We start from the raw sequence: 142,912 nt of genomic DNA, 5'->3' as shown, positions 1-142,912 counted from the left end.
GGTGAGGGCCTCCGGGTCTGGACTCAGAGGGTGTGAAACGCAGACTCCGGTGGACCGCTTGTTAGCTGGGTGACCTGGAGCTAATGACCCAGCTCTCGGAGATGCCATGTTTTTAACTGTTTCGTGGAGATAGGGATGCCTACTTCTCGAGATTGTTGAGAAGGCAGATGGGAGAACGAGAGAATATGAGGAAATGCTCAGCAGGATTCCTAACACATAATAAGCCATCAATAAATACTAGCTGGATTAGAATGTTAAGGAAAGAACTGCCTTTTTATTGGCATCTACTGTGTACTAGGGACCTGTGGAAATCATTGCATGCATTTTCTCATGACTGAGGTCTTGTTTGTGAAACCTAAATACCAAGTAAAAATGATCGACCTGTAACTAGGTTTCTTTCCTGTATGGGCTGCTGTTTGATCACTGACTATTGATTAATGGGCGTAGACAGTACAGAAATCATTCCTGGCCGCTAATCTTTACTGGCAATGTCCCTAGCACCATAGATGTGAGGTGCTTTTCTCAGATATATTACCTTACTCTCCGCCTTGGTCATCTAAGGGCTTCGGGACTATTTTGGTAAAGTGCCTGCATGTTGTTTAATCTTATGCTCTGAATTTAGATTTGTTAGGAATTTCTGGTGTGTCAATTACGATGATTTCTGTCATACAGCCGTGGCAAAACTGACCCCATCCTGCCTCCTTTGAAGTACCAAATGGGGAGTTGTGTCTGCAAAAGGTTGCTTACGGAAAATGTGAGAAAAGAAGGCAAAAAGGGGAATTTATTGCTCTAAAATAGATGTTTTCAAGAAGTTTCTTCAAGGAGACCTTTCTAGTGAAATGGAAACCCAGAATCCCCTTTGAAATTCATAATCCACGTCTAGTTGGGAAAGACAAGGCTTTCAGGGAGGACGGGACCTTTGTGATTTCCCTGGAGAAGGAGAGTGGTCAGGGATGGGAAGGGAGAAGAGTGAGAAGCTGCCCCATACCCTCCAAGATGTGGGTTAGGAACCCTGCCTATGAGGATTTTGAAACAAGACTATGTAACAATGCTGAAAAATATCGATGGCCAGATTGTTTGATGAAATGCACATTTGTATTACCAGCCTGAATTCTCTGAGCTCGAGACCTGAATAGAGAGCTCTCTTCTGGACATTTCTGTTCTTGGGTTTCACCAGCGTGTCACATTCCACATGTACAAAATGGAACTCCTGAGTATTCATTTCTGCTTTACTTCTTCATTTTATTCTTTCCCCATTGAACGGCCTTAGCATCTTTGTCAGAAATCAGCTGATCATAGATATATGGGTTTATTTCTGGACTGTCAATTTTATTCATCTATATGTCTATCCTCATGTTCATATCACACTGTCTTGATTACTCTTGGTTTGTAATAAGTTTTGAAATTGGGAATTCTGAGTCCTCCAAATTGGTCTTCTTTTTCAAGATATTTTGGTTATTCTGAGTCCTGTGAATTCCCATATGAAGTTAAGATCAGCTTGTCAATTTCTACAAAGAAACCAGTGGTATTCTGATAGGGATTGTGTTGAGTCCTGTAGATCAATTTGGGGAGTGTTGTCATTTAAAAAATATTAAGGCTTGGGGCGCCTGGGTGGCTCAGTTAGTTAAGCATCTGCCTTCAGCTCAGGTCATGATCCTGGGATTGAGCCCTGCATCGGGCTCCCTGCTCAGTGGGGAGTCTGCTTCTCCCTCTGCCTCTGCCCCTCCTCCCTACTCATGCGCTCTCTTTCTCTCTCTCTCTCCCTCAAATAAATAAATAAAATCTTAAAAAAAATTAAGACTTCTAATCCACGGACATGAGATCTCTTTCCATTTAGATTAATTGTTTAATTTCTTTCAACAGTGTTTTGTCATTTTCAGGCTATAAGTTTTCTACTTTTGTTAAATTTATTTCTAAATATTATTTTTCTTTTTGATACTATTATAAGTGTAATTGTTTTCTTCATTTTTGGATTACTCATTGAAGTGTATGGAACTAAAATTGATTTTTGCATACTGAACTCATACCTTGCATATTTGCTGAACTTAGTTCTAACAGGTTTTTTGGAGGATTCTTTAGGCTTTTCTATATAAAAGATCACATGACATAGAAATAGTTTTACTTCCTTTCCAGTCTGAATGCCTTTTATCTTATTAATTCTTGCTTAATTGCCCCGGCTGGAACCTCTAGTACAATGTTGAATAGAAGTGGTGAGAGTGAAAATGTTTGTCTTGTTCCTGATTTTAGAGGGAAGGCATCCAGGCTTTCACCACTGAGTAGGAGATCAGCTGTGGGTTTTCATGGATACCTTTCATCAGGCTGAGAAAGTGTCCTTCTGTTTCTAGTTTGTTGAGTAGTTTTTATTTTGCAACAGGGTTGGATTTTGTCAAATGCTTCTTCTGCGTTTATTGAGATGATCATATGGCTTTTGTTTTTTATTCTATTGATATGGTGTATCACATTATTTGATTTTCAGAAGTTAAACCAACCTTGTATGCCTGGGAAAAATCCCACTTGGTCATGGTGTGTAACTCTTTTTATATGCTGCTGGATTTGACTTGCTATTTTTTGGAGGATTTTTGCATCCATATGCACAAAAGCTACTGCTCTGAAGTTTTATTTTCTTGTGATACCTTGGTCTGTTTTTGGTATCAGGGTAATGCTGCTCTCGTACAATGAGTTGGGGAATGACCCCTCCTCTTCTATTTTTTAGAGGAGTATGTGAAAAATTGGCATTAATTAATTTCACTACTGAAACATGTAGGTCTGGGCTTTTCTTCATGGATAATTTTTTTGATTATGAATTAAACCTCTTACCTTGTTATAGGTTAATTCAGGCTATTTCTTCTTGACTCAGCTTCATCACTTTGTATCCTTCCAGTAATTTGTCATTTCAGCTCAGTTATCAAATTTACTGGCATACAGTTATTCATAGGACTCCTTTATCGTCCATTTAATTTTTGTAAGATTGGTAGTCATGTTCCCTTTTTCATTTCTGATTTTAGTAATTTGAGTCTTCTCTTTTTAACTAGGTCAGTCCAGTGAGAAATCTGTCAATTTTGTTGATCTTTTCAAAGAACCAAACTTAGTTTTGTTATTTCCTCAAATTGCTTATAATATTTTCTACGTCATTTATTTCCACCACAATCTTTATTATTTCCTTCTTTCCACTTGCTTTAGGTTTCATTTGCTGTTTGTACCCAGTGTCGTAGGTGGAAGGTTAGGTTATTGACTTAAGATCCTTTTTTTAATGGGCATTTAGAGACATAAATTTCCCTTGGGTCCTGCTTTCACTGCATCCATATGTTCTTAAATACTGGGGTTTTGTTTTCATTCATCTTTAATTTTCTAATTTCTAATTTCTCTTGTGATCTCTTCTTTGACACATTGATTGTTTTAGAGTATGTTCATTTCCTCATGTTTGTAATTTTTCCAGTTTTCCTTCCCATATTGATTTGTAGCTTTGTTTCACTGTGATCAGAAAAGATATTTTATATGATTTCAGTTGTTTTAAATTTTTGGAGACGTGTGTGGTGGCCTAACACGTCACCTCTTCTGGGCAATGCTCCATAAGCATTTGAGAAGAATGTGTATTCTGCTTTTGTGCAAAGTGTTCTGTAGACACCTGCTAGGTCCTGTTGGTTTATAGTGATCTTCACGGCTTTTGTTCCTTATAGATCTTGTTGTCTAGTTGCTCTATTCATTATTGAAAGTCTGTTTTGCCTGATATTAGCATATAGCCACTCTGACTTTCTTATGGTTGCTGTTTGCATGATAGATATTGTTTCCATCCTTTTACTTTCAACCTATTTGTATCTTTGAATATAAAATGTGTCTCCTATCAATAGCTATAGTTGGGTTTTGTTTTTTGTTTTTTTTTTAATCCAGTCTAATAATCTCTGTCATGTGATTATATTGTTTAATCCATTCACATTTAATATTATTGATATAATTGGATCTATATCTGCCACTTTGCTTTTTGTTTTCTACATGTCTCATGTCTTTTGGTTCCTTTTTAACTCCTTAATGCTTTCTTTTGCATTAGTGAAAATTTTCCAGTGTACCATTTTAATTTCTTTCATGATTTTGTCACTACATTTTAAAAAGTTATTTTCTTAGTGGTTGGCAGAGAGCATATCATATATAACTTAACTTACCATAAACTGTTTCAGATTTATACTAGCTTAATTCCAGGGAGATTCAGAACTCCTGTAAGTCTATTCTTTGTCCCTCCCTCTGATGGTCTTGTTTTTATATATCTTACATCTGTCTATGTTACAAACCCCCAACAGGCATTGCTCTAATTACAATTTTATACAATTTGATATCTTCTTAAGAAGCTGAAAGGAGAGAAAATATATATATTTATAGTCCTTGATATATTAACTTTCTTATTTATCATTTCTGTTTTCTTTTGCTGCTCCAGGGAATTTGAGTTAGCATTTGGTATCATTTCCCTAGCTTGACACGGTTTTCCTCACACCCAGTGCTTTTGTGCTGTTATTGACGAATATATTATGTTTTGGTATGTTATAGGCCCAACAGTACAGTTTATATATATGAACATATGTGTGTGTGCACAGTTTTAAACAGTTAATTTTAAAATCAGTTAAGAGAAGGAAAGGGAGGAAATATACCTTTAGACAATCTTTCATGATTACATAGTTACATTTACTACTGCTCTTGGGTTTTTAATGTGGATTCAAATTACCGTTCAGGGTCACTTGCCTTCACCCTGAAGAACTTTCTCTGGTATTGCTTCTGAGGCAGGTCTGCTCCAACAGATTCTCTCCGTTATTGTCTATCTGGGGATGTCTTCTTTGGTCTCCATTTTTGAGATAGTTTAGCTAAACGTAGGATTCTTGGTTGAGAGTTTTTTCTTTGAGCACTTTGCAGATGTTGCCCATGACTTTCTGGCCTTCCTGGTTTAGCCGACTTCCCATCTTGTCCCGCTCTGCTCCCATCACGCTGCTGCCAGAAGGGTATTTTTACAACACAAACCTTCCTGGGTTACTCGCTTATTTAGGACAGTTAAAGATATTCCTCTTTTTCTGTAAATTCACACTGGTCTCCCTGGAAAGGCGTAGGCCCTCCATCATCGACACCCTCTTTCTCCTTGGGCCACGTCTCTCATTCTAGCCCATGCTGCTCTCATGCTGAACTGCTTGAGGTTTTCCCCACATACACAGGTGATTTCATGCCCCAGTGCCTTTGCTTCAACTGCTATCTCTGCCTGGAAGGCACACTGCCCTCCGGCCTCTGGCCTGGGAAACTCCTATTCCCTTCTCAAGATGAAGGGCAGTCCTCACTTCTTCTGAGGGTTCTTTCTTCACACCTTTACTACTGTTGGCCATTTCCTCTTTGTTTTGCCTCACTGATCTCCATCCAGTCTTCTCTCAGGCCACCTGTCACACTTGGACTACTCTTTTTTTTTTTTTTTTTAAGATTTTATTTATTTATTTGAGACAGAGAGAATGAGAGACAGCATGAGAGGGGGGAGGGTCAGAGGGAGAAGCAGACTCCCTGCCGAGCAGGGACTCCAGGATCATGACCTGAGCCGAAGGCAGTCGCTTAACCAACTGAGCCACCTGGGCGCCCCTGGACTACTCTTAATTATTTCCCTGTGCACTTACTCTCAACTGTAGGCCTTGTTGAGTGTGGATAGCACCCAACACAAACTGACTATTTATCATGTGATGGGAGTCTCACAGTTTTCTCCTCCATTCCGACAGCCCTATGAAGCAGATGCTATTTCCATCTCCCTTTTGAAGATGATTAAACCAAAACAGAAAGGCAATCCAGGTTGCCCAATGATGGCTGTGAGAGTTGAGATGAGCACTCTGTTACTCCTGCCCACACTTTCAGGCAGCAAACTCTGTGCTCTCTCCTGAGTGGTAAGGTCCTAGTACAGAGCCTGATGCATAATCTTGCCCAATACACGTAGATTGAAAATGGTAGTTCAGTAATGCAGTTTAAAAAATTTAAGATTAAAAAAGAAGATCTTGAATTCTACCCATCTTTCTTATCTTTATTACTTATTACCTATTTCTCTATGGTGACTAACTATAAAATCCTTAAATAAACACTCAATTTTCAGTATACATGGGGCATCTAGGAAGGAGAGAATGTGTCCTACTTTGCATCAATCATCTCTCCAGTCTGTCTGCATAGAAAGACTGACTTAGGGATAGAAAGGGGCTAGGGCCCCTAGATTTGCACGTCACTTTACACAAGATTCAGAAAACACTGACTGCCTCCAAGGATGATGGAGTTGATGGATCCCTGGTCCCCAAGAACTCCCTGGTGTAGCCACTGCTCTGTTGTTGGTAAGCAAGAGAGAATATCTACGGGGAAAAATTAGCCAAAGGTAATGGAAGTCATGTAAAGAAAGAAAAACTGGCTGGATCGTTTGGGCCTGCCAGGAAGAGGAAAGGAAGGAGTAAAAGCCAGTGGACAAATGGGGAAGAAGCCCTTGTTGGTGAGTTTACGCGGCACATCATGTAATGTGTGGTGGCGTTAGCATGGTAGGCTCCCTTTTGGATTTACCTTGTAGTTCCCTGGGGCTGCTCCCTGGGGAGTTACTACTGCACCGACACGTGGGCTCTCACTCCTAGAGCCTGAACCAACCTGGCCCCAAGCCAACCCTCCATCCTCAGCGGGGGATGTTCTTCAATAGCATTCCCATGGCCCGTCATTCGTTAAACTGGCTCCACTTGGGAGTTTATGGAGACTCCCTGACAACAAACGTATCCAGAGACTTCCTTTATCTCGACACATCATTTGTGTCACAGAGTGACCTAGCATGAAGACCGAAGAAGGCCGTGATGAACGACTAAGGGAAGTAAGTCCTAACATGCTGTCAAACAAATTCTTGGTCTATAACTTGGTCTATAACTCTGGCCTTGTGTGTTTTTGAGTACGGCCCTGTGCTTTATTGACAGAACATCTGTCTCCTTTGATTTTTCCTCCCATTTCCTCCTTCTTCCTGTTTAGAAGGAATGAAGTTCATTGACCACTTGAGCCTTAGGGCAACCACGAGCGTGCCATCTCCATGTTAACAGTAGAGCACAGTGTTAGAAGGAACTTGGGTCCCTGGTGGTGGTGGACTCACTGCGTGAGCTCTAGGTCTGTTAAACTTCGGATGTGTTATGTATGTGAGAAAAACAGTGGTTTTTTAAATGTGTTTATGTGTTTATGTGTTTCAGCCATAGTTACTTTTGGGTCTCTTACCAGCAGTCGAACATAATTCTCACCAATACATGGCATAATGTGACAGTACGATGTTCTCCCTGTGAGGCTTTGCTAAAACGGGGGTGTGCAGTTTGGCGGGTTCATTAATGGAGTGGATCACAACACCTTTTCTGAACTTCTAAGCTGTAGGTCAAGGTTGTTTGCTTTACGCTTTGGTGCAGAAACCAGTGTGTTGGAGGACGTCCGACAGAGGACCCTCACTGGTGAAGGACTGTCCATGCTTTGCCAAAAGCAGGAGTTTCAGTGCAATGTTGGGGCCTTCGGTCTTTCAAAAGGAAATTCCCTTTGAGCTGCTCTTTGACTGGATTGCTGCTCAGAGAACTATTGAGGTTTAAATGATCATTTGTTAATTATCACAACTTTTGAAGCAGGTATTCGTTGATTGCCATGTAAGTTCCTACAATTACTGAACAGTTACTCTATTTGAGCACCTACTATGTGCTAGTATCTACATGCGTTATTCACTTAATACTCTCAAGAACCTCAGAAGGTTAATTTTAAAAGTGCCTTCTGTGGTTTCCTTCCCTTAACATCAAAATGAGTCTTTGATATTTCAGTTAATCCCTTAGACCAACTTTTTAATGGATCTGTTTCATCCAGATTACTAAGACTTTTCCTTAATAGACACTCACAGAAACTTAGTTGGAAAGGTGCATTGTGATTTCCTCAGCGGGGAACCAGGCCTCATTAAAATCAGAGACACTCTCCCTCCCCAAGCTTACATTTACAGAGAATTAAAAACCTCTCATCAAGCCTCTGGTGTTAGCCCTATAAGCCTCACTTCTGCCTGGCTGGAGGTGCATGCTTTGCTGGTGGATGGTAGATTAGCCCAAAGACCAGGCACTGAATGGAGAACTGAAATAATGGGAGAGTGGATAATCCCCCCAGTGAGAGTCAGGCTGTGAGCAATCTTTGAGAAATTAACTGAGTAATCATAACATAAATGCCCTCACACTCCCACACACATGCTTATATGTGCATCTTTCAGTCTCATTCTCTGAAAATCCACAGTGGGAGTTGGGTTTCTCAAAACCTATCTTCCTGTATGTCAGCACTGTGATTATAGTCACCTTACCTTAGAGAAAAGACTTGGGAGAATCTGCCCAGCAGATATTAGGGGCTTAATAAATGAATTACCATCAGGAATCCAGAGAGGAAGTTCTAAAGAAAAATAGCTGGCTTGGTGGTTTAATCATTGGACTGGCAGTGACAAATCAGGGCACCACATGACACTCTGAGCAATGCTCCCAGGGCTTGCAGGGGCCTGGAGTCAGTCTACATTTGTTTGGCATTCATTTCTAGAAAATAAATTTTCCTCTTCACGAAATATATCTGGGATGTTGTTTTCTCAGGGCCAGACTAGAGAAGATACCAGTCAGGTGGAAGAAGATCATAATGTACTTGTTTATAAATTTCTTTTATGCCATAGAAATGGTTATTGAAAACAGGTGAGATGCCGGTAAAGCTATGATTCAAAACAGAAGGAGAGTTGAAGAGTTTCCCAGACAAATAAAAACTGAAGGTGTTGGTGACCACCAAACCAGCCCTGCAAGAAATATCAAAGGGGCCCCTTTGAGAGGAAAGGAGAGACCAAAAGTGACAGTATGAAGGCAGGAAACACAAAAGCAGTAAAAATGAATATTTTTGTAAATAATCAGTCAACGAACTCACAAAGAAAGGATATAAAATACAGTAACATACTTAAAACGTGGGGAGGAGAGGAAAAAAGAATGGGTTGAAACTTAAATGACCATCCACCTAATACAGACTGCTATATGCCAAGGAGGTTATACACAAACCTAAGGGTAACCACAAATCACAAATCACTAATAAACATGAAGAATACAGAGAAAGAAATCCAAATATATCACTAAAGAATATCAGCAAAACATGAAAGTGACAAAGATAAGAAAGGATCAGAGAAAAGCTCCAGAAACAACCACAAAACAAGTAATAAAATGGCACCAAGTACATATCTATCAATAATTACTTTGAATGTAAATGGACTAAATGCTCCAATCAAGAGACATAGGGTGTCAGAATGGATTAAAAAAATAAGGGTCTCTTGCCCACAAGAGACTCATTTTAGACCTAAAGACAGCTGCAGATCAAAAGAATCATCTCTCATGCAAAAGAAAGCCAGGATAGAGGTACTTCTATCAGACAAACTAGACTTTAAAATGAAGACTGTAACAAGAGATGAAGAAGAGCACTATATAATCATCAAGGGGACAATCCAACAAGGAGATCTAACAATTATAAATATTTATGCACCCAACTTGGGAGCACCCAAATACATAAAACAATTCAGAACAAACATAAACAAACTCTTTGATAATAATACAGTAATAGTAGGGGACTGTAACACCCCACTCACATCAATGCACAGACCATCTAAGCAGAAAATCAACAAGGAAACAAGGGCTTTGAGTGACACAGTGGGCCAGATGGACTTCACAGATATATTCAGAACATTCCATCCTAAAGCAGCAGAATATACATTCTTTTCGAGTGCACATGGGACTTTCTACTGAATAGATCACATACTGGGTCACAAATCAGGCCTCAACAAATACAAAAAGACTGAGATCATACTGTGCATATTTTCAGACCACAAAACTATGAAACTTGACGTCAACCACAAGAAAAAAACTGGAAAGACCACAAATCCATGGAGATTAAAGAACATCCTACTAAACAATGAATGAGTCAACCAGGAAATCAAAAGAAGAAATTAAAAAATACATGGAAACAAATGAAAATGAATACACAATGGTTCAAAACCTTTGGGATACAGCAAAGGTGGTTCTAAGAGGGAAGTATGTAGCAATACAAGCCTACCCTCTGAAGCAAGAAAAATCCAGGTACACAACCTAACCTTACACCTAAAGGAGCTGAAGGAAGAACAAGAAGTCTAAAGCCAGCAGACAGAGGGAAATAATAAAGATTAGAGCAGAAATAAATGATAGAGAAACTAAAAAGCAATATAACAGATCAATGAAACCAGGAGCTGGTTCTTCGAAAAAATTAATAAAATTAATCTCTAGACAGACTTACCAAAAAGCCAAGAGAAAGGACACAAATAAATAGAATTACAAATGAGAGAGAAGAGGTCACAACCAACACCACAGAAGTACAAACAATTTTAAGAGAATATTATGAAAAACAACATGCCAACAAATTGGACAACCTGGAAGAAATGGATAAATTCCTAGAAACATATAAATGACCAAAACTGAAACAGGAAGAAATAGGAAACTTGAACAGACTGATAACCAGCAAAGAAATGAAATCAGTAATCAAATATCCCCCAACAAACAAAAGTCCAGGGCCGGATGGCTTCCCAGGGGGATTCTACCAGGCATTTAAAGAAGAATTAACATCTATTCTTCTCAAACTGTTCTAAAAAATAGAAAAGGAAGGAAAACTTCCAAATTCATTCCATGAGGCCAGCATTACCAATACCAAACCAGATAAAGACCCCACTAAAAAAGAGAACTACAGGTCAATATCCCTGATAAAGATGGATGTAAAAATTCTCAATAAAATACTAGCAAATCGAATCCAACAGTACATTAAAAAAATTATTCACCACAATCAACACGATCGAGTGGCATTTATTTCTGGGCTGCAAGGGTGGTTCAGTATTCTCAAATCAATCAGTGTGATAAACTATATTAATAAAAGAAAGGATAAGAACTATATGATCCTCTCGATAGATGCAGAAGAAGCATTTGACAAAGTACAACATCCATTCATGAGAGAAACCCCCAACAAAGTAGGGATAGAGGGAACATACCTCAATATCATAAAGCCCACATATGAAGAACCCACAGCTAATACCATCCTCAATGGGGAAAAACTGAGAGCTTTTTCTCTATGGTCAGGAAGAAGACAGGGATGTCCACTCTCACAGCTGTTATTTTTTTTTTATTACAGATTTTATTTATTTATTTTAGGGGTGAGGGGCAGATGGAGAGGGAGAGAGAATCTTGAGCAGACTCCCTATTGAGTGAGCAGCCCGATGTGGGGCTCAGTCTCATGACTCTGTGATCATGACCTGAGCCCAAATCAAGACTTTTGACTGCTTAACTGACTAAGCCACCCAGGTGTCCCTCACCACTGTTGTTTAACATAGTCCTGGAAGTTATAGCCTTAGCAATTAGACAACAAAAAGAAATAAAATTCATCTAGATTGCAAGGAAGAAGTCAAACTTCCACTATTTGCAGACAACATGATACTGTATATAGAAAACCCAAAAGACTCCACCAAAAACCTGCTAGAACAGATAAATGAATTCAGTAAAGTCACAGGATACAAAATCAGTGTACGGAAATCTGTTGCATTTCTATATACTAATAATGAAGCAGCAGAAAGAGAAATTAAGGAATCCATCCCATTTTCAATAGCACCAAAAACAGTAAGATATCTAGGAATCTACCTAACCAAGAAGTTTAAAGACCTGTACTCTGAAAACTATAAAACATTGATGAAAGAAATTGAAAACACAAAGAAATGGAAAGACATTCCATGCTCATGGATTAGAAGAAAAGTATTGTTAAAATGTCTATGCTACCCAAAGCAATCTACATAAATGCAATCCTTAAACCTAAAGTGTGTATGGAAGCACAAAAGACACCAAATAGCAACCTGGAAGAAATGGAAGAGGGTTCCCTTTCCTCCGCATCCTCACCAACACCTGTTGTTTCCTCTGTTGTTAATTTTAGCCATTCTGACTGGTGTGAAGCAGTATCTCATCGTGGTTTTGATCTGCATTTCCCTGATGATGAGTGTTGTTGAGCATCTTTTCATGTGTCTATTGAGCATCTGGATGTCTTTCCTGTAAAAATGTCTATTGTCTTTGGCCCATTTTTTCATTAGATTATTCATTTCTGGGGTATTGAGTTTAATAAGTTCTTTATATATTTTGGATACTAACCCTTTATCAGTATTTGCAAATATCTTCTCCCATTCCATAGGTTACCTTTTAGTTTTGTTGATTATTTCCTTCTCCGTGCAGAAACTTTTAACTTTGATGAAGTCCCAATAGTTTATTTTTGCTTTAATTTCCCTTGTCTCAGAAGATATGTCTAGTAAGAACTTGCTACCTCTGATGTCAAAGAGGTTACTGCCTACGTTCTCCACTAGGATTTTGATGGATTCCTGTCTCACATTTAGGTCTTTCATCCATTGTGAATTTATTTTTGTGTGTGGTGTAAGGAAATGGTCCAGTTTCATTCTTCTGCATGTTGCTGTCCAATTTTCCCAACACCATTTGTTGAAGAAACTGTTTTTTCCATTGGATATTCTTTCCTGCTTTGTCAAAGATTAATTGATACATAGTTGTGGGTTCATTTCTGGGCTCTCTGTTCTGTTCTATTGATCTGTGTCTATTTTTGTGCCAGTACCATACTGTCTTGATGACTACATGAGTCAGTTAAGGATAGAAACCCAGGGGGTGGAATGAGGTGTGACCCTGTGCACAGCGACTGGATGACAGATGTCACCTTACTCAGGTCTGCAGAACAATTGTGTATGATCCACTTTGGGTAAGAAGAGTCTTCACATTCTGGGTCGGATAAAAAGACTTAGCAATAAGGGCTTTTCCTTTCAGCAGAACTTTCCTTCAAAGAGCCCCACAGTCATGACCGCATCCATTTTGCACAAAATCACAGAATATTCTGGGATGCATTGGTACCCACGTAACAAGGAGTCAGTTTTACCCTGAGGCATTCCCTGTGGCTAGCAATGTATTTGGGGATGCTGTGTCCGCTCTTTTAGGCCACTGGAGGTCCAGTTAATAAATGCATGAAGGATTAGAATGTTTCATGTGCTAGAGAACAACAATGGGATTCATGAATGAATGCTTCAGTTATCTGGGTGGTTTCATATCTTAGAGACCGTGTCAACCATGAGTAAATGGCATCCCAGGGGCCAAGAGGAGTCAATGGGCCTATCGCAAACTTGCTTTGCATTCTTTTCTGCAAAAGGATTTTTTCTTCCCATTGAATACATCTGGACAATCAAGAGGAGAAAAGCCATACCTGTAGTATTCATCTCCCACAAAGAAAAGGGTCTTCTGCACATCCTTGAGATAGACAGCAGCATCTATTCGCTGCACATATCTTGGGAAGCCAAAGTCATAAATAGTTCGAGGAGGACCTTGCATTTGGAATCCTCTTGTTATCCAGTAATGGGGGCCTGAAAACAGAAATTAAAGTTCACAAAAACTCTGTACCACTCGGCGATGTACTTCACTCATGAGGATTTCTATGCAGGACCCCAAATGGAAGTAGTTTATGGGATAGTTGCCATGGCTACAACCCAGTGAATAGGCTTTTATTCAATTGAAACTACTCTGGAGGCAAACATCTCTAGTGATGCCTTAGCAAAGTAATAATTTTGATACAATTGGGTCTTAAGTTTCACACATTATTTTTTTTCAAGATACTTTTCATGTGTATAGCCTCATTTCAGTCTCATATATATGCATGGGAGAGAAGGGGCATGTGATAGACAAATGCTGTGATTTGTAAGCTGGCATTGGCCTTGTACCTTCATCCCCCAGCATCAGGAAAAATAAGCTAAAATTGACAGGTACCACCTATCGGATAACGCCCATTGGCTAGCCACCATCGCATCTCTGAGGTTGATATTACTATAATCACTTATAAGCCCAGGAAGACATGAAGGCTCAGAGCAGTTAGACAATTCCCCAAAGTCACTCTGATAGTAAAGGGCTGGAGCCAGAGACTGACACCATGCCCACCTCGCAGAGTCACAGGTGTTCTCCTCACATGGGGTGCCGTGTTGGCTTTTGTTGACTAGAGGCTCTCAGTGGGGCATGCCATGCCACCTTGAGGGGCAGGGACCAGGTTTGTAGCCCCCCTGGGCACTGTCACTTAGCATGGTGCCTCTCCAGGGCAGAGCGTTGGCTCTGAGAACATTGTCAGAGTCATTGTCCTTCCTGCCATTGTTACAGTACAACAGAGCGGCATTTCATGGCTGACCTGAGGAGGAGTGACCCAAGCACGCTCCACGATCCCTGACCGAATGCTCCCAGTACTAGCTGTTCCCAACACGCTGGACACCCCACCGTTCCTGTACCTCACGGATTGTAGGGTACCTTTGAAGAAGTAAGCGGTGCCCCTGTCGGACACTTCGTAAGCTGCGTCCACGTTGGACATAAGCTGGGGGAAGGAGCTGGTAATGGTGCTGGGCCGGATCCCCGCCATCATATGAACCTGCCGACGCCAGAAAATCCTGTTGGGCAATCCACAAGAGCAGGGGTTGATTTAGATCTTGAGCGGGGCGTGGACCGATGTGTTCTGCAAGCCACACTGCGGGGATCATTCTCAGTGCCTCGTGCCCTTGCCTTGTTTTTAAGGAGAGCATGAGTTTTTCACCTTAGTAAATAGTTCTTTTCCCTTTTTGTTCTTTGAGCCTCCCTGCAATCCGCTTTCCTTCATTTACTTAAGGACATTCAAAACATGGAGGGATACGGCAAGGAGATAACCCCGGTGTTTCACACATTTAAGCTCTGCAGCTTCCAATTCCAGGTATCCCTTGATACAGATGTCCTTTTCCTATTCTGATCTTTTAAAAACTAAAAACTCACAAAGATAAAATACCATCCTGGTGGACATTATGAATATTACAATTGCACCAAATCTTTGTGGTTGGGAGGTGCAAATTATTCCCAATAAAGCCAGCAAGAACATTCACAATTATCAGTTATATTGAAAGTTATCTATTGAATACTTACCTATTGAAAGGGCTTGTATCCTTGAAATGGATGGCTAGTTAACAGAAAATCTGGTACACACCAATTAACTCAAGTTTTAGCGACTCATCCATCCGCTCTTCCAAAATTATTTCCATAACACTGTGGCAGTATTACAAAGGTAAGGGGCTGAAATGTTCAGTGTACATGGGGTCCATTTTGAATTTTGGAGGGGAAAATCATTTTTATAAAATATGAGAAGTTTACGTGACTCTGTAGAAAGTAGACTCTATACATAAAATTATTTGTGGACAGGGAAACTACAATAAATTTTGACATTTAATTTTCTAGGTAGTTAGTGTAGGAACTCCTCCATCTTACGTTGAGTTTTCCTGTTCAGTTAATTTAACAAATATTTATGGAGTGCCTATCAGCAGGGGACTGTGGTAGACATCAAAGATGAGACGCTGAACGAGACCCTGGTCCTGCCTTGGGGAGCTTACAGCCCAGGAGTGTAGACAGGTACGTGATACGGCAGTTAGGATTCAGACAGGTACGTGATTCAGGAGTTAGGATTATAATCAGACAGTTAGGACCAGTGCTACACATTCTCAGGTTTAGGATGCGGACACAGAGCATATCCCACAGGAGGGAGATTCCACTGCATTCGGGGATTTGGTGAAGGTGTCCCAGGTGGGGCCGTGTAAGCTGATGATGACTTTGAAAGAGCCTTATGGAGAGAGATATGTCTTTGTTCCCTACACGGCATCATGATGCAGAAGGAAAAGCACATCGTGCTTTAGGAGATGTAGACTTGAGTTCTAACTCTGACCGGCATCTCCAAGCTCAGTCTTATCATCTCTTAGATGCAAATAATAATACCTGGCCTGTCTCGTGAGGTTGTTCCGAGGATCCAGGGAGAGAATCATAGGAAAGTGATTATAAACCATAAAGTGCCATAGAGCTAGATACTGTCCGTTCTAAACATTATAATTTGCCTAGGACTTACCCACCCACTGACTGGGCACCCACCATACACGATACACACGGTGGCAGGCACCCGTGGCAGGTGCAGTGGCTCGCCCCACGCCCTACACATCACAGCCTGCTCTAGAATATCTGTGCTAACAGATGGAACACCGAGGCTCAGGAAGGCTCGTGGGCCCAAAGGTCGTCTGTTGGTTAGGGGCAGACAGAGCCGGCTTAGACTGCAGCTGTCTCGATATTCATCTCCACCTGATCTCATCTCCTTGTTCATTCCCAGCCTTGCCCCAGCCTTGCGATCTCTGCTTTTCTGTGTTCATAATTTGCCACCCCCCCCCCCCACTGCCGTCCTCAGATCTAGGCTTTTTGAAGGCATGAGGGACCGCCTTCGCCTTCTCCTTCCTCTCTGCCACCACAGCGTGAGCATGGGGTTGGGGAACCCCACAGATTTGGGTAACGAAAATGGATAAACGCATCACGTCCATAGCCTGTCATCTGATTTTTGATAACAATGCATTAATTGGGAACCTGATGAGAAATCTATAAAGCGAGTGTTTTTCACTTAATTCAGCACATGGTTCTGAAATGCTGACTCTTCACATCACTGTGCTGGATGCTGACCCAGGCACCCAGGTGCGTTTCTGGGGACTGCGGTGGTGGGGGTGAGGAGGTGAGGAAGCCGGGCAGGGGAGGCTCTGTCTGAATCACGTCTCTGATGAGGTACGGCAGACTTCCAGGCACTTTATCCTTGGGCACCTAACGCAGGGAAATATTGGCTTTCATTTTTCACTTAAAAATCGACAGGTGGCTCTAGGCAAACGTAAGCCCTATCTTTCATCAGAAGTTAGGGCATGGATGTCCCGAGTGACTCAGTAGGAGAGGTGGTAAAATGTAGTGATGAAGAGCACCCACAAACCGAAAGTGTGCTTTTGGAACTTTTCACACGTGGTAGAATCTAAAATTCCTTTCTAAATCAACCCTGATTTAAGGCATTGCAGGCATTGTGAAGACTAAGGGGAAGTTGAGCGGTCATTCTAAACCCAGAGTGATTTTGTGCCCCGGAGACATTTGGCCATGTTTGCGGACAGTTGTTCTATCGGCCTCCAGAGGGAGAGGTCAACCAGGGAAGCTGCTCAGCATGCCTCCATGCCCGGGACAACCCAACCCAACAAAGACTGGTCTGCCTCGAAGTATCAGTAGTGCCAAAGTCAGGGGACCCTGGCTTAAACAGTGTTACGACGTATTAAGATGTATAAACTGTGTGCATAAGGTAGAAATAAATACTATCCATCACTTATGGAACGTTGTGCAAGTTCCAGAAGAAATTGTAATCGGGAAAATTTTCAGTACTAATGGTTGGGAATGAAGCACCAGAACACGTACCCAGAGGATTTACAAGCTTGCAGCTATAGATTACAAATAGGAGTTGAAATGGACCCCAAAACCCCAAGTATAGCAAGTAACCTCCTAATACATCTGGAAATGGATTTAAAGTATAAGCAAAAAGAAAACCAATCTGTGAACCTATTGGAAAAGAGCAGCTCCAGGGTGTGTGGGAAGCAGTCACGGAAATAAGTGAACACTTTATTGGGAGTCTGTCATCTGACCTTTGATGAGGAGGGCGAAACAATGGCGCCTATTGATAGTAGGGGATCTGCTGATTATATATTTAGCTGGACTGTTTATCTCGTGCTCCCAGGAGCCAACGCTATGCCTGGCACACAGTCAGGGCTCAATAAATACTTGTTGATTCAATGAATGGGTGCCAGGGAGTGAGAGGAACTCATGAGATCACCGATTTTCATATTCCCTGAAATTTTCATTCCCTTTTCTCAAAGAACAGCTGCTAATTCAAGTTTGAGACTAGCTCGCTGGTAGCCTTCACCTGAGGCAGGGTCATGATTATCCGTCTTTCTGTCCTCCAGCTTTCTGGGCGCCCGGCACACCTGGGGACGTGACCCACAGTTGCTGAACTTCCATTCTTCCCGTGTTGTGCCCAACTATCTTCACCCCCGACCTGTGGAAGGAGGCCATCACCTCCTCGTTGCTGGACCGTCAGGGGGATTCAGCAGGAGCCGAGCGGGGACCTTCACGGTTCATCATCTTCAACACTTTACTCTCCTTGACTCTGTTCTCGTTCATCCCGTGCCCTCGTTTCAGGGGGAGGAGGGATCTCTCTTCTTTCTGTTTTTGAGGTTTGCAGTGGAATTGCTGCTTATCTCCCACTGGGAGCTTGAAACCTGGTTTTATCATTGGATGTGGGACCTTGTGTGAGTCATTCAATTTTTGAGACTCCGTTTCCTTCTGTCCAATAAAAGTGAGAATACTAATAACATGTGCTAACACTTCGAAGCATGAATTGAGACAATGCATCTGAAAGTGTCTTATAAGCTCTTGACTACTCTTAACTAATTTGTAGATACTGTAGAAAGGCATGTTTTCACTCTACAAATGTATTGATTGGTGATAGGTAAAACTTGGAGTTTATCAACAGAACTGTTTCTTTCTGAATTTGCCTCACTGATATAAAATTTTTGTCACTGGAAACTCTGAAATACAAACACTCACATCCTTGACTGACACGCACTTGTTTTGGGGGTTTCACTAACCCCCTTACGTCAGAAGACGTTAGAGCCCAAGAAATCAAACATGTATCGTTCATCTCATTGAGCCCCAGAAAAACACAGCTTATAGAATTAAAAACCCAAATGTAGGCAGTGCTTAAAAATAGTCAGAGCTGTGCCTAGCATGCCTAAATTGTTTATCCCACTGGAGGAGACTGTGGGCGCCCCTGTGAATAGGCCATAACCTGTAAAGGGCCCCATCCCGAGCCAGGAGGAGGGAGCTCAGAGGAGGTGACAATGAATCATGGGTCGTAATACACCTTCTGCCTCTTTGTCTGAATTCTTAACATATAACCCAGACTCAGTCTAAGCAAATACAGTGCCACTTGTTGACTTTCCATGACACAATCTTAAAACCAGAAGGGACACGTCCCCAGGAGACAGAAGGAGGATGATGTCCCCCTCCGTTGTGCAGGCTTTGCTCAAACCCGTGGACCCTGCAAAATGCCAGATTCCAAAGGTCCTGTCCAGGAGTAGGAGTGACTGATGTACTGTCCCTCCTTCCCCCGGCCCCTTGCATTTCCGTTTCTCCACCGGCTCCTAGTCCTGTCTCCCAACATGTCCAGGTAGTTTCCAGTTTGGGAAACTCCTGCTCGGACCCTGCTGCCCGTTCCAGCTATGATCAAAGCGGACCTCTCTTTGTTACTAACACAACTTTCAGGTGAATGTCCGTATCACCATTTCCATGCACTCCCTGCCTTCGGCTCTTTTGCTGCTTCACTCCTCAGGCCCTGGACTCCCTCCTCACAGCTCCTCTGAAATGACACATGGGAATCATCCTGGCCAGTCTGTCCCTTTTCTTCTGTCCTCAGTCTGATGGCCCCGGCATCCTTTTCCACTACTGATCACTTTGAAGATTTATTTATTTGAGAGAGAGACACAGAGAGAGAGCGCACATGAGCAGGGGGTGGGACAGAGGGAGAGGGAGAACCTCAAGCAGCCTCCCTCCAGACACGGAGCCTGGAGCCTGACACGGGGCTCAATCCCACGACCCTGAGATCACCACCTGAGCTGAAATCAAGAGTCAGATGCTCAACCAACTGAGCCACCCCAGAGCCCTCCAGGACTGATCACTTTGGAAAAGAAATCCTCTTTTCCTTGATTTATGTGGGGCTCCATTAAGGGATTCTGTCTCCCATGTCAAGTGGGTTAAAATTCCAGCTGGGGAAAATACCACTGGATTAAAGGAGTGTCGGGAAAATGCTCAGCACAATGCACAGCACATTGTAAGTGACCGTGAAATGCCAGTTATTATTATTAGAGTCCATTTTCAGATCTTTCCCTGCCTCCTCCACATGGGAGGTTCTATAACCTGTGAAGCCTCCAGCTGTGAGCGCCCCCCTGAGCACCAGCCTGCTTCTGTAGAACCTGCTAGAATCGTCTTCGCCTTGAATGCAGCACATCTAACACTGAGATTTTCTGTATGTGTCCAGTAAACCTCCTTGGCTTTCCTGTCTGCTCTTTGACTCTTCCTTTGCACTGTTTCCTGCACTAAATGAGCCTCTAAGTCCTGCTGGGGACTCGCTCAGGACCATTTCATCCTCATCTTCCTTTGCTAGCTGCCAAGCCTTAAAAATGCTTTCCTTTGCTTGCTGATCGAAGATACATAACATCTTGCAAAATGTGACCATTAGCAACTGACAGATATTTTGAGGGGAAAACAGAATGTGGACCAGCCTATCCAACATGTTTGAGACACCCAGATGGTCTAAGAACTTTCTTCTCCTTGTGGCTGTTTACCTGACCGGCAGGTGAGGCCCAAGCACAGGACCCGCCGTCCCGTGCTTTCCCCACAAACTCAAATGCATACCCATCAGAAGGCCTGAGTTCATTCAAGTCGAAAGGCACTACTCGCCCCGGACGTCCCAGCGCAGGGCGAGCTGATCTGTATGAGTGACAGGATCGGCTCTGGACCGGGACCCGGAAGACCAGGCTGGCGGGAGCACCTTAGGCTGAGACACAGACGGGCGCACCTTTCTTCTCTCCAACACGAAGGATTTGGACACAGGCTTTACGCTTATTCCATGTGCAAAATGCTATTACACCTCTGAGGTCTATTGCTGATTGTGATACGCTTGATTTTATGGGTAAAATTCAATCAGGTAAAACCCACGATCATCATCAACTTGCTTCTCGTCTTCCTAACGGCCTGGGGAATGGGAGACGACCGTACTACCTGCCTATCTACTGGAAAGAACGAATGTACGTGGATCCAACATACAGATACAGGCCCATGTAAGTGGTAGGTATTTGCAACTTTCAACTTACTGTAGTTGACGCCCATTTGTCTTCAAACACAACGCTGGAAGCTGGAATGCACCCATGAACCTTTACGTGCGGTGGACAGCGGGCCGCGGTCTCACGGTGACTGGGAAAGGTGCTGCACCCCATCCTGCTCTGGAAACACCCTATGTGCAGGTGACGCCCACGCATGGGAATGTCTCCTCAACAGGCTATTGTTGGTGACGGGGAACTCCAGGCCAGACCCCGAGCTTTCCCAGCCATCTACGGATTGCATTGTCGCTGTGGCTTGAAAGAATTCTTTGTTCTTTGTCCAGGCTTTGCCAGCACTTGGGGACTTTCTGGTGTAGGCCGGTTGGGGATCAGAGCTACAGAGCATGGGATCCTGGCTCCGGATGGCACCTCAGGAGGCAGGAGAGCCGGGGTGTGGGGGGCTCGGGCTCTGGCGTGTCCTAGTGTGGACGTGGGTCCCAGCCCCAGCCCTCCCTAGCTCCGTGTCCTTGTGAAAAGGGGCCAGAAATCCCTGCCTCATGGGGCCCTCATGAGGGTGTGATAACCGAGTGCTCATCGCAGTAAGTCCTGCTCCCAGGGAAGCCCTGTGACATCAGAGCGCCTCAGTCCAAAGAGGATGGAGAGGGACCCATGGGCCCGTGGGGAGTGGGCGGCAGACCTGGGGCTAAAAGGGGATCTCTCCTTACTCCCTGCCTCTGTGGGGGCCAGCAGCCTGAGCTGGGCGACAGGCTGAACACACTCATGTCGCCGCGTCCCTCCCTCCTGACCTCTCCTTTCTCTGCGTCTCGTGCCCCTGTGGATCCCTTCCTGTTCCCACCCTCAGGATGTTCAGCCACGACTCGGCCAAGTGGCCGCTAGCCATTGCTCATAGTTTGATAACAGAGGGGTTTTAAACATATTTTGCTTTTTTAAAGAGATCAGTTATAATTGTACATAAGGGCCTAATATCTTTGACTTCACGGTCTCCTTTGCACCTCTTACAGCCGCCGATATTGGGCACAAGAGTAATCTCCGTGCTACACGGCGGCCAGCATCTCATTTCTTGGTCGTGGAAGGAGCACTCCCTGTGCTAGTCTGGGCCAGGTGACAGGTGACACCACCAGCCCCCGCGTGAAGCTCCTGGGCTCCAGGGTCCACCTGCTCTGCGCCTTGCCTATCACTCCTGGTCAATGCCTACCAATTCTGTTTTGCTTTACTTTTTGCTAATAAGAGAAAGGAAGTCAATAATCAATAAGTCTCCATAAAGATCATTAAAAACAAATAATGATAAAAAAATACTTCAAGTTGTTTCTAAACCTTAATCCACTGTACAGATTGTCCTATTCTCATTCCTAAATAGAGCGCCTGCTGTTTATCGAGTGCTCACTGTGTGTTTGACACATTATTTGCTCGGGGTCACCTGCTCAGTAAGAAGCACAGCCAGGATTTAAGCCAACTGAGCCTGATGCTAAATCCTGGGTTCCGGGCTCTGCTCTAAAACATTTCAGAAAAGTGGATGTCCATCCACTGTTGAAGATTGAGTTCAAGCTGTTCCTAATTTTTAAAAATTAGAAACAGTTTTGATGCTTAAAAGTATGGGATTGGTTGAACACGTGATGATGTATCTACTCATTGAATAATATATGCATCTATATAATACAAATAAAACTCATTGACATGGAAATATGAGATATTGCTGAGCCAAAAGAGTTTATAAATCAGCACATCTCATAAAATCCCATTTTTGCGGACATCCCTAATCCCCTCTCGTACTTAGACTGTATCTCTCTATACAGAAAAATAATCTGGAAGGAAATAGATGTTGAAAAATGTGATTACTCTGTTATGGGCTGAAGGTCTGTGTCCCCGCCCAGTTCATATATTGAAGCCCTTCCCCCCAGAGTGATGGGATGGTGATATTCAGATGGGACCAGTATGTGAGCCCTGGTCTGATGTGATTAGTGCCCTTATAAGAAGGGACTCCAGAGAGCTTTCTCTCTCTCTCCCCATGTACACAGAGAGGTCGTGTGAGCACACAGGTTGATGGCAAGGTGTTTGAACGTCTCACTCCCTTATGTAACTGAGGTGTGCAAAGGCAAGGTGAGTGTTGATCCTTCTTTATATCTCCAGCCACTACAGTGGGACTTGGCCCCCCCCATATGGGCCCAGTGACCACTCTTCCAATGAAGAAAAAGGAATAAAAAGTATTCAGACATACTATTCCTGAGCTACCGCTGCCTATTCTGGTGTGAACGAGCTCTGTCCTGGTAAAGAGAGGAACAGGGATGAGTGTTGGAATGTGTTTTCCTCCAAGAAAAGAAGTGACCCCAGCAATTAGTCATGGACACAGCCCCCATGCTCCCTGCGAGCCAGAGTACCAGGAGAGAAGAGGCTATCTAAAGTAAATGCATGAGATTTCCAACAAGTCCGCATACTTGACCTTAATCACGACCTCATTCCACTAATTGTACTTTGTCTAGCTGCAACTGGTAAATCTGCCCAATTTGGCTTTCACCCGAGACCTCCCTTTGTCACTGAAGACCCAGGGCCGGTCTCAGCTTTACTTCATTTGAGTACAATAGTTGTAGCAGGTGTCTTTTTATTAATTCCTTCCTACCCAATGACAGGAAATAATGTAACTAGTCAGACATTAACACCCTGTCTAGCTGCTCTACCACGCTGTGTACGGCAATTTGCTCTCACCCAAAATGACACTGGAAAGATTGTCGCCTTTCTCCTTTGCACCTCTTACAGCCGCCGATATTGGGCACAAGAGTAATCTCCGTGCTACACGGTTACTACTGATAGTAACCACCATACCCAGCATTTGTTCACTTCTGCACACAGACATGTTTTGAATCCATATTATTTATATGCTGTGGATCTGTTACTGATCACTTAAACGATGAACAAGACATCCAAAAAACAGGGGGCTTAAAGCTTGACCCTTTCCTACAACCTCATTATTGGAAGAAGACTAGCATTACAGGTAGGACTTTCCTTACAGACTTTTACTCCACAGGCTAAATTATCAAAACTGCTAACACATCTGTGATATTGTGATTTATAATAGGAAATATATATTTGGTCCTCCTCCTGGTTTCTGGCACAGAGCCTGCTAAATCCTTTGGAATTTCCGGTGATGAGAGGGACAAAGGTGTCCTTTGTTATGTTAACAAGGTGACTTTTGGAAAGCACCTGCTGTGGGGGGGGGTGCTGGTTACCTGAGGGCCCAACCAGGTAATTAGAGAGTTGGAACTTTCAGTCTCAACACCTACCTCACCCCCTTCAGGGAAGGGCCAGGGGATGGAGGTTGGATCAGTCGCCAATGGCCAATGATTTAATCCGTCATGCCTCTGTGATGAAGCCTCCATAAAAACCCCAAAGAAGGGGGTTTTGGGGATTTTTTGGGTTGGTGAACACATGCAGATGTGCAGATGTGGGGGATTTGCACCTGGGGGGGTGGTATGGAAGCTTCGCTCCCTTTCCCCATCCACTGTTCCGGGCATCTCTGTATATGGTGGTTCCTGAGTTACATCCTTTCCTAATAAACTGTTAATCTAGTGAGTAAACTGGTTTCCTGAGTTCTGTAAGCTGCTCTGGTAAACCAGTCAAACCTAAGGAGGAGTTCATGGGAACGTGATTTACAGCCAGTCAGTCAGAATTGGCCTCTAAAGTGGAGGGCAGTCTTGTAGGATGGAGCCCTTAACCTATGGGGTCGGCTGACGTTATGTGCCGGTGGGTGGATGGCGCCAGAATTGAGTGGAGTCGTAGGGCACGCAGCTAGACTCTGAGAATTGCTTGGTGGTGGGAGAACCCCCCACATCAGAACCAGTGAGCAGAACTGTCCTGTCCGGTGTGAGCGCTCAGCCCTGCGAAGTTTGCTGCTTCCCAGCGGCTGTCTAATCCCACAGTTACTTTCTTCCCCCTGCTCAGACAACCTTGCTGGTTGATGCGAATTCCAATCGGTGAAAATAATGCTCCCCTGACCCACACTAGGAAGTGCCTTAAGGAAGAATTTTTGCTGGATTTTTATTTCTCACAACATGACCCCAACAACTGTTCCTCACGTAAGGATGCCTGCTACCTAGGGTCTAACGGGCTCCACTCTCATTCCAGCACTTGACCGTAACCTTAGAGCACAAAACATAAAATATAATTCTCCTTCACCCTTCTATGCATATTCCAAACTCCTTGGGTTTTTCCCAGTGATTACTCACCACCTCTCACCATTCATCAATCTTTCAGCCAACAAAAAACTAACATTATTTTTAGTAGACATACTTCAACTAGAAGACATTATCACCAAAAACCATTTCCTGTCTTCTCCTGAAAACTTCCACATTAATTTCAAACCTGAAAGGCTTAATCAAATTTCCTCTCTTTCCTTATTACACTAATCTTAAATTTACTTCTATTTAATTTCCCTGAGTGATGTTCACGACAATAAAAATACTAACAAAGATCAGTTCTCCCACGGATCAACTCACACAGCTGCAAACACAGCTATTACTACTACAGCCCGTCCCTGAAGATCCCAGCTTCTCCAGCAGCATGAATTACTCAATCTCCTATGCCATTCAATTTATTTTTAAATTTATTTTATTTAATTTTTAATTTTTTTTAGAGAGAGCGAGAGAGCATGAGTGGGGGAAGGGGCGGAGGGAGAGGGAGAGAATCTCAAGCAGACTTCCCACGACCCTGAGATCACTACCTGAGCCGAAACCAAGAGTCAGAGGCTTAACCAACTGCCCACCCAGGCGCCCCTCCTATGCCATTAAATTTAAACACCAGCTCCACCTCACCATCCTTTACAACTCACAGAACTACGAAAACTTCTATTAATCAGTCCAAAAGAAACATTCCTAAAACAACAGTATTAGATACTCAAACCTCAGGGTATCCTTCAGGAGCTCTAGCTATAGAAGAGCCAATACCCATCAATATTCCTCCCTTCCCTAGGCTGTCTGATGGCTTGCTGACGGTTGAAAAGTCAAGGGGCCTTGAGAAAGAGGGGTTTCAGCAGAGTGATGACTTTGGAATTAGCTATCCATCCACCCATCCCTCTGATCATCCATCCATCCATCCATCTGTCCATCCACCCATCCCTCTGATCATCCATCCATCCGTCCATCTGTCCATCCACCCATCCCTCTGATCATCCATCATCCATCCATCTGTCCATCCACCCATCCCTCTGATCATCCATCCATCCGTCCATCTGTCCATCCACCCATCCCTCTGATCATCCATCCATCCATCTGTCCATCCACCCATCCCTCTGATCATCCATCCAACCATCCATCCATCCACCTATCCCTCTGATCATCCATCCATCCATCCATCCATCCCTCCATCCATCCGTCTGTCCCTCTGTCTATCTACCCAACCCCCATTACTGAATATTTACTGAGCTTATACTGTGTGCTCTCACTAGGGATACAGTGATGGACAAAACAGACATCAGATAAATCTGGGCTGGTGTTGAACTCAGCCACTCAGTGAAACTCTTACCTCAGCAGAGCACCTTGCTCTCTTTGAGCTGCTTTCTGCATCTGTAAATCGGGGATTCTAATCTCTCCTTCACAGCGAAAGGGTTAGAAGGACCTCACGAGTATGGAGAACACGGTGCCCCGTGCCAAGAGCATGGCAGCTGCCCCCTAGGCGGTGGTTTGGGCAGTTCTGTGGCTCTGCAGAGACCTGTGCCCCCCACCCTGGTGCCGCACAGGACGGCGCCTCCGCACGGTCCTCGCGCGGGGCCGCATCTGAGGCTTACCGGTCCCGGAAGAGCAGCAGCTCCTTCCCCAGCATGGTCACGGCATCGAAGGGGGAGCTGGAGTCACAGAGGTCCGGCTTGGATGGATTTTGAGGCGGTGCGTGGGGCACCGTGGGCTTTCCCAGGAATGTTTTCCGGGGTCCTAGGATTCAAAGTGACTGGGTCAAAATGGAACCAGGAACCTAGCGCGTGTCCCCTCCTGCCCCAGAGACCCCCGTGGGCTGAATGGCAGGTGACAAGGCACGTGGCTGTCTGCGGCAGGTGGACCCGCATTTGAATCCCAGCTTTGCTAGTCCCTGAGTTGCCTGATAAACGGGCGCATCCGTGAGCCTCTCCAAGCCTCCATTTCTTCATTGGTGGAATGGGAGGGGCGAGGACAGTACCCGCCTCAGCGGGTTCTGAGAAATCAAGTCTGCGAAGCGCTTGGGAGAGCGCTTGGCATATCGCAACTGTTAAACAATGGTACCCATTATTTTGTTGTCACACAGAACTTTTCCGAAAGTTTGGGGCGCCAAATCAGAGAGGTTTTTAAAAAGTTGCCACTCTTATTTTTTTATTAATTAGAAGTTGCCACTTTTGTTTTATTATTTCCCGGTAATTAAATTCTTTGTTCTCAATCAGATGCAACTTCCCTGTGTGTTTTCGTATCATTTTCATCGACTTCCGGGCATCATGCACGGATGAGCCTTTTATCAGGCACCCGGGAAACACTGAGTGAGTTCCTGTGGCAAGGAGGTCCCCTGGAGGTGCGCGCTGGATCCTTCTGTAAAGCAGGGGCCTGCTCCTTGGGGAGAGCTGCTGGGGGGTTTTCATCCCACCCCGTGCTCCTGAGGCCTTCTCTGCCATCGGCGAGAAGTGAGCTAGGGCTGCACGGGTCTCTGCTCTTGAGTAAGTCCCCGTGGTGCCCAGAGGGAGTGAGGCACATGGAGGACCCATGAGAGAGAGAGCTGGGTAAGCTCTGGGGTGGCACAGGGTCAGCAGTGGGGTGAGGCTTTGGGAAAAGATCAGAAACTGGAAGGTCAGGAATGTGCTGCGGTCTTTGAACACTCACTATGTGCCAAGCCGCCTGCTACGGTCAGAGGTGGCCAGGGCTGGGCGAGGTGTGTGCTCCCTGGCCCCGTGACCGTGGCCGTCAGCATGGCGGTGACCTTCCAGTACGGAAGGATCTGTAAGGTGCAGGCGAGCACTGGGGCTCGGGCCTTCTCGGTGGCCCGCGGGAATTGCTTCACCTTGTCACCGGGCCACTCGGTGCTCGGGAGCCAAGTCTGTGCAACGGAGACATTCACGGCCCCGGTCTCTGTCACTCAGAGGCGGGACAGAGTTCACATGGACCCTGTCTCTGCAGTGGGGACAGCTGGCTGAACGCTTCCCTGGAGGAGATGGGTCTCCCTCGCCTCAGGTGCTGTCCGCAGAAGGTGCGCTCATCTCTAGGCGGCTTGGCCAACCCTCTGGGCTGAGGGGGGCCGAGAGCCTCGGACAAGCGAAGGCCGAGTAACCAGCCTCTGAGGCTAAGGGGAAAACCTGGTTCCCGGGGTTGTCTGCCTTTGATCCGTGAAAGCAAAAGGGTGAGGGTCGGAGTGCTCCGGGATTCCCTCTCAGGGCCTCTGGTGAGGAAGGCAGGGTATAGAGCTTCCAATAATTCTTTATCATCTTTGAAAGTTATCTTAGTTAGAAACCTAACTCCTGAGATAACTGTGATTATCTTGGGATGCTTGCTGTCTTTGTCAACTTTCTCGGCCGTTCAGGGAGGGACACCCTGGCAGGGATGGTGACGCCCCCGAGCCCGTGTGCTAAGGGGCAGGCCATCCATGCCGTGTAGGCATTAACATCACCCTCACCGTTTTTAGGAAGATACAAGCTCAATGATCTGCAGACGGGTGAGAACCACATATAGGAATTACAAAATGTACCCATCCTCTCCTGCTACCTAAATTCTGACCCATGCTCAAAAAAAAACCAAACCCAAACAAAACCAAACTACCAAAAACCCAGACAAATGATTGCATTTTCTATGGCTCTGGAGGAACCAATGTGCGCTGGAAGAAAGATGTACAATTGAATCGTGCATCTTAGAAAAGAAAGCTGTGTTCATAGCTGCTAAATAATCTCTTCATAAAAGGGCACAGGTGGGGCTACGGTCCCCAGCTTGACCTTTCTGTGCAGGTAACTCCTGGCAACACATACCTCCTCTACGTTGGAGACCGAATGCCTGTGCCTTTCAGGGTTAGTAGCCAAGGAGGGGTAGTGACTGTACCGTACAAGGCCTGGATCCCTTTCACGTCATCCTTGGGCAGGTGGAATCCGTAGGGATGCTGGTACCTATACGTTGGGTACATCAGTGCTGATGGGTCTGTGGAATGGGCCAGGCCCAGCGCGTGGCCAAACTCATGGGCAGCAACGGTGAATAAATTGAAACCTGCACAAGAGGAGACAGAAAAATACAGCATCGACATAGGGTTTTGTTTTCAGTATTTTCTGCCTTAACAGGAGAGTTGATGCCCCAGTCACAGTAAATTTGTTTTCTTTTCATAACCAGATTCTCCAAAGGTTGGTAGGTTATTTGGGTGCTGAGCTTTGCTGACGATACTCTAGCGCTCTCCCCCTTGGCTAGGAGGGGCTTTGGGGTGGGGAGGGATGGAAATGTAAATCAATGCTTTTGTTCCTCGTCAGCCATGCTGGACACAGAAGGACCTAATTAGAGCCACCAGGGGCAATGAGACCCAGATTAGACAGAAGATGCTTCACCAGTTCCCTGCCATGACACGCTACCCCCTGTCGTCCACACACATTTCACAGGGAAGACTTGCAGACAATGGGCACGATACCCTGGGACTTTAAAACCCATTCCCATCACACTTCGCAGGAGATGAAGTGTCATCTCTGAACAGAGCCTGTTTCCAAGTACATGTAAGAGACAGTAAATGCTACGTAAAGAAAGAGAGCCGTGGGGAGGTGGGGTAGCTGCTCCTCGAGATCATAGGCACGAACCAGAGTTCAGACAGGTCTACAACACACGTGAGGGTGGGTCTTTTCCCTTATGGTGTTCCCTTTTGGATTTTTGGCTTACTTGTTTTTCCTAGCCAGCCTCCCTAGTTAAAGGGTGGCTTGGGACGTTGAACCTCGGGGTTTCATGGTGGAGGCCCAGAAGAAGGTACAATATTTTCCAGGTTATGGTGAATTGTGCATATATACCATTCATTCCCATAGTCCACTTCTCAGCATTGTCGAAATGGGTGTCGCCTCCCAGGCCTTCCCCAGGTGCAAATGCGTGGGCGAGAGTCCCTCGAGGGCCGTCGAATGGATAGGAGTCCCCGTGATCTAAAGAGGTGGGGAGAAACGCCAACAGCCATGAGTCCTTCTAGCAATTTTGGGGACATGCTTCACATTACAGGGAATGGACACTTTTTTTTTTTTTAATAGTGTTGGCACTTCTCATACAAATAGATTTACTTTCTAATATTCATTTTGTATAAGAAGTTTACATGTCAAAGACAGTTAGCATTTAAAATAAAAAATGTTCTTTTGTGACTGTTTTTATTGCAATGCCTACGTCGTGTACAAATGTCTTACAAAAGAAGTAGCAAGCAACCCCTACAGGCTGGAATGTGTGTGTGTGGGCAGGCTGAGCATTTATTGTCTGATTCAGCTAGGACAGCAATGGTACATCGAGCAAATGTGTGTGCTTTCTGTTTCTACCGTGCAGTACAGTGCGCGGACGTATCCAAAAGGAGAAAGTTGCTCTGGAATTTCAATATGCTTTCCTGTATCAAGCTCATGCAAGCAACAAAGGTGTCTATAAAATCATACTTTTAGTGCTTTCTATGTTTTTGTTTTGCTTATATTTAATTAACAGTTTATTATAAATTTGATAAAAGAGGAGAGAGAACAAAACGAGGCATGTTGTAGAAGCCATGTTTCCCGGTTTTTCACAGGGTTCTGGTGCGCCGTGTGCCCGGGTTCCTGGATGGTGGGCTCTGAGGACCCAGGGACACGCAGCGCAGCCCCCGCTCAGCTTGTGTTGGAGGGGAAAGGGCGCAAGCGGGCAAGATCAAGAGAGAGGCTGATGCCAACGTCACGGCCTCCAAAGCTGCCATGAGCTGCGCAGCCACGTCACTGGGGTGGCCCTGTTGTCCGGGGGGAACAGGACCCGCCAGGGGCCAGGTCACATGCAGGGCCGCCTCTGAAGGGCTCACACTCAGGACCTGCGTCACCTTCTCTCCCCTGGCTTCTGAGCATGTACTTCCCGGGACCTGAGCCTCAACTCAAGATCAAGACTTAAAGTAACTGGGACCCTTAGCAAGGGTGTCTGGCAGGAGGAGGCCGGGGTGCGCCCTCCCCGCAGCTACTTGGAAGCTGAGAAATCAGGGAATGTTGTGACCCTTGGTTGGTCTGCTCCCTGGACAGGCGGCTCTGGAAAGGGCCAGAGCCGGCCACCAAGCCCTGCGCCCAGGTAGGCCTCCACTCCTTGCCAGGGTGAGCAGGGGGTGCGGAGGTGGGCGGGCTGGGGCAGGCCTGGGGGCTCCAGAAGGTGTGGGCAAGACAGCAAGGCCGCTATCCTGACCACAGCCTGCCGCAGGGGGAGCGTGGTCAGGGCCTCCGTGGCGTGGACTTCCTTCAGTGGGGATTGGAGGTGGGAGACTCCTGGCGGATATGGAAGGCGGTGCACAGCGGTGAGTATGGCCACGGGAACGAGGTCGGCTGGCCTCCTGGCCAACGGGAAGGAGCGGATCCACTCTCCCGCCCCGTCCAGCATGACCGGACATGCTGAGAACTCCCCCGGGTCTACGTCCTGGCGGGACGCACTCGTGACCTTGCCGCGACCTTGAGCTCTGCCCATCACACTGTGTGTGGATGAGGATCGCGCTGATTGCTCGCACTAAAGGTTGAAGGAGACACGCGGGGACGTGTGTCCCGTGGATCAGGAGGAACATCCAAAAAGCGCCACAGTACCTCCAGTTTCAAACGATATCATAATATCGGCCTCTCCCGCGTTCACCCTGGCGAAGCTCAGGGGCACCGCACTGCTCCAGGTCTGCAAGGCCATCTCTACTGCTCTGTCCACCTCCGCGGAGGTCATGGAGGGCGTGTATTTGGAGATTCTGCAAAGACAGAAGGAACACGGTTTCCTCCGTGAGCCCTCCGCTGAGGCGGTATCCACAGTCGGAAGGGCCAACGTGAATCTGCGATGGGGGTATTTTTCTCCCAAACGGTAATGCTTGTTTTGCTTTTGTATTTGCTATGTTACTGGACTGTGAGGAGCAATCGGGAAATCACGCGGAAATGGCTGGGCTCTCCTTGTTACGAGATTATCCCGAATTTTAAAGACCATAACCTGGGGTCATTTCACAAGGAGCAAGAACCCATTTCCCCTAAAAAGGCTTTAATGGAGAAGGGACCTCTTTTTCCCCAAAAGGGACTGAAAATTTTCAATTGTAAAGAATTGAGTTTTGAGGTTTTGCACATTCTTATTCAAAGGCCGCCTGGGATTTCCCCGGGGGTGGGGGTGGGGGTGGGGAGGATGTTTGCTCTTAAAATAATGTGTATCTTAAAGAGAAAGCATTGGCTTGAGTCTTTCATGAGGTCCTGGTAGGACGCGCTGCCCCAGGCTGCAGGGGCTGGGGCTTCCTGACAGCAGGCGGAGGGAGGGCAGGGACGAGGAGCTACCACCCGGGGCCTCGGCGGGACCTCGGGAGCAGCCGGCACCCTGGATGAGGGCGAGCGCCAACCCGGGCAGCAGACACCTGCCCTGCTTTGGCTCTCCAGCTCCTCATCCACCCCTCGCACCTTGTAGGTGCTTAGCAAACACTTGCTACATGGATGAACTCCGGAATAAAAGCTAGTGGTGTTTCAGGCCTTCCGGGTGGCGGTCCAGTTCTAGCCCCTGTGAGGACTCCCTGAGAAGCTGGGTAAATGCACACACAGGTGTGACCCGTAGACCTGCATTTCAACAGGTATCCCGGGTGATTCGGACAGAGGTGGGGCTGCCTCCACCAGGAACCAACCGGGGCAATCCTAGGGGCCTGAAGGGCAGGGACCGGGTCCCACAGAGGGTATGGTAAATAGCGACCCTCAGTGGAGAGGGAAGGAGCACAGAGTCCGCACCTGGAGACCCAGGACACAAGAGGGGTAACTGTAAATACTCTGTGAGCCCATGCTCCGCGCTAGACACGGGCCCGGGCGTGCCCCGTCTTCACAACGACCTTAACAGATAATGATGATGTGCATTTTATGATTAGTCAGGACTGGAGCCCAGTTCTGACTCCAAACGTCTGCACATAAGCACTAAGCTATATTTTGTCTATTTTAATCCCCTGGGTTCTGTTAGAAGAGGTTATTCTGAGTACTTGGATAGCGTCCAGCGCGTTCTGTGCTTGCTTGCTTGCTTTCTGGGGGCAGGGGAGTGCTCAGGGGCGAGTGAATGGGCTGGGTGAGTGTGCTGAGGGGGCTTTGGAGCCGTCCAGGGAACCGTGTCACAGTAATACACTTCTCTGAGTCTCCAGTCAGCTTGATGGATTCCCCTTGTCTATGCTGCGCATCGTTACAGACTAAAATTCTGTGATACACTTTAAGAAAATAAAGGGAAAGACTTCATGGATTTATATACGTTTTTCCTGTTCAACTCCTTATGGGGCGCTTCTTCCCCACATGTCCTGATTTTCGTGGCCTTCTTGGGCGTAAGCGGAGTGATAACCGTGTTTGGAGCGCCACCTTATGGACTCAGGCTGGTCGCTGCCAACGTGCGGCCTGGAGGAGCCTTCGGGGGCTCCAGGCCCTTGCTCGACCCCAGGGACTCAGGACCTGCTGCTGAGCTGCTGCAGTTTGACAACAGGCTCCGCGACCAGACTTTCTCATCTGAGGGCCTTGCTGATGCCCATTCTGCAACGCTCTCCCTGGTGGTAATTTCAAGCCGCCCCCCGGCCCCACAGGTCGTTGGGAAGAGAGGAGTGGCAGCACGCGGCTCCCAACGCGGGATAAAAAGGGAACGGCCTCATGAACACAGACAGTAGCCAAGTGTGGTAGAGTGATCAGGAGGCAACGTTTGATCACCTTTTGTTTTTGATTCCATATAACATCCACAAGGTAATACGTAACGGTTGGTGTATAAATATAATTTATTTAATTGCAGGGATGAAGAGCTTAATTTTTAATAATGGCTCTGTTTAGCGACCAGCTTGCAAGAGGCTGGGGCGGTTAACAACTGGCTGCAAAATTCCAGACAGGTTCAAGACCGGCTTCTGTGCGCTGTGAGGAGGGGACTGTTGGAACAGCCCGGCCTTGCCCCGTCCCCGGGTCTCGGCCAGCTGTGCTCTTCCTAAGAGCAAAATCTGGCCCCACGCCTGGCCTGGCTCTTGGCTGCCCTGGGCGGCACCTGCCCGCTGGGCCACCCACTGCACACCCCTAGCTGCCGGACTCCTCTTGCACTGGGAACACCCTCACCGTTGGCCAGGCCCCAGGGCTAAGATGCATGCGCAGGCCACCCGTTTGCAAGGCCACATCTGTCCAGCAGGTGCAAGGCCCAGGCGTACAGCAGGGTCCACCGCCTCCAAGCTGACCCGCAGGTGGAGGGGGTCCCCCAGGAAGGAGGCCAGCCGGCCTAGCGGTGGGTCCCCGTGCTCCCTCTGGGGCTACCACGGTTCTCTGCTTAGACCCTCAGGCTCACACCTGTCACAGGGAGCCACGAGGATCTGTTTGCTTGTGTCTCCCGAAAGGGGCTGTGAGGGTCAGGGAACAGGATCGACTCACCTTTGTATCTCCAAAACTCAAATGTCTACAGTAGGCATTTAATAAGTCAACAATAAATTATTTTTGGAATAAAAAAATTACTTAAATAGGTGAGTTTTATTGTTTCCTTCTGATTGAGGAACTTATTTTAAAAAAACTGGTTGGTACTGTTATTAATCCTAAACTAGGTTATTTTTCTTGAGAGACAAGTGTGTTGTCTCTAATTGATAAAATTGTTTGTAATGCCGAAATGGCCAGTCATTAGGATAATCCTGACATCATATTTTGTAGCGAGTCCTCCAATGTCCCTGTCTAAAGCTGAGCCCTAAAAAGCCTTCCTTATGGTTGTGATGAGTCGGGACTTGTATACAGAACGGAAGGAAGAGATTTCTAAAAGAAAAGAAAAGGAGAGAGGGTGTTTCTCTCGGACTTTGGGAAGACTCCATCTCATTACCTGTATGTCAAAGTATTTTTTTTCCATTTGGGTTCACCTGGGAAGAGGCGATAGTTTGCCACGTCAGGAACTCCACAGCGAGGCCTCTTGATGACGTCCATCGTGGGCCCGTCTAACCTCCCGGTGACGCGGAGCCCGAAGAAGGCTTGCAGCTCCTTGATCTTCTTGACCAGGGCTCTGCCTCCTGGCGCCCCCATCTCGCCAACCTGGGGCCCTGCCTTCCTGGTGTAATACTTGTCAAGATACGCCTGGAACGGAGAGGCAGGCTGACACGTGTGTGGCAGGTCTCTGGGAGAGACTCACGCTCAGGTTAGAGAAGGGGACAATACTCTCGACAAGCTAAAAATAGCGTGGACCGAGTACTCCCATCTTTGAAAAATATTAAATATATTCGCCTAGATAAAGCTTCGACAGAGATGCCACATTATTAACAATGGTTATGTCTGGGTGGTGAGGATTGTAACAGTTTCTCTTTTTACTCACTTGCATTTTATAGTTTTCCTATAAGGACTAGTTATTCTAAGAGGAAAAAATAACGGAAGGAAATTAATGTGAACACTTTCCCCACAGAGCATTTGTCATTGAAATCTTGACCCAATTTGCAAAACCAAGACTAGTCTTATTTCCCAAGAAAGCAGTCACTGGTACCATGATTTCCTTGTACATTATGCAAGATGGATATGTTTTTAACGCTTGGAGGCCTTCTGTTGCAGCCTCTCATCTTATACAAAGGCAGACGGCCGTCCATTTCCCTGCTGGCTTTCCATCGCTCAGCGAGCAGAGCGTGGGCTTGAACCTGTCTGTCTTCCCAGGGCAGTCTTCCGCGACTGGCCCTTTGTCCCCAGAGGCAAGTAAAATTACCCACAGATTTTAAGCTTTTCATGTGCACATTAAGGCTTAAAACCTCTAAATTTATCATTCAAGACACTTTTCCAGGACTTCCTGGGTGGGGTGAGAACCAGAGCTGGCTGCTGGCCCAGGGGTTTCGACTGCCCGCCTGATTTCAGGGAAACACAGAGCAGATGCAGATTTATGTGTATGTTTTATTTTACGTAAAATTTTATATTTATATATCATACACAAGGTGCACATAAATATTTGTCTATCACATTAACTGTATATTTCTATATAAATTATGCGTATGATTTATTCTATATGTACATATTTATATACAATAGATAATAAAACATTGAGAGCAACCTTAATATCTAAGAATAGGGGATTTGTTGGATATATTATTACATATTCATATGAAGTAGTACTAGACCTCTAAGATCCCATTTTTGAAAAATATTTAATGGCATGGAATAATGCACTCAGTATAATGACAATATAGAGGTGAAGTCTTTATACAGATTAAAATCGTAATTTCAAAAATAAATCAAACCCTATATATGTATACATATTATACTCCTGTTTGTTATCTACGTATATTAATATAAGGTTAATGTGCAGATTAACATTGAAAATTGATGTCAACTGATATATTGATAATTAACATATGCATGTAATTTGTATGAACACGAGTAACATCAATAATGGAAAGAAATAGGTCTGTATCAGACTTGTTTACCTCTGGGTTGTAATACCATGGGTGACAACTTATTTTTCGTCCTTTCCTAGATCCCAAAGTTTTCTGCTGTGAACGTGGATTGTAGTTGTTCAGGAAATAATTAAAAGGAGCAAGGCTTTTAATTACTAATTAAACAAGCTGGCTTGTTTGGGCAAGGTGCTCCTGGGGGGGTCACCCGATCCTCACTGCCCCCCTCCACCCCCACCCCTGCCCTGTTGGCCAGGGAAACTCACTTCCCTGGTGGTGGTTCCTTGCGAGAATCTTAATGGGATGAGGACCCAAGGGGAGGGGAAGGGGGCAGCGTGGAGCCCCAGCCCTGGAGCCTGGGTGAGGGGCTCTGGAAATGGCTGGGGCTATGCGGTTTCATTCCCAGCTCTGGGTGGGCCATCGTAAGTAAGCATCTTATGTTTCTGATCTTTTTTGCAGGATGACATTTTCGGAGCCATTCCTCTTTGCTCAAGTTGATGCTGTGAGGACAGAGCGCTCGCTGTAAGTCTGGGTTACACTCTTTAAGAGATAAGCTCAGTGCAAAGGGCCAGATGTTCCATAGCTGAGACAGTTTGGATTTCAAATATTTTGTTCCCTTGTTAGGTGATGTGTGATGCATGCTGTGTTCTAATTTTGGTTTACAAAATACGGTCCTATGAGAGAAGATGCTCATGATACGTTACGTGGAAATAGATTTACAAGTACTCTTACAGGATAAGCCCTGTTTGTAAAGAAAAGTGTGTGCATATGGATACACACACCGATGTATGCTTGTAAACCTGGACCAGGGTGAGGAAGACAGGGGTCGCCAAAAACTCAGTATTCAAGAATGGCAATTCTTAATGCAACATTAAAAAAATCAAAATTGATGCAAAGAAATCCACGATGAACAAAACATCAATATTTTAAATAAAGATGGAGTCCAATCCTGCCTCATTCCTGCAACCTAGTCCCAGCCCAGAGTCATAGCAAAGTGTTTTGAAAAATATCGATGAAGGGATGAGTAGTGGTTTATCTTAGTGATGCAACTGAAAAGGATTCTTTTTTGTTACCTATGTTTTATAATTTTTCTACTTGAACATATATAATTCTACAATAAAATGTTTTTTTTCTTTAGAATATGTAGAAGATGCCAGACTTGCAGGTCAAAAGGTTTATCCATAAAAGGATGAAAACAGTACCTAGTTCTGTTCAACACAGTTCTAGGCTCAGAGTACATGTTCAGTTAATATTCGGGCTCTTTTTCTTTAGGTAAAATATACAAGTTTGTTTCTTTGAAGACTTATCAGATGTTCTGAGTACTCAGGGCCCAAGTTATTCTGAGAACTTTCTTGCCAAAGTTATGGACAAGGTTTTCACATCTTTCCAGACTCCAAACGTCCAGGGAGGCACTTAGATGTTCCATTTGTGTGAATTCTAACCCTTGGGTGTTGTTGGCTCAACACCTGACGCTGAGGGGTCAAGAGTTTTAGGACCCCCCCCCAGAATTGTCCTATTTGCTCCCCACTTGCCCGTTGTTCAAATGACAGGATTTTAGGGTTGGCTCTCCCGTGGTTCTCTCTCTGCTTCTCTTTCAGCGTTGGAGAGAGTAAAATAATAGAGACCTCGTGGCCTGGCTCCCTAACTCCAGCTCTTTGTTCAGTGTGCGTTCCTGGCATCCTTCTTGAGAATTAAGAACTTAAAACTCAGGGTCAAGTGTGTTTCAAAACATGGTGAAGTTCAAGATAGGGTTTCTTCCACATTTCCTTCCATTCGGGCTGAGCCGCAGGGAATCGTGAGGACTTGGGACGCTGGGTGAGGAATCCTAGCTTCTAACAAGTTTGGGCAACGCCCTTCATGTCTTGGGTTTTCCGTGCACTCATCTACAACACGAGGTTGGAACTTGTTCTACGGACCACACCAGTGTCAGGATCCAGGGAGGGCCTCAGTGTGAAAATGCTTTTAAGTGTATGGAAGACTTTAAATGTGTGCACCCTTTCACATATTAATTCCTCTTTGGGAAATCTGTGCTGAAAAAATCATCCTTTAGCTCAGGCTGGTGTATGGAGATGTTCACAGCAACACTATTCATATGGAAATAATCCATGGGTCCAGCAAAGGAAGCAATTAATTATAATTCACTTATATTCTGGAATATGTGTAACTCCTTATAGTGATGTGTATGAAAACAACATAAAAATGAAAATTTTCTTATGAAATAATAATCAGTGATAAAGTTAGGAACCAAACATACTAGTTAAAAAAAAAATCTCTTCATGCACAGAAAGTAAAATGGTAGTAAAAACACCTGAATTTAACAGTCTGTATTTGGAAGCTTCCAATTTTTAATTATCTTTAATTACAAGTTCATAGTAATGTGATAATGAAAATTTATATTATTTTTAAGGACAATTTAACAAACTATCAAATGTTGTTTTAAATGTTGTATTGATATTACTGTTTTTTTTTTTTTTAAGATTTTATTTATTTGACAGAGAGATAGGCAAGAGCAGGAACACAAGCAGGGGGAGTGGGAGAGAAGAAGCAGGCTTCCCGCGGAGCAGGGAGCCCGATGCGGGGCTTGATCCCAGGACCCCGGGATCATGACCTGAGCCGAAGGCAGACGCTTAATGACTGAGCCACCCAGGAGCCCCAGTATTACTGGCTTTTAAAAGCAAACAAAAATAGAATAAAACTCTGGTTTAAGAGACTAAGCATTTTATTAGTCCATCATTTTCAAAGCCTTTATGCTCATCAGCAAAGCAGAATTGAAAAGACACAAGTTGGCATTAAGTAAGTCAACTAAAAACCTGCTCATCTTTTTAAGTGTAGACTATTGTGCTCTGACTTGGGGAGGAAGCATATAGCATTTGAAAATTTTGCCTGTCTGGTGTTTACAGGCGCAAGAAGCAATCCGTTTTCTCTGGAAAGAAGAGGGCAGTGTGGAAGCTAATTATCCTGACCCCGGTTCCCAGGCCTCCCTGGTCCACCGGCCACCTGGCTCCGCGGCCCAGCCAGGCCCACTGCACACGGTCTCCCAGCTCCTGCCACCAGCCGGATGCGGCCCCCAGGCTCCTTCACTCCAGATAGGCAGGTGACCGGCTCTTTCTTACAGTTCAGGTTCACCTCGAATGTCACTTCCACAGAAAAGCCTTCCTGGACCACTCAGGTGACAATGTCCCCCGCTGTCCCCCAGTCACTGTCATCCTGGCTCATTGCCCCCCCATACCACTTACCACTTTGAAATAATCCCGGGTGCGTGTTGATTAACTACTTGCCTATGTCCTCCCAGCTTATTCCTCCCAGTTTGAAATAGACCCTGGAATTCTGAGCTACGTTATCTTGAATTTAGTTCATCGAACGGTGAGGGCTCAAGTCAGAGGGAGTTCGGGTTAAGAGCTCTGTTCTTGGCATCCGCTACCTTCAAATCCCCCAGAACAGGGATTTGACTTGTTTTGTTCACTGTTTCTCCAGTCTTAGAAGAGACCCTAGCACATAACACACAGGAAGCTGTCCGTAAATAACCATTGAACGCACGGACTCAACTGCGTCTTTCGCATCGTGTCATCCGCTGTACTGTAAGGTGGTTGCGTATAGAAGTGCCCCGTATCTGCAGAGGATACCATCCGGAGCTCCCAGCAGGGGCCTGGAACTGCGATTAGTGCTGAACCCTGTTTCTCCCTATACGTACACACCCACAATGAAGTTAATTATAAATTAGGCACAGGAAGAGGTTAGCAACAGTAACTAATAGTAACCGACGACCATCACAACAATGTACTGTGATGACAGTTACGGGAATGTGAGCTCTCCCACAGAATCTTACTGAACTCATCCCTCTGGTGATGATGTGAGGTGATGACATGGAGAGAGGTGAAGGACGCGGGCGCGGCGACGGGGCAGGAGGCTACTGATGAACCTTCTGACGGGTCAGACGGCGGGCCATCCACCTTCCCGCCAGGGGTGACCGTGGGTAATGAAACCGTGCACGGCAGGTGGGGGGGGGGCTGTATTTCTATAAACCATAAGGTGGGACCTTAGTTCTTTCCAGTCACTAGGACCCACTTTAGTGGTTTGCCCGGATCACGCTAGGCTGCTGAAGAGGGCGCCTTTCTCCTGCCCGGCGCTGGCAACTGGGGCTGTTGCCGGAGAAGGGGCTGTTTGCCAAGTTTCCCTGGTCCTTGGACGGGGGTCTTTCTGAGAGTGGGATGTAAGGGAGCTGAGGAGAGCAGACTTCTTTTGGGGCGGAAGTCGTAAGGGATCCCCAGCATCCCAAGGCCACTTCATTGTTCCCAAACACTCCTAGCAAGCCTATCTTTTCCCGAGACTTTCTGGTCTCATTCCTGCAGACTGCTCAGGGCTCAGCTACTTCTTGCTGTGAAGGGCCGATAGTATTTTCGGTTCTGTGAATCTCCACCACTGGGGTGCAGAAGCAGACGACACGCGGACGAACATGCCTGGCCGGTTTGGCCCGAGGACTGTCGTTTGGACCAGGACTAGAATCACGGTCTTCGACCCCTCACATGGGTTCTGGCCTCAGCGTCACCCTCCTTCCGGAGGTCACAGCGACTCCAGTTTCTGAATCAGAGTGGCGTGACGCTAGGTGAGGGAAAATTACATGTCGGGGGAAGGGACCCAAAGGTACATGGTACCAGCGAAACCCAGTTTGAAATAGACCCTGGAATTCTGAGCTACGTTATCTTGAATTTAGTTTATCGAACGGTGAGGGCTCAAGTCAGAGGCAGTTCGGGTTAAGAGCTCTGTTCTTGGCATCCGCTACCTTGTCTATAAGCAGGGCTGATATTATTATGCTCAGTGACGGGTACGGCGGGGGGGCTGACTAATTAGGATGGATGGGTGTGCAAACACTCGGCGTGTGCATCCACAGGGGCAGCGGGTGGGCGGGAACGCCACCTAAAGCACGGCCGGCAATCACAGATGTGCTCCCGTTCGACGGACAGTCGAGACACAGGTCCTGGCCCAAACACATCTCATCCACACACCTCCACTAACGTTGGGAGTTCCATCGTTAGACACTTTCCCCCCCAAGATTTTAAAGTAATCCCTACACCCAATGTGGGGCTCGAACCCACAACCCCGAGATCAAGGGTCGCGTGCTCTGCCGACGAGCCAGCTGGGCACCCCTAGAGATGTTTCTTTAGATGACAGATCGCCACCTTCTCTTAAACGCAAAAACCGCTTGGAAGCAAATAAACATTGAATCACTTTGAGTCACATAACTGTTGCAAAAATTTTAACGTGACTTATTTGTATCCCATCCTTTCCAACCAGTTCCGAGAGATCTTTGAGAAAGAGGAAAATACAGAAAGTGTCCATAAAGCAGGTCCTTGGGAACATGCTTTAGAGAGGAAAGGCTCTCACGGGCGGAGCGGGTCGGCGCCCAGGACAAATGGGTCACAAACTTCGTTAAACCTGAGTGTTTTTCTGCCTTTGTGACTTAGTAAATCGCAAGGAATGAAGCTTTTCCCTGACTCCCGTGTACCCTTGTGTTACCCCGTCATCAGGGAGAGAAACGAGCTGTATAATTACCTTTCGAGACATGAGTCACAGATGTGCTCCTGTTCGACGGACAGTCGAGACACAGGTCCTGGCCCAGATCGAGTCGGCGCAGAACGCTGGAGCCCTTTTCTAGTGTGTGAACCCAGGAAATCTCTCCGGTGCCGCCAGGAAGCTTGGCGCTGGGCTGATAACCTACCTCGCCCATGCAAACTTACGCCTTGGGGGTGATTTTTCTGCCCTTATTTCCCCCTGACATTATTCTTCCAATACTTCGTCTCTTTTGTCTTGCTTGGGTTTTTGCAAGTCACTTCAATTTCTGTATGAAGCGAGCTACCTGGAGACTCGTTCATTTCGTCATGCCTCGTGCACCCCCCGTGAGCACCAACATGGGTCTTAGCCGTGTGGGAGGTAGTCTCTCCTCGGCTCCGGTGCGCTTATGAGCTGTTTTACAACAATAACGATTTTTCCTTGTTTTCTTGTTATACCCTTGTAGGGTTTCCGGGGCGGGAGGAGGAATTGTGTAAAGATTCACAAACCTGTGCGAGGCGGTAGTTGTTCCGTGAGGTCCTGGGGGTGGCTGCAAATAGGGAGGGGGCTGCTGTGGAGAACTTGAGAGCCGTGGTGAGCAGCAGAGCCAGGCCCGAAGCGGGGAGCACCTTCATCTCCTCCGGGCAGCTCGGCGTTATATCAGCCTGGGGCGAGGCAGACAATGTGCAATTGCACTTCGACCTCGAGCTGCTTTTATAGCATCAAACAGGTCTGGGCCCTTGGAGCAGGGATGACTCATGTCTCGAAAGGTAATTATACAGCTCGTTTCTCTCCCTGATGACGGGGTAACACAAGGGTACACGGGAGTCAGGGAAAAGCTTCATTCCTTGCGATTTACTAAGTCACAAAGGCAGAAAAACACTCAGGTTTAACGAAGTTTGTCAGCTGCTTCCACAAATTGGGGTAAACTTGGTTAATTTTAACCCAATTCAATGGAAACGTTTGATGAGTCTCAGTGTGGGGGCCTTTGTCCATTCTGAGGACAGAAGAGGTCAGTGGTTAGAGTACAGTTTAATTCCTCCTTGGTAACAGGCCCCCTCCCCCCACCCAAATTCGATCGGCCCCCTGCATCTTCTACAACACCCTCAGGCATTTCTCAGTAATGAGCACTCTTCCTGCGATGGTTCTGGGCATGCAGGATCCTGAATCATCAGGGCAACATCGCATCAGACTGTGCTGACTTCGGGTGGAAAGTAGCCCCCAGCTGTTAGAAGACCCTCGAGTAAGTTAACGCACGAGATGCAGCTTAGTTAACAGAAACGTTGCCCAGACCTAGCCGTTCTCTGCACACTCTGGTTAATGGGGGTCCTAGTCTTTCTCCTGGCTCTGATTAAGATAGATCTCAATCTAGAGAGCGTGGAGAAATGGTTTTTATGGTGGGAAAAGCACTGTGGCATCAGACAAAGTGAGGTTCAGTTTTAAGATACTTCCTAAACTGTGTGACTTTGGGCAGGTTATCTGGCCTCTCTGAACATCAGTTTTGTGTGTGTACATGTGTGTGTCTTAATACGCAAAAGACTGACAACCATACGGTGTGCAAGCTCCTCAGTGTTGTGGGAGAGGCTGAGCATACGGCGGGGTGTCCGATGGCCACTCGGCATCTGGCAGACACAGATTCCAATCCCCGTTCTGACACCGGAGTCCACAGGTCTTGGAGCAGGTTTCTGGATCTCTTCCAGCTGTGGTGTTTTCATCTGTGAAACGGAGGGAAGGATTTGTTGGATTGTCATAAAGGCGTAGATCGGGTCATAAGAAAGCCCTTCGCGGGTGCTCAGTGGACACCAGCTCCTACAAAATAATGTTTGACTGAGCTTTTTACTTTGGTGCCAGGCCCCTGGCAGGTCTGAACAAATGCCTTTCGAATGATGAGTGGATGACTCGATCAGTGATTCCCAAAGTGTGGTTCCTGGACCCGCAGCATCACTGGGACCTGGGAACGTGTTGGAAATGCCAATTCTCAGGCCCCACCCAGACTTACCGAATGGGGCCCAGCAGTCTGTGTTTTCACAAGCCCTTTGGGTAGTTCTGATGCACACTAAAGTCGGAAAGCACTGGATTAGTTGAGCAAACAGCATTGTGGGGGCTGGGACGAAATGAAAAAATGTATAAAAAGTGCCAAGAATATTCTAGGCACAGAAAGCATATTCATTACTACCTTGGCCTTCTAGAGCAGTGATTTTTAGTGGGGACGTATTGCGTATCTGACTGTCATTTGAGAAGTTTGTTGCAAATGATTTATTACTAATACTCGTTAGCCATGAAAATGTGTAAATGACTTGGCTTCTCACTTAGACTAGATTCGAGGTTACTCCCATAGTGATCTCTCTCCCTCTCTCTCCCTCCCCCTCTCTCCTCCGTCCCTCTCCCTCTCTCCTTCTCTCCCCGTTGCGTTCTGGTACACTTTCCTGAGTGGGAGAGAGAAGCCCGTGTTGGGGGTCTAGTGAGCAACCCCGGGTCCTCAATGAGGATTTGTCACATGTGTGAACATCCTCTCTGTCTTGCGCTCTGAGACTCTGCTGTAGAACAGAAGGAAAATCAGAGATCAACGAGACTCATCCAGCTCACTAAATTGTAAGATCCTCAAAGACCGAGTGATACAGAAGTCACAATCAAGTTTGTTTTATAAATGAACGAATGTATAGCATATACTCCTGGTCACTTTTGGTCTGAGGACAGGAAAAGATTTCAAAATTTGCACTGACATGCTCTCCCGTTCTCTGCGGCTCTGCCCCACACTTCCATGCTGCTGCAGGGATTAAAGAACAAGGACAGAGGCCTGGAAACCCTTCCACTTGGCCATTTTCTTGGCTTGTTTCCCCCCCCAGATGATTGCTCCAAGTCCTTGCGATGGTCCTGAGCCAAAGGCAGCCAGGGAGTGGAAGACAGTAAGGAACTCGGGCTCAGCAAAAGATATTCTCACCCACAGAACTTGGAGAATAGCTAAATTCCATTTTTGGAAGCAGATTGAGATAAACAACTGTCTGGGGGTGTGATCTAGGTATTTCTAGAAGGTTTCAGTATCCGTTCTTCTAATGCATGAATGCACTCAATCCCAGCATTCGCACCACGACTCTCAATCGTAACGTGCAAAAACTGAAGAGGATTAGCAATCTATCTTCTCATAAGTCATTTACACATTAGTGTGAATAAGTTTCACTGCAAGGCCAGTGTTAGGTGACATCCTTGACCTTTCAAAACAGAATGACAAACTCAGGCTGGTAATTTCCCACTGTTTCCTTTTCCTGCTTCTCTTCTTCTTTACAGGGGAGCAAAGTCTGCTTTCTTTCTGTCATTCTTGTATTAAACCTAAGCTTAAAACCAAATCGTTCCAACCTGCAGAGATCCTTTCAAAGCCAGTCCATGACTAACAGGACATGAAATGAGAGACCGTATCACAGGACTGGGGAGCGCATAGTGTAGCAGAAAAAATAATCCGCATGGGACAGGAGGTTGGTAGCCTCGGGGCAGAGGATCCTGCAGAGCTCCCAGAAGTTTCCATGTGCCACTAAGACAAAGGGAGAAGGGTTTTAAATGACGGAATCGAGCGCTCCACAAAAAACTGCTTCTTGCCAGGTCCCGGCGGAATTCAGTCCCACATTTGGGTTCTGAGATGGCGCTGAGACATGGGCAACGGGCTGAGGATAACTGTCGAATAAGTAACTGATCCCCTACTTGTCTTACTTCAATGAGAGGCGCAGACTTTGTATTTAGACAGACCTAGAATCAAACACTGACCCGGCCACTTTCTAGATGTGTTAGCTGTCGGTGTTTTGAGCTGTGAAATCCAGTTCTGGCTGATTTAAGAGAAAAAAAATTTTTTTTTTTAAGATTTTATCTATTTGAGAAAGAGAGCACGAGCAGAAGGAGAGGCAGAGGCAGAGGCAGAGGGAGAAGCAGGCCCCCCGCCGAGCAGCGAGCCCGATGCGGGGCTCGATCCCAGGGCCCTGGGACCATGACCTGAGCAGAAGGCAGATGCTTAACGACTGAGCCACCCAGGCGCCCCTTTTTGGAAAAAAAAATATCAGGTAGCTCAGAGAATTAGAGCACCAGGCTGGGAGAGCCAGCAGGACCAAGGGTGGTGGAAACCAAAGCCAGGAGCGATGTGTTTCTGGGGCCCTGACCTCTTATCACCAGACAGTTTTCCCACTGAGTGGCTGAGGCCACTGTGGCCAGGCTCCTGGTTCTCACGGTCTCGGTCTCGTTCCCTCGGCGCTCGGAGTGTGCAGTGGGAGGGTCTGTGGTTGGGTCTGGGCCATACGCCTTCGCCCTCTGCCAGAGGCAAGAAGCAGGAGGACCTCCGTAACTTGGCGTCCATGCGAAGAGGCAGGACACGTTCACGGAGACCACCAAAAATACATACAATGGGAGTATCTCCCAGAGAGGAAGTCTGCGCTGGGCGGCTGAAGAACACATCAAATCCAAACCCGGAAAATATCCCCCACAATCTGGGAAGCCTCCTGAGCTGCCTCTTGCTTTGTCACGTGGAGAATAAAAACCTCAGAAGCATGTTGAGAAGATTAAAATGGCTAATGGATGCTTAGTGCTCAGTCGGGTCACAAAGGGGAAACTCCAGAATTACTTTTGGCCATGAATTGCAAAAATGTCCCAGAAATATTGGGATGGGTTAATAAAAAATGAATATAAGACATTTTTTTACTTCTAAGATACTATTGTTCATTGAACTGAGCGTTGATTCAGAGAACAGTTGTGGTAAAAGGTAAAGCATATGCCATTAAATGCATGCATTGACATGCTATAGGTTATATGTCTGTTGTCTGCCCTTTACCACTAGAATGTAATTTCCATGAGGATCGGCGCTCTGTTCTGTCCACTGCATTATCCCAAGTACTTAGAACAGAGTCTGGTACAAAACAGATATGCCCCCAACAGTTGTTGCAGAGATGAATGCCTGAATGAGTGATTGGATGATAAAAGCAAGGAATAAGAAAACAAGACTGTCCTCAGAGAGATACATTTCAAATCAGCCCATATAAGGAATTAAACAGAGGTGTGTAGCATTCCCCTAAGGTGTCAGAACTTTTACTGAAACCCATATTATATGCCAGACATTGAACCAACCGCCAACAACTCTAAGATATCTCATTTTTCTTTTTTTTTTTTAAAGATTTTATTTATTCATTTGAGAGAGAATGAGATAGAGAGAGCATGAGAGGGGAGAGGGTCAGAGGGAGAAGCAGACGCCCCGCTGAGCAGGGAGCCCGACGCGGGACTCGATCCCAGGACTCCAGGATCATGACCTGAGCCGAAGGCAGTCGCTTAACAAACTGAGCCACCCAGGCGCCCGAGATACCTCATTTTTCAACTAAAGTGATGTCTGCAGGATTTTATCCCAGACCTGCCGGAGCTCAAAGCCTGTGTCCTTGGCAGTTATGGGGAGCAGACAGTGTGTGGGGGCACAGGGGACCTCGGTGGCTGGCCGGCAGACCTCTGGGCTCCCTAGAGCTCCTGTTGAGAGTCTTGCCCTGCAGAACGTGGCCAAGCAGATGGCCCAGCTCCCTGACTGGTGATGCTCTTTCTCATTGCAAACAATCCAATTGTTATTCTGGTTTTTATATTTCAATCTCTAATAATCTAGCTTTCCTAAGGGATTAAATTTCTGGATTTCCAAGCAGTTCAGTCCCAACCTGGAAGAATGCCCCACAGTGGGGCCGGCTTCTCGCAGTTAGCCACCAGCTAGCCTCAGCCCCCACCCAGGCTCCGTCCTTCCTTCGGACTCCTCCAGTAAATACACCCACTCTGAACGCCGGACTTCTAAAAATTGTTCATTTATTTAACTTGTAACTCACGTAATATTTTATAGTTATATTACGACTTTTTGAAGCTTAGAAATTTTTGTTAAGATTAGAGAAAAATTTTATTGCAGCAGTAGATAAGGGGGAGGGGGAGGGGTGGGAAGAAAACAGACCGATCTATACCGTAGATGAGTTTGGTTAGAGAGATGGACACAAATAATCTTTTGATCTAGCCATCGCTAGCATTAAAATGAGCTATTAAATAAGTTTGTGGAGTTGCTCCCAGAAGTCTTGGACTACAGGATAGAGATGCTTGAGAAGGTATTATGTGGGGTTCTGCCTGTCGGCTTGGGTTCAGGGTGTATGTGGACAAGTTAGATTACATAAATATAAATAAAAGCATATATAAAATATATATTCACTATATTCAATATACATTCAATACATTTTTTTAAATAAATTCAGTCAAGTTCATTCATTCATATCCATTTATTTCATTTAATTCATACTCAATCTGTTGACCATCAGTTACGTTTTAGTTTTTGAGGCAGTTTTTATATGCTAGAAGCTCAGATCTGCTGTGATAAGATTGAGGACCTGGAGTAAGATCTTAGATTAAATGTGGACTCTTTATGACAAAAACATGCCTTCACACTGCAAGTGGGTAGAATCTTTCTAAAAGACAATTATGCCATACATATCAAGAGCCATAAAAGGGGTTATACTATTTGGGTCCTATTCCATCCCTAAGAGTTTTCACTAAGAAAGTCACTAAAAGACTAGAAACAGAAATGCTTATTTTATGTCTAACCATAGAGCAAAAACTTGGAAGCCACCTAAATGTCTGAAAATAGGGAAGTGGTTATAGAAGTTATAGCAACTCAATATAACATAATTTAGTCATTAGAAATAAAATAGCAATGTATAAAATATTAAAAGAACAATTTTAACCAAAAGAGCAAGCTACAGAATTGGACAAATTTGGTGCTATGTTTGCTAAAGAAAAGCAGAAACATGTAGGCAGAAAAGTTGGAAGGAAACCAACAGAGCTGAAAATAGTGGTCTTAAGGTGGTAAGAGTTTATACTTCACCATTCTTGCGAATTTTCCTTTAATGCCACCCCACATTTTTAAAAACAGTAAGTGGAATTTCGAAGGACTCTATCGACGGGCCTTGAAGTTTAGTTTGCATTTGAGGAAACAGAAGACCCAAACGATCGACTCCGTGGCGTGCTTTGCTTATTCATTTGTCTGTCCTTCATCTGTACACTCAGTCGGAAACTCCTGCATTTATTCTCTATGCCAGTACCAGGCTCAGTGCTGGAGGCACAAGAGGGAAACGGAAACCTGTTCCTGCCTGCCAGGGTCTTAGAGCCTCCAGGGAGAGACTCGGCTGTAAGCTCAAAGTATCCTACCGTGTAATTAGTGGAATAATAGGGGTCTTGAAAGGTTCAAATGAGAGCAGAAGAGGGAAAGTGTTTGTGCCTGGGCTGTTGAGAATGGGAGAGGGGAAATGAGGGGTCAGGGTGGGCTTTCCACAGGATGGGGTTTCGTCCCCCCTACACACCCCCAGTGGGGTGGGTCGGGGGAGCAGGAAGGACGGTGAGGGTGAGCGGGGAGGGAGGAGGTCCACGCTGAGGGGATCACGGGATGAGGAGATGTCAAGGAGCACCTACTCTAGGAAATCGAAGGTATTTTCATGCACAAGGTGATTTTGGGGCAGCAGCAGGAGATGGGGCAGAAAAGGTGGGCAGAGACCTTTCTGTTGGAGGACACCTCCCACCCACAGTTCTGATGATGAGAGCGGAAGGCACAGGCCAGGGGTCTGACCCACACTGAAGATCTGAGGGGCAGAACTGAAATGAGCTCCAGGGCTCAGAGCTAGACTGTGGTGGGCAAGACACAGACGGCAGATGGTGGGAAGAGAGGCTCCCAACGAGTCTGCAGCAGCCACGGGGGTGGCCACGGCTTCTGAGGGCTTGCTGAGTTTATTCACAGGGCCGGCAGAGGGGAGCACTGGGCAACAGCACTGTGGGGCTAAGGCATCTGGACGTTAGCAGTGGGTGACGGGAAGCCCCTGGAGGGCTTCCTGTCCCAGAACGGCAGGACTGGGTCTGCACTGACAGAGAGACGGAGGCGAATGGGGGTGGAGGTGAGGAGGGTCACCGAGGAGGGCTGTGGGAGGCCCGGTCAGGGGGCCGACACTATGTGTACCTTAGATCAGGACCCGCGAAAGACCAGCGCATCCTTGCAGTTAGCATTTGCTTTGCTGGCGTAGATTCCAGGCTGTGATGTCACGATCAGCGACGTGAGTGTTTGAGGTTGAGCGGGAAACGAGTTTCCAGCAGCCTGCGGACAGGCCGGCTGTCAGGAGTCCGTCAGCCCACGGGCCACCTGCCCAGCGCGCTGGCGAGACAGCTCGCTCCGTCAGAGGCGTTTCACGTCCCTGCCCAGGCATGGCTGCCCGCTTCCTTCTTAGCCCCCAGTCCTCCCTCTAGAGTTCTGGCTACATGTGAACACCCAGCCGTTTGGAAGGACCCCCACGACCTCCCCCGCTTTGAGTTTCACTTACATAGGTGCGAAAACGTTTGCCGAGCGTCCTCCGGGCGTGTGCAGGGGAAAGAAGTGGGAGCAGAGATTTGAATGCGCTGAAAGCTCGGAGCCCCATTAGCATTTAGGGGGAGGGATGTTCCGGGCAGAGGGAACCGTGGTTGGGATAGAGCCTGCTGCGCCTGGGGAAGAGCCAGGAGTGGGGCGGAAGCCGGAGCAGAGTGGGTTCTGCCTGGCCCTGGAGTCCTGTGCTGGACTCTCCACGGGATGGGACACCCTGCAGGGTCTCTGAACAGAGGTCACAGGATCTAACATGCCTGACGGGGTGGAGCTCTGACTCCAGGTGGGAGCAGGGACACCTGGTCGGAAATGTGATGTAAGGTTGAACGTATGCGGAACAAGTCATCTTAAATTGGGAAAATTAAATAATGAATTTCTCTATTTTCTGAATTTGTAAGTATCTCAAAAGTCGTCTCAATCTGCATGGTGGAAACAAGAAAATGATGAGCACGTTGGTATAGAGAGACCTACCGTCCCCGTGCTCGTTGCCGTGGCCTCGCCCAGCATTTCAGCCGTGTTAGACGTATCAGACCCACATTCCTGGGCTCCTTCTGAGTCTCCCTAATCGGATTCCTTTTCCTTATGCACCCTTGAAACATTAGTTCTCATGTTAGGGTGCATCTTTAATCATCTCATCTGAGTGTTCGCTCCCACATATTCTCAGCTTCTATGCGTTGTCTCCGGTCACCGCATCCCAGGAAATAGGCTCCCATTTTCCCGGCCACCTTGAACCGCTGCAGGACAGGGCCCATCGGGGACCCCAGTGAAATAATGAGACCGTTTTCCAGGATTACTGAATTTGGGATTAGAGACTGAGCTCTTTCTGGGAATGGAGATGGGAGGTTCCGGGGTCACTTGCGGCCACGTCCCCCACAGGGTGGAAATGCCAGGTGGTGTAGGAGAGAATGAAGCAGAGCAGTACACCCATGCACATGTGTGTGTGTGCGAGAGAGACTGCAACCTACAGGGCTGGGGTGTGGCCTGGGAGACGGGTCACGGCTGGCTCATCAGCACCCAGGACGTGATGGTAGATACGTATTTATTGTATCACTCATGCCAACACCTACCCAAATCAGGAATTTACCCTGGATTCTGCTGGAAACACCTGTGTTTCCTTGTTTTTTTCACTTTTGAAAATTCCTTACTTACATTTTTCCCATCTTTTTTCATTTTGATATCATCTCAGGCTTACAGAAAAGTGGCAAGAACAGAACAAAGAATTCAGCTGCACATTTCCCCCAGATTCTCCAAATGTAAGCATATTACATACCCTCAGCCCAAGTGTCAACATCAGGAAACCAGCTCTAATGCGAAACTGTCCTGTAATCTGGTGGTTGTCATAGTGCTTTCGTGGGGGCGGGGGTCCTCAAGAGCCTTTCAGGGAGCCCGCGGGTCCACCTCCACTTAATGTTAAACATTACCTCCTTGACTTCCGGCCTGTCACGAGAGAAAAGTTTAGGAAAGGCTACAACAGATGACATGCACAAGCAGATCCGAGAAACCCATTTCCCTCTAGAAAGCCAGACGTTGAAGAGATCCTCGAAAATGTCACACATGGCCAGTCTTCTATTGTTTTTTTAGAAAATACTTATTTTTCATAAAAACATGTTACGTTAATATGTCATGCTGCATTATTATTTTTAAATTAATTATTAAATCCTTTTCCAGCTTTCATTTCTAATATGCTTGATGTTTTGATGTGAGCCACATGAGCAAGGGCTCTTTGGGGTCCTCAGTATTTTTTGGCAAAGTAAACGAGGTTGTGGGACCAGAAGTTGGAGCACCACGATCTCCCAGTTGCCCCCGATGTCCCCTGCTGTCCGTTCCTGGCGGGGCGCATCCAGGACGGTGCGCTGCCTGTGGTCCCCAGGTCCCCTATTCCCCTCGAGCCCAGGAGCCCTTGCTCGGTCTGTCTCTCGTGGCCTCGGGACTGGGAGAAGTGCCGGCTGCTGGTTTTACAGGCTGTCCCTCGACGCGGGGTTTTTTGCTGCTTGCTCCTACACCTGGAGCCAGAGTAAGTGGGACCAGGTGACAGGACCATAGCAGCAACACGTCCTTCAGCCTGCAGTCGGAGGAGCAGAGCCCTTCCTTCTGCTCCGGAAGCTGTCCGTGCATTGAGCACAGTTCATCTGAGAAAGAGCAGGGCAAGGAAGACAAAGGGAGCTGGGTCCTACGGTGGCAGAGGGAAGCCAGAGTGGGACTCAGCGAAACTCACACTGTGGCCTGAATTTAAAATCAATTTGACAATAATGACTTAACTCGATTCCGGCCCTCTCACTTTATTGCTCCTCGGGGCCCATTCTGATGCTTAATGCTTCTGCCCCAAGAATAGAAAAAATTAGATATTGAAATTCTGCAAATGCCGTCATTTGAAAATCTCCAGGGAGAGGATTCTAGAGAATTGAGGAGTCACTGAATATGAAGATTTGTATTTTTGGATAAGGAAAGTGGTGGACAAAGTGCAATGTGCCTAGCAGTGATTGCAAAGAAGTGGGAACAAATAAAGCCTCGCGGCCCCAAACCACACTGCTGTAGGGATTCACAAGCACAAATCTTCCCATCCAGTGTCCACAGCAATTACAGATGTTGCATTCATCCAGCTCCTCAAATAATTTTATGTCAATCTCTAGGACATCAGAGCCACAGATCTGTCCATTCTGTAACCCCAAAGTTCTGTCAATGAGCAGTTTCTCAAGACCCAAAGCATGGTTAAATAAAATCTCATTTTTGTTTTAGAGGCCCTTTCTCTAATAATTTGGGACAGATTCAAAGGAAACAATTCCCTAGTTCCAATGCACTTACAATTAACCAGATTCTAAATGGGGGCAACATTCCATTTGGGGGAAGGAATTGTTGTTCTGTTTGAGACACAGGTGATGTTTTTGTAAGAAAACAGTAGTCCCGGCAAGCTCTTTTTAGGGCACCTACTTTTTGGACATGTCTGTTTCTGCATAGTGATGGGAAGTTTCAGTTAACTTAGTTATGATTCCTTGGACTATTTAGATGTGTACAAGGTAAGGAGGCACCGTGGCTGTGTGGTCTTGGGCACGTGAGCCTTCCTTTTTTAAGATTTTATTTGAGAAAGCGAGAGCAAGAGAGAGAGAGAGAGAGCACAAGTGGGGTGAAGGGCAGAGGGAGAAGCAGACTCCCCGCCGAGCAGGGAGCCTGATGTGGGACTCGATCCCGGGACTCCAGAATCCTGACCCGCGCTGAAGGCAGATGCCCAACTGACTGAACCACCCAGGCGCCCAAGTTAGCCTTCCTAAGCTTTAGTTTCTTCATTATGAAGTGAAGATATGGAGAAACTGTAGGAATTGAATGAGATGGTGTGTGTAGATGGCTTGGCACCGTGCCTGGAACCTAGAAAGTACTGGGTACTGTTCGCTGTTATGATACAGCATTACAAATATTATATTACATATCACATACCATTATGTATTATGTTCATATACAACCTACAATTATAATTTAATACCATAGATAATAATTACTATAATCATAAGATATAATTTATCTGCAAAACCCTCCCAATTTCACTCCCTTTTGACTTGGATCCCTTCAGATGTGCTTAGAGCTAACACATACGTACAGTGTAATGAGTGGTTATAAGAATATTCTGTTTTTCATCTTTTTCCTTCCCGATCTTTTAAACGTATCCTAAATTTATCTTTCCTTCCTCCACCCACCCACTGCACAGTTAAGAAGCATTCTCTTTGAGGACACGGGGCTATTTTTTTCTTTTCCCTTGGTCATCTCTACCGTCCCCGGAGCACTGCTTACAAGGTTTCTGCCAGCAAAGGATGAAAGAAGTGCTGACGGAATTGACAAATGTCCCAGTTGCTCATGAACTTGACAAAGGGCCGCCGGCTTGACGCCAGCGATGTGGTGGGAAACAGGAGCCCCAGCAAACTGGTCCGAGAGACAGTCATACAAAAGGGCAATCCTAAAACCGGACTCAAGGGCAGATATGGGCGGTGATGATTGTGGGGTTATTGCAGAGGTCAGGGAGGCCCTGCTATGTGTGTTGGGATGGGCAGCAGTGAACCAGCTGGAGGAGAGGACAGTGTGAGGTGGTCCGGTTTGTGCAAGAACGTGACAAGCCGGAGTTCCCGAGGCCGAAAGGGCGAGCAGCATGGCAGGATGCAGGCAGATGGGCCGGCGGGCTGATCTTGGGCAGTCTTGTGCACCCCACCCCAGCACTTGAACTTTATCTTGGAGGTGAGGGATAAACACTGAGGGGTTTTGACCCGGCCAACGCTTTCAACTTTAACTACTTTACTTTTCCTGTTTGTGTGTACCTTCTTCTTTTGTTTCTAGTATCAAGAATAGAATGTCGGCTCTGGTTGAAATTGGAGCCCACGGGAGGGGAAGGAAGCGGCTGCGTGTGCTCATCGCCTCCCACCTCCAGGTCTGAGTGTAAAGCGCTCCGTGGTCCTGACTCCAGCACCACTCTGCACGCCCACGCACCAGCCTGCGGAAGGGGCAGATTGCCTTTTAGGGCTTCTTTCTCTTCCCTTGATGTTCATCTTCACCTGATTTCATCCGAATGAAACGGTGCTGGTGCAGTGAGCGGAGCCTCCTCACGGGGCTCTTTCTGGGGTATTTTGTGTCTTCTAACCCCATTTGACCTCTTGAATAGTGAGGCCACACTTTGGCTCCCCCTGCAAAATAAACCTGACTACCAGGCAGGTAGCCTTGATGGAGTGATGCTCCAACTCTGGGTTCAGAGTCTTCTTCTTCCTCTCGGGAGGCGTCATTGTCTAACGTCATAGTTTTGTTGCTTCTCTCCACAAGCCTGGGACTATAGTCGTCATGTTCTGATGAGAAGGATGACAGGATATAACAGCACCCAGAAGACAAGTCTTACGATTTGCAGCGGACATTTTTTTCCACGTCTTAAATAAATGTTTCCTATAATGCAGCATTTCCACATAACTCTTTCAGCATGTACCTCCTTTAATTTGGGTTATTTATCGTATTTCTGTCCCCCAACTAGACTGAGTTCACTAAAAGCAGAAACCATATTTCATTCACCTTTGACATCTCATCCCCATAAGATCGATACAAACTGCAGAGAGCAGTTTAGCAAATATTCGTTCTGTCCAATTATAGCAACAGCGAGAATATTGCCTGGGAACCAGAATCATGTTCTCAATTCAGAAATATTTATTCCCCCCCCCACCCCGAGAGAACCCAGGGTCTTTTTAAAAATGCTGATTTGCAGTCTGAAGCAGCTTAGGTGAAAAATACAAGAAGCAGAAGAGATGAAGCAGCACTTTTGGATGTTGTAATTAAACCTAGCGCTTGTTTTTATTACAGCTCTTCAGGTGTAATCATGCTCTCGAGTCCACGCGATGTCATAGAATCACAGGACTGAGAAGGTCTCAAAAGGGCGCTATGGAAACGGGAGTTTAAACTTCTGCAAACAATTGCTGACCCTATAGTTTTCTTTTAAAATATCCAGGAAAGGAAGGACACATAGAGGTCCAGTTTTGTTTTTTTTGAATAATATTTTTCTTTTTTAAAGACTGACGTAACGTGCAATGTTATATTAGTTTCAGGTGCACGACATAGTGATTTGACAATCCCGTGAGCTGCTCAGTGCTCACCACAATGAGTGCAGTCACTGTCTGTCACCAAACATTGTTACAATATTATTGACTATATGCCCTGTGCTGTCTGGGATTAAGAGGTACAAATTTCCAGGTATGAAGTGATGAATAAGATTTTGTCTTTTTTGGTTGGGGTTTAACCATCTGATACTTCCATTCTCCTCAGTTCTTCCTTTTCTTGCTGCTTCTGGCGGCGCTCTGAAACCCTTTCTTTTTTTGAAGGGAACTTGAAATCTCCCACTTCTCTACAATACAGGACAACTTCACCATCAGTCCTTGTTTCTTGAGCATGTGCCTACAGGATGGGGGCCTCTCTCGGCTTTGGTTGATTCCAGGACAAAAGCAGCGCATTCCCTAACAGGGATTTGGGGGACTGAGATTTTTCTTCATCTCATTACTTTTTCATGTACTCCTCTAAATAGATGAATGTGTTCCTTCACTCTTTCAACATACTGCTCCCTTTCCAGAAATAGGACACAACCCTGTTTCCTCTTTCTTTGGTCCCCTGCTCAGGTCAACACCCATCATCTGGATGTAGACTCAGAGTTGATGACAGGGTACTAAAAAAGGCCAGACCACTCCAGATTGTAACATTCATGGGTGGTTAGAAGTGCTGGTGACTCAGTTCCTGGGACCTGCCAAATACCACCATTTGCAACACAAACTCTGCTTTATCATTATTGTTTTTAAGTCTTCGTTGTTTCCCACCAGATTTCTAGGTTTTCCTGCTTACTCATTTTGTCCTATTCTCAGACTTAGTAGAGGGGGGCTGTTCCTTTCTCTCTACTCTTCAAGGCCAAAGGATTCTGAAGGTCAGCACAGTGTGTGTGCTGGTTGTCCAACTGATTTTCTTTTCTTTCTTTTCTTTTTTTTTTTAAAGATTTTATTTATTTATTTGAGAGAGAGAGACTGAGAGAGAGAGAGCATGAGATGGGGGAGGGTCAGGAGGGTCAGAAGGAGAAGCAGACTCCCTGCCGAGCAGGGAGCCCGATGCGGGACTCGATCCAGGGACTCCGGGATCATGACCTGAGCCGAAGGCAGTCGCTTAACCAACTGAGCCACCCAGGCGCCCCATCCGACTGATTTTCTTTAGTCACATCAAGGTATATGGATTGTACCAACTCTCAGATTTGGTTGTGGACTTCCTGGCCTGCGGTCTTGAGAACGACTTTTGATAAATGTGATGGTATGAATACCAGTCACAGTGCTAAGGGGGTGGAATGGGAGGGGGAATTTAGTGGTGGGAGTCAGGAAGACTTCCTGGAGAAGGGGGCTATTTGGTGCCCTAAGTCTTGCCAAGGAGAAGGCCAGGTAAAAAGGACAGGATTGTAGAGGGAGGCGGTTCCAGGAAAACAGAATAGCAGGTGCAAAGGCCTGAAGGTGGGAGAGAACATGGCCATGTTCAGGCAAACTCGCCGAAGTTCAGCCTGGCTTACTCATCAGACACAAGGCTGGGTAGGTGAGGGATGAAGATGAAGCAGGGTACACACTTTTGTCATGCTGGGCCTTGCAAGTCATGTTAAGAAGGTGAGAGTGATGGAGAACTACCTAAAGGTCTTAAGATAGGAAATGGCATGATTAATGGTAATGTTAGAGGACTTACTGTGGTTTTGATGTGAAAAACTAGGGGCAGGGGGACTCCAGTAGCTGGATGTAGCAATAAGCCCCTGGAGAAGTTGGCGGCCTGAACTGAGGAGGAAAAAAATTAGGTGAATTTGAAAAATGTAAATTATGTAAAATGGACAAATGGGACATTGTACGCTGCCACTCCCATCATATTTGTAATTAGAATTATGCAACAAGACTTGACCCCAACCAGTGGAATTAGGGACTACAGCCAGCTCTTGGGGAAGCCACAGTGAGGAGTAGGAATTCCGCGGTTTCTTTGATTGACAGTTTGCTTCTAATTGGCCTAGAAGTAGAGTGACCAGCTTTCTGGGGCATAAGATCCCTGCTTTGCATGTATTGTGGGATTGGACGAGCATCCTGTAGGAGATAAGTGCCGGCCCAGATAATTTCCTGTCTCAGCACTGATCAGAACACACCTGAACCACTGTGACTAGTTCTAGAGTCCACATTTTAAAATGATCATAAGTGGAACCTCCACAGGGAGGAATCGGAAAGTAAGAGGCACTCAAAACACATCATACAAAGAAGAGGTCAAGAAAGTTAATTTATTAAGAAGAGAAGATGCAGAGGGTGACACATAATAGTCCTCTTTAGATACCTGCAGCGTTCTTAAATGTGAACTGTGTGGCTTCAGAAGGCTGACCTGGGGGTCAATGGAGGGACAGAAGTTCCCAGGGGATAGAGAATAGCTCACCCTGAGCTCTAAGTCTGGGCCTGGCTACGATATGGAGGCAGTGTGCGCCCTGCCAATGTGGATATTCAGCAGATCAGGCTAGGACCTCAAGAGTCTCTTGGCTCGTGACTGCATCATTCCACTCCGTCTCCATGGTCACACTGACTTCTCCTGTGTCACATGGTTCTCTGCCTCTCATAAGGATAATTGCGAGTGGATTTAGTGTTTGCACTAATAATACAGGATAAGGTCTCAAAATCCTTAATTTAGTTGTATCCGCAAAGACTCTTTTTCTAAGTAAGATAACATTTGTAGGCTTCTGGGATTAGCATGTGGAGCTATCTCTGGGAACTGTTCTTCAGCAAGCTACTGCAAGCTTCAGGGTCATTTGCAGAAGTAAGGAATCACCAGTATTTTCTTTTATTATGTATCCTAGACAGCTGAACTCATGGTCTTCTTTCCCTTCTCCTCCTTCACCACTTTTTGTTATGGTTATCTTTACAAAGTTATCTATAGATTAAAGGATAATTGAATGGAAAATGGGATCACAACATAACCAGAGGAGAATGGACATCACTCAGAGATCCTGACCTTGAAATGAAAGCAACAAATAATAGTAATACTTTCTGTTGACTATTTTTTTTTTTAATGTTAGGACAAAGGGTGAGCATGTTTTCAGTTGGATCAGGGATGGTAAGTTCCATTATCTTATAAGAGCATTTGCTTTAGAAGTGTAGTATAGAAGAAGGGTGGATATTGGTGTAGAGCAGATAAAGGAGTAGACGTCTTTGGACTTTTTCACCTTTTGTGATTGCCTGGTATCTGAATTATTATGGTATGTTTAGGAGATTCCCTACTTATGAGGCCAGATTAGCCTCCAGTGTTGAAACTGAAAATGCCAAGCATTTGCTTGCAACTAGGGCATGGTCAGTTTTTCCACACTATGACAGGAGGACTCCGGTGCTGCCCATTCACTCTGGGGCACCTGGAAGTTGTGGCTGCAGCTGCTTCCAGCTACCAGGGGTAGCTTTGAAGAGATTCTAGTGACAGCATCAGCATCCAGTGGGGGGTGTCCTTGGCAGCGCAAACTGTGGTGACTATGTCCAGTTATGGGGATGTAGCACCTTTATGGAACAAGTTCTATGGGATTTTTGGGTTTCTTGGCTATTGTAGCCTTCAAGTCATGTATTCCATAATCTACCCCACATGTTTTAACTACATCTCCTTTCAGTTCAATTAGCCAGAGTTTGCCTCTTACGCTTGCAACTAAATACCCTGATTCAAACAAATTGGTTAATTTTATTAAAAATACAATAAAATGAAGGATATTGTCCCGAAAATAGGATAAAAATATGAAGAGGTAAAAAATGTAAAGGGAAAAAATAAGAAAGTTGGAGATCAAACCAGAAGAACGAGCATCTAACCAAAAAGAATTCCAGAAAGAGAAAAGTGAGAAAACAGGAAGAAATTATCAGAGAAATAACGGAAAATTTCTCTTTTGAAGGCAGAGAGTTTCTAGACTAAAAGGGTCCACCAGTTACCCAGATACAACAAATGGAAAAAGGCCCACATCAAGACATATTACTTTGAGATTTAGAAAGACAGATAAAGAGAAAAAACAGATTACAATCAAAGGATTAGAATTCAAATGGCTAGATTACTGGACTCTAGAAGATGGTGGAGAAAGGTCTTCAAAATTCTAAGGGAAAATTACTTTAGGTTTTTATACCCGACCAATCTATCAATCAAGATACACACCAAGAAGTCAAAAAATCAATTTTCTGTGTATCCTGTCTCAGGAAGTTATTGGAGAATATGGTTCAGTGAATTGATAGAGTAAAGAAAGAGAAAGACATGGTATTTGGGATTCAGAGGAGAGAATACAGAAGAGAAATGAAGGGGAGTTTTAGGATAAATAGCTGAGCATCAAGGCTAGCGACCTACTGGGTCAGGATGGACAGCTTCATCCTCAGGAAAAACAGAGCTAAATTAAATGGTTGGATAGTATTTGAGTTGCATAATTATCAATAGGCATGCATTGAATCAGTTGGAGCATTTGAAAAACCTTAGAATGAGTACATAGAAAACTAAGCAATGAAAAATAAAGCAATAACTAACTTAGGAAAAAAAACTTTAGGAACAAAAGTTGTATGTCAATGGAAACTTACAGCAAACTATTTTGACTTCGAAGTAGACAATATTTACATAATCAAAACTCTAAACTGTTGATTTAATAAAAAGCTGTGATAGGAGTAAAGAGGGAGTGTAAAGAAGGGATGGAGATTACACACTTGGAGAAACTTGAAAAGGTTGGGATATCGTGGGTTTCTCATGCAGCATATACACCTTACAAGTCTGATGTTTGATTGATGTTGTCTGTTCATGAACTTCTGCAAAATTAAGTGGAGCCACTGCAGATCAGGAGCCGGGGGACAGGCAGGGTGCCATTTTCTAAGTGCTGGGTGGGTTTGAGGTCTAACATGCTCCCTCAGATGATCGGGGCCTACAGGGCCAGCATGAAGGCTGTAATCCTTCTCCCTTCTGTACTGTTGGAAGACAGAACCGATTTCTCACAACACTCTTGAGTCTGGACATGGCTTCAGGACTTTTTTCATAATGCAGCACTCCAGACAGCAGCTCCTCATTGAACGGAGTTGTTCCTGCAGGTGAAATCTGTTTGCCTTCCTTAGTCAGTGAAGACCTTATTAAATGTAATCCTCAGTTCTCCACATCAGCATTCCAGTAAGGTCTGGCTTCTCCCCATTCTCAGATAACAGTATAGATTACAACATACTGTCACACATATTGTTTTATTTACTAGCGTAACAGCCCTCTGAGGTATCATGTATTATTACATTCCACGCATTATAAAATAGAATAACTTCAGTTCCTCTAGGGGAGCATTGCTATGCCCATTTTACCGATAGGAAAACGGGCTTAGAGACGTGGCTTGCAGAAGCTTACCAGTCGGTGAATAGCAAAACCAGGAGTAGAGGGGAGCTTGGACTTCTTGCAGAGCAAGTTCTCAGTTTCTTTCCAACACTGTTGCTACCTCCAGGTTTCCAGTCATTAAATTCCAGTCCTTGAGCCACATGTCTGGTGGAATGCTGTTGTTCAGTAGGACTTTTGTCTTCCCCATGGTTCTACCCTCTCTCTCTCTCTCTCTCTCTCGTGTATGTGTGTAACCCTCACTTCTTTCAGGCCCTTGAAACCCTACGAGATCTTCTATTTGGCCAACCACAGAATTTAATAGTCTTGCAAGCACAATTATTTTTCTTAGGAGACCCAGTTGTCTTTTTTTTTTTTTTTAGATTTATTTGAGAGAGAGAATGAGATAGAGAGAGCATGAGACGGGGGAGGGTCAGAGGGAGAAGCAGACTCCCTGCCGAGCAGGGAGCCCGATGCGGGACTCGATCCCGGGACTCCAGGATCATGACCTGAGCCGAAGGCAGTCGCTTAACCAACTGAGCCACCCAGGCGTCCCAGGAGACCCAGTTGTCTTAGAAAGACATACATATATGACTGGAAAGGAAATTCCCAACACCACTCTGCACCTGTGTGGCCTTGCAGACAGCTGCTGAGAGGGGCTAACTAAAGGGTGTGCGGGTGTTTAACCCTACATTAACAAAGTATCTGGGGCAATAAACGTGCAGACGTCCTTTCTTCAATGTTCTGGACTCGGTCTTTGCCATATATCTAAGGCATTTGGATCCTTACTGGAAAGGTATGTTTTAAAATGGAAACATGGTTATTATATCTAATTTTCTGTCTCTCTCACCCCTAGGACTTCCCATCAGACTGAGATTTCCAGGTACTTCCTTCTATTGAAATTGTAATTCTCTTTCTCTCATTTTCTCTCTCGCTCTCTTTTTCTTATGCAACTAGAATCTATCACTAGATATTATAACTGTTAGAAATTTTTTAAAGAAAAAAAACCCCAAGACATGGCACTTGAATATTAGAAGCAGTTGTCATGAGGGCTGGGGGAGGTTACGTAGGACTGTTGTGCTTTTCCATTTGTGCTTTTATGTATTTCGTAATTAGGAAAAAAGTTACATAAAGATGTATTTTAGGAGCACCTGGGTGGCTCAGTCGTTAAGCGTCTGCCTTCGGCTCAGGTCATGATCCCAGGGTCCTGGGCTCGAGCCCCGCGTCGGGCTCCTGGCTCCACGGGGAGCCTGCTTCTCTCTCTCCCTCTGTCTCTTCCCCCTGCTCGTGCTCTCTCTCTCAAATAAATAAATAAAATCTTTTTTAGACTGTGCTTGTTAAAATGGTGATGAACATCTCTGCAACAAAATACAGATGCCAGGGTATGCCTGAATCTATGATATTTTTATGTTAAGCAAATACAGACATACAGTGAAATAGCCAAATTCAGATGAATTTCTAAGCAAAACCAGGCATGGTTAGAGGTATTTATATTTGCAAATCTGATTTGTACTACACCTATAACTACTTCTTTGTCAATAAGAATTATTTCCTTAGGGAACCTTGGAGGGAAACTCTGGGAAGCCATGGGTGTAAGGGAAGTGATCAGGCAATACCTAATAGGAATGTTCTAGAACATTTCAACACGGATAGGAGAAGATTGATGGCCCCTGAGATCCCTTTAAGTCTAAGGTTTCTAAATGCCTTTAAAAAGGCATGCAGGGCCAAAAAAAAAAAAAGGAAAAAAAAAAGCAAAGAGGAACGTTGTATTTCTAGTTTTGAGGTGATTCTCTCTCGAGGAAGATCATTTGCGTTAACTAGCACTTAACTTACGCAGCAACTTTCTTGAGTACAAGATCACGGCATACACTAAATGATGCTTTTCAAGGGCAAAATACCCCGTCTCCAATTGCTACAAGTTCATCATGTTTCCTCATGTGTGCAGTCTTGCTAGATCAACGCTCTAGCTGATGTTTGGAGTCCAAACCTTCTATTTAAGCTGCAGATTCTGAGCTCAGATCTATCTGGTTTTATGGCCGTGACCACCTTCTCACATCTCTAGAGCGCAGCAAAACAGAAGAGGCGGTGTGGGAGGATTCCCCATGTCCAGCCCCGGGCTCCACAGTCCGCTAGGACCACGGATGGGGCTCCACACAGAATCATCCTCACAGCTGTGATTTATTACAGGGAAGCATACCGAGGAAAACCAGCAAAGGGCAAAGGTGGAAGGGGCCGAGCTGGGGGAAGCCAGGGTCCCATTTCCATTCCAGGGGTCCTTTTCCAGTGGAGTCACATAGACACGCTTGAATCTCCTCAGGACAATATGTGTGAAGTGTTGTCCACCAGAGCAGCTCATTAAAGAGCGGGGGACGCGCCCCTCTGCCTGCCTCTGCCAGGCGTGTTTCAAATTCCAGACTCCCAGAAGGAAAGCAGGTGCAGCCTAAGTCCTATTATTGGTGCAAACCGTCTAAGCACAGTGAGCTTTTCTTATCGACTAATGGTGGGAACCCTTCCAAAATCTAAGTTTCTAGAAGCCAGCCAAAGGCCAGCCTTGCAAGCAGAACTTTCTAAGGATAGCCGTTTAGGACTGTGATGTTCATTCTTTCCTGCACAGTGGTCCTTTAGAGGTTTTCTGAAAAAGAGGTTCTAGCCTTGCTAGCAAAGGAAGGCTTTTCTTTTATGGTTTTTGGAGGGAGTTTAACTACTCTACAAACTTCCCTTTCTTTCTAAACCAGAAAGAACAGGAACAATTATAGCGGGAGAATAGGAGGTTTTTTTTTTTAATCCTTCAAACGGAACCAAATAAGTAGAGGCTTGTCCACATGAGCATCACGGCTTGGTGCAGGTTAATAGCCATGAAAGAGATCCCTTACCACAAGCCAGCGTCTGCCTTAAGTATGTGTTGGAGCAGGAAAAGATCCACGTATAAGGGCTCCAGTAAGCACTTAAGAGGCATCCTGCTGGTGCTGACTTCAGGTTTAATGTGCAGTCATCACATTAAACAGTGTTTACTCGCCGGGATCCCACTGTGTCTGGCCGGGCCAGCTCCCTGATGTTCTTTCTCTCACCTGTGTGCCCTGTCTGGCCCTCCGTCTCTAGCCCTTTGACCTGCCTTCCTCGTGGCTGCCAGTCCCCCGTCCATGTCCTAGGCACCCTCACCCCGGGAACAAGAAAGTTGCCTTGTTTCTTTCCTCTTTGCTTACTAGGGTCTCTTGGAGAACCTGGTAAGGGAATGGCAGCGGGAGGAGGAGGGGTCAGCGGCACTCTCCTCTGGAGAGCTGAGTGGGTTGAACCAGATGAATGGCCCCGTCCCCAGCCCCCTGGGCGCTTGGCAGAGAGCATCAGGGCCTTTTCCTGGTGTCTGCCACAGCCCTCCCAACCCCTCAAGATTGGCATATAAATGGAAGCCTTCTTCCTGGGACCAATAGGCTTTAAGTTCCCTTTAACTTATACAATAAGGTATGCGTCTTTTCCAACTACAACCATATGAACCTAGAAACAAATCACAAGAAAAAAACCCTGAAAACACACAAACATGTGGAGGCTAAACAGCAGGATACTAAACTACTGGGTCAATGAAAAAACCAGAGAAGAGAAGAAGAAATACATGGAGGCAAATGAAAATACAGCACTGATTATCTCTAACAAAACAAAGTTTTCATGTGCTTGACTTTCACTTACGTTGACAGAGATCGTAAAGCCTACTAGTAGTTACGTTTTAACTGTATTATGAACATCCCCAGACTGCCTGTTAATTAAGCACAGTGAGAAGCAGAATGCATGTATGTATGAACTGCTCTCCGGGACCAGCAGGCCGTCCCGGAGGGTCTTAGCTACAGACTGAGGGGCTACCCCGTTACTCGGTGGGGGCTCTGGCCTGAGTGCTAAGACGGAGGTCTGCCTGGAGGCGGCTCGCGGGCCTTCCGTCCTTCCAGCCCAAATGCTCCGGGAGGCCACTGCCATCTGGTGGCCGAGCGAGGAAGCACACCCGCGGGACGGGGGAGGCGGGAGGCGCGCCTGCGCTTCAGGGCGGACTGTCCCGGCTCCCAGCCGGGGTCCCCGCGCAGCTGGTACGGACCTTGGCAAGTGGCTCCGCTCGGAGTTCCCGCATCTCGCTCCTGCCCAGGGGCGGCCTCTGCTGTCCGTCCCTTGAGCATCACTGAGGACACGTCTATAGATATATAAGCATATATACAATTTAGCCTTTCTAAAAGAAAAAAAATAGGCGCATATTTTCAAAAATTTTTATTTGAGAGACAGTGAGAGAGAGAGAGATAGCGAGAGAGGGAACACAAGCGGGGGGAGGGGCAGAGGGAGAAGCAGGCTTCCCGCCGAGCAGGGAGCCCCATGCGGGGCTCGATCCCAGGACCCCGGGACCATGACCCGAGCCGAAGGCAGACGCTTAACGACTGAGCCACCCAGGTGTCCCAAGTTTTCAGTTTTTTAATCGCAATTTCTGGGTTTGTGCCTTATGTAGGAAGAAAAAAAAGGTCTCAATTCTCCCGCGTCCTCCTGGTACCTTGTCCTGGTTGCGTCATCTACAGCAATCCGGGAGGAACAGGTCCTTTTTACCCAGGGCTGTTGGGAGGACGTCCCGCCGCACCCACCCCATCTCGCATCAGAACCCGCGTTTTACCAAGCTCCCTAGCGGGATCCACCTGAAGACCGAAATCAGAGAAACGCAGCTTTGCGTTTCTCCCTGTTAGGCAGCGGTCCGACCCTACAGGATGGATGGACGGGCACTTTCTCAGCTCACCCGAGGTTCACTAGGTGGTGCATGGGGATTTTTAAACGATGCTGAAGACTCAGATTTAAATTCAGAAAATGGTGAAGACCAGACTGGACTTGCTGGTCGCTCGGCCAGGAGGGAAAAACGAGGCTCAGGGAGTGCGAACAGGTGTGTGCCCCCGAGCAGTGGTCCCAGAATGCCTGGTCCCGTCCTCTGAACGCTTTATGCTCTTCTGGCCCTTGGTTTCAAGGTCTTCACTGGCTGAACCTGGTCTTTTCTTCCTGATAAGCGCCGGGGACAGGAGCAGAACCTGACGGTGCGATCAAGCTCTAGAACTTTCTGGGAAGATCAGCCTCGCCAGGACGGGCCCCATCTGAGCTGGTGCTGGCCGTCGGCTGGTCACCCTCATTGCCCCGGGCGGCGACCAGCGCCGGAGCCCTCCCCATCTGTCACGCAGAGCCTCCGGGGGGGGGGGGGCAAAGACGGAGGAGGAGACCCCTGGCAGCCCTCCTTGGGCAAGAAGAAGAAACCAGGAATTCTTATTCCCTCCCAGCTGGTCGCACATCACGAAGGGAGGACCGTTCTGTCTATTCCTGTGAGCAAGCTCCCTTTGGAGTGGTTTGTGCAACTGATTTGATGAGGCTCCTGATTCTTCAGACAGATTTCGGAGCCCGCGGCGTTCAGGTGGGTGTCGGTCCTTTCCCGGGAAGCTACTGCTCCACGAGCTTTAATCACTCAATCCAGTGTCCCAGAGCCGGAGGGCCAGCCGAGGGAGTGGCCTATTGTCTTGGGGGATTGAACAACTCAGAGGCTGGCTCCGGTTTGGTAAACAGATGGCGCCCAAATGGGGGCTTTCCGACAGATAGGCTGGCCCCCGCCCCGGGGCTGCATTTATGAAGCCCGACTCAAAAGCAGTCAAGGGCTGGAAGGGGGAGGAGGAAAGCCTTCTCCAGGCTGAGAAGGTCGTTGCAAGCTATTGCACACCCTTTACTCGGAGCCCCACTCAAGTAGCCGATGCGGACCAGCTCTTTTCCTCTTCCCTCCCAACCCCAAGGCGGGAGCTTCCTCCCCAGCTTTATGGGGTGCGACTTGAACCAGCTCTTCTCCCCCCCCAAGGCGGGAGCTCCCCCCCACCCCCCGCCCGCCCCCCCCCCCCACCCAAGGCGGGAGCTTGCTTGCTTGCTTCCTTGCTTCCTTCCCTCCCAGCTTTATAGGATGAGGGGCATGGGGGTGCGGTCACAGGGCAGTTAGCTGAAGGGGCTCCATGTGTGCTGGGCCGTCTATACTCATTATGGAAAGTGGGGCCTTCTGTGTAGCGCTTTAGGGGCGATGAGAAGCCTTCCCGCGTCCGGGGCAAGGCCTGCAACACGCAGCCCCGAGAGAGGTCACTGGGGGCATGAGCAGGTGGACTCAGCCTTGTCAGCCCTCCTTACTGTCGTCCTGGGCTTTGTTTCTGTGCTGTAAGATCTTGACCCGCCCCCATGGCGTTAGCAGGACAACAGAGGCGGGAGGGAGGCGGGGGGCAGTGGGGGTGGGCAGTGCACACGGGCTTCCAGAGTGGGGGGGGTCTCCCGACCAGCTGCATCAACATCACCTGGGAACTTGTTAGAAAGGCCCCATCCAAGACAGGCTGCGTCAGAAAGCCTGGGGTGGGACCCACACTCTGTATTACTACCTAACAGGCCCTCTAGGCGATTCCAATCCACTCTAGCCCTCCAGAACCCCTGGGTCGGGAAGTCAGTGCTGCTCAGACAGGCTGGATCAGCGTCATCTGGGAGCTTGCTGGAAATACAGGGTCTCAGGCCCCACCCTCCTGAGACTCTGACTTAATTAGTCCAGCAGAAAGGAGCCTAATTATGGGTAATTTTATTTTATTTTATTTTTTTTAAAGATTTTATTTATTTATTTGACAGAGAAAGACATAGCGAGAGAGGGAACACAAACGGGGAGTGGGAGAGGGAGAAGCAGACTCCCCGCCGAGCAGGGAGCCCGATGCGGGACTCGATCCAGGGACTCCAGGATCATGACCTGAGCCGAAGGCAGTCGCTTAACCAACTGAGCCACCCAGGCGCCCTATGGGTAATTTTAAAAGCTCCCAGAGCAATTCTGATTGTGCTATGGACTGAATGTTTGTGTCCCACTCCCCCTGCCAGATTTGTATGTTGACATCCTAATCCGCAGTGTGACAGTCTTTGGAGGTACGGCCTTGGGGAGGTAGTTGGTTTAGACTGATCATGAGGATGGGGCCCTGATGATGGGATTAGTGCTTTTATAAAAAGATAGCGGAGAGGGGAGATCTCTCTCTCTCTCTGGACACAGGCCAAGAAAAGGCCCCATGACGGCATCACCGGGAAGAGAACTCTCATCAGAAGGCGGCCGCGCTGGCCCCCTGAGGGTCCAGCCTCCAGGACTGCGAGAAATAAACGTCCGTGTCATTCTGCTTCAGCCATCTGACCGACGAGGGCCTGCAGCTCAGGCTGGGGATTACTGCTCTAAGAAAGAAACTGTGAGATGCATGTTAGGTTCTCCAGGAGAAAAGCTGGTCCCAGGGTGTGGATGACTTTCCTCGGCAGGTTTACAGCCTGCCCCTCTGCAGAGAGGGGAGCCCGGGAGCTCAGGCCAGGTGTTCTAGGTGGTACCGTGTCAGCAAATGGTACCTTCGGGTTCGCTCAAGGGAATGACGCCGGGAGCTCAGACCAAGCTGCTGGTAGTGTGAGCTGAGAGCCCCGAGACGCAGGGCTGGGCGGGAGGGGTGGTGGGCGTCCCCCTGGGCTCCCCCCAGCCAGGTCTAGTAAGAACACTTGCCAGCCAGGTGTCTGAACATGAATTCCTCCTTTAAAGCAGCTCGTCCTTCCTCTTCGTAAAATGGATTTCTCCTCACCAGCATTTTCTCCTTACCTCTCAGCGTTACCTTGAGAACCAAATAAGATCACACAGATGGGGACGTGGTTAGTGAAATACTAACTTCCAACGGTCACGGCTGGCAGCCTTTACGGAGTTCTAAGCAGATAGCCTGCAGGCCAATATTTGTAGCTATTTTTATTACTGTGAAATAAAGAGGAGTCCCAGGCCGACAGCTGAGATGCAGCCCGGGTCCCCACTGTCTCCGGCCACTGCGCTCCGAGGGCGTGTCTCCGTGGACAGGCCGCCCCGGGTCCCACTGAGTGTCGCTTGCTGTGCCGTCCGATTGCTTAATGGGGAATGTACCGCGCTCCTTCTTTTTCCTTTACACACGTTGAGAAAAGAAACCACAGGAATCGTGAAATCCGACTTTGGTGAAGCGTGTTGCGGAAGAGCCAGGAAGCCCGTTGCAATCGAGCCTGCAGGCTGCTGCAAGTCTGGGGTGGGTCAGAGAGCCAGGTTCTTACAGGCGCTCAGGCCGGCGTGGACGGGGCGCTCGTTCAGGCTCGTGCTCTGCGAGAAGATGTGGGCCCACGAGCCGGGGCGTGGGGCCTAACGCTTGTCACGTGACCCTGGCGAGAAAGCGAAGGCCTCAGAGCCTCATTTCTTCATCCGTGAAACACAATATCCACTCTTTCAGGATAAATAAGATTCCATAGAGCAAATAGCTTATTGTGTTTGGTGAACAGTCACTGTTATGATCGTTTAAAAAGTCCTTACACACCGGGCTTCAGGGGCGCCTGCGTGGCCCAGTCGGTTAAGCATCTGACTCTTGGTTTCTGCTCAGGGTTGTGGGATCGAGACCCCGGTAGGGCTCCACGCTGAGCATGGAGTCTGCTTCAGAGTCTCTCCCCCTTCCCCTTTGCCCCCCACCCCGTTCATGCTCTCTCTCTCTCTCAAATAAATAAATTCTTAAAAAAAAAAGAACTGGCTTGAGATAAATATCAGTGAAGTTAAGGACTGAAAAATAACAGCATCTTGTGTTAACAGTGGAGACCCAACCGGGCAGGAGCTTGGTTCTGATAACGGGCGGTTCTTGCCATCGGCAGGTAGGTCTGAAAGTGGGCTGTTTCTCTAATTTGAATGCAATGACTGGGATGGAATATGATGAAGTGAGGTTTTTCTGTTTTTTGTTTTTTAAGAAATGCATCTAATCATACATTCTTGAATTGATTCTTTTTGTTGTTTAAGTCCCATTCTTATAGAAAAAGTGTCAATACTTTGTGTAAAAGTGTAATACTTAATAAAATGAAGTCTCAGAGGCCCTGAAGGCCAGAATTCGGCTTGCAGACCATTTAGCAAGGAGGCGAGGGAGACTTCTCCATCACAGACAGTAGTTCTCCTCAAGACGGCAAATGATAGAAGTTTTCTCACTTGGTAAAGTTTTCTACATTAATGACAAATGAATTTATCTTTTCATATGTTTGCTAAACAAAACCACGATGACCACTCTTGGTATAGCTGACTTCGCGTACCTTTGAGAGTCCCGCTTTGCTTCGATCTGGGCAGCGGGGGGCTCGTGCTGCCTGTCCCTCCATCCCTGTTCTATAAGACGTGCCCGCTTCTGACGGGGAGGGTGGGCAGATGGGCTGGGAGCCGTGGTGAACCGTGCAGGGCGAGGTAGCAGGCTCAGGGCACAGAGCCTGGGGACTGACACCGGCAGGACCGCGTGCCCACGTGCCCGAGGGCAGTTGGTGCAGGGCCGAGACATACAACACCGTTCATCTTCAATCTGCTAATGACGAGGGATCGGTTTTCAGCTTCTGCTTGCCTCTCTCTGGGTCACTGCCCGGGTGACCTGACCCAATCCTGGGTCTCCCCACGGCCATAGGATTTACGCCCCACGCCCAGGCTCGCCTCTGAACTTCAGACCCGTGTATCCAACTGCCGCTGGACATCTTGATTTTCTGCTCAGAGCTGTTCCTCCCCCGGCCTGATCGCTCCAGTGAATGCGCGCTCCGTTCTTCCAGTTGTCCAGGAAAAAGGTTGGGTTGCCCTTGACTCCCGTCTTGACATCACACCACATCCATCCAGTCGATGAGCCCATCCTGTTGTGCCCCCTGCAGAGCACACCCTCACTGTATTTCTCCCGGCCACCACTATCATCGACTGTGCTAGGAGCTTCCTGGTCCGCCTCCTGCGTCTGCCCCTGGTCCTGTAGCTGGCTGGCTCAGAGCAGCCAGAGGGGTTCTTCTAAAATGCAAGGCAGGCAATCATCATGTTGCTTCTCTTCTCAAGTCTCTCTAGAATCTCAAGTCGATATAATGACCTGTGAGGCCCCATTCGATCATCTGCCCGGGGCTCCTCCAAGTTCATCTCCTTCCCCTGAGTCTCCTCCTACCCCAGTCACAGGAGCCTCTTCACTGCTCTTCAACTCAGCCTCAGGGCCTTTGCATGGAACTGTTTGTCCTGGGGTGCTCTTTTCCCCGAGACATGTTTGCTTGCTCAGCTCCTTCAGATTTTAGGACTTGGGTCTTCGCTAAGAGCTCTATGTACTTCATCCATGTGTTGCACCTTACTCGAAGTATTAGTCACGCGTCAACAGGGAAACAAATCACTGAGTGTGTGAAACGGGGCATTGAATGCCGCAAATTAATTCTAAGAGCGATGGAAGAGGCCGAGAAGCCTGCGGGGGCAGTTAAGAACCCAGAAGTTAGAGAGGGACTGTATGGCCGGACCCATCACCGGGCCAGAGCCGAAGCTGGAGCCCCGAAGAGACAGCCTGCATGAGAGATGCTGCCCCGGGAGGGAGGGCGAGACCGTCCTCCTCCCCACTCCTGCCCCCGGACGATCGCGCGGATGCGGGCCCGCCGGCAGGGGCGGCACCCAGCGCTCCCGCCCAGCAGGTCCACGGCTTTAGTGTGTCTCAGAGCATCAATCAAGCTTGACCTATTTACAGCTTTTTGTTTATTTGTGGTTTCCCTACCTTGGCTGGAATATGGGGCCCATGGAGGCCGGGGCTCTGCTGTTTTGTTCGGGACGATATCCTTGGCTCCCGAAACAGTGCATATGGTGCCAATAGGCCCCCAGTAAATGTTTGTTGAATGGAAGCATACACCTCAACAGCCGGTGCGTCGGACTCGCGGCAGGCACTGGAGACCTATATATTGAATAAATGAGACTGAGTCATGGTCATACGACCGGCTAAGTGTTATGTGAAAAATAACATGGTGCCGTCTTAGTCGAAATCAACACATCCTCTAACACAAGGCTCCCGAGAAGGTCACATTCATCGTAAGAACCTTGTAACGTATGATGCATTTTCATATGGGACTCCTTCAAACCCCTGGCGTCTTATTTCCAGAGTGCCTTCCATTTCATCCTCATGGATTTTTCCACTTAAAGTCCTCCCTGTTGGGTTCTTTTTGCTTTCTAAGTTTTAAAAATAGCTCAAGAAACCTGAAACTCTGAACTCAATTTGTCAAAAAATAAATAAGCTTCAAAATAAATCTTGTACTGTTTTTTACTAATAAATTGAACACCATAGTTCAGAAATAAATAGACAAAAATAGTTTGTTAAATCTCAAGATTAAAACCAAATATGGCTTTATGGTCACTGAAGCAGTAAAAGCTGCATGAAACTATGAAGAGTGGTCAGACAGAAACATTTCTCTGTTCTGGAAACTTTTCCCTTTAAGGGAAATCCAGTGTGGACTATTCTGTTCATACTTTCCTGATCTCTTCTAGAGATCACATTTTAAGTGACTCCTATTAGGGAAAGCTGGATTTTTATTTTCCTGTGGAAACTTCAGGTAGATAGCGGTATCTGGGTAGTGAGTGAATATAGACTTAAGGTCTATAATTCTGTGACCAATTTGAGGAAGTTAAAGATATTTTTTAGCTACTGAACTTCCTTTTTAGGATTCTTTATACCTGAAGACAAACAAGGGACTGAATTTCAGCCTGAAGATATGTCATGTGTTTAAAATATCTTCAAGACCGAAAGAAAAACATTCTTCCGTTTCCCTGGGGAACAAGTGATGCATTCAGGCGAACGCGGAAGGAGAGTGGCCCCGACAAGCAGGAAGGTCACGGCGCGTTCCCTTTGTCTCCAGGCAAGAGGAGAGTGCAATACCTCTTTCTGTGTGAATTCGCTTCTGTTCCCTGTCCGTGGCTCAGATCTCCGACAGGCATAACTGTTGTCGACGCGGTCCTGGTCATGCTTGCTCTTGAAGCTCTTTGTTTCCAGACCTGCTCACAGACCCTGGAGAAAACTGGCGCACACAGCAAATTGAAACAAACTCTGTTGTTCCAGTTAATTTGTTCCCAATAAGTGGATGGCACAGCTGGGAAAGAATTGCTTCCTAGTTTATTCCGATTTCGGGAAACTCTGAGATCAGCTTCTCGTTTTTCCAATCGTCTGTATTTTGGGATATGTTATTCAGCTCCCCCATTTGAATAATGATGGCAAGTGCTCTGCCTGAAATCCTAAGATGACCCGTTAGTCCCACTCTGAACAACCCTCTGAGCCTGGATCTCTTACTATGCTCTTTCACAGGTCGAGGCACTGAGGCACCGAGAGCTCAGGAACTCGCCCGAAGTCCCTTGGCTACCAGGTGGACGAGGAGCGCCACAAACCGGAGCAGTCTGGCTCCAGAGCCCATGATCCCGCCCAGCCTCCAAGCTAGCCAGGGGAAACTGAAACGCTTCCTTCATGAAGGAAGGTGAACTTGTATTCTGGTGCTCTTCTCTAGGAGAAAAACCTGCCTTCTGAAGCTGCTTTTCCAAGAAAGCAGAGGCCTTGATAGCACCTTGAAGAGACAATAAAACAAAGGGAGTTTCACTGCTATACATTCTAAACAAAAAAATAATAGGAACGTGGGTTCCTCATAGAAGGCAAAGCAGGGAGGGGGTCAGACAGAGAAGAGGGCCTGGAGGCCCAGGAGACGTGGCTGGGAGGTGGCCTGGCGAAGGGACAGTTGCTTGGTGGAGGGTCTTACAATCCCTATAGGATTTTGGAAGTCAAGTTTACTTAAATTTCAAAGGCTGAGTGATACCATCTGACCTCTGAGTTATTCTTATAAATGTTTAATATAGCTCTAATAGTCAACCTGTATTCCTCAGAAAACCGTGCTTTTAGATATCCCACTGGGTTTAAAATAAGATTGTTTTATAATTGAATCTTGTCCTCTCCTATGGATCAATATTTTTCTTGAAAATCAAGCAGAAAGTAACTGCCCGTAAGCAAATCTGAGTGCAATTTCAGATGCCCCCCAAATTATAATATCACAGACATTCATGCCACAGAACTGAGAGTAGACACAAGGAAACAAAAGAAGCTTGACCAACATTTGAGAATCAGCGCTATGCCGCACTGCTCTTGTTAATCAGTGATATGAAGTAGAATTAACATATAGTGCAGTTCACTAACTTCATGCAGTCTTTTTTTTTTTTTTTAAAGATTTTATTTATTTATTTGAGAGGGAGAGACTGAGAGAGAGAGCACATGAGAGGGGGAGGGTCTGGAGGGTCAGAGGGAGAACTGCCGAGCAAGGAGCCTGATGCAGGACTCGATCCAGGGACTCCAGGATCATGACCTGAGCCGAAGGCAGTCGCTTAACCAACTGAGCCACCCAGGCACCCAACTTTATGCAGTCTTAAAAAATATACTCATTAGTGTTGCCCCCGCCATAATCGTGACACAGAACATCTCCATCTTCATGTTCCTCTTCCCTACTCCCCACCCCAGCAAGCAGCGATCTGTTTTCTATCATTTTACTTTTGCCTTTTCTAATTTTTAGATATAAAGGGAATCATATGATAGTGAGTCTTCTGTGTCTGGCTTCTTTCACTTACCAAAGGCTTTCAAGATTCCTCCATATTGTTGCACATGTGGTTTTCCGCCATCTGGATGGATGGACCACAGTTTGTCCATTTACCGATTGATAGACATTCGGGTTGTTTCCGGTTTCAGCTGTCATAAAGAAAGCGATCATTAACATTCATGTACAACCATTTGCATGAGCGTGTTTTCATTTTTCTCCGGTAAATATTTAGGAGTGGGGTCATAGGTCACATGGCAAGTGAATGTTTAACTTTATAAGGAGTAGCCCAACTGTTTTCCAAAGTGGCTGTATAACTTTTTATTCTCACTCCAAGAGAGTTCCAGTTACTCGACCTCTTCTCAGCACTTGGTATTTTCAGTCTTTTTCATTTGAACCATACTGTTAGGTGTGTAGTGGTTATCTCGTTGTGGTTTGAATTAACATTTCCTAAATGATTAAGATGTTAAACATCTCTTTATGTGTTTATTTGCCACTCAGCAAATATTCTGGCCATTTAAGAAAATGGAGTTGTTAGTCTTCTTTTTGGGTTAGAAGAATTCTTTCTATATTCAGGATACAAGTCCTTTATCAGAAACATGTTTTGAAATATTTTCTCCTAATGTGTGGCTTGACCTTTCATTGTTTTAATGTTTTTTGGAAGAGCAAATGTTTTCAGTATTGGTGAAATTTAATTCATCAGTGTTTTCTTTTATGGTTCATGCTTTTTATGCCCTATTTCAAAATCTCTGTTTAAAGCCACAATATTTTTTTAAATATTTTCTTTTAGAAGTTTTATATTTTTCATTCTTCTACTAGAGATCTATGGCTCATTTTGAGTTAATTTTTATGAACCATGTGAGGTAGGGATCGAGGTTCTTTTTGTGTGTATATATGGATATTTGATTATTCCAACACTATTTTTTTTTTTTTTTACAAAGACTAGCATATCTACTATATGCTAGGTATTAAGCTGTACTCTTTAAAATTTACTTTCTATTTCAAACATGCAATAACTCTTCTCTATGTCCCTTTCTAATAGGAATCTGGGAACAATGAACTCAAGGTAGGGAATGTGATTATAGGAATTTCTGAGATTTTCTATGCATATTTTCTATTAGGTGACACTTGCTCAATCTATCACCTCATCAGAATCAAGTTCAACGGACAACCTCCCATTTTCTGGGTCAGAAAATTCATGAAGAGCTTAGCCAAACTTTTGTTTTGAGGGTGGAAAGGTAAAATTTAACCATTAAGAATTTAGAAACTCAACAAATACATGGTGTGTAGCAAAGAGGACAGGAACTTTTCGTCTATAGGTTTTGGCTCAGATGAAACCCAATATTTCAAACACAGGGAGGAAAAGTCTATGTTTCTTGTATATGAGATCGGTGTGTATAAAATCTGATTTTAATTTCTCTAAGGAATGGTTAAATGCATTGGCCTATGCTTGGGAGGTTAGAGGGAACACTATTTTCCTTCTCCTACCAGTTTCCTAATTGTTGGGGGAGCACCTGTCGTGTAATACCTCTTTTATCTCTCGAGGCTCGCGCTCCTATTTGGCAGGTGGAATAACTTATTTGATTGGTGAATTTGGGAACAGAAACTTGGCACATGTAACTCCATCCTCTTTCTTTCTCTTTGGGCTCCATGCAACCTATAGAAGACTCACATTCTTAGGGAGACTTGGTTCTTTCCAGTTCTCCCCATGATTTGTGTGTAATTACGTCTTCTTCTAGAATTTGATATTAGGAACCTAGCTTGCCCACAGGTACATTTACTAATATAAGTTTTATCAGTAAAAAAGGTGGCATTTTCTCTCCCAATTGAGCATCATTTCTCGGTGGTTTCAGAATATGGGTAGGGATGAGGGTTGCAGTTTATTGGACCTCCAACTGCAAAGGTCCAGACAAAATAGGTTGCTAAAGATTGGTTTAATAAATGTCTGCAGTATTTAGTTATTATAAGATACATGGCTTACTTCTTCAAGTTCACAAAGCATAAAATAGGATTAAAGTACAGCGAGGGTTTTGCTTATGCATGATAACTTCTTGTAAAAAGAATCAGGCAGCTGAAAATATCCGTGGAATCTTTGTTGAATAGATATCTAGAACGAGGACAGGTGACTTATGTGAAAGAATAGTTCTATTCCACTTTGAAGGAGAATTCAGATTAAAAGACCTCTGGAGGTTTATTTTTGGTCCATGAATTTATTGATAACTATAGATTTTTTTCAGCACATGAACAATACTAAAAATAAGCAAGTTTAAATTCTTATGATAAAACATCTCTGCTCCTCCTGAATGGACTCCTTCCTCACTGATACTAAAATCAGATGATGCATTTAATGGTTCTTTACACCGAAACCAGGTATTGATTTTCATTATTCTGGTGATGTTCTTTGCCTTGGGGTCATACTCAAATTGCTTTGATCCACGGAAGAAATAGAAGAATCCTAGAGAGAGAGAATCATTATTAGTTATCTTGCACAACTCTATGATGGCTCCACACTTGTTAACTGTATGCATATAGAATAAAATAATTGAACATTATGGAGAGAACAGAAACTTGTGTATTATCTAGATATATTTTACTTTACTACTGTCACATGAGAAATATTGTTATTTTTATTTCCCCAAGGAAGAAGCCAAGGTCTGAACATGAATGTCAAGGGGATCACCACCTTCCTAGCCAGACTGTGGTTCACGCCAGAGGTTCTCCTACTAGGTTTCAGAACAGAGTCTTGGCAAGAGGGAGAAGAAGTCCCCTGTGGGTGTGGCCTTGGACCCTATATCTTCATTTTCATTGGGTTGTTCTGCTCTATCTGTTTTAGGTGTTAAGGTTTTGTGTGAGATTTCACTGCAATAAAAGATGGTGTCATTCAGAAAACTTTTTAGACTCCTGTTTACTCCATGTTCTAGGTTGTTGTCCGTGGTCTAAGTCTGAAGATATAGTAGCTAGACTGGACCTTAAGTTGTCTGAGGTGCTTCTAAAGCTGTAGATTTCTGCTTCTCACCCACAGTCCTACATCTGCCTCAGGAACTCTGAAGAATTTGTCATTTCTCACATAACCCCCAAGTGCACATATTAAACCATGCACATAATAGCTTGAGAGTCATTGTCCAGTTCATGTGCTTATCATTTTTCACACTTAAAACTCTTCAGGGGGATGTCTTTCCAGGGCTATCTTGGATCAATGATAAGTAAAATTAACTTTGGTACTTTTTGCAGGGATTTGAAATAGTATAACAGAACCTATGATTCAGGACTCACTAATTCGGTTTGTGAGAATGCCTGCCTCGTTAGAGTTTATTATTACGGGTACTCGAGAAGAGCAAAATTACATTAAAACTTTTACGTGACTAATGAGTCATTGAACACTACATCAAAAACTAATGATGTACTTACCATGTGTTGGCTAATTGAACATAATAAATAAATAAATAGTGCAAACCTTAAAAAAAAATGGAAGCAGTTACATTTCTGTACTATCTTCTCTCTCAGCCAGTGAGGTCTCCCAAGTATCCTACAGGGTTAGGCACTGATGCTCACCTTTATGCTGGAAAGCAGCATCGACTCGGAGACCAACTCCTGGGAAGAATTTCACCACCCTCCGTGGGAACCCTTTGTCCATGCTTTGGGTCACTTCATCATACCTGCATGCAGGGGTTGGAAAAGTTTCCAGGGGATCTTTGTTTCGGGGAGCTTAATCCTTCCACTGCCCCACTTGGGGTCAAATAGGGATGCGGAGAAAAAGTAGCCCTCATACGGGAAAAGTAATTTGATCAATAATGAAAAACATGTCAAAGATTATGTTTGGCTGAATCATTTGTAGTGTCTCAAAAACAAGAAATGATGAGGGGGAAAATCCACATCATTAGTCAGACTGATGCTATTCTGAGGGACTTAATAGTCAGAGTACGGGCTCATGAAACAGACTCTGAACTACAGAGGACACACTGGTGGTGACCAGAGGGGAGGTGGGTGGGGAGATGGGGGAAACAGATGATGGGGATGAAGGTGTGCACCTGTTGTGATGAGCACAGGATGTTGTATGGAAGTGTTGAATCACTATATTGTACACCAGAAACTAATATTGCACTATATAATAAGTACATTGCAATTAAAAAAAAAAAAAGAAAAGTAAGGGCTCAGCTTGGAGCTTTCACAGATTTTGACCTATAGATACATTTGTGTTATTGGCAATTTGGTTGGCATCACCAGCTTTATTATTTTATCTTATCTTTATTCTATTTTTTTAAATTTTATTTTATTATGTTATGTTAGTCACCATACAATACATCATTAGTTTTTGATGTGGTGACCCACGATTCATTGTTTTCATATAACACCCAGTGCTCCATGCAGTACGTGCCCTCCTTAATACCCATCACCAGGCTAACCCATCCCCCCCACCCCCCTCCCCTCTAAAACCCTGTTTGTTTCTCAGAGTCCATAGTCTCTCATGGTTCATCTCTCCCTCCAATTCCCACCCCCTTCATTTTTCCCTTCTTTCTCCTATTGTTCTCCATGCTATTCCTTATGTTCCACAAATAAGTGAAACCATATGATAATTGACTTTCTCTGCTTGACTTATTTCACTTAGCATAATCTCCTCCAGTCCCATCCATGTTGATGTAAAAGTTGGGTATTCATCCTTTCTGATGGCCGAGTAATATTCCATGTATATATGGACCATAAGACAGGAATCCATCAAAATTATCTTTATTTTTTTTAATGTTGGAGAAAGATCTTTGGACTCATTGAAACATTCTTTTGTTTGGTGGATGTCATCTACCCAAGATGGGCTTCCACATAATTGACTTTAAGAGGACTATAGGTTAGGTTTATTTCTGCCCATGTTAAAGTGGTGCTATGTGGATGTTTTCTGCAGAATAAAATGAAGAGGTTGATTGTCTGCAAACTTACCTCCAACACCAAATGCCCACAAAGAAGTAGGTTTTTCTGGCACTGTGGTCACAGAGGGCTGCATCAATTTTTGTCACATGTCTTGGAAAGCCAAGTGTATGGATGGGTTTGGGATAATCTGGCAAGACAGCATATCCTCTGATCATCCAGAAGTTGTCATCTAGGAAGAGAGAAAGTGATTATCTTCTGATCTAATACCCAGAGGGAAAAATAGATGTCTTAAGAAATTTGAAAATAATTAGATGCCTCGTCTCTCAGGATTTAGTTGTCTCATGTCCCCATTTATTCTTACTGCCTTCTTTAGCTGCTTTTATCATTACAATTACACAAATAACACACCCCAATAGTTAATAGTGAGCATGCTCACTGGTATGCATGTCATTTGGTTTCACTGGATTATTTCTCTAACTCTTGACGAAATAGTCAACTATGTTTGGACATGTTCTCCTAGATTTCAGCCCCCAAGTATTCTCAAAGGCAAGGAATCTGATGAAATCCATATAAAAATAGCATTGATAACTTAAATATAAGATTCTGGTTAAATTTGAATTTCAAAAAAACAATGACTCATTTTTAGTATAAGTATGTTCAAACATTGCAAGGAACATACTTATAATAAAAAATTTTGTGTCTTATCTGAAATTCAAGGCATCTTGTATTTTTATTTGCTAAATCTGACAACCGTAGTAAAACAGGAATATAAAAGAGGGATGGGTTCCCTTTATTTGGCAGAAAAAAAGATAGTTTTTTAGTTTTTACCATACAGGTTTCTTTTAGCTCCCATGTAGTTGGGATGATGTTTGTCTTCACAGCCACAGAGAACCCCTGGATAGTTTTGTTTTTGAAGGAACCCATGGTCATGGCAGAAGCACTCTCCATCTGGCCCATGTGCGAATATTGTGTTTCTTACCCCAAAATACCCACCAATCAGTTCAGGCTTCCAGAGACAGAAGAGAAATCGTGATGGGCAAAGTTACCTTTAAACACTAGGATCTTATCTTTGGGGCTCTCATATGCGGCTTGAACATCACTCGGCAGGGACGGCCAGAATGAAGAGATCAGTTCGAATTCCACATCAGTGATATCATAGTAGATCCTCCATACGTGCCTGGGATGAACAAAAAACACTTTCCACAAACAGCCTATACTCCAGTGGAAGCACTGTAAACCTAGGCTTGTCTTTTATTTAATTGATTAGCATTCTCCTCAAATAATTTAGAGCATTCACACGATTTTCCTCAGCCAGTGTAGGTGGTTGTGAGCTCACTTCTACCCTGTGACTACAAAGGACACGCATTTGTGCCCACTCTCCTGGGAACTTAGAGTAGCAACCTACCCACAGAAATCTCAATTCTGAGTGCTCAATGGCCTCATTTTTGCCAAATCAGCAATATTCAAAATTCCAAGGCAACACCAAGCATCTAAGAAAAAGTTTTTGGTCTGATGTTTGCTAGAATAAAGAAGTATTATCATTGCAGGGTAAAATATTTCCTGAGATGTTCCCCTCTGGCTGTAAAGTTCTGAATCCGTGAATGAGACTCAAAAAGCTCTTCCTATGCTGGGCCGCCCCTCTCTGATGTCCCTGACAAGTGGCCTCAGCCTCTGCGGTGCAGAGCGTGGTGGTGGTAGCATGTCATCCGAGTGTTGTATAGCTGTGGGTGGAAGGGGACTGATTTCAAATATTCTTTCCTTGTGCCCCAATACTTGTGAGACGGTCTATGTCTCAATCCTTTGTTCTGAAAATACAGTCGTGGTAAACACAAATGTTGCAACTGAAGTCCAGTAAGTTTTTTTTTTTTTTTAAAGATTTTATTTATTTATTTGACGGAGAGAGAGAGCACAAGTAGGCAGAGAGGCAGGCAGAGGGAGAGGGAGAAGCAGACTCTCCACTGAGCAGGGAGCCCGACGTGGGGCTCGATCCCAGGACCCTGGGATCATGACCTGAGCCGAAAGCAGCCGCTTAACCAACTGAGCCGCCCAGGTGCCCCTGAAGTCCAGTAAGTTATACACGGGGAGAGAAGAGAGTTCCTACTACAGCGAAGACTTCACTGATGCAACATGAAGGAATCATGGTCATTCATGTTTACCAGCTGGCTCTTTTGGTAGAAAAAAGACCTAATTTTTATCATTTGCTGATTTCCAGGGTGTAGATACTCCAACCATGGCCAGTTTCAAGCTATAGAAGTGATGGGAAGTGGTTTACAAAATTCCCCCAAATTTAACCATTGGCTCCTGAAACGGTATAGGTCAGCTCCAGGACCACTGGGATTGGTGTATTATTTTAGCTAAGAAGTCACTGAAAATGACTCTACTTCACCTTCTTATCCAATGGCAATTAAAAAATTTGCTTAAGAACATTTAAAAATTAATTTATCAAATAAGCAAGAGATATATACACATAGTAAAACATTCAAAGCGTATGGGCGGTTATAAAATGAAAAGGAAAAGGAACACTTCCTCACTATCCCCATGATTTCCTCCCTATTTACCTCCAAATCTCTTGAAAAGAAAAATATTCATAGGAAGTTGAGGTGTTTAAGGGAATGGGTTTACCTGCCTTTAAAGAACATTACTTCTCGGCGGAAGGTGGTGATAGCGTCAAAAGTCAAATCAGGGTCACAGGCATGGGGTACAATGGCCTCCTTTGGCTTAGCAGATGTCTTAGGTAGACTGCCTTTGATGAGAAAAGAAATAGCACAGTGAATTAAGAAGGCATGTGGAAATACTTACAGAAGGATCTTACCCAAGTGGATATTTTCTTCATGGTGATATTTCAAGAAGTGATTTTTTCACTTCCTTTCTGGAAAGTTTCCTATTTAGTTCACATATATTCAGATTTATGAGGTTGCTCACCATAGATGGATTGGATTCCATTGATATCATCCTGAGAAAGTGGGTATTTATTAGGATCCAGGGAGACATAATTTGGAAACATCAAAGCTGTCTGATCATTGGAGTGAGAGAGTCCCAGAGCATGACCAAATTCATGAGCAGCCACAAGAAATAGGTTGAATCCTTAACAAAAACAGGAAAAACATGGGTATGTGGGTCAATCAAAAGAAGAATGGTTGCATCTGAGATTAGGGAGTAACTAAGGGGAGAGAAGGAAAGGCTTGCCATAGAGTGGGTAATTCTTATATGCTCCATCATTTATCTGGGAAATATTTCAACACTAGTAATTGGTATTAGTCATATCATGGAGGACTATGATCCAGAGCAAGCAAATGGCAAGAAACAGGTGTGTGAGAAATAGATAATACAAAAAAAAAAAAAAATAGAAGCCACCAGTTTCTGGTTGTTGCTGGGCTGTACTGGATGTGATCACATTTCTCCTGCTTGTATCCTTCAGAGGTTCTCCATTGGCTGTAGGATCAAGTCCAAACACCTTACCATGGCCCTCCATGATCTAGTCCCTGCCTTTTTTCCAGACTCATATTTTGTTCTCATATTTCATGAGCTAACCATACTCAATCATTTGCATCTCTCATCTGTGCCATGTTCCTTCTAGTCTCTATGTCTTACTACCTCCATCCCGTCTACCCAGAATATTATCTCTCCCACCCCTGTTTGCCTAGTTCTTCTACTCGTTGCTCAGGAAACCTCTCTAGAATCATCGCCTCCATGAGGCTTCTCGTACTTGCCCCCTCCTTTCCTGGCTGAGTTAAATGCACCTTTCTGCGTTTCCAGAGACTCAGTGTTTAATTCTGTCATAGCACGTAAGGGACTGCACTGACTATTTCTTTCATGAAGTGATGCATCTTTTCAGGGACTGTGTCTTGGCCACCTTTTATTCCCGGTGACTCTTGAACTGCCTATCAGTAGTGGATGCTTAATAACTGCTGCTGGGTATCCAGGTGTGTATTTGGATGGAGGAATGGTTAAATGTGCCTCCTATTCACCCATATTGGAAGTCTCACCACGCACGGTGAAACCACCTTTTCATCTCTCTCTCTCTCTCCCACTAGTCTGTTAGGTTCTAAATAGAAGACTGTCCATGGGTTTGCAACTCAGCCTATGGATCCTAAAGAAAAGGCTGAGCCTTCTGTGATGGAGTCTTGTCCAGTGATGTTTGAACAAAATAGACATGGAATGACCGAGGATTATTTAATGGTCCTTTAGGCTTTTCTGCTCTGGCCTTTGCTGGTGCCCCTTGTCTGGCTGTCAGTATTGCTGGGTGTGCTTTTGGCAAGATGGGACAAGGGACTCTGAAAAGAATTCAAACTCAGGTCATCTCAATGACTTCCAAAGCTTTATGCTAGCTTTTCAGACCCTACATGGTCTGGATCCTGTCCACCATTTCTGCCACAACCCTGGTACTTGAGTTGGTTGGGTTATTCTTTCCGGAGCACTGTCAACTCCACTTTGCTTTCTGAGTTCCTGCTTAGCCTTCAACTCAGGTTTGGTATCACTTCCTCCCCTGACCTCTGTGTTTGGGTTCAATTTTTTTTACGCACTCCTACTACATTGCTATAGTTTCCTTTATCCCAATGTTGGTCATACTGATTTTAATTGCCATTTGAGTGTGTCCCCTAGACTATAAACCCCTCAAGGGCAGGGTCTGAGTCTCACACACTATCATGTACTCTATATCACAGAGCCTGGGTCATGGTGGATGTTGAGTAAAGGATTTCTGATTGACTTCATTTACCAAAATTGTAGAGTATCTATCACGTGCTGATTTGCAGAAACTACAAATACTGACCCACAGACTCTCTGGAGTTACTTGGTCAGGACTGAACTGTGTGATCCTATATACCACACATCAGGAGACTCATAGCTGCTTTCCTGGGACCCAGGAAACCAGATACCAGACCCAAGGTGACTGTTGTCAATGACAGTAAATGGGGTGGGGAGAACCCTAAAGTCTCCTGAGCCTGCTCCTTTGTTGGATGCACATATTTTTACTATAGTAAAGTTTTGATTTTTGTTTGAAAAGTAATAAAAATTTTCTTATTTTAGTACCAGGCAGGCATATTAAAAGAAATAAAATCAACTCACTTGGTCTGAAGGAATAGGTTGAACAAAGATTAGGGTCTAATTCCTTGGCAGGTGGGCAAGTGTTAGAAGAGTAAGTTCATGCCTTCAGATCGACCTTCTAGGGGCCATGGGCCCACAATACCATCCTTCAATCACTAACTCAGAATTACCACCTCCCTAGAGTCTTCCTCAATCCTGAAGCCAGAGATGACTTCTACCATTGGTGCAACACATAGCACACTCTGCCTTGTGGGGTGGTGTGTGGTCTAGGCCTCACACCATACAAGATCATGAAGCTCTGAAGGGTTGGAACTTGTCCAGTACAACTCTGTGGTCTGTCCAATGCCTTGCACAGTTCCAGGCCCACAGTGGACCTTCAGGCATTGTGGGTGTATGAACGAGTGTGCAAGTACACGAAGAATGCTCAGATCATGAAAGGATTAGCATCTGTAGGAAGGCATTGTGTGGATAAGGCCCTGACCTGTACAAGCACAGTTATCTAATAGATATTGAACACTTCCATCAATGTCATCTTGGAATATGGAAACTGTGGGGAAATTGAGGAGCAAAAAGCAACTAATTGCAAAGCTATTTCAGGGATTCTTTAGAATAATAAAATTTGGTTCATGAAGAAAATTGGGCTCACCTGCTCCATCCTTGGTCCAATTTTCATCCTCATCGAAGTGAGTGTCTCCACCCAGACCCAGACCGGGAGGAAAGGCATGGCCGAGGACTCCCAAGGGGCCATCAAAATAACGAGGACACCAGCCATGGACTGAGACACAGTTCACAGGGGGAAGAAAATGTCAGCCTCTCCAAATCTCCTGAGATGGAAATAGCCATACTTTTTTCTCTGCTGGAAACCTTACCTCGGGTCCTAAAGGCAATCATGATGTCTGCAATCCCCTTGGAAGTCTTGGTGAATGTCAGTGGAGTAACTCTGCTCCACACTTCTAGGCCGTTCTGGATAGCCTCGTCCACATCTGCTCGTGCCATATCTGGAGTGTAGTTTATGATTCTTCAAAAATCACCAAAATAGATCAGTTGGTGATGACACATGCATGTAGGCACACAAAGACAAAAAGATCCTTTCTTATAAATCATATGCTGCAGTAACGGATAGTATCGTGCTGTTCTTGGATTGGTATAATACGTTACTGTTTAAATAAAGCACGTTTACATATGCTGTGTGATCCAATCCTGTCATCCGCCCTGTTCATCAGGGAGTATAATAACACTTCAACAAATGAGACTCAGAGAGGGTCAGTGACTTTCCTAAGATCATATCCTGAGAGCGAGAGTATTAATCTCAGGTGTGTGCTCGCTGTGTACAGGAATGGAGATCTGCTTTCTCAGATGGCTTGTGGAAATCAGTCTTATGCATGTGTCATATATGAAGAGTCTCCCTTGAGAGCTTTAAAGAGTTAGTTACTCAGGAAAAGGTTTCCCTCTGGTTTGTATTCCCTATCTTGCTAAAGCTATTTTTAACCCCTAAGACTGAAGTGAAGAAAGATTTATGAGAAGCACTTTGGGGCCTGCCGGGAGGGCTTGAGAGCCACAGTCAAGGGCACCGACTCCAGTCGGCAGCACACCTCAGCCCCCTTTCCTTGAGATGCCTGGGGGCAAACTCCACACTTCACCCAGGGTCTACCTGAGATTTGATAACTCTCGCCCACAAGTGTCTCTAACATGAAGGGGTTGCTCCAGGCTCTTCCCCTTTTCTCTTGGGCATACTCCAGCCGTACCTTCCACCAGCTGCAGTCAGATGGCTGTGTTTCTGGTCCTGAGTTTATAAGCAAGTGGCCGAGGCTAGAGATTAAAGCATATCTGCCAGAGCCAGTCTGCTGGTAAGACTTGACGATGGTAAATAGCCTTTTGTTTCAGTGTCCGTGTTTCAGGTGGCCCCATCAGTGGTGCCTACATCCCAGTGTCATGGGGAGGAGGGAATAAATGAGACCCATGAAGGGCCACGCACCTAGGAAGTGCTCGGTGCAATCAACTGTTGTCTTCCCGTGTTGGGGACTAGGGGGAAAAGAGTGTGCAGAAGCATTACCTGTATGTGAGGTTGTATTGTCTCCACCCTGGGAGGGTGTAGCCATACTGACCCACGTCAGGCACCCCGCATCTGGGTGTCTTCATGATCTCAAGAGTGTTTGAGTCCAGTTGTCCAGTCACTGCCAATCCAAAAAATGCTTGCATTTCCCGAATTTTGCCATCTAAGAGACTCCTGTTCTTGCTTTGAACAAGATGACTCCCTTCTATTTCAAGAGAGTAGAACTGGTTGAGATATGCCTGACCAAAGAGACAAAAAAAGGACACAAACTACAGGACAGCACATCTATATCTCAGGATAAAACAAAATCGTCTGAAATCCTTTTCAGCAGTAGGTGGGAAGAAAGAAGTAAGTAGTGAGGGGAAGGAAGGAGCGAGAGAGGAAAAAAGAAAGGAAGGAAGCAGAGGCATCCTGCCTCTTCAGTTCTCAACAACTGGCTGAGCTGTGTGTGACCAGAATTATACAAACCCCAGAGCCTATAAAACTCCAAACCTCCAGGGAGTTCCTCCCGGGAGGAACTCCAAACCCTCCAGGGAAGACAATCAGCTGATTCTGTGTGTTAAAGGATCACACAGCTTACACGTCTACTTTCATTCTGGTGTTTCCTTAAAACAAATTCTAAAAGAGATATGTCATTGTTCATTTTGCCAATTTAATTAATGTAACCAAATATGGCAAATTCACTGGACTGATTTTTAGAGGGAATCTCCAAGGCAAAGTATTTGTCATGCACGTAGGGGTAAGGGGACCTAAGTTGTAGTTGGGTCCCCCTGGCTGGTATGGACATTCTTATATAGAGATCTCCATTTCTCCCAGGGCTGACCCCTTTCTCCTCCCTCCGTCTTCACTTGGACCCATTGCTTGAAATGGCAGCAAATCCTCCTTTCCCACCCCTACCCCCACCCTCCACCCCGTACATGGCTACTTGGTGTCCTTAGAGCTAGGGGAAAGTACCGGAATCTTTTGTAGGAATTTGCTGTCTTTTTAGGTTCCAAGACAATCAATAAAATTCATTTTTTATTGATAGTCGTTATTAACATGTATTGAGACAGTACCTGCGCCAGCCTCATGTTCTCTTCAGTGTCCATCTTTCGGTCTGTAGGAAATGCAGAAGAAAACGTTATAAGGAGCAAAAATTGAAGCAAAAGGCTCTTCATTCCTCTCTCTTTTCTGTTGAAGCCTGTTTCTGTTTCCACAGAATTTAGAAAACAAGAGTAAGACGTGGCATGAATTGGCTTGTATCATCATTTAATTAATACCAGAAAAGGACATTTGCCATGAAGTGTGTCATGATATGCTTTTTTCCCCCTTAGGTTAACTTGATTTTGCAATCATGATCTGCAGTTTTTGAGTAAACACAATCACTGTTCATTATTGAATTGAATATAATAGGAAGCCAGCGTCCAAGTTACTGTTGTCCTTGCAAAGTTGGAGCTCTTCTTATCTTCGAAGTTCTTGAGAGATTGTAAAGTAATTCTCTTTTGAACGAAACCCCAGAATATCTTGGATAGAAAGGTATCACGAAAAGACAATTGAATCAGGAGTCAGATTACCGTAATGAACTAGGATAAACAGCCCATGTGTGTTGGGCACCTGCTATTTGCCTGTCACCATAAACTGAAGCATGAGTAAGACACTGTTCCAATCTTGTTGGGGAATTCAGACGTGTACAGAAATTAATGCCAGACGAAACTGAGGCGAGTGGCGAAATGTGCACTGAAGATTCCAGAGCGTGAGAAGAGCCAAAGGTAGGATCGCCGCTGATGAGTGTGGTCTAGCAGCTCAGCCAGGTGGGGCTTCTGCTGGCTCTTGAAGAATGAAATGGGTAGGATGTGGATGACACAGGGGGTGTGTGGAGAGCCCAAGGAAGCAGGTAGGAGAGCCCAGATGAGCTTTGGGAGATCTGGCCGACTGACGCCAATATACTTGAAGATGGCTGAGGGAGATGGGGCGGACAGTGTAGAGGGTACAAGGAAAATGAATGTTTTCCATCTTTTCATGCCTAAGAATGTCCCTTATTCCATTTGACACCTGATTGAGTGTGCCTACAGAATTTCAGACCAAAATAAATTTTCTTTAAGACATTAGAAGCACGCTTGCATTGTTTTCTAGAATCTAGTGTTGCTGCTGGGAAGTCTTTCATTCTGATTCTTGATGTATTTTCTTCTGAAAAATGTTGGGAATGTTCTCTTTATGCAGATATTCTGAAATTTCATAATGATGTCTCTTGATGTGGTTTTCTTTTCTTTTTTCCTTTTTCTTTTCGCATTAACATTACTGGGCAGTAAGCAGACCCTTTCATTATGAAAACTTCAAGAAAAATTTCCTCTGTAGTTTCTTTGATAATTTCTTCCCACTCTATTTTCCCTTACCTTTTCTAAAATACACATCTGTTGGACCTTGCGGGCTGAAACTCCGTGCTCCTGATATTTCTTTTACTACTTTCTGCCAACATTATTTTCCAGCCCAGTTGTGTTTTTAGGTTCCAAGAGCTTTAATTCTCTGAATATTTTATTTATTTTCTTGCATTTTGCTAGTGGTGTTTGGATGTAGAATATACCTTATCTTTTGAGAATGTATAGTATTTTTAAGTCTATCTTGACATTTTCTTTTGCTCCAAGAATTGTCTCTATTTCTTCAAAGTTTCTTTCTGGGTGCCTGTTTCTCATGTTAGGAGGGTTTTTCACATGTTTAGAGACTCTGTGCTGTGCAATCTGTTTAAGAATGAGAGACCAGAGAGCTGACTGGAAACCCTATGAGATGACCTTCACTGCAGGGAGGTGAGGTAGGTTTCAGATGTTTCATGTGATGCTTTAGTTGGGATAAGATTTGGTTGAATAGAGAACTCAGACTAACAGATGATTCAGAAAATAAAAACTTATTTCTCCCTCACTTAAAAGAAGCACAGATGGGGTAGCCCAGGGTTCAAAGGGCAACCCCCCACCCCCGAGGATACGGGCCGCCTCCACCTGGTTGCGCTGCTCTCTCAGTGCAATGCCTCGTGGTCTCCAGGTGGCTACTCAGGCTCTGATGGTTGTGTCTTCGTTTTAGGCAGCAGCAAGGAGGATGGCAGAGAAAGCAAGCTCCCAGTCCCTCTCCAGAAGCGCACACAACACTCTGCATATGCATTTTGGCAAGAAATTAAACACTGGCCACACCTGGTCATAAGCAAGACCATAAAACATATTGTTAGTTGGATGTATTACAACCTCAAATGAAATTGGGGTCTTATCGCAGCAGAGGAGTGGGGAGAAGGTGTTAACATAGGTCAGTGTCAGTATGCATAAGTCTTCTTTCTTGGGCTGTGAAACTTCTCCAGAGGAGACTTCTCCAATTTCCCATCATTTTAATCGTCCATCAGCAAAGATGTAGGAGATGCCTCTGGCATGCTTTCTGCTTTCCTCCCAAGTGTTAGCCTAGAGCCACCCTATGCATGAAGGAACAGAAGGATGAATGCCCGGCCTCCCTTCCCTTCCAGATTTCAACAGTGAAAGGTGTTGGCTAGGCTTCTCAGGAGGTTCAGCTGGCACCGAGCCCCAGCTGCCCGGCGTAGAAACCTCGATAGCGCCCTTGTCTTGGTTTTCTCCTCTACCTCACTCTGCCTGCCTCCCCGCTCTTGCTTCCTGGGAACATGTCCCCAATACAATAACTGCACCAAGGCCTGGACTTAGCCTTTGCTTTCGAAGAAATTTAACCCAAGGTAAAAAGTACTCTCATTATTTAAATTCGAAGCTTAGATTCTTGGAGCTCTTGTATTCACATAAAACTTCAGTGTAACAGCCAGAAAATACCACATATTGTCAAGAAGAGAACTTTACAAAAAGGAGTAATTTTTGAATTCTTTGTTTCACTTCACATTGCTGTTCACTTGCTAAGACTCTGCAAAATACGGTTAAAGAAATAGTATGAACTCGGTTTTCATCTCAACAACGTGTGTATATATATGGGGTTTGGGGCAAGAACCTAGCATAACTAGCGGGTGTTCTGAATCTCCCATCTTCATGCTTGTAAAAAGGGACATAAGCTGTCTTAGAAAATGTGATAGTCTGACATTGACTCTCACGTTCGCACTTGTTATATTGATGCAATGGATTATTTCTATCATTCCTTCTCCCTAGCACAGTCCCTGGGACATGTAGGTGATTACTTATTGTTGAATAAATGAATGTTAGTGTATCCTAGTTTGTTTTCTCATCTTGTAAAATAAGTGGAGAAAAAATGTGCTGACGTATTTGAGGGAATCTGTAAAGGAAGTTGAATATTTACAAAATATTTTGTAAATGGAAACTAAAAGTTAATGCTGACAAGAAAATAAATGGCTGCAAATATACTGAAATTTGCCATTTGTTTTCATACTTTATATGAACTATGTGGTAGCATCTTAAGAAATTATAGATCACAAGTCAGTGATTTAATATATCTATTTTGAACTCAATTTTTGAACCAGAATAAGGTACCGAATTACTAAATTATCTGTGAGATGTAAAAATGAGCTGAAAAATAGAATGTTAGTAATAAATATATTTTAAAATTTACTTATTTAATGTGTAATAAGCTGCATTATATTCTAACAACTGCAAATATGACATTATAATGATTTTGATATCTGGATTAGCCATTATGGTCCCAGAATCCTAAAGTTCTTGACAGAAAAGAACCACTATCAAATGTATGCATCTCAGCTTAGTTTAATTTAAGAGAGTCATTGAATTTTGTGCCCAGCACTGTTCGGTTTGTGCAGTAAATCCCACTTATGGGTAGTGTGCCCTCCTGAGTATCCCTGGAAAAGAAGAAATAAGGAACAACAGTTCCAATCACTAGCCCATTTGCTTAGACTCTAAAAGGATAGAGCTGGGAGGAGACAGAAGAGAAAGTGGTACTTCCCCTTTTTGCTCCTTTTTGGGGAAGGTGACAGTAATTCTTCCTGAGGGTTCAACTTTGTCGTTTTGTGTTGACTCATTTTCTTAAGTGCAGGGGTATGGTATCCAGCTGGTAGATACCCCAGGGCTGCCATAAGGAAGCTCCACAGGCTCCAACCCAGTTTATTCTCTCCCAGGTCTGGAAGCTGCAAGTCTAAAACCAAGGTGTGGGGAGGATGAAATTCTTTTCTCTGAAGGCACTAGGAAGGATCCTTCCTTGCCTCTTCCCAGCTTCTGGTGGCTGCTGGCCACGGTTGGCTTTCTACAAGCACCATTCCCAGGTTGGTCTTCACGTGCGCATGTCCTCATCTGCTATGTGTCTGTGTTGCTTCTCTTCTTCCAAGGACACCAGTCCCTAGGTCCACCCTGCTCCAGCATAACCTCATTCTAACTAACTGCATCTTTGAAGACCCTAGTTCCAAATAGGGTATATTCATAGGTACCTAGGATTGGACTTCAACCTCTCTCTCTTGGGGGGACACAATTCAAGCCACAACATGGATCAACAATATTTTTTTTCCAAGAGTGGAAAATAGTACTACATTTCAGTAAAGGCAAGAGGGACTGTTTATGCTGTTCCTGGTCTCTACATTTCACCAAAACCCAGTGCTGAATTGTATGTAGCAGATAAAGGAGATTTAGGTATATATAAGCATTTTGGAAGTCAGGTAAGCAAGTAACGAGATAGTGAATACTGAAGTGACAGGGAAGGCTTCATCTCCTCCCTTGAGATGGAATCCATAGGCACTCAATCAGCCCTGGAGACAACAGGATACTCCAAATGTATTTCCACTGAAGGGAGGTCCAATGAGGACAGTGATAGCAAACAGCATTACTCATTGTCGAGAGAAGTATAAATAGGACCCAGAAAAATGGCTACGCAAACTAGACTTTCCTTCCACATGCGGAAAATGGATGCAAATATGTGTGACTGCTTCAGCTTTATCTGCAGTTGAGCCATCGATTGCTTCTACGGACCCTAGTAACCCTGTGAGCACCAAGATCAAATGTATAATATATCTGTCCACTGAAGAAAAGGAAGACATCTGTAAAAAAAAAAAAAGATAAAGTATTGAATTAGTTTGTGGATCTCAGATGTTTTCAATTGAAAAGACCCCATGCCTGTTCCAAATAACATTCAAATGCAAATACGTTATTTTAAAAATTTAAACAAATTTATTATTAGTTTTTTTTTCTACTTACGGTTCTGCTGGAAAACTGCATCAATTTTGCTTCCTATTCCTGGAAAGAGACTTGCTATGCTTTTGGGATAACCTGGTTCCATGGATTGTCTTTGGTTATCATATCTAATGAAAAAAAAAAAAGTCCTATGTTTTAAAACCAGTATAGTATAAAACGACAATGGTTTTCTTTAAATTGCATATACTTTACAAAGTGTCTTCCCACATATTTTCTCATTTGGTCTTCATACTGTCTTATTTCCTGGGCCTAAGAATGGTAGACTTCTCTACCTAAGTGTACGATCCTATTTAAAAAATACCTGGGTAGCATTAACACTGAAACAGGCTTCTGATGGCTAGCACAGTGTTATTTTCCAAAAGAAGGGTTTTATTTTCTGAGGATTTCCTTAATGGGTACATAGTTAGTCTCTCTCTCTTCCTCCCTCCCCCTACCAGCCCCCCCCGCCGAATAGTGAGGTAATAAGTCCAATGTGGGCACCACGTTTTGTAGGCTATCTGAATAGCATTTTCTTGAGTGTGTTAGAATTCAACTCCTAACTGAGAATTAGCCTCTCTCTTTGCATCCGTTCCTGGTGCCTTATTAAGGTTTGCTGTTTCCTGATGTAGAATCCTCAATACCATTGTGAAGACTTTTTAATTTTATAAAAATGACACTTTCAAAAGCCTTGGCAACATCCATCATTTTGTGAAAAAGAATGCCTATCAGAGATCCCCTGGGTTTTTAAAAATCTTCAGATGGCTGGTTGTTAGTGGTCTGTAGACGGTAAATACGCAGATTTCAATCTCTAACTGAAACAATAGTTTGCCTTACCTCCAGATCTGGTCCTTTACAAAGAAGTAGGTTTTTCTCCTGTAGTAAACAGCTGCATCAATCGCTTGGACACTGCTTGGGAAGCCGTAGTCTAAGATGACCCTGGGATAACCTTGCTCAATGTCATAGCCCCTCAGAGCCCAGTACTGGCAGCCTGCCAACAAACCAGGTTATACTTTAGATAAAGTCCTTCTGTTCCCATAACATAATGTGGTATCACTTTTTAGTCTTTGTGTAAATTCATCATAGAAACAATGGAACAAGAGTCTTTAAAAGACCAAGGTGGTCAAGTTCACTGGGCTGTAACAGTCTCAGTGGTTCCCCAGCATCTGCCAATAGTTCTGGGTTCTCAGCCCGACAGGCAGGGCCTCACAGCTGGGGGACTTTCTCAGTCACGAGTCTTCGATGCAGAGACACTCTCACAGCCGCGGGGACTCGGAGGCTGTTAGACCCGGGACGAGGGAGGAAGAACAGCACGGCTGGGAAAGCAGGGCTGAGCAGGGAAGCGTTAGCTGCTCAAGCTCCTGCAGCAGTTGGGGCAGGGACCCGACCCGACCCAGGTCTCCTGACCAAGTCCGGACAGGGTACCTGCTCTCATGGGCTCACCTCCTCTCACCCTGGAGGGGACCACAAAGAAGTCTTTCCCTCGCCTCAGGGACAGCTAAAACAGGATGAAAACGTAGGCAGTTACCTTTAAATAGGAAAACGAGGTCCTTGTCGGCTTCCTCATAGGCCGCCTGTATACCATCGGGCAGGGACGGCCAGAACAGAGAGATGAAGTTGAGTTCGACCATTCCCAGCTGAGGGTGTCTCCTCCAGAAGTACCTAGCAGAGCACAAGGCTGTGAGTGGGCAGCCGCCCGGGATCCCGCATGAGCGCCTGCCCCACGGGCCTGCGGGGAGGTAGGATGATGTGGAGGCGGTGCTGAGCTCCGTAGCCAACATGCAGCGATGCTGTTCACCTGCTGGGCACTTCACAGGCTTTAGGGGACGTCCTAGGAATGACCTTCTATGATGACATTTGCCCTGTCCCCTCCGCACACCCTGACAAGGCTCACTGTCGTTCCTACAAAACGCTGAGGATACTTAGAGTATTCCAGCAAAAGCAATACAAGTAAATCAGGCCCCGATCGCACAATCACAAAGCAGCCAATGGAAGACTGAAAAACCCAACCGGTGAGATGACTTGCCCCCAGCTTATCACGTGATGGTTCCCATTTACTGGACTGAATGTGGGTGGGCGAGGATGGGGTTTCTCTGTCTGCTAAACCCCCGTGTGACGTTCCCGAGCACCTGGAGCCCGGTCCGCTACGCTATCACCCACAGCGGAATGTTTATGCATGTTTGCGGGTTTTTTTTTTTTTTTTTAATTTTCCTGGATGTTTCAAGTTACCCAGAAAACACAATCCATTGCAATGAGATGCACAAGCACAGAATTCGAAGGAAAAGCTGAGCGGTATGTAACATGGGACTCGATTAGAATCCAGCTCTAAGTTATGCCAGTAAGTTAAGTCAAAGGAAGAAATAGTTCAGTCTTATACTTGTCTTTAAAGAACAGTATTTCTCCACGGAGGGTAGCGATGGCGTCAAACGTCAGTCTGGGGTCACAGGCTGTGGGTGTGGTCGGTCCGGTTGGTTGGACAGGGTTGTTTGAAGGACCTTAAAAAAAAACAACAACAACAAAGCTTTTTATAAGCTTCCGTGTAGTGTGACTGTTGGAGTACCTCAGACACTCCTCAGGAAAGCAAAGGGTTTTCACAAGAGAAACCCTACCAGACTACCCCACAAGGCATTAAAGTAACTGTACATTTGGCCCTCTCAAAGTTATTATTATTTTAAGTCAGAATGGTGATTTTCAGAGATCATTCCAGCTTAAGTTGTGAAGTAAAGCAATTTGAATTCTGTGCCTCCCCCCTTCCCCACCCTCTACTTAAAAATCCTAATCCCATCCCTCTTCTCGAAGAACATCCTAGACAAGCCCACGCCTCACCATGTACGCAGGGTTCTTCTGATGACCTTACCGTAGATGGTCTGAATCCCGTTGATGTCATCTTGAGGGAGGTTGTAGGTGCTGGGGTCGTGGAAAGCGTAGTTGGGATACATCAAGGCACCGGGGTCAGTGGAGTGAGCGAGCCCCAAGGAGTGGCCAAATTCATGGGCGGCAACAAGAAACAAATTGTAATCTGAAATGCAAGCGTGTGTGGTCAGTTGCTCCAAGTGGATCCAAGGGCGGAGACAATAGGATCCCAAGGAATGCAGCTTCCAAGCCAACAGAGCCTGGAGAAACTGCACTTGCCATGCCTTTCTCATTTTCCCTTCAGGCACCTGAAGAGAGAGGCTGGAAGCAATCAAGGTAGGAGTTGTAGGTTCAGGTGGGGGAAGCTTCTCATCAAATCTCAGAACCAAGAAATACTGCCTTTATTCTGACTCAGGTATTCCATGGATGTGGACCTGAGGCTGAGAGAAGGGATGGCAGGCCCCACAGTCCTGTGAGGCTCCGCAGCCCTCTCCAGCCTCCCAGGCCCTCAGCCCCTTCGATAGAGTCTCAGTGCATGGGCAGTTCGAGAAGAAACCTGCCGGGCTGCCATTAGCCTTGGATGCAGACGGACCTGCTTTGCTTCCCTGATCACCCATCAGCCAGCACCAGCTCCTCCCTGATTCCCGTTCTCAAAGTAGCTTCGAGGATTCTCCACCTTCCCCCTTGTTTGAAAGAGACAAACCCTGCTCCTTCCCTCATCTTTAACTTCTAGGAGCACAATGCCTTCCCCAGCTGGGAACCCGACTTCCAAGGCTCACACTTCTGTCAGATAGAGCCCAAGCTCCTTGGCCAAGTGCAAGAACCCCTCACTTGCCCAGCAGACACATGTGATGTGAACCCTTCACTCCGGCTGCCCCACATACACAGTGCACACGGTCTTCCATGCCCACCTCTTAAAACTGAGTACTTTCTACATGCGGGGAAGCGTGATATGATTCAGTCCTCACAGTATTTGTGTGAAGTATCGTTAGAAATATTTTTACAGTAAAGGAACTGCAAGCCCACAGAGTTTGGGTATCTCGTTGGAGGTCTGGCAACTGGTAAGTGGTCGAGATGGGGCCAAATCCAGGTTGATGGCAAGACCTGTGCTCTGACGACAGCGTTCAACTTCCTACTGATAACTATCCAAGTGAAATTCTACCGTGCTCCAAGACTTTTCTTCCTGACTGTCACATCCTTGCATTTTTGCATTCCTGAATGCATCTCAGAAAACCTCTCTGAGGGCCTGGAGCACGCTGTGCGGGGCCCTGGGGGATCTGCCATGATGCACAGTCTAGAAGGGGAGATGCACATCAATGACGTGAATGGCACGAGAGCAGCTGAGAAAGAGAAACAAAGGCTGTTGGGATTCTGAGGAGAAAGTCCTCACTTCCAGCTGAAAGACAAGATGGGGTGGCATGGGGCAGAGCAGAGAGAGATTTTGGAAGGGGCCTGGGGGTGCAATGTGAGCAGATATAGGGAGCTTGGGAAGCACGTGGGCATGTGGATCATTTAGTCCAGGTGAGAGGTGACGACCACGTGCACCAGTGGGGAGGGCAGGAGGAATTCACAGTAGTGGAGTGTTAGTTATCTCTGGGTACACACAGCTCCTAGCACAAGGACTTGGGTGGAAAAAACAGTCACAACATATATGTTGAGAAAATGGTGGGAGGAGCAGGTTCCAAGCAAAGGTAAAAGGGTCCTTTCCGATTTTCTAAAGCGTTCTGTGGCGTCTTGTTGCCCCGTGGCCTTGTGAACTACCACGTGGTCTGCATATACCTGTCCTTATCCTCACTTCTTCCCTTCAGGGTCCGACTCTTCTCATGATCAGTCTTCTCCTGAAAGGGGTGGATTGTTCTACAGCAACCACCACTGAAAAAGAGTTCTATGAAATGAAATAACTCGACGAAAAACATGGTGGCTGTTTTCTAAGTGGGATAGTTTTCCAAATGAACACAATTATTTCTGGATTTCCAAAAATAAGGACATCCTCCAAACATCATTAAATTTCAGAATATTACAAAGAGACACATACCCTAAAGCAGTGGTCAGCAAACTTCTTCTGTGAAGGTTTAGATAGTAAGTATTTTAGGCTTTGTGAGCCGTGTGCTTTCCGTAGCAAGTACTCAGCTCTGCTGTTGTGCTGTGAGAACAGCCCTAGGTGATGCATGAACCAGTAAGGGTGTCCCTGTTTCAATAAAACTTTATTTATACAAACAGGACGGGGCAGGATCTAGCCACGGTCTGTAGCTTTTTGATTTCTGTCCTAGGAAAACAAGGTCAGCACTTAGCCCAAGGGCTTTTTTAAAACCTAAATTTACTTAGCATTATGAGGTAGCAAAAATTTAAAACGATCAGCTTGTGTGAGTTTGAAATGTTGCAGTAACTTGGGTGTGTGTGTATGTATGCAGGAGGGGCTTCTGATGTGAGAAAAGCATATTCAGAGCTGCATGTTGATGCGACCTTCGTTAACTTACTGCTGGAAGTTGTGGTCCATGTTTCTTCTGCATCGAAGTGAGCGTCTCCTCCAATACCTTGGCCCGGCTGAAAGGCATGAGCGAGGATCCCATTGGGTCCATCGAATGGAGAATTGTCGCCATGATCTGAAACAAGACAGTTTGTCTCAGGTCCCTGCCGAGTCCCAGTTTAGCCAGGGAAGGCAAATCTGAGCACAACGGCTGCGAGCCTACCTCCTTGGACAAAGGTGATCTCGATGTCTGCTTCTCCCTGAGAGATCTTGGTGAAGGTCAGGGTTGACACGTCGCTCCACACTTGAAAGGCTTCCTTAATAGCAGCTTCCACATCGGTCTCTGACAACTGTGTCGTGTACTTAATAATCCTTCAAAATGAGGAGACGGGAGGAGGACTTGTTATGGTTTAGAAGGGCAGGCCACAGTGGACCACGCTTCTCCATTTGGGAGTGAGGGGTATATGTGATGAGCTAGCCCTGGAGGGGGCCTAGGGAGGGGGCAGGCGTCAAGGCTGCAGACAGACGTGGCCTCTGCACAGGTCCCTCCCTATCGTTAAACTCAGTTTCTTTATTCATAAGAGGAGGATCATAAAATAGTAGCCCTCTCATAGGGTGGTTGTGGGGATTAAGTACATGTCAAGTATTCAGCTCAGTACTTGGCACATCACAGTGCTGAGCAAATACTGGGTATCATTAACTATCATCATCAGGAGGCATGGACCGTGGGGCTAGTCTGTCCAGCAATGAGTGAGCCTTTTTTGGGGTCCTACATGGAGTTCATAGAGAGACAGCCTAATGTTGCCATCATCCTCTTGAGGCTGCTGGAGAAGGAGGACAAAAGCGTCAGGCTGTGAGGTGAGGAGAGCCTGTGGGGTCTTTGCTCCTTCACACCAGACTCTGGCCTCTCCGGGGCAGGGACACCTGTCTCCCATGAATCCCACATCCTGGGACAGTGCCTGGCACGTCACAGATGCTCGACAAACACCCCGGTCGGGTTCTGGAACTCAAACTATCACCTGTAGGTCAGATTAGTTTGTTTCCACTTGGGGTTTCCCGGGGTTAACATGAAGTCTCCACTGTCCGGCACCCCGCAGCGAGGCTTCTGCATCATCTCCAGCGTCTCGCGATCCGGCTTCCCCGTCTCGTTCAACCCGAAGAACCGCTGCATCTCTTTCAGCTTCTCAACAATCACACTAGAGCTGTTCTGCCTCGCAGACCGGAATCCTTTCGGCGGTAACTGGTAGAACTTTTCTAGGTAATCCTGGACAAAGAGACACACGTGACGGGACCTGCTGTGTCCTTACCTTCGGCTCCCTGGGCATTGTGCATCCTTTCTGCACCACCACAGACTTCTAACAGGCTAATAACCTGATGGAGGAGCAACAACACGGATTTGGGGTCGAGTTTGAGAGAACAGGGACAATGGGTCAGAACAGCCCCTCCGTCCAGCGCTCCGGTTAGTGTTTATACAAAAGAACATGTGTTTCATAAAGGATGAGGTCCAAGTCCCCATGCAAAACCCTAGTACAGAGTCAGGAGACTGGCTCCTACTTATGAAAAATAAAGAGCGCTGGTGTATATTGATTTCTTCAGGTGTTAATTGCATCGATGTGGATTCTCTTTTAATTATCTTTCCGCTGGGGCGCCTGGGTGGCTCAGTTGGTTAAGCGACTGCCTTCGGCTCAGGTCATGATCCTGGAGTCCCGGGATCGAGTCCCACATCGGGCTCCCTGCTCGGCAGGGAGTCTGCTTCTCCCTCTGACCCTCCCCCCTCTCATGTGCTCTCTCTCTCTCATTCTCTCTCTCAAATAAAATAAAAAATCTTTAAAAAAAATTATCTTTCCTCTACTGTTGATAAGGTCTAATCATCCTCACTAAGACACGGACATGCACAGATGGAGGGAAATTGCCAAGATGACAAATTCAGGTCCCAGCCATCCCTGATGCTTCTCAAATGAGAACTGACAATTTCACAAGAAGAACTCCAAACTGGTTTTGGGGCAACAGCACCCTCATCGGCATCAGCCTTTTCCCCACCGCAGCACCTCTGGAAGGGGCAAAGGTCTGGGGGCTGCTACGCCAGCTCTATGGCTTCTCTCGCCCTAAGCAGCCTGGGAACACCTGTCACCTGGCAGGTGACACAGGACAGAGCACTTTGTACTCTTACAGGCTGTGGGATTCAGAGAGGCTTGGGTTCAAATCTTAGCTCTGCCACAGATTAACTGAGTTTTTGGACACACCATTTAATGGACTTACGATTCACTTTGGTCTCTAAGGTGGGAATAATAATACCCCGTCACAGGGTTGCAGTGAGGATGAATGAGATGCTCAGCAGGGCATCCTGTATGCAGTCAACACTCACTGAGCTCTAGCTATTAACCCTGGGGGCTTATTCCTATTACCACTGTAAGAGATATTTAAGAAAAAAGGAAAAGGATAAAACAAAAAGAACAATGCTTTCCTGAAACTGCAATGCTAAGGAAATTGTGCGTGACAAGTTTGTGACCACGTTCTCCGATGTTTCTTTAAAATTTGGCCTGACTTTCGTACAACGGAAAATAACTGCTGGTTTTGCTTTATAAACATTTATAAACATGTTTGCTTATAAACAGAATCCGGTGTAGGAAATCTCATTGCGCTAGGAATTGACTTCCAGTTCCTTCTAATTGCCCGTCCTCGTGCTCTCCGGTCCACCTGAGATTTCTGGCTGCAGAGACAATTCCCTACAGAAAGCACCAGGCGTGGAGTAACTGGGTTATGGACAATGGCTGGGGAACATCTTAGGTGAGTGAGAAAGAAAACCCCTTAGTCTTGTAATTTAAACCATTCCTTCTCAACGGGGTCCCCGGTTGGAGGCAGCTCGGCTGCAGTATTTCCCCAGAGTTTGAGGAGCCCAGCTAGGCACCCCCCAGATTCCTGAAGCGAGATGTTTGAGCTCAAACAGAACACACACACCATTTCAGGCTGATTTAACTAAAACGAAGAAACAAGCCACACGGACGTCACGCACCGGCCTACCGGGGAGTCCGTTTACCTGAACGATTCGCGTGTTCTTCTCTTTGGGGGATGCCCCGGGGACCGGGAAGGCCTGGGCGAGCCGCGCGGAGAGCAGCAACAGCAGGGGGAGTATCCTCAGATTCAGTGTGGCCTTTTCTGCCAAGGCTGCGGCCATCCTGGTTTCCTCCGGGTAGGCCCCCTCGTGGGCGTCTCTAGCTCACCGGACCGTGGCTTGGTCACTGCTCTCTCTTCTGGTCCCTTATAAAGCCGTGTCTTCAGCAGTTGCCACATCGCGAACGTGAGGCAACACAGGTTGATTACACGCGGACGCTGTTGCAACGTTATAATGTGATTTAGTTCTCCAGGACGGGGTGGGGGGGGGGGGATGTCTTTCAACAGAAAAAAAAAGTGCCAATTGCTATTCTTTGCTCTTGGGGTTTTGGGTCAGAGATTGACTCTGGCAAAGTTGTGTGGTCGAGGAGAAGGCGTGGGGGCTGACTCCTGAGGGTAACGCTCAGCGGAGCGTTGGAGGCGCGGAGGCTCTGCTGGCTTAGGCAGGGGTGCTGCAGTATTCGCGGTAGCCAGCCTGGGACCAGGGAGCCCCGTTCGAGCAGCTCTGTGGGCGGCCACCCTCGCTGTGAGGAGAGGCGCAGGGGCGAGCGGGCACCAAGCAGGGTCCGGTGGGGGTCCTGGGGCAGCTTCGGGGGGATGCGGTTTTGGCTTCAGTGCATTAGAGAAGTCTGCAGGCTGGCTTTTCCACGGGAAGGACGAAGAGAGCAGTGCTGACGGTGATAATGATAAACAATCCGTCGAATATTATGTCCTGGACGTACACGCTGTACATCTATTACCTCCTCCCACGGCCTTGGGATGCTGGCATTCCTGCATTTTGCAGGTGAAATCAAATCCAGAGAAGAGAGAGGACTTGTGCTAAGTTGGGGGGTGCCTGGGATTCAGTCCCAAGTGAGGTGTTCGGAGACACTGAGCTGAGAGCTACCCCAGCAGGCTCTCCCCGCTGGGCGCGCAGCGGGCCCACGACGGAGCCGAGGATCCAGGTCCGGCTCACAGAGGAGGACTGAGAGGGTGTGTTTGTGCCCCGGGAAAAAGGCCTCAGGAGAGGGTTTTCAGACCAGGTGGCTGCACCGGTCCGGGCCCGGGGGCAGGTTTTAGAATCCTGTCACCTGCTCCCACTTATTCTGACTCCACGCGCATGAGATGATGTTACTACATGGCCTTTGCGTGTGCTCACTTGCGTGTATTTATATGTTCTGCAAGGGTGGTGGTGTGTGTACAAATGCGTGCTCGACTTGTGTGATACAGGACGTGTGTGAATATGTAAGCGATGCCTTTGAGATGCTATGGTAAGTAGTTCGGGTCCCTCCTGGGGTCTCTCACACACTTTGTAAAAATCCAGACTGTGACCCGGGTTAGAGTGTATCTGGGCAGCAGGTTAATGTTCACCATGCAGACTCCTGCATTCCCTCGAACGCTGGCTGCCGCCCACCATACGTCAGGCGCTGTGATGGGTACCAGATCGCTGGAGGTAAGTTCATAGCGGCTCAGGGCGCCGGGGGTGCTCAATTGGTTAAGCGACTGCCTTCGGCTCAGGTCGTGATCCCAGGGTCCCGGGCTCGAGTACCCTGCTCAGCGGGGAGCCTGCTTCTCCCTCTGCCTGCCATTCCCCAGCTTGTGCTCGCTCTCTGTCAAATAAATAAAATCTTTTAAAAAAATAATAGCAGTTCAGGTCAAATGCTAAGGGAGTCTGAAAAAAAAACAAAAAACAAAAAACAAAAAAAAAAACCAATGGTGGAGGAGGTGCAATCAAGGAAGGCTTCATGGAGGAGGTCGACTCTGAGCCGGACCTTGAAGGGGAAATAGAATGTGGACATGCAGAGATGGGGCAATCCATTCCCTGTATGCATGTGGAAGCTCCCCACCCCCAGGTTGTCCAAGCTGCCCTGAGGTCATGATCATCGCAGCCATCCCTGGGGGCACAACTTAACCATGCTGCGGCTTCCTCCACATTCGATCTTTAGTGAAGAAACCTTTTCTTACTGAATAAGAAGGTGTTAACATTTGTCTACCCTATGTTGAGTTATTTTAATACACTGGCTTGTTTACAAGATTCATAAAGGTACTGTCTTCTGAACATAATGTATGATTTAGACAAGAACCCAAAACTGGTGGTGTTTCTGTAAATGTTGTGTTAGACAGAATTGTCCAAAAAAAAAAAAAAATAGAAGTACCAGATGTCTAGTAATCCACTTCTGCGTATTTACCCAAGGAGAACAAGAACACTTATTGGAAAAGATACCTGCACCCTGATGTTTACTGCAGCGTTACTTACAGCAAGATACGGAAGCAACCCACGTGTCCATCGATAGATGGAGAAAGATGTGATACACACACAAAATGGAGTATTAGCCACGAAAAAGAAGGAGATCTTGCCATTTGTGACAACATGGATGGATACAGAGGGTGTTATGCTAAGTGAAAGACAAATGCCATGTGATTTTACTTTTATGTGGAATCGGAAAAAAAAATCAAAAGAACAACAAAAAGAGGAACAGACTCAAATATGGGGGGCGAGGGGCCGCTGGAGGGGAGGGGGCAGGGAGAGAGAAGAAACGGGTGAAGGGGGTGAGAGGTGTGAACTCGCAGTTATAAACTAGCTCAGTCCCGGAGAGGACAAGCACAGCCTGGGAAGCGACAGGCATAGTGTAGGACCTTTGTGAGGGGACAGGTGGCGCCAGGACCCCCGCAGGGCGCACGGTTCTGTGCAGCCCTGTCCTACAGCAGACACCAGGAGGAGGAGGTGGAGAAGGCGACCGAGGTTTGTTTTCCGAATCCCTTCTTCATGCCTGGCCACCGCGTGCCCGCGTGGTGTGTGCGCCTCGCCCCTTCCGATGCTTGGAGCCCAGAGTTCCCTCAGGCCCTCTCCCCGCTGAAAACCTGCTGGGGGAAAGGATCTTCCAACAGTCATTTACACCTTAGTGTGAATTTAGAGGCTATTTGTCTTTTGAGTCAACTTACTTGAGAGGGAGGAAAAAAAATCAAATGACTTATTAAAAATGAAGGCTTTTTTCCATATAACAGGAGTTCCAGACCGAGTAAGAAGATGGAAGAAATTAAGTTTTGGACAGAGACAATCCAAGGCAGGAACTTTCTATTTCTGTAAAGCCACCCCCTCCGGCAGCAACCTCGTCCGATGATCTGACGTGCTATCCCACAGCAGAGATAGCAACTTGCATTTTTATAGCTCAGCTTTGCTTTTTAGGCCCAAAGAGGTGAAATGGATTGCAAGATTTAGCTTGTTTTCTCTTTAGTTAAAAAAAAGTTGGCCTGGGGGGGTGGTTGGGGTCCAGCCATCTGGGATGGGCATAGGCAGCTCGCAAAGCTGTCTGGACGTGTGGACATGTGCCCGCATCTCAAAGGGGGAGTCGGAGTTCACAACGGGGACTGTGACCCAGCCGGGGAAACAGGTGCCCTGAGCCCAGGGGCATCCCCAGTGCAACACACGGCTGGTCTGACTCCTGTGAGCAAAGGGAGAACGTCCCGTGCATCGTGCATGTTTGAACTCTGCTGATCAGGATGGAGCTCACACTCTGATCAAGTTAACAGGATAATTGCTGGGGTCAGTTGTGCTGAAGGGTCAGGAATACTGCCCTTGAAATTATACTAACCGGGCTCCATTTTTTGTTCTGCCACTCCCCTACTTATGCAACTTTCAGCAACTCACCTCGGCTCTTTCGAGTCTCCCGTGCCACCCTCCAACCCCGCATGTTGGCACCTCCCTCACCGGCATCGGGAGGTCAGAGGTGCAGGGCCGAGCCCGTGTGAGCCCTCCAACCCTTGTGTGGGATGAATGTGGGGAGGCCGTGTGTCCCATTCTGTGAGTTGAGTCAGCACTGCTGAAAAGCTCTTTTCCAGAAAGAGAAATGTTCGTGGTTAACACTGAGTGACGAAACCGCTTCCATGCAGTTTCTTTCCGTGTCCAGAGCTCAGTGCTGTCAGGGACCATGTGGGCGACTTGGATGCCCTTGGGGCCGAGCACAGGAGCACAGGCAGTTCCGTTAAGCATCACAGCAATCATCGTGCCCAAAACGCTCTAGGCTGGCAGTCGGCTGGCCGGGGAGGTCAACGTGCGCACCACGCGTCTGGACCTGGTCCTCGATGTGCACCGTGTTGGCTCCCTGAGGCTTCAGAGGAATCCAAGGAAGGAGGGTTATTATCCCCATCTTGAAGGTAATGAAAATACGGTTCAGAGAGCTGATCAAATGTGCCTTCCTATCTACCTTTCCTGGTATGTCCTTTGCTTGCGCAGCGAGGAAAAACTCAAAATAAGGCCATGGTTCTCCGTCTTGGCTCTTCCTCAGAATCTGTATTAAACGCAGATAAGCGGGCTCCGCTCCAGCTCCTGAGTCAGACTCTGGGGTGGGGCCCAGGCCTGTTCGATGTTGGCATCGGTCCCTCACCTCTGGGGCAAAGAGGATCGGGAATTGTAACAAGGGTTTAGAGGAAGGAACAGTTGCATCCTACTAGGGAGACCAGCAAAGCCTTGGTGGAAGGACTGGCCCTCGAGGTGCATTCTGGACGACGGGCTGAATGTTGGCATTGAGCCTGGGGTGAATGAGGGTGGGGATGGCAGAAACCCAGAGCAAAGGCGGAGAGGCTGTGCGTGGGGATTAACAAGGTTCTGGGGGCACATCCACAGAACTTACACGGAGCCAGGCTGGACTGGCAGCCAGCGCATCGCAGACAGGGACACGTGGTCCTCGACGGTTTCTGAGCCGAGTTCGAACCTCTGACCACAGCGTCTGGGGCAGACCCGGGTTGGGGGTGGGGTGGGGCTGTCAGGAGGACATTTCAAGGGTGCCATGGAGTTTGGGTGAAAGTTGGTGAAGATCTGGCTCGAGGGCGGCCTTAGGTCCTCGCCCAGGACGAGGAGACACACCCCTCCTTGTGCGGGGACGGATGGGGAAGAAAGGAGGCTGGGGAGGACGGGAGGCAGCTTGGAGCCTCCCGCCACGGGCTGGACACACAGCAGCCACCCCCAACTTGTGCCCCGGGGTCCACGCGGCTCCTATCAACCATGCGGACTCAGTGGGAGCCGCTGTCTCACGGTGGCAGGTGGGAGAACGGGTTCAACGGGCAGACGAAGCCAGGTGAGCGGGTGTGGGGGCCCCTGAGCAGGCAGGGGGTGCCCTGAGCCGTGACCCACCTCTCCCGACCTTGTGCATCAGCTTCCGTGTGTCCGAGTCTTCCCCTCCCAGCTGGAGGGTGTTGAGAATGGCTCGTCCGTGGCTGTCCACGAGCCAGCCTGACAGAGACGCCCGACGACAGACCAGGAACGATGGCCGTCTCCATGCCAGGCTGCTCGGTGCTCCTGGAGACAGGACGCTGCCCAGGGAATTTGCCAAAATTCTCTCCCCCCCAACCCGTCCCCCTGGCCTGTGGCTGCGATTTCTCGTTGTTCTGGTTTCTGAGCCTTGTGTTTTCTAAATCTGCTCCCCTCCCGACGGTCGAGCCTCCCGCCCAGCAATACCGAGAGGACCTTTCCTGTTCTCTCAGGCGGACAGTCTGCTGTTGTGTCCGTCCTCCCAGAGCCCTGGGAGTGCCCTGTGGTGGGTCCACGCACCTCTCGGTATTTCGACGCCAGAACCCATCCTCGTTATACACCACGCACCTGCTCCTCACCACGCCTGTCCCACCCGCACGGAAAAGTCCTCCGAATGATTCCTGCCCACACCGCAGGGTCCCCGCCCAACCCTGTTCTCCCTCGCCTCGGCCAACGCTTCCCAACTTACTTTTCTTTTTAACCTGAAATAGCAGAAAAACAGCACACACACACCCTTATGCCTGGCCAGTCCAGGGCACGAGCTTCGGATGGCGGCGATAACAAGCTGCTACAAGCTTAGTGGCTTTGAGACAAGACAGTGTTGGCTCCCGGCTCCCGGTTAGCTCATGGCTCACGGTCAGCTCCCGGCTCACGGTTCTGCGGGCTCCGGGGGAGAACCCACCTCCCTGCTGTTTCCAGCATCCACGGCGGCCGGCGTGCCCGGGCTGCGACCCCTTCCTCTAGCGGCAAAGCCAGCGAGGGTGGTCTCTCCGCGCGTCTCCCCACGTCACGCGCGGCCCTGATTGCAGCCACAAGGGTTCTCCACGTTTAAGGACTCGTGTGATTGGATTGGGTGCACCTGGATAATCCATTCCACTCTCCCCATCTCCAGAGCCTTCACCTTCGTCGTACCTGTAAAGTGTCCTTCGCCGCATAAAGTAACGTATTCACAGACTGCAGGGAACAGGACGTGGGCATCTTGGGGCCATTATTCTGCCTCCTACAGACCGTCATTCTCAATGGGAAGGGAGGGGGTGGTCTGTAAGTGTGCGGAGTGATTGCACCTGAGGACCTGTGGGTCTGCATGTCCTATAATCCCAGGACGACCTGCACGTACTCTGGTCCTCATTCTGACTTTCAGTGCTGAGAATGTAGTGCTTGAATAGTCACTCAACACCCGTTAAAAGTCAGGTGTTGTCCTGAGTGCCTTTGTGAAGTCACTTTCGTGTAAATCTCCTAAGTCTAAAGCAGAAACAGGATCAGAGAGGTTAAGTGAATGATTCAAGGTCACACAGCTAACAGGTGGGTAATGTAAGAGGATTTGGGGATCCAGGTTTGGTTTCGTAACTCCAACTCTGAAGCTATTTCCGTTAAAGCTCAACAAAGTCATAGACTGGAGTTGACTTTTCACCCCAGGAGCTGCTGGTTTAAATGTTACACTGAGGTCACCCTAGGAATATTCTGAGTCTCCCTTCTCCCACATTCCCGAGTGAGACTGCCTAGTGCTCGGGGATGGAGAAGCCTGAGGTGGCCAGCCTGCGGGCCCTCACAGGCGGCCACTTTCTCTTTCGCGTGTGGGGCTGAGGTCTGGAGACCTGGGCTTGAACTTTCACCCCTCAGTGCCCTTTTCTTGACCTTGGACAAGTTCCTTGGTCTCTGTGCCTCAGGTTCACGTCCCCAAGGAACCACTTACCGCTGTGAGGCCCTGAACAACTCGCTGCACGTCCTGAAGCCTCGGTTTCCCCAAGTGTCACCTGGCGGTTTCCCCACGTCCCAGGGACGCCCAGTGCACAGCCCGCACACGGTGCGGACCAGCAGCCTGACCGACGGCTGTGAGACTCTCTGGCGGGACAGCCGTGGGCTCTAGAGAGGCAGTTCCTAAATGATGTGCTCTTCCAAGACTTACTCTGAAAATCATTTAAGAGTCTAGTAATACAGGACTACACCCTTCTCTGTGAAAAGGAGAGCAACTGCAGGCACTCAGAAGGATGACAAGTGAATGGGACGCCCCTGACGCCCACCTCCCTCCCTGGCCTCCTGGGGAGGTGCCCCCTGTCAGCATTTTGATGCCTCCGTGCAGGTGTTCTTCCAGATGAAAGCTCGTTCCTAGTTGCAGGGGAGGTGTCCGGGGCTAGTGTCCCCCAGTGTCAACTCAGGCGCCCCGAGGCTGGGCTCACGGGCATCCAGGCCTGACCCACGTCCTGGGAGGCTGGGACCTGCCGGCACTGAGCGGCTGCTGGGCTGGGCCGGGCGAGGCCAAGAGGGGGCGCCTGGGGTCCACGCGGGCAGCTGTGTGGCTGGCCGGCCGCCTGAGCAGAAACCACCCTGGCCACCACCTCGTTTAGGGAGGCTGGGCCAGGGATCCAACAAGGCAGCTCGTGGGACAACTGGGCATCGCACCCGGCCACAGCTCACCGAAGTGCGGTTTACTGTAGGCGAGAACACAGAGTGAGACATTTCCCCGAGCGGCCACAGGGCTGTCCTCCTTCCGCCGAAGAGCATCTTCTTGCTGTCCCCAGGCGGGTCCCAGTTTTAGAAGGTCATGGACAGGCCCCATGTTGTTGGACGGGCTTCACGCACGGCGTGTCCTACCGGGGCTGACACCGTCTGGAGGCCACAGGACCACGGCTTCTCCCTGCAGGGCAGCTTCTCAAGGAGTTCAGGGGCTGAGGGACGGCAGGTGGACCTCCTCTGCCAGGGAGGATGCTCCCCAAAGTCCAGACGCGTCACAGTTTGCTGTGGAAATGGTAGAAGGAAAACAGAACAGTTGAAGACTTGCTAACTACCTGCCGTCAACAGGAAGGGGGCCCCATAGCACCTGCAAGAAGGCTGGTGTTTGCGCAGAGAATGGAAGGACTGTGGTCCTGAGCCGCCAGCCCCTGTGGCCAGGACAGCGGCCTTCCTGCCTGTCTCCTTGCTTCTCTCCAGTGTGGGACACAGCACCGGGCCTATCCGGACAACGGCCTCCGAGGACCTTCCTGCTCAGGCCCCTCTCTTCCCTCCGTTCCTGCGCTTGGCGCCCCCCACGCAGGGGGAGCCGCACCGCCCCCTGGGTTCTCCTTGCCCCCGTGGGGCATGCCGTATCTTGGGGCCTCCACCCTGGCTAACGACCTCTGCTGGAGCACTCTTCCTCAGCCATCGGGTGCCCTGGCGCCCGCTCCTCCCCGGGCGTCCCCTCGAGGGACACCTTGTCAGTGAGCGCTAACCTGACTGCTGCTGACGCTAGAGATGGGTTCCCGCCCCCTCCCCGTCACTTCATTCCCCTTAGCCTGTGCGATCCCCCATAACACTGGCATCTTCCCACGTACTTTGTTTCTAAATTGTATTTACTCTTTATCTGTCTTCCCTGAGCAGAAATGTGAACCCCATGAACACAGCTCACACTATTTTGCCAATGAATCCAAAATGCCTAAAACGGGGCATCCACATACTTGGTGGTCAAGAAGTCCTTTTTCACTTAATACAATAGAGAGACTACTTAATATGACATTTGCTATATGGAAAATCTGGGCGATAAAAATTGTGTACAGTGTATTTTCATATTTATAGAGGAAAACATAAGCATTAAAATATCAGAAGCCGGGGCGCCTGGGTGGCTCAGTTGGTTAAGCGACTGCCTTCGGCTCAGGTCATGATCCTGGAGTCCCTGGATTGAGTCCCGCATCGGGCTCCCTGCTCGGCGGGGAGTCTGCTTCTCCCTCTCCTGCTCCCCCCTCTTGTGCTCTCTCTCTCTCTCAAATAAATAAATAAAATCTTAAAAAAAAATATCAGAAGTGTATGACCCAAAGTGTTAATGATGCTTATTGTCGGGTGGTAAGATTACAAAGGATTTCTGCTGTATTTTTGGGATGTTTAGGGTTTTTAAAGCAAGTGAATGTTTTAGCCCAGAAGAGCCACACGTCACCTCCACTCACAATTCACTGTCCATAACTAGTGGTCTGGCCCCAAACCACTGCCCTGGGCTAGAAAGTGTGATCCTTCTGTGTGTCCCGCAGGTGAAGACCTGGAAACACGTGGTGAAGAGTAGAAATCACAAACACCTCATGGAGAGCTAGAACCCGGCTTTATTTTCCCACATAGCATGCAAGTTTTCTCGAAGCCATTATTTGATAATCCATGTTCTTCCTTCTGATTTGTGATTCCACCTCTGTCCTACTGAGGACATGTTTCTGGACTCGCACTCGGTTCCATTAGCGTCTGTCTCTGCTTCGTTATCAGCTCCATGCCCTGGTGTCACCGTGGCTCGGTGACATGGCTTCATGTCTGCTGGGACCCCCTCTGTCCTTGCTCTTTGTCAAAACTCTTAGCTCCTTGTGTGCATTAGTTCCTTCGTAAAAACTTCAAAATCAGCGTTTCAAGTTCCCTAAATAATCCCATTGGGATTTAATTGAAGTTTCATTACATTTATAAATGAATTTTGGGGAAATTGTCATCTTTAGAGTATTAGGTCTTTCCATACATGGATACAGTGTTCAGTTTTTCTCCTTTATCTTTAATAGGGTCTGAAAACTTTATTTATTGAGGTCTTGTTCTGTTTTCGCTAGATTATTTCCTACATAGATCATAGATTTTGCTGTAGCCAGATTGTGAGTGTAGAGGAATATAAATGATTTCAAAATATGAATCAAAACATGATTTTGGTATGTTGTTGTTATATTTGGAAACACTGAAATGTCTGTCCTCTCCAAAGAGTTTTGATTCTTTTGGGCTTTTCTAGGTAAGTGACCGAATTGTCTACCAATAATGGTAATTTGGACTCTTCCCTTTTTACCCTTATACCTGATGTTATTTTTACCTTCTTTTTCTTTGTTATTTCTCTTGTCCTGATTTTTGGCCAGAATTCCAGGACTGTGTGGACCAAGTATCAATGAAGTAGGCAGGCTTCTCTTATTTGAAGTATTAATAGGACTGTCACTAAAGTTTCCCCATATGTGCTGATGGTAGAATATACACTGTTTTCTCTGAAAGAGTTTACACAAGATTGGAATGATCTATTCCTTGAAAGGAACTTCTGACAAAAAAAATGAGTAAAACTATCTAGGCCAGTGTTTCTGGGAAGATTTGTAAACCATTGTTTTTAATTGTTTTAGTAGTTATATAATGAACAAAACTTCCTTTTTCTGTTAGTTTCTATTTCATTTATATATTTTTGAGATATTACATACAGTGAAGTGTACAAACCTTACATGCATAATTCAGTGAATTTTACAGATATACATGCTCATGTAACCCACACCTCATGAAGAACTAGAACATTTCCATCACCCTAGAAAGTTCTCTGTGCTCTTTTCCACCCAACCCTATTGCTTCCTCAGAGCCACCCACTGTTCCGATTTCTTTCCCTGTAGATTACTTTTCCTAATCATGAAGTTCATATAAATGGAATCAAGAGAATGTACCCTTTTGTGTGGAATAATGGTTTTCAGATTAATCTATGCTGTTGTGTGTACTAGTAAATAATCCACTCTCATTTTTCTATAATATTGTATTGTATGAATGTATCATTTCCAGATTTGGGCTACCATGCATAAAACTATGAACCTTCTTAAACAAGCTTCTTATATGTTTATATTTTCATTTAGTCCAGGAGAATGTGCAGAGGAGGTCATAGAGTAGGTAAACATTTAACTTTGTGGGCAACTTCCATATCGTATGAGAGGTACAAATATTCTAGCTCCTCATTTGGTGTTGTCAGTCATTAATATGAATGCATTTAGTGGTTTCATAATAATACCTTATAAGAATTTTATTTTTTTGATAACTAATGATGTTAAGTACTTTTCTATGTGTTTATTGGCCATTTATAACTTTATGACTAGTTTGATTTAAGACTTCTGTGCATTTTTAATTGGATTATTTGTCATGTTATTATTGATTTGCAGGAACTTTTTATATATACTGGGTCAAAGTCCTTTGTCAGATATATGTATTACAAATGTTTCCATGAAACTGTCAGGTTCCCTAGCCTCTGCAGATCCTGGCTTGTTCTCTGTGAACTGGATGAAGATAGAATTGAAGCCGCTTGGGGCAGGGTGTTTGGTGAGAAAGTCTGCACAAACTGCTCTCATTTCTTATCCTCATCAGCGGGTCCTCCCCCTCAGGAACCACTCAGGAATTCTGTCTCAGGCTCTGAGCATTTCTGGGGGCTGCTATTATGTCTGATTCTCCAGGATCTGGGCTGGGGAGGACGGAAGGCTGGAGGCCTCCAATTGCTGGTCAAGCTGATGACACACCTTGTTATTGACTGCCCAGGTTTGCTGGCATCCTGCATCAGTTCTGTATTAGCTTATTAATTTTTTGAGCCCTTACTTGGTTCTTGAATTATATCAGTAAGTCAGGCGAACAACACAAAGCAACAATAAAGTCGGACCCAAACTATGGCCCCTTGTTCTCAGGGAGCCTCCACTGAAGAGGGCAGACAGGCGGTGAACAATAGAGGTGATGAGGGATTATAGACCATGTTAGAAGGTGTTAGGGGCTCCGGGATAACTGCAGAGTTGTGTAGGGAACCTCAGGGAAAAGGGCTGAGGTCCGAATACATCTCACGTGCTGGAAAACAGCAAAGAAGCCACCGCCGTGGAATGAAGCCACCAAGGGGGAGAATACGAGAGAAGGAGGTACAAAGGTGGCAGAGCTTGAGGGACCTTGTAGGGACCTGAGCTTTTGCAGTGTGTGAGATAGGGGTCACTGCCCTGACCGTATCCCTTGTCTCTCGCGGTTCTGCTGCCGCCAGGTCTGCCACGCAACATGTGGGAGAGAAGGAACGCCAGCAGAATGTGCTTCCAGAGCCTGGCCCCCTTGGAGGCCGCTGGGCCTCTCCCATACAGGATGCCTCCCCCCATGCCAGCTGGGTCCTTCTGCCCACTCAAGTGTTCTCCCCGTTTGTGTCTGATTCTAGGATGCACCCACCTCCCCTTACTCCTGCAGCTTTCGTTCAAAGGAAGGAGCCCACAGCTGGCTTGGCATCTTGCCCAGAGTTTCTGAGTGTGCGTTTATTATCATGGTAAACAGAAAACAACAACAACAACAACAACAACAACAACACACATTATACAATCAAGGTTCTCTTAACCACAGAGCTCCCCCAGAAAACCTGTGAGAAATAATTTGAGCAAAAAAGGCAACTTGCGTCACATTGATCCTTTCTCAGCAGCAGTAGCTAGGCTCCGCAAACTTACATCTGCACAATGTAACCTAAACCCACCCCAGGTGGTCTGTAGGGCAGCTCCTTGGGGGACAAGACCCATCGTGCTAGTAATCAGGGATAAGCTCCTAACTTTATGAAGTTAGCTAGAAGAATAGCTGAGAAGTTTTAACCTAGTGCTTCCACAAGGAGCCCCAGCCAAAGCTCAGTGAATCTCTTCCCTTATCATTATTGTTTTTAAAACCTGCTCATTTTTATTTTTTTAAAAGTAAGCTCTGTGCCCAACGTGGGGCTTCAACTCACAGCCCTAAGATCCAGACTTGTGTGCGCTGCACCTGAGCCAGCCAGGCGTCCCTTCCATATTTGACTGAAAGGCTTAGCTTGAAATCAAAACAAGAGAGGAAGGCCAATAACAAGCCCCTTCCCTTTATGTGATGCATATGCAATGGGAAGTACTTGAAATTCTGTACATCCTATCTTCCCACATACTTGCATTGTGAATTTGCCTGACCTAGAGACAAAACATTGGAGAATGTGGTTATTATGAGAAGTATAATCACCTAAAATGGCATAGAATAGTGACAAAAAGCTTTTCCCTACTTAAGCCTAAGGATGAATTATGACCTCAGCATTCACTTGAAGCTAAATTGTGAAAGTTTGTGAAACAGCACAATGTCATTAACACAGACTGTCTTCAGATTGAGGTTAAACAAGCTGGTACTCATATGTCTGTGTCTCAATATTGCCAAGAGATGAAAATAAAATACCGAAGTATCTGGTGGGCCCTCAGAAAAACACCTCCCCAGAGCTCATTAGAAGTATATATTTTTTCTTTTCTCCTTTGTGATAGTCAATCATCATTTATTTTTGCAGTTGAACCAGCTGTTCATTTTCATGAGAGTCAAAATTCGCTTTGTTTTAGGATCAAATTTGTACTGCCTTTTTCCATGAAAGAAATAGAAAAGTCCTAGAAATAAGATGAAAGATAGTGACAACATTAGACAAATAGTGATTTTACACATGAACTCTTGAAAAAAATATACATTTTCACACATGCAATTTGATTTCATGTCTAAGGAACAGCCCATGTGTCATTTCTATGGTGGAAAAATGGAGAAACTGGATGGTCTTTACCTCCCTCTTGGGAGACAGCATCAACTTTTTTGCCAATTCCAGGAAACCCATGAGCTATCTCTTTGGGAAAACCTGTATCCATAGACCGTGTATTTTCATCATACCTGGTAAAAAAAATTATTAGAAAAATCAGAATATGTGATTAATAACAATAAGTAACACTCAATATTAAGCGTTAAGTCACTGTTCTGAGTAGGTTGAGTGTACAGATAATTTAATCTTCGCTATAAATCTGAGAGGTGGGGGCTACCTTTATTTTCATTTTGTAGGAAACCGACAACTGCTTTTATAGTTCTGAGTGGGCACATCACCAGCATGAAAATAATAGGAGCTTTTAACTAGAAAGGGTCCCAGTTCAACAGGGTTATGGGAGACTGGAACCCACTAGACCCCTCCTAGAGTGGCACCAACTCTAAATATGTGATTCAAATTTTCTCTCGGACTCCACTATCTGCCCTATCAAGGAGAAATACTGTGGGAAAGAAGGTTCCTTTTGGATGCTCCTGCTTTTAATCTCCTTTTAAAACTCCATCCTACAAGCCCCTTGCCTTCCAAGGACAGACATGGCAAGATGATACCAGGTAGGGGACTCACAGATGCTCGGTCTGGCTGCGCCCATTCACCACTAAAGGATGGAAGTTTGGCACAGTTTAAGAATAATTTTATAGATTTTATTTATTTGTGTGTGTGAGAGAGAGTACAAGTGGGGGCGGGGAGTGGCAGAGGGAGAGAGAGAAGCAGACCCCCCACTGAGCAGGGAGCCCGATGCGGGACTCGATCCCAGGACCCTGAGATCATGACCTGAGCCAAAGGCAGTCGCTTAACCCACTGAGCCACCCAGGCGCCCTGAGAATAATTTTAAAAGACAACTCTCCTTCCCCTGAGTGATCTGATTCTGAATCCCAAGGGTCTGTCGTTACCTCCAATACTCGTTGGCAACAAAGAAGTACGTCTTCCCAGTTTCATCCTCGTGAACAGCGGCATCAATTTTCTTTACCTTCTGTGGGAAGCCCAAGGAGTGGTAGATGTTCTTGGGGTAGCCTTGCGCCATCTGATCCCCATTAAAGGCCCAGTATTTACTACCTGTCAACCAAAAAATCGACCATGAAAACTTTGCCTGGGACTCTGGAGGACAGTCGGCAGGCTTCCCTCCAGACTTGAGCTCACGAGGGGCGTGTGCAGAGTTTTATTCCCCAGTGAGGTGCCCCTGAGCCGAGCATCTCTCCGGAGTGGAGTGGGCCCCCTCCACCAGCAGCACAGGGCATGTGTGGGGCTGCATGTGGTCGGGCAGCCGGGCCACACATTCTCCTGTGGTTACCGACTCACTGGACGGCACCTCTCGGCTCTTGGCTGGGCTGGCCCCTGACGGAGGATTTTGTATGTGTTCGCCGGGGTATCTGTGCAACCACAGGCCACCACCCCACAGAAAGGCAGTGTGGAACTTCATATGTGCATAAATCCTCCTGATTTTCACTGCATGTGTGTTAGATCTGCTTCAAGATTCTTGACTTAAATGGCCCCCTTAATTCTCAGCCAAAGAACCTGATGAAAATGGGACTCAGAAACATTGACAAACCCCGCCCCCCACCCCAGAAGCTCTACCTTTAAAAAAGAAGACTTCATCTCTGTTAACAACGCCGTAAGCAGCGTCAACTACCCTGGACAGCGATGGCCAGAAGTCAGCAATGACACTGAGATCCACTATTTCGTAGGAGGGAGTCGTGCGTAGGAAGAACCTGATTTGAAAGAAGGGGCCCGATCCTAGCTGGCGGCAAGTCTCTGGTTGATGTCCAGCATGTCTTCTCCCCGGACACGAGTCTCACGCACCAAGGGGCCGCGTCCGACGTGCCGGGCCCTTCCCTACATGATGGCTCGTCACCCAGAAATACCCCAGGAAGCAGACAAGAAACGGAGGCTAACGGAGCTGCTCCGACCAGACCGGGTAAGAGACGGCACACACTTGTACACGGGCTGACGGACTGCTTCCAAGACCACGGAGACCAGATGCAAGCACACAGCAAGCCACCAGCCTTGGGAAGGACCAGAGGCCATGTGCGCGGGTAGGATCCTCCCTCTCACCCCTCAGCAGACATGGTCCATGCTCACACCCCGTCGCCGAAGTCGCTCTCGGCTTCGGAAACACAGGCCCCGAAAATGCCTCTCAGCTACTGAGCTCGGCAGGCCCCAGGAGCGTGCTGGGCCTTCCTTCCTGGGCTGCAGGCCACACTGCCCCAGGCCTGGTGTAGACATCGGATCCGAGCAGTGGTACTCAGGTTCTAACTCACGGGCATGTTTCTCATCCTGGTCATGAGACGTGAAAGGATTTGGAAGACCATTTCTTGCTCCATTACTGACAAGCCTGTGGTCTTCAACAAGAATTCTGTCTGTCCGCCCAACTCCACAGATTTGTATGTCAGCAGTAGAGTGGGGGTCTTGCAAGGCCTTTTGCTCCATCAAGTTTCTGGCGACTGAAGGACTTACCTGTGATAACAATTTTTTTCTTCTTTTTCTTTTAAAGTAATTTCTACACCCAGCATGGGGCCTGAATTCATGACCCTGAGATTGAGAGTCATGTGTTCTCCCAGCTGAGCCAGCCAGGCGCCCCTTCTCTGTGACATAAGTTTTTGAAGAATACATCATTTCATGTAAATGCACAATTATTAAAATTACAAATTAAAAATATATTACTAAAGAAACATAGAATATTCAACAAAATATCAGAACACTTTAAAAAAGTAAGTCAGCGTTCATGGTAATTTCTTTGTTTTACCTTTTTTTTTTAAAGGTTTTATTTATTTATTTGACACACAAGAGAGTGAGAGAGAGAGCACAAGCAGCGGAAGTGGCAGGCAGAGGGAGAAGCAGGCTCCCCCCTGAGCAGGAAGCCCGAGGCGGGGCCCGATCCCAGGACCCCGGGATCACGACCTGAGCCGAAGGCAGACGCTTAACGACTGAGCCACCCAGGCGCCCCATAAGTACAATTTATTTATTTATTTTTAAGGATTTTATTTATTTATTTGAGAGAGAGAGAGTATGAGTGTGAGTAGGGGCAGGGGCAGAGGGAGAAGCAGACTCCCCACCGAGCAGGGAGCCCGATGTGGGGCTCGATCCCAGGACCCCGGGATCACGACCTGAGCCGAAGGCAGACATTAACGACTGAGCCACACAGGCGCTCCCCCCCCCCTTTTTTTACCTGTTTTTAAAGAAGAATAATTCTCCACGAACTTTGGTGAGAGCATCAAATGTTAACTTGCCATCACAGGCTCGTGGTACTTGTGGTTCTCTCGGCTGGATGGGATTTTTGGAAGGTCCTAAAACATAAATACAGGTTGTGAAGTCAGGTGAAGTTGGTGGTGTATCATGCTAGCACAAAAGCACTTAGAATGAAGGCTCTTTCTTAAAGGACACAGCTACTAGCTATTTATTTGAACCCCACACATAGACCCCCAGTAGCTGGCCCAAGGTGCTTTGTGCTCACTGTAGAGGGCCTGGATGGCGTCGATGTCCTTCTGAGACAGCAGGACATCCCCATAGTAGTTGTAGCTGGGGAACATCAAGGAACCAATGTTGTTACCATGAAAAAGTCCAATGGAATGGCCCACTTCATGTGCTGGGACGTGGAACAAGTTGAAATCTAAAAACAGCAACAAAATGTGTTTGCAGTTCCTGGAATGCACTTCTGAGGAACCCGAGAAGGAAAGAGACGTTTCCAAACTACAACAGCGTTACTGTTGGCTTTGTGCAAGTTTGGTGTGTTTTTGGTGGTTTATGTCTGCGTGGGGTATCTGTGTGTATGTACGTTTAATCAAAGGAAGGAGAGGGCTTTAATATTTCTGGGTAGGCTGGTTAAAGTCTGAATTTCTGAGGTTGGGGCTAGTATGATTCTTGGATGAAGTCAGCCAACACAGAAAAATCCCATTGATCAATAAATACCATAAAATAAGGTAGAAAGTGGTATACTCTAGAGGAATAATAGTATTCTATTAACATTTATTTTTTCCTGCTCATAAATATTATATTATGCCCAGTATGAACATTTAGATAATATAGGAAAGTACCAAGAAAAATTCTCCAAAATCACTTTACCCAAAATAACCACTTTAAAATTTTGGTATAGGATTGTATATGCAGCAAGGTGACTTAAAACATCCTATTTTCCGCGTACCGTATTTTGTTGGTAAAAATTACTTGGAGAAATAATATTACCTTACATTTTTAAATAAATGGACACAAAAGAGTTACCATTACCTTTTTAAGCAATTATAGTTTTAATAAAAGCTTATGTTTATTAAAGTATTTAAGGCTGATCAAAAACTTGGCTCACTTTACTGAAGGCATTCTTTTAGATAAAACATTGACCCATGAAAGGGAAACAGGAAAAACTGGTGAACTCACTTCTGAAATCATTGGTCCATGTTTTTCCTTCATCAAAATGAATATCTCCTCCAATGTCTCTTCCTGGGAGGAAGGCATGAGCAAGAATGTTTCCAGGTCCACCGAAGGGGGAGCTGTCACCATGATCTGTGAGAAACAGCGCGGCAAAGGCAAATTCCCGTTTCTATCCTGCTTCCCCCAGAGGGGAGAGAACAGTGACAAGGAGCCCAAAGGCATTCTTCATCTACCATGCTTCCCTTCTTTGGCCGGTAAAATCAACAGCCCGTTAGGAACACCCCTCCCTCAGCACGGTGGAGCGGGTCTGGGCGTGGGGGGGAGGTGAAGTTCCATATGGTTTTAGGAGACAAGAAGAGCTTATCTCTCCAGAAAAAGGATATCATTATGTCCACTTGCCCCTCAAAGACCTTGGTGAAGGTCAGGGGCGACACATTACTCCAGAGTTGAAAGGCTTTCTCAATGGCACTGTCCACGTCTGCTCTTGGCAAATCTGGTGTGTAATTTTCAATCCTTAAAATGGAAAAAAACAGAGACACGTCGGACCCCATTGCTTACGGCTCCGCTGGGAAAGAGCGCCCTTGCTCTGGTGCTGGGTCTGGTTACCTGTAGGTCAGGTGTGTGTGCTCCCATTGGAGGGTCCTATCAGTGATGGCGTACTGAGCCACGTCGGGCACCCCACATCTGGGCTGCTTCATCAGATTCAGGGTGTCAGCATCTATCTTCCCGGTCACCTTCAGCCCAAAGAACTCCTGCATTTGCTTCAGCTTCTCAGTCACCAAGCTGCTGTTCCTCTGCCTTACGATTTGTTGGTTCCAATCCTCGGGTTGTAGTAGTTCTGCAGGTAGTTCTGATAAAGAGAAAAAAAAAAAGTGAAACACAGGACGTGAAATCTTTCTTATTTCTTCCTGAGAACCTTCAGGATTTCACTGTGGTGACAGAGAAGTTCTTTTGTCTTGAAGATTTCGTGCAAAGAGGAAAAATCCTGTCTGCAAATGCAGTGATTCCATAGGCTTACTATTGGCGTGGTGGTTAAGTCTAGCTTTCCCGGGAAGTCAGAGTGAAGGTGGTCAGGGCTCCCTCTCTCTGTGGATCCCTCTACCTCTGTCTCTGAAGGAAAGTCCATGGGTGGGTAAGTAGATTTTTGTTTTTGTTAGGTTCTAGTTACCCTAGAATGGATCCCACGCTCGCTTGTGCTTCTACCCTTTGACGTTGGAAAAATGAGAACGTAATGCTCCTACCTTTGTGGCGTGTGAAATTCAGCGTTTACCTGGACCACCTCCTCATCTTGCTCTCCTGAGGTCGCCGCAAGGAAGCCATGGGACCCCACGCCCCAGACCAGCACTAGCAGAACGGGAAGGCTGGGCATGCTGTCTTCACTTTCCTTCTCTGCCCACGGCGTCCAGTGTCTCCGTACCTCCTGGGCAGGTTTTGGGTGCAGCCCTGCTCTATGTGCGGTCCCAGGGCATCCCCAGAAAAACAAAGGCTATCTGATTCACCTCTGACAAGAAGATTCACACCCCCTTTTTTGCAATGTGTGGTCTCAGCTTTCAAAAATTGTGACATAAAGTAGATTAATCTTGAATCTTTTCTTGTCTTTGCAATCTTATGATTATGATCAAACAGGACATCCACAAAGAGACACACCTCATCCCACATAGCTGTTTTCTCATATTAATTTTGTGCTATCTTAAGAGCCTCACTATCTACACTATAATGTACAACTTGCAGGACAGTCCATGGACTTTGAAACAACTGGATTTCGCTGCTTGATTCTGCCAGTCCTGCACGGCTCCTGGGTGAGGGAAGACTGGCTGTCAGTGTGTCTCCTGCTCCTTCACTTCTACCCCCCACGACTGGCTCTAGGGATCACTGGCTTCTCCATTTGCAAAGGATTTCCTCCTGCTTTTTTTTTTTTTTTTAAGATTTTATTTATTTATTTGAAAGAGAGAGAGAAGGAGGGGGAGCAGAGGGAGAGGGACAAGCAGACTCCTCCCTGAGCGCAGAGTCCAACGTGGGGCTCATCTCAGGACCCTGAGATCATGACCTCAGCTGGAACCAAAAGTCGGATGCTTAACTGACTGAGCCACCCAGGCGCCCCTCCTCCTGCTTTTTTAAGCTTCTTGATATAATTTGTTTTTATAACGATCGCGCACTGTCTAAATCACGAATCAGCTTGAAGTGACATTGTTGATGAGGAAGCTGCCTGGGCCACAGGCAGGTGTTATAATTCATCACTCAGTTTCAACCCTGCTTTGTCTGGCTCCTGGGACCCGGAAGGATAGCTGTGCGGAGGTCCCAGGTAAGGCCATGTCCGAAAGACCCGCGGCTGAGGTTCATTTCTCAGCCGTAGGCTTCTCCTGGCTGACCGAACACAATTGATGCGTGGGACTGGACTACAATTACTTATTCTTTCATATTGCATGAAATGGGTCAGTCAGTGTTTCTGCTGTAAGAGACTGGTACAAAGTGCCCCAGTTGCAGAGAAGACGGAGACATTAATCTCCCTGGAGACCCCAGGCACCCTGTGTTTCCTGACCTTCCTTAACCTTCATTCCTCCTCCTGGGTGTTGGCCAGATCTCATACCCCACTTTGATCTTGTTTTTCTTCTTTTTATGATGCAATCCCTTTAAACACCCAACCTCCTCCTAAGCACAGATATCCATGGAATCCTGGTTAGTATCTCTGTACTACAAACACACATCTTCTGGGCCTCCAGGGCTCTAGCCCGATGGCTCCTCCCTTCTCACAGGCAAACTGCCTTCCCTGACACCATGAACCTGGCGTACAAAGTAGACGGGATATTCATGGTGGATTCTTCTGCTCCTTCGTCTTTGGCAGGTGTCTCTCTTCTTTCCTTCCAAGGCAATTCAGTTTCACAGTGTTCCGTGGGCTTTGTTAATCTCTGCTCTACAAGCAGTGACCCTGACATTACCTTGCATCCCATCAATTTGGGGGCCCACACTGGCCAGGAACCTTGCTAAGTCAGTTTAGAGGGAAACTAACTAAACTAACTAAACCCTTGCTATCTCTCAGTGTCTCATCACCCGAGTCTGCACTCAGCAAGAATCCTGCCAAGTTGGTCTAGCCAGAATCTCCCCTGAACCTTGACGCTTCCTGTAGCATTTTCCATCCACGGACCCCCACCTAGCTCTTCAGCTACACACGGCCACTTTCCCACACTATATTCAGAAGTGAGCCTCGTGCTAGATTCTTTCCTCTGTTGCAATAACTCTAGCAGAATAGATTTTACTGCTTGAACTACCATCCCGCTCTGGTTTTCCTGAACCAGGGACTAGTGCCAGACAGTGGCCCCCGGGTCCCCAGAGTGGGCTCCCATGCACGCCCCATGGTTCCACAGGTTGACGAATTAAAGAAAAGAGCTGACCAAGAGTTGATTTATTGAAGAAAAGCAACAGGTCAAACTAGTGGGCCTTATAATAAATGAGGACTGAGGCATGAGTAACCTAGGAAAATAAAAATACAGTGCCTAAGAATCACGTAGGTTTTGCTTCATGTGAAAATTCCTCTTTGTCCAAAGCAGAGGCAAATTCAGCAAAACAGAACATAATCTGTTTCATAATCTGAACCTGATTCACAGAAAAAGGACTAAAGGCAGGAAATAAACACACTTTAGAGACACACAAGCAAGCAAGTCATCGTCTGGATTGCAGCATGACAAGGATCTGCCCTGAGCACCCTCGCACATCTCAGACCCCGTGCAGGGGGTGGGGGCCGAGGAAGCCAGGTTCTCGCTCATCTCCGCTGAACTACACCTCAGCATTTAGGTTCAGACTCCTTAGGGAAGAGCCACCCTTGAGAGAAGTTTGGCTCGCATGAGGACTGCACTCTCAGTGACCGATGTGCCACAGTGCGGAACATCTTCCTGATTATTTCATAAATTACACCAGAGAGGAGACGTTCCTGGCATGTAAACAAACAAAGTGAGTCAAACCTGAAAGGAAATTACCTTGGCGGGGCATACCAGTCCTTACGTACGGGTGTTGCGCTCAAAACATCCCCTCAACACCCACTCCTGCTCTTTGTAGGATGTTTTAAGTAATTATTCACCCCAAAGAAAGTAAAATAAACAGAATCTAATCAGACAGTCAAGCATTTTTACAAATTGAACCTGAAACAACCATCCCTTTCGTGTGTTCCTCCTGCATTTGGTCCGCTCTTATGGGTCTTGTCCTAAGCGGCAGCTGGGCCGTGGCAGGAGTGACTATAAGCTCTCCTTGCCAAAAAAAAAAAGAGGTGTGAAGAAGGGAAGAGAGACAGAGCAGTGGCAGTGTGAAGGGCAAGTTTGATCCCAGAAAGTTTCTGTTACAATTAGAGGGGATAGGAATGAGGCAGGGAAGAAAGAGAAGAAAGCCCATTGAAAAGAGATTGATTTTTCTTCAATTAGTCAACTTCTGGAGGAAAAGAACAATATTTAGCATCTGTAGGGCTTCACCCCCTTTACGAAATGAGCTTAAACTTGTCTTTGCAACAATCCTATGGAGCGTTGGATAGACGAGGAAACCAGCTCCTCACAGGAATTCAGAGGCGTGCCTGAGTGTGCAGACAGAACGTAGTGGGGGAGGGTCTGGGACTCAGGTGTCTGGGCCCCAAAACAGGCAACCAAGCTCTAAGTATGAATCAGGGAACAATGCAGACATCTTGGCTTCTGAATGAGTTGTGGAGGAAAGATAGATGGATGGAGAGATAGACGATAGATCATTATTAAATATGGTTTTATCAGCTTACGTACCCACTAGGAGGACTTGGCTGGAGATTGGCTCCTTTGCTGGAGAACAGGGATAATAAGAATAATATCTCCGAGAAATGTTCTTTTGGGAGAATTAAGTGCAATCATGCGTATTTATCAATGCTTGTCACATTGAAATACATTGCTCAGTGAGAGCTGATTCTTCCTAGAATTGAAAGACCTCTGCTAGAAAGTAACTTAATGAAATGTTCTCACATGACAGAAGGGAAACAGATCCAGAAATGCTAAGTTGTTTTCTTGAAAGAAAACAGCCTGGAAGTGACTGAGGGGCGGGTGAGATCATTCAAAGCAGGTTTCAACTTCTTAAAGGAAATGTGACTCTTAAATTGTTTCTGCCGCGAGACAAAACAAAAAATATTTTTAGCCGAATCCACATTACAAACTGCCCTCTGAATCGTGTCTTCCCTAAATTTGGGAGCCTTGCCCAAGAAAGAGCCATGTGGTCAGGTGTTTCTTGCTTGTGATCATCACCACTGTGAGCCGAATACAAGTCTAAGAATAATTGCTACACCAGCGAGTTTCTAAGAGAGATAAACTGTGCCCAAGTCATGTATCTTGCATAATCAAACTTGCGGTTTTACTAATGACAGTGCAATACCACCCCTTTAATCTTGTTAGAAAAGCTTACCGGTACATTTACAAATCAGCTTCAGATATAAGTGCTCTATCACTTATCAAGTCCAAGGACTCTCCCCCAAACAGCTGTGTTTCCTGCTGACTTTGCAGGGACCAAGTTGGTACGAATCCAAGTATCAATGTGGCAGATAAGCAAATGCATTCCTGCCCCTCTCCGTGCCACCCCCCAGCCTTGGAGAGATCAGGTCTATGTCCCCAGCCCCAGTCATCATCTGAGGACAATCAGAGCCTGAGCAAGAATGGGGGAGCTGGAAGCAGTCAACCCACAGAGCCATGAGGGATTGCCCTTTTAAGTCCTTCGGTTTTAGAGTGGTTTTTTGTTATATAGGAATAAATAATGGAGAATCTCCCTTGATTACATCTTTCAGAGGCCCGGTCATTCCTTGCCCTGCACACGGGCTAACATAACGTGTGCCTCCCAGGTTATGGAAGACTTGTAATAGCAGAGGGGACTCTGTTGTGCTTCCTGGCTGAGGACCTTCTCTTCCAATCTACATTTTGCTGGCTCAAAAAAATGCATTTGATGCTGTGATTGAATGATTATTGAATGAACAAATGAACGAGTGTGGCAAATGAATCATGAAAAACATAAGGTCATGTGTGACATGAACTTTGTGGAGACTTTTAACTCAATTGTTTCATATACTGAACAAAATTTCATGCTCTTCATTGTAAGTCGACAAGTGGAATGCTTCAAAAGGTTATCTCCAAAATGTACATCAAAGGGGCCTATTCTTTTCTTGAGTCTAACCAGGCATCTTCGGAGTCCCCAAGCATGGCATCCCTCTAACCAATAGCTCTGTGCTATTGCTCACACCATCCCCTGCCCCCAGGACACCCTCCCGCTCCTGACCTATGGCCGGCAATTCCCACTCTCCACTCCAAGGTCCCGCGTCCTTTCCTCCCCCGGATTACCGACCCGTTTCTGCTTCACTCAGCAATCATCTACTGACCACCCACTTCATGCCCATCATTGCGCCCCTGAGGAGGCCAGAGTGGTAAACAGTTGAAGAAGGTTGCAGCCTGGTACGAGATAAACGGGAGGCAGGAGTTACAGCGGAGTGTGAGAAGTGTTTCGGGAGCCCTGGGGCATGAGGTGCAAGGCATCTGGGAGAAGCAGCTCCGAGCGGAGACCTGAAGTGCGAGGAGGCCGATGGAGAGCCAGGGGGAGAGGTGTGGGGAGAGCCTCTGGGGTGTGTTGGAGCTTCTGCTTATGTTTTTAATCCTGTCCATCAAACTGAACTAGAAGAGGGCTAATTGTCAGTCCGTAGAGATTCGCACCGCACCCGATAAGCAAGTTCTTTGAAGAAGCGGCAGAAAGGGAAACTGAGTTTCTCCATCGGTTCTTCCAGCCCCCGCCGCCCCCCGGTCCCCGTTGCCAGGAGCCCGCTGTCTCTGTCAGAATAGTCGCTTGGGGCTAACGGTTCGGGGTGCGGAAGCTCCACAGTGACCACCGAGTCAGGTGCATGGGTCATTTCCAGACCTGGCTTTCAAGAGTCTGCGTGCCGGCTCCCCCCGGAAAGTGCTTTGGCTGGAGGCTTCCCTGAGGCCCCCCCGCCCCCCGCCTGTCTCCACTCATACACTGCAGGTCATGCTGTCCCAGGCGTCGCTCCTGCCGGCCCACGTGCCGGTCGGTCCCTGTCCTATCGCGAAGTAGCCCAGGAAACGAGACGAGTCCACACTTCAGCAGGAAGACAAGCAACTTGGGTCTAGAGAACCACGGAATGTAACAATTGGGCCCTCTTAAAGTCTTTGTCATTTCCTTTTCCTAGTAATTCCTTTTATTCTATTTTACAAACACAGTGGCCTGTAATCTATTGAAAATCTAAGAACTGGGTTCTTTCCTGCAGGTGGTGTGAGAAGCCCTGATTTAGGGCACCAGGTCTAAGCAGCTCCCCAGGCTCTCCTTTCTCTCGTCCCGGGCCTCCTCAATTCTTGCTCGGGGATTTTCCCCTTAGATGTTTGTTCCCCTTGGTGGCCTCCAGGGACTTTCCAGTATTGGATGTTGGGACGGAGCCTCTTCTAGGTGATCCCACGGCATCGCTTCCCCATTATGGCCGAAGTGCCAAATGGTACCAAATCAGCCAGGCCACTCACTTCTCCGTCCCCCTCTGGGGCGTGTAAAGTCTGGGAGCGCAGAGGTGTGTCCGTGGTGTCCCCAGCCCAGTGTCTCTGCTGCAGCAGACCTCACAGAGTCTGTGAGGTGAGTGAGTTCTTGGGGTGCAGGAGCTGAGCAGGCAGAACTGCCATCCAGCCTCCAGGAGCATGCTCAGGCAAGCCCCTCTGCTCCCACGAGGAGAGCGCTTGGGGCTGGCTTCATAGGGGGACCAGCTTGCCGCTCTTGTCCCTCGTATTTGAGGCATAAAGACCTCCTGCCAGGTTTTGCGTCTCACGCCAGGGTTGGGATGAAACTGCTCTCAGGCTGCTCTCCCCTCCTGACCCCAAGGTCGCTTCGTGGGTCACTTCCAGCTGCAGTCCTGCACGATGTCACCTCAGTCCTCCACCAAGTCAGACTTCTCGCTGGTCGGCTCAGGGCTGGATCATGTCTGTGCCTTTCCAACATGGCTCACGCGCTCTTGGCCACACTGTTCTTACCACCTCCATGCTTCCCCTTCTCTTTTCTCTGTCCCTCTGTCTCTCTCTCTCTCTCCCTGACCCCCTTCCTGTCTCACTGTCTCTCATCCCTCTCCTCTTTCTCTCCCCGTTTGGCTCGGACTCTCCTATTTCTCCCCACAGGTGTATTTAACACATGTACTCTAATAATTGCCGATAGCAAGAGAGGGACATTTTTAACTCAAACACACCGAACTTGTTATCATTCGTAATTTCCTTAATGACTCCGAGTGCTGTGTGATACTGCTGCTTGGTGCCTGATAAGGAGGCCAGTAAAATGCAGGACGAGAAAGGGGAAGATGCCCCGAACCGCATAAGGGCTTCATTGACCAGTTTTCCCTACTCCAAACATGTGCCTTAAAGCTCACGCTGGACACAGTCATATGTCAAGGGTGTCGCTGGCAAACGGTGAGCTCCCAAAGGGGTACGCTGGTTCTGCCTTCAGACCCGTAGCACAACTGGATTTTGACCCGAATTATCTGGATACTTGCTACCTTCCTGTAACTCCGCCTGACGTCGCTCACTGTGTTAGATAGGTGTTGCTGGTTTTAAAATTACCACAAACTTAGGGGTTAACACATTACTTATTTTAGTTTATTATTTTAGTTTCTGTGGTGCGAGAGTCTGGCTACGGCTTAGCTAGGTTCTTGCAGACAATCCCAAGGCCCTGGCTGGGCTACGTTCTCATCTGGGGCCGGGCGGGGTGGGGGGGATCTCCTTCCAAACTCACTCAGACTGTATTCACTTCCATTCTCTCCCTTCTCATTCCCACCACCCTACAGCGATTTACTGACGAGTCCCAGCCTGTTTGCAACCTCAGCAGTCCTCTGTCTCCCCAAAGCCAGAATCCCTCGGTCCTTCCCTCGAGGCGAAGGCATACTTCTTCCGATTCCCTGAACCACTGCACGTCCCCTGGGAATCCTCGCCCACTGACCCCAGGGCTGGTCTTGTCCTGCTGTGGGGCCGAAACCTATCTCCCTGCCTGGATTTCCCAGTATTGCAGTGTTCCCCCTCCCTGCGGGGCTCTCCACTGACCCATCCTCAAATCTCATCGGCTTGACTCCACGGTGACTGGCCCCGGCTTCATACCCCCTTGGATGTGTGTTTTGCCCGCTGGGCTGAATCTCCTCATCAGCACTCGCATCTGGAAGAGTTTCTTGCTCTAAGAAATTGGTTTTGCTTACACTGATCCCAAGACTTACCAAATCCCTGTCAGGAGTTAGTTTTGTGTGGGAGGCTATCACGGACAAGGTGGACAATGATCCAGGCTCTGAGGAATGACTGGTCTTCTGCAGGTGAGAAGGTGAGAGGGCTGCGAGGTGGGGCACATCAGCACGAGCATGTGGTCGGACAGTGGTGAGGACTGTCCCCTCTGCCACTCTCCCGCCGAAGCCCTTACTTTGCTCTCTCTACAGACGGCACAGGCAGAGTCCCGAGGACACAGCAAGTGAGTGAATGTGCCTGTGAGCCAAATAACAAGTCAAAGTTGATGGAGATTTCAAGAAGAAGGTGGTGCTCTTATCCGAACCAGGGAAGGAGGAAGAAGGAATGAAAAGCCAGGAAGGCCGTGTTTGTTAAAGGAACCGTAGAACTGCAGGAGTCTGATTTCTCCTATCTTCAAGAACAGAGGCGTCCACTCAGTGTTGCCGAGCCTGACATCTCTAAACACACACCAAGTGTCATAGGCCCAACACTTCTCTGCCAGTTCTGAGGGTGAGCAGAATCTCTTTTTGTCTCGGTGCCTGGGGTCCTGAGCCACTTTGCGACACTGTGGTCCACAGAATCAGGAGAACCCGGGAAGTCATGCAGCCGTCTCAGAGAGCCACGATCTCAGCGGAACTTCTGTGCCTTTTAAAAGCAACGACATTAACTAGCACCTAATGGGGACAAAGTTAAACTAGATTAGGTTGACCTACGTACGGTCTATTGATCTAGCCTCAGGAAGAGCAAGATGTTTGAAACCGCAGAGTTCTGGAGTAGAATCTTGGTGTGACTACCAGTTGCTGATCCCAGGAAAGTCTGTCCTTCTGAGCCTAAGTTTCTGCGAGAGGCAGACATTACTATTTACTACAGTTCTGACGAAGACTACCTGAATTGCACATATAAAGCATCTTGTATAGGCCTATAGATTGAAATTCCACATTTTCCTTACCCCCAACCAAATGAAGGCATTCATTAGCCTGGAAACAGAAGAGAAAACATTTTCGGGAGCACTTTCTTTGCCAACATCTCCCCGAGATTGTGCACACTTTGCACCTTCTCACCTCCCATTATTCGAGGTGGAAAACGCTGATGTTGCTGTCTTTACGTCCCTTCTGTCGTCCCCCACTCACTGGAGGCAGGAGGATGAGGCTGGGATTAGGCATCTCCCCCCTTCGCCGGTCTAAGCCGGTCGTGGGGGTCCTCTCTCCTTCCAACGGCGGTTGACTCCGTGTGGCCCGGGAACGAAGGCAGCTCGCCCAGAGGAGAGCGGAGCCGTATTTGGTGGACAGAGATAATGAATCGAAGAAAGAAAAAGGCTGCAGCTTCCAGGCCCCCAGGAGAACATCCGGCCTGAAGGCGAAAACCATCATTCTGAGCGCAGAGCCGGGAAACTCTTGGAACCCGCCCTAAGACATTTTCTGTTAGCCGGTGAGCCGCCTAACCAAGCAATCTACACCCGAATCATCCCGGGACGCTGCGGTCAGACTTCTGCCACACGTCCGCACCCGCACTGCCCGTCGGGATGGCCCCCGACGGCGCTCACGGGACTCAGTCAGTGCCTCTCCAGCCCTGCGTGCTCTAACCTCACCTTTCAGCTCCAGAGCTTCTCAGCAGGGGCACTTACACCTGTGACAGGTGTAAGATGACGCTCATTACATTATGGTTTTCAAAATCAAAACATTGGTTACCCTTTGGGGGTATAACAAGGCTTCACGGACATGCTCATAAGTGCACAGAATAGATGGACAGATTCACCGGGATCAGTAGCACTGCTTACCTCTGGGAGGAGAAACACTTTTCCGTAAATAAATGACGTTTTCTTCCTTTGGACTTTGGGCTGCTTGTACTTCCAACTCAAAAAAATCTCATGTAAAATACCTGAAGAAAAAATTTAAATGTTACAAATTTTTGCACAAGAAAATCCTTTGTGGTCGTGATCTGTGGTCATGATGACTAAATATTTCTGACCCCGCTCAGGCGCAGGACAGCGTGGCTTTTGTGTGTCTTTGGCCTTAGAGGAGGCAAAAGGCACGTTTCCTCTGGCCAATGACAGGTACACAGAGGGACGTTTGTCCCATCCCCACGGAGTTGTAGGAGGCAGTGAGAAACAGAGCAATAACCCTTTCCCTCTGCACAGTGTGCTTCCAAGGGTGGCTGTTCCGTCCACTGGGTCTTGAAGTGGGACAACCTGGAGTAGAAATCGCACGAGGACACCATGATGGGCTTTTGGTTTTATCCAGACTTGGGAGCCGTGCGTTCCCGCAGCACAGCCTGGTCCAGCCTGACACTCGTGCCAGAGGATTCGGTCCCTCACCATTCTCTTCTCCCCGCGGCCTCTCCGCGTACCCCCACCTATTCCCACGGCTTCACAGACGTCCCCCTGTCTCCCACAGCTTCATCTTCTGTGTGCCGGGCTCCACGCTCCTTCATCTAACGGCCCACCGATGCCTTCACTTGGTTGCCTCACAGAAATTGCTAAATTTGGAAAATGAGATGGTTCTTCCTCACTGTTAACCATCTCCCACAAAACAGCTTCTCTCCCAAGCCCCCCTCAACTGCCTTAGAGCCAGGCTACTGCAGGTGCTCACACCAGAAACCCAGTCGTGGCTCTGAACGCCTTCCTTGCCCTCCGAGCCACCCACTGCTGAATCCGAATGATGTTAAGATACATCATAAGTCCATCATGTGTCCCAGTCCCCCATCACCTATAAGCATCCTTTAACCTATCCTCCAACTTCCAACACCACTTCCTTCCAATTCTCTCCAGCTAGAGTGCTTGTTCAACCTGCATACTGGCTTATGTCGCTTTTCTGCTTAGAAACTCCTTCAACAAATCCATAATGCACTTAAAATAAGATACAGCTCTTTAATACATTGGACAAGATTGGATTCTTCCTACCTAACACCTTCTCACTCCACATCCGCCCTCCAACACACAACTCAGGCACCACCTTCTTGCAGTCCCTGGAACATGCCAAGATTTTTCCACCTCTGAGCCTTGACATTATTTTGCATTTTCTCTTCCTAGAATGGTGTACCTCCTCCCACCCACCAGGCCTGGCTAACTGAATTTAGATGCGTTTTTTCCACTTCATGATTGTCCCAGAGAGACATTTTTGAACCACTAGACTTTAACTGGTAGCTCTCTCCCACCCCCAACATTATTCTCCCTTATCATTGTGTCATTTCTTTAATAACATCTTTATAATTTATAATTATCTATTAATTTGTGTTTGTTGTGTCTGATGTCTTACTCCCACCAGACAGAACTCAAAGAGGTTGGGTTCAGTGAGTTTTCCTCACTGTCTTACACCTTGTACTCAAGACAGTGTCTGTCATTAAGGGAATCGGTAAAAGAATGAGCAAGTCTCTGTAGGGTACCTGGTGTGGCGTGAAGCATACAACTTAGTGATGATAAGCCTGTCCCACAGTTGGCATGTCCACAGAATCTATTATTACTCAGGAACTACCATCTATAAAACGGGAACCAGAGAATATTTTAATGAAAGAGTGAGGAGGATATGAGAAATTTGGTCTCCAGGGCAGTCAGGGTTAAAAAAAAAAAAAAAAAGAGGTGGCTGGATTTCAAACTAGTTTTATTTCACCTCTAAGTGATTATATTCATTAGATGATTTGCTAGCTTCTTAAGTGCCAATATTCTAGAATTCTATTTCCCAGCTTTGTCCAGACCAGGCACAGGACTACTAAGCTCTTTCTTCCTTAGGTGTGTAAGGAACACCTACGATATCTGGAGGTGAAAATAAACATCCTGTGGGTGGGGAGACCGGAGAATGGGGGAGGGTACGTGCCAGTCATAGGCGCCATCCGTGGAGTGTGCGTTCCCACTGCACCTGCTAGCGGAACATCTGTTAAGTGCTCAGTCCACACTGTGGTCGTTATATTAAAAATGAATTAGTCTAGAAAGAAGGAACAGGTCAAAAATAAAAATCTTTATTAAATAGCATATAAAACACCCATGGAGATACATTCTCTGACCAGTGCACACGGATGCCTCCCACTGCCACTCAGTGTGACCCAACAGCAAGTGAAGTGGTCTGGATAAATGCTCCAGGACACACAAAAGTGTCTACAGAGTTCATCTTCTTTGGCCACTGCAGTCAGGAAAAACTCATCATTTTGACTTATAATAAATTAGGTGAATAATTATTATACTCATTTGAATCTATATCCTTCATTTCTCATCTAACAATATAACCAGTTGTTACTCTTCAATGTATGTGTCACCATCCTGGCATTGGGGTCAAACCCAAACTGTAACGATCCTCTGAAGAAATAGGAAAATCCTGTAAATATAGACGAGGAAAACAGTGAGACATCTTCAAGTAAATCCATTTTGCAACATGCATAACTTGGAATAAGAGTGAGCTATTAGTGAATGGCATTTATGACGTGTGCTTGATAAATGTGCCACTGTGCTAAGGGCTCACGTGCTTCGTCTCATCTCTCCTTACCGAAAAAGTGTGAGATGTCACTAAGGAGGACAAAGGTGACAATTAGGGAGAGTTTGCGGTTTCCCCAAGGTAACATCTCTAATCTAAAGATGGAGGGAGAACTCCATCTCCTCTGACGTCAAGGCCAGTGTTCTTAAAACATTAGATTACACTACCTCCAAAGTAATAAGATTCTATCATATTTTAAATACTCTTACTTTAAATACTAGGTCCTAAGGTGCAGCTTGGGAGGCCATTGGACCCAAGAGAATCAGCCAACAGCACAAAGCCCTGGAGGTCCATTTCCCTCTCCGTACACGCTAAAGTCAAGTTATCTTAGCGATAAGATCATGAGCCTCATGAGCATTATGATGGTCAAACCCTGGCATCTCCCTGAAAATTCCTTCAGAACCAGCACAAGTGGTACCTTCCCATTTGCCCATTACCAAGAATAAAATTTTGTCTATTTTGAGCATATGGGAAGACTACTATTTATTTACAAATGCATGACTTAATGTAGGTAATTACAGCCTGCAGCAGAAGTCCAGACAAATTCCCTTGGGATGGGGAAGAACAGGTAAGAGGATGAAAAAAGAGATGACAACCCACCATTAGTAACCCTGGCTCATACCTGGTTATATTTTTATACCAACATAGTGACCTGAGTAATATGGTGTGAGGAAGTACCCTTTGATGTTATGTGTAGGTATGAAACAGAGACTTGGAAATGATTCAGGAAAAATAAAATTCAAACTCAATTTGCAGAAATTAGAAAGTTAAAATGTCCAGAAGTTTAGAGTAAAAAGAGTCTAAAACTAAATGATTTGAAAATTATTTGGATTCTCCTCATGATTTTGATTCCATAAAATGCCCCCGAGTGTGCCCATGGGCAATGAAAGGAGTACCTCCTTACCAAATTCCTGAAATGCAGCATCAACCTCCGGCTCAACCCCTGGAAAGTCATCCGCTATTAGTCTGGGGAAGCCTTGCTCCATGGACTGGTTTTCATCAAATCTGTGCCAAGAGAAAGAAATACAGCTCAACATCGTGCGTGAAATACTGTTACTTCCCCGGTGTGGAATCGCAGATCATTCTCAAGTAGGGGAAACAAAAATGTATCACTTTCCTGGACTATAAGCTTAGCACAGAAACCAACATTTTCTCCAGGGACCAGAGTATCATGCTATTCCACAGAGGTTCTTTCTCTGTATGTCTGAGGTCAAGTTTCTAAGCCTCGACACAGAGCCCAAATGCCTTTCTGCCACAAATGCATGAGGACTGCATACACAAGAGATGCGAAGTGAATTAATCACTTGGCTAAAAAACTCCTGGTTCTCTATCACACCTGCCCTGTAGACCTTGTCTCTACAGTCTGACACACCTGGGTTTCCTATGGTGGCCTGGTGTCTGGAACTCAGGTGGCCTCTCCTGATGTCTTCTGGTGTCTGGATCTATAATCCAGTGCCCAGCCATTCTGAGAGCCCTTTATTGTATTGGAGAAGTCGAGTAACTGTAAGTTGTCTTCTTCATAATCAGAAAGTGGGAAGTTAGAACAAGTTAGAGGGTGGGAGTGGGGGATTTCCTTAAAGAAAGCAAATAATTTCCCTAACGAGGCTCCATACAAAGCCATCCCATCTGAGTCTTACCGCCAGTATTTGTCCCCTACGAAGAAGTACGTTTTCTTCTTTTCCTTATCAGAAACGGCTGCATCAATTTTCACTACGGTTGTGGGAAAACCCAGGGTGTGGATGTCTTTTGGATAACCTGCTTGTACCTCAGTTCCTCTGATGGCCCAGAACTCATTTCCTATTGAAAAAAAGAAAGCCAAGAAACTTTAGTGAAGACTTGTGGTTTTAGAAGATTTTAGTACATTTTTGTGGAAAACAAGAAGCCTTGGTTTTAATTCCAACTGCTAACCCAATGCCCAGGCGATACTAGTATTTAACAAATACTCACCCAGTGAGTGAATGAATAAATGAGTCATTAATTCTGGTCCCTGTCCTTTCTGGGTCGTATATTTATTATCTATAAATACTAGAGTTTATTACAGTTTATAATTACAGTGACTGGTCCTGGGTCCAAGTCTCTGTTTCATACCTACACATAACATCAAAGGGTACTTCCTCACACCATATTACTCAGGTCACTATGTTGGTATAAAAATATAACCAGGTATGAGCCAGGGTTACTAATGGTGGGTTGTCATCTCTTTTTTCATCCTCTTACCTGTTGCCGGTGACTTTTAATCTAAGTTTCTAACTTGGAACTCTCTTGTAAGCTTCGAATCACTAATAAGTTGGTTACTTACTGGACACTTTCCCTTGGGTCTCTTATGGTCACTAGTCCAGATTGGGCTTCTTCTGAATACCTTAGGAAGCCACCCAAATTTCAGTGAATTAGGACAGTGGAATCCCATCAGCGTTTGTGCTTCTATTTCATCACACCTCCCCTCCACGTCAACCCTGAATCCCTTCCTCACATTCCTGCCGGTTAACTAATCCAAAATGTCCATCTGTTGTCTCTCTTGCCTCACCTGAACTGAGGGAGGTGTACCTGTCTGAGCACCTCCAGATGCAGTCTTCCCTCGGTGTAGACAGCTCCTTCTGCCTTGAAGACATTTTCTACTCTCTACACACTCAGCCCTTGTCCACACAGCAAAATTCTTCTCCTTCAACATGCATCCTAAACATCATTTCCCCCCAGGGTCTTTGCTGAGCCCTGGGTGTGGGTCCAGGGCCAGCTTCCCTCAATCCCAGCTCTTACTGGATGTAACAATCGCGGCGTCGTCTCTGCTACTCTCTCTAGGACAGGAGCCTCTTTTAGGTTTGACTTCCACTAACCAGTACACCGCCTGGCATGTTGCAAGGCTAAGTAAGTGCTAGTTAAATTAACGGATGATAGCAATACTTCAGAGTCATAGAACCTTTTACAATATCCAACGCAACTTCACAATATTTCACTGACTCCTCATAAGAGTGAGATTGTCAGCAATACCTAACTTTGAAAAATCCCCACACCAGTTTGAGGTTTAAAAATACTCCCCAAAACTTAAGAGTCAAGGGAAAAAGTTAAAAATGGAAAAAAAAAACTTAAAGACGAACAAAATGAAAATCCTACGCATCAAAACTTGTAAGAATGAAGCAAAAGCTGAGAAGGGGTATTTACAGGCATAAATGTTTATACCAGAAGAGAAGAAAGGGCTGCAAGTTAAGGACCAAGCTTGAGTTATAAAAAACAACAGAATAAATTCAAAGATAGCACAGACAGGGGCAATAATGATACAGACAGAAACTAATTAAATAGAAAATCAAAATATGATAGAGAGGATTAACAAAGCTGAGAGTTTGTTCTTTGAGAGGATGAATCAAATTATTACATATCCTGTTGTCCCAGAGACTGGTAAAGAGAGAAGCACAAAGATTCAGTATTAGGAAGGACAAAGGGAACAAAACTTCAACAATAATTAAAATAACACTCAGAAAGTTTCATTAAGTCTATTTTTAAAACGAAGTTGATAAATTCCTAGAAAAATATGTTAGCAAAACTGACTCAAGACGTAATAGCAGCTCAAAGAGCAGATTAACAGTGGAGGAAGTGGAAACAGCACTTTACAAATGTGATACAGGAGCAGAGAGGCCCGGTCAGTCCCATTTGCTACTGCACCCATCCTTGCCCTGACACTGCATTATCTCATCCACCCAAGTGCCACGATGCAGGACATTCCTCCTCATCTTATTCTTCTCCAGGAGCATCCTGCCTATTCTTGGCCTTTGCTCTCCCACACAAGTTCTTAATTTGTTAAGAACTTTGTTAATTTGTTAATTCATCAAGTTCTGTGAAAAATATTTTGGCATTTGAGTGGAAAATTCCTTGCATCTATAGATAAGTTGACGTTTTTACTACATTGATGGTATCATTTCCATATTACATTATTACTATTTTTCTATTCATGAACATGGGATAGCATACTTAGGTCTCATTGAATATTTTAAAGTAAAACTTATAATGTTCTTTGTACACGTCCTATTTAAGCATCAACACTAGGTCTTGCAGTAATAAACCTCACAAAACTTAATTTAATGGAGAAAATTCATGTCTTGGTGAAACTTTTGCAATGGGATTTATTTCATCAAATTAAAATTCTTATATAGCACTTACCTTTAAATACAAAAAGGATATCCTTGCTTGTAACTTCATATGCAGCATCCAAGCCTGAGGGTAGAGAGGGCCAAAATGTAGCAATCAAATGAAATTCAAGTTCAAGGCTCCAGTGAGTTCTACGCCAAAAATATCTGGAAGACATAGACATTAATCACAATGGTTTTTGTCCTTTAGATGGATATATAAAGGGACATATTCTCTTTCAGTTAATGACAACTCAGAAGTTGGTATGGGACTGTCTTCCTTCTTATGATCCCAGGGTAATGAAATCCATGGCCATGTAATTATTTAGCTTAGTAGTGTTCACTGAAGGGAAGGAGAATTCTTCTCTACCCTGGCGGTCTTCCAGCTGGACTAAGAAGTAAATTTACATGAGATGGTGAACAGGAGAAAAAAACCAGTTTATTACGTACACACAGAGTCCCTGTTATGATACTGAGACCTGAAGAAATGACCAAGGCGGGCAGTTTTTGAGACAAAGAGCCCATAAATCTGTGAGGCATTGACAGGACAAAGGAAACTTAACTTTGGGAGCTTCAGTCCCTAAGGAATTGTAAACAGACTTGGGCCGGCAGAGTGAGTATATTAGCAAAAAGTCACGAGGGTTGTGGACACGGCCTTCTGGGCTCCAAGTGTCCCATCTCTGGTGATAAGGATGGGTCTTTACCTCCTGACACAAGGAGGGCACCCTTTACCTGGACGTTTATCTCCTGCTTTCAGGGGGACAGAGGACAGTCTCAGTGTCCTTCCTGTCCAGGATGGCTCTTGAGTCACTTTTATTTAAAATAATCCATATGGTGGAGCGGTACATTTTGGGGCAGCCTGCCCTTGGCCCCTACACCATTGTAAAAGCCCATAAATGGTATGTATATTATGCACTCATTAACATTTTTGAAAAAAGTAGCAGGAAAAAATACACCTATTTATGTTTGTATGGGAATAGAATATCTTTGTAAAGGGATGAAGGATGGGTTGCAGTGATTGCCCATATGGGGAGAACGAGGCTCTGCAGAGGTCAGACGTGGGAGAGAGATTTTTCTCTCCACTCTGTGTCTTTTGGTGCTATTTTAATATTGTGCCAGAAGCATAGATCACTTTTTCTGAAATTAATTAATTTAAATAGTAGTGTTTGTTAGCAAAGGTAAAGATATAGTCCTACTCCTAAAGATGCACCCGTGTGTTCTGAAGCATGGCATGGTTGATGATATTTAAATGCAGCTATTACTCATTCGCTTATTCATCTCACTCACTGTGTGTGCCAGGCCTGTTCTAGGCCCTGGGGCTCTAACACTGAACAACACAGATAAAACCCCACACCTTCGTCCAGCTTAAAATTCTAGGGACCCAGAATCATCCTTTGTAAGTCTGTTAAACAATGATCCGGACTATTTTAAGGAGGTGATAAAATGCAACAAGAACCAGATCTGAATGATGTTAAAGTGTAGAGGAAATATTTTCTTTAAACATTTCTGTCAAGTCTCTGTTCTCCCTTCTAAGCATGGTGCATCAAAAGAAGGGAGAGAGAAATGGAATCTTCTGGTCTGACCTGTCTTTAAAGAACAGGATTTCTCCCCTCAGAGTGCTGATTGCGTCGAAGGACAAAGTGGGGTCGCACGCAGCTGGGGTCTCAGGTCCTGAAGGCACAGATTCCGTGGGTGCCACGGGGTCATCCAGGGAGACAGGGGGAGGTCCTGAAGGGAACAGATGTGGGGAGGCAAACAGAAGGACAACTGTGATGCTGTCGTCCATGTATGTGCTTTCCAAACACACTCAGGGTACTTTGAGGGGAATTGCAAATGCTTCGTGCAGCATTTTAAAGTTTTCCCGAAGACCATCTCGTAACACTTTCCTAAAAACGTCAGGAATGAGTGAGCATTGTTTCCAGCATCTCTCACCATACAGGAACTGGATGCCATCCACGTCATCCTGAGAAAGGCGGAAGCGGGCCAGGTCTGTGAGTGCGTTGTAGACCGGGTATATCAGAGCGCGAGGGTCGGCCAAGTGAAAGAGACCCAGGGAATGGCCAAGTTCATGAGCAGCAACCAGGAATAAGTTGGTTCCTATTGGAAGAACACATGCCAGTCAAACGGGCTATCCTGAGAACCACATGGCATCTCCTCCTTATTTGTGGACTGGTTCTTGATTGACATAATCCCTACTTAATTATTCTTCAAGGTTCACTTGAAGTCAATATAATCTGAGAGCTTTTCACCATATTCCTCCTCCCCAGGTCTCTCTTCGGTCAGGGAAACCTGGTCACTTCACCTACAGTGACAATGATAAACACTGTTTCCAAAAGATATTATTTTTGGAGGTCCCAAGACTACCATGTCAACACGTGTCTCTTCACTGTCTCTAGAAATACAAAGTTCATTATTGTTCAAATTTAGTAACATGCGCCAGTGGTAACCTCAGTTGAAATTAGTCACAGAGGATTCATGTTATTCCTCAAACTCTTATGCAACAAAACTGGTCATTTCCTGTGGGGATTTAGACTGAGTTGTTCTTCTTCCTTTTCAAAACAATCAAATAATTTTTGGTGGTTAAAAACCTTTCCAGGAGTAGGTGCCATGGGATAGGTACAATCTTTATTTTAAAACAAAAATATGTCCAATAACAGTTTTCTGCAGCCCAAACACAGCTGGATTCAGCTTTTCTTTATATGATAAAAACTTCTATTAAAATTAATAGTAGAAATTATTTAATCAAGCCTCCAAGTAATTTTGCAGAAAAGAATAGTTGTTCAAATAAAGCAAGATCATTTATTGCAGCACAAGTTTGTACTCTCCATAAAGATGCTCTTTGCATTTGTTTTAAAAATCCAAACAATCTTGAAAATAGCAATTGTTTCAACAATGTGTTTGCAAACTTCAGAAGCCACTTGAAAAAATAAAACGTAGTTAATTTTGCTCATTGTGTTTAAACCTAGTAAAATCTTTCAGAATTAATTTAGGGGGGAAAAAAAGCTCCTAAGCTAGAGATAGTTACAGGCTTACTTAAATAGATGACTTAACAATTTCCTTTGCTTTCTGGCATTTTCCCTGATCTTTTAAGAGGAAAAGAGGCCAATGGAAAGAAAAGAAGAACCCCCAGGGGACATTTTAGGTTGGAAGTGAGTCAATGCAATTCATTCTACCTTTATCATTTCTAGATAAAATAATGAAATGCCCATTCACACATCGTAGTTATTAGGATGTTATATTTAGTGCTCATTCTGAATAATCAAAGTATTCTAGGATAGTGTTATACATTATTCCTGAAGCCATCCAGAGAGGTATGTGGCCCACCTGATTTATCCTCCACCCATAGTTCATCATCATCAAAGTGAACGTCTCCATAAAAGCCGGGCCCCGGAGGGTAGGCATGAGCCAAAACATGTCCTGATCCATCGAAAGAGTTAAAGTCTCCATGATCTAACAGAGAAAATGTTTTTATTGGAAAGATAGGTAATCAGGATCTCTTTGGAACATCCCCCCCCACCCCCCAACAGCAACTAGATAAATGGATGCATTTCATGTTTGTTTTTTTGGTTTTTTTACCTCTAACTGCAAAAGAGATCTTGATGTCAGCCTCCCCTTCATCAGTCCTGGAGAAAGTGAGTGGAGTCACCTCCTTCCAGACGTTAAGAGCGTCCTCAATGGCAGAATCCACAGCATCTCTCGGCAAATCCAGTGTATAATTCATAATCCTTTAAGAGAAAAAGTGAAGAAGACATTATTCCTCCTGTGATTGTCCTTTGTAAAATCTCGATAGTACGTGGAAACCTCTTTGGACCCATTACCTGTAAGTAAGGTGGGTTTTCCTCCACTTGGGCATGCCAGGGAAGGTGGTGAAGTCCCCAACATCAGGAACGCCACACCTGGGCTTGCGCATCATGTCCAGAGTGTCCGAGTCCAGCTTCCCGGTCACCACCAACCCGAGGAACTTCTGCATTTCTCGGATTTTTTCAACAACAGGACCACCGTCCCTTCTTCTAACAAATGGTTTCGTATCTTTTGCAAGGTTGTAGTAGTTTTCCAGGTATTGCTAATGGGGTAGTAAACAACAAAAACTCAACCTAATAATTTAAAAGATCAAATTGGCATTATTAAGTAGTTCAAGAGTTAGTCAGCAACCCATCTAGGATGTGTAAAGGAGCTCCGTCCAGCTATAGAAAAGGAAAGGTTTTTAAAGGCAGAAAAGGGGCAGAAATTTATCCTGTTAATATAGACCTGGTTCAAGACTGAAGTGGGATCAATTCTTTTGCCTAAACATGACAAGTAACAATATGAACATTATTACCTGAAATTATTTGAAAATCAAAATGAGTGTGTTCCTCCTATTTCAACCAAAGAAGTTCTAAAGCCAGAGAAGTTTCACCCATTTCTCATTTGCTCCTCTCATTCAGCCCCAAAGCAGCTGCTGGTATTTTCTTAGACAAGCTGGAGGAATTCGATGCCCTTCCTGCACCTTGCTTCCCTTCTCTGCTCAAAAGTACGGACAACCCACTGCTAGCATTTTAACGTTCCCAGGGCTAACTTATTCCAACACAGTAACTACCGATCAAAGCACCCTTTGTGTGGCAAGACCAAGCAGGCACATTAGTTCCTGCCCCTGGGACTGGCCAGTGGCTGCCACCACAAAGTACCTGCACAAAATCCATGCTCGAGTCCTCCTTCCTCGCTGCTCCGTTCAGTGGATACGCTGAGCAGACTGGCAGACATAACAGCACGAGGGTGGCGAGATGCCCCATTCTCACTGTCCTGACCTCAAGAAAACACCTTTTCTGCCTGTTGGCTTCTGTGTCTACCATCTAGTGGCTGCCTTTTTATAGGGGGATGCTGCTTTTATCTGAACAGCATGATTCACACATGTGTTTTCTTTTTAATCTGAACATCAAGAATATTCATAAAAATGTAATGTGAAGCCATCCCCTTTTAAACTTGGATGAGGAAAGAATGACTGATTTCCAAGAAATGGTTTCTGTGTTTGTACAGAGGAAAAAGAATTGACTATTCACCTCGATGGGTTTACTGAGAAGTAGCTGAAAAGCCTGGTAAAATGTCACATGTGTAGACATTTTGAAAGCAGTGCCATTTTCTTTTAAAAAGACTGTATTTTAAACTCAAATACAAGCGAGTTAGGAATAAGTAGATGCACGGAAAGAGATTCCAGATATAACTTTGGTCTCAATGTGGGCATTGTTATCTAGAAGATCCTAGAAGAGGTATTTCATTTCTTGAGTTCCAGACCTCAGCCATTACTGATTTTCAGATGGATTTACTGTCCCTGGGGGGGCGGGGCGGGCACCGAGCAGAGGCAGCTGGTGCTGGACAGGAGGGTCTGTTGAGGAAGGAGGGAGCACACGGATACTCCTGCCTTGTTCGCTCATTCTGAGCGGATGCTATGCATTTCAGAATGGAAGATTTGCTCACAGTAACCACTCTGTAAAACCTCATCACCTTGGAATAAATAAAAGCGTATCTTAGACTGAAAAATGCCTCCTACCTTCTTCTTTGCTTTAAAAAAAAAACTTTTCATCTTCATTTCCTCCCCCACCAAGTGCACAGGAGGAGACGGATGGATATTTGTATCCGGGAGTGATCACCGTCACCACTCACCTCCGCACGCACATCGAACGTTCTGTCTCCTTCTCTCCCTCAGCCCAATGGGGTGTTGTTCACATCGTAAGTCTGCGATAACTTATTTTTATCAAATCCACCTATCAATATGGAGAACCCTAAAATCTTCGTAGAGTAGAATTCTGATTTTCTCCACTAGAGATAAATCATCTCTCCTGTGCCTGAAGGACGTAGCCCATCGAAGTGACACGACTGTCAGTTCCTGAGGGTGCAGGAGTAGCTGCTCAGCACCACCCGCCCCCTGTGCAGAAGCGGCCGACTGCACGGGGTGGGCTTCCGGGAGGAGGCGGCTCTGGGGCCAGGGCTAGCTCAGGTGCGGTGGCGTGGATGGCCGTCAGCCTGGGCGCGGGCTGGGGCTGACAGCTAGACTCGGGGCAAGTGTGTCATTTCTGTGGGCCACTGTCATCTGTAAAACTGGGGTGGACGTAACCTCACTCACGGGCTTGTCACGTATGTTTTATGCCGGGAACGAGTCTTCTCTTACTGGCTCCCAAATCCTTACCAGACGAAGCTCGCTGGTCTGACCAACCGTTGGCGATGCTCTCAGGCACCGCTCCAGCGAGCTCTGGGATGCCCTGTCTCCCTCGGGCTCATCGTTGCATCAG

At 46.2% G+C, this 142,912-nt stretch overlaps 5 protein-coding genes across 5 annotated transcripts in view; all 5 read right to left on the bottom strand.

Moving 5' to 3' along the window:
* Window positions 1–42,539, bottom strand: part of MMP20 (matrix metallopeptidase 20) — a 47,358-nt gene extending 4,819 nt beyond the window's left edge. Inside the window, exons 1-8 of the mRNA XM_021696474.1 lie at window positions 42,364–42,539; window positions 34,768–35,015; window positions 31,542–31,690; window positions 29,784–29,909; window positions 28,846–29,007; window positions 26,592–26,733; window positions 14,379–14,515; window positions 13,297–13,453 (exon numbers count right to left, since the gene is read on the bottom strand). Of these exons, the coding sequence (XP_021552149.1) occupies window positions 13,297–13,453; window positions 14,379–14,515; window positions 26,592–26,733; window positions 28,846–29,007; window positions 29,784–29,909; window positions 31,542–31,690; window positions 34,768–35,015; window positions 42,364–42,489 (1,247 nt within the window). The 5' untranslated portion in view covers window positions 42,490–42,539. The remainder of the gene's footprint in view (window positions 1–13,296; window positions 13,454–14,378; window positions 14,516–26,591; window positions 26,734–28,845; window positions 29,008–29,783; window positions 29,910–31,541; window positions 31,691–34,767; window positions 35,016–42,363) is intronic.
* Window positions 42,540–76,643: 34,104 nt separating this feature from the next.
* Window positions 76,644–87,661, bottom strand: MMP27 (matrix metallopeptidase 27). The gene is made up of 10 exons (XM_021696382.1): window positions 87,486–87,661; window positions 86,431–86,669; window positions 85,247–85,395; window positions 85,024–85,152; window positions 82,254–82,415; window positions 81,954–82,074; window positions 80,378–80,508; window positions 79,401–79,560; window positions 78,024–78,127; window positions 76,644–76,926 (listed from the first exon to the last, which is right to left on the bottom strand). The coding sequence occupies exons 1-10, from the start codon at window positions 87,585–87,587 to the stop codon at window positions 76,682–76,684; spliced, it is 1,542 nt and encodes a 513-aa protein (XP_021552057.1). The 5' UTR covers window positions 87,588–87,661; the 3' UTR covers window positions 76,644–76,681.
* A 4,630-nt stretch (window positions 87,662–92,291) lies between these two features.
* On the bottom strand, window positions 92,292–101,055 carry MMP8 (matrix metallopeptidase 8). The gene is made up of 10 exons (XM_021696352.1): window positions 100,883–101,055; window positions 98,865–99,109; window positions 98,069–98,217; window positions 97,856–97,981; window positions 95,383–95,544; window positions 94,903–95,020; window positions 94,054–94,187; window positions 93,363–93,516; window positions 92,553–92,656; window positions 92,292–92,395 (listed from the first exon to the last, which is right to left on the bottom strand). Exons 1-10 carry the CDS (start codon window positions 101,018–101,020, stop codon window positions 92,292–92,294), a joined length of 1,434 nt encoding a protein of 477 aa, XP_021552027.1. The 5' UTR covers window positions 101,021–101,055.
* Window positions 101,056–114,184: 13,129 nt separating this feature from the next.
* On the bottom strand, window positions 114,185–120,219 carry LOC110586384 (interstitial collagenase-like). Its single transcript, XM_021696596.1, is given in 11 exon segments — window positions 114,185–114,294; window positions 114,462–114,565; window positions 115,382–115,544; window positions 116,064–116,197; window positions 117,655–117,772; window positions 117,940–118,095; window positions 118,857–118,969; window positions 119,211–119,363; window positions 119,457–119,676; window positions 119,679–119,700; window positions 120,121–120,219. Coding segments are annotated over 11 exon segments (1,392 nt in total).
* A 12,058-nt stretch (window positions 120,220–132,277) lies between these two features.
* On the bottom strand, window positions 132,278–141,418 carry MMP10 (matrix metallopeptidase 10). The gene is made up of 10 exons (XM_021696413.1): window positions 141,314–141,418; window positions 140,468–140,712; window positions 140,226–140,374; window positions 139,974–140,099; window positions 138,582–138,746; window positions 138,233–138,377; window positions 136,684–136,817; window positions 134,172–134,331; window positions 133,439–133,539; window positions 132,278–132,378 (listed from the first exon to the last, which is right to left on the bottom strand). Exons 1-10 carry the CDS (start codon window positions 141,416–141,418, stop codon window positions 132,278–132,280), a joined length of 1,431 nt encoding a protein of 476 aa, XP_021552088.1.
* Window positions 141,419–142,912: the final 1,494 nt, after the last annotated feature.

Source organism: Neomonachus schauinslandi, chromosome 11 (genome assembly GCF_002201575.2).
Source record: "Neomonachus schauinslandi chromosome 11, ASM220157v2, whole genome shotgun sequence".
Classification (NCBI taxonomy): domain Eukaryota; kingdom Metazoa; phylum Chordata; class Mammalia; order Carnivora; family Phocidae; genus Neomonachus; species Neomonachus schauinslandi.
Note: the sequence above shows the minus strand (reverse complement) of the source record. Positions and strands in the feature narration are given on the sequence as shown.

Coding starts and splice junctions, on each gene's coding strand:
- MMP27 (XM_021696382.1), bottom strand. CDS start 87,587: ATGAAGAGCCTTTTGCTTCAATTTTTGCTCCTTATAACGTTTTCTTCT. Junction 82,416..85,023: donor TTGGACCAAGGATGGAGCAG/GTGAGCCCAATT, acceptor GTTTTTGTTAAG/GATTCAACCTATTTCTTGTG. Junction 78,128..79,400: donor GTGGGCATTTGGTGTTGGAG/GTAAGTTTGCAG, acceptor CCCTGCATGCAG/GTATGATGAAGTGACCCAAA.
- MMP8 (XM_021696352.1), bottom strand. CDS start 101,020: ATGGCCGCAGCCTTGGCAGAAAAGGCCACACTGAATCTGAGGATACTC. Junction 97,982..98,068: donor GATCACCTTTGTCCAAGGAG/GTAGGCTCGCAG, acceptor GTCTTGTTTCAG/ATCATGGCGACAATTCTCCA. Junction 92,657..93,362: donor GTAAAGGACCAGATCTGGAG/GTAAGGCAAACT, acceptor TTTTTTCATTAG/ATATGATAACCAAAGACAAT.
- MMP10 (XM_021696413.1), bottom strand. CDS start 141,418: ATGGGGCATCTCGCCACCCTCGTGCTGTTATGTCTGCCAGTCTGCTCA. Junction 136,818..138,232: donor ATCCTGTTCTTTAAAGACAG/GTCAGACCAGAA, acceptor TATGTCTTCCAG/ATATTTTTGGCGTAGAACTC. Junction 133,540..134,171: donor GTAGGGGACAAATACTGGCG/GTAAGACTCAGA, acceptor CTCTTGGCACAG/ATTTGATGAAAACCAGTCCA.